General features: G+C 38.9%; 7 protein-coding genes, 1 long non-coding RNA gene and 1 other non-coding gene across 10 annotated transcripts in view; 4 read left to right on the top strand and 5 right to left on the bottom strand.

Moving 5' to 3' along the window:
- Positions 1 to 54,665, bottom strand: part of hs2st1a (heparan sulfate 2-O-sulfotransferase 1a) — a 124,350-nt gene extending 69,685 nt beyond the window's left edge. Inside the window, exon 1 of the mRNA XM_020917246.2 lies at positions 54,131 to 54,665. Coding sequence (XP_020772905.1) covers positions 54,131 to 54,254 — 124 coding nt within the window. The 5' untranslated portion in view covers positions 54,255 to 54,665. The remainder of the gene's footprint in view (positions 1 to 54,130) is intronic.
- A 719-nt stretch (positions 54,666 to 55,384) lies between these two features.
- On the top strand, positions 55,385 to 66,574 carry selenof (selenoprotein F). Its single transcript, XM_020917221.2, has 5 exons — positions 55,385 to 55,492; positions 57,630 to 57,797; positions 61,534 to 61,597; positions 63,130 to 63,179; positions 65,088 to 66,574. Exons 1-5 carry the CDS (start codon positions 55,445 to 55,447, stop codon positions 65,217 to 65,219), a joined length of 462 nt encoding a protein of 153 aa, XP_020772880.1. The 5' UTR covers positions 55,385 to 55,444; the 3' UTR covers positions 65,220 to 66,574.
- A 2,462-nt stretch (positions 66,575 to 69,036) lies between these two features.
- On the bottom strand, positions 69,037 to 76,662 carry cldn18 (claudin 18). Its single transcript, XM_055151744.1, has 4 exons — positions 76,406 to 76,662; positions 72,522 to 72,686; positions 71,326 to 71,488; positions 69,037 to 69,154 (listed from the first exon to the last, which is right to left on the bottom strand). The coding sequence occupies exons 1-4, from the start codon at positions 76,623 to 76,625 to the stop codon at positions 69,037 to 69,039; spliced, it is 666 nt and encodes a 221-aa protein (XP_055007719.1). The 5' UTR covers positions 76,626 to 76,662.
- A 6,344-nt stretch (positions 76,663 to 83,006) lies between these two features.
- On the bottom strand, positions 83,007 to 84,603 carry LOC110153369 (transcription factor Sox-14). Its single transcript, XM_020917249.2, has 2 exons — positions 84,193 to 84,603; positions 83,007 to 83,264 (listed from the first exon to the last, which is right to left on the bottom strand). Exons 1-2 carry the CDS (start codon positions 84,601 to 84,603, stop codon positions 83,007 to 83,009), a joined length of 669 nt encoding a protein of 222 aa, XP_020772908.1.
- A 13,010-nt stretch (positions 84,604 to 97,613) lies between these two features.
- On the top strand, positions 97,614 to 98,795 carry LOC129408428 (uncharacterized). Its single transcript, XR_008631931.1, has 2 exons — positions 97,614 to 97,876; positions 97,974 to 98,795. It is a non-coding gene; the product is annotated as an uncharacterized LOC129408428 (long non-coding RNA).
- A 1,543-nt stretch (positions 98,796 to 100,338) lies between these two features.
- Positions 100,339 to 100,410, bottom strand: trnap-ugg (transfer RNA proline (anticodon UGG)). The gene has a single exon. It is a non-coding gene; the product is annotated as a tRNA-Pro (tRNA).
- Positions 100,411 to 101,557: 1,147 nt separating this feature from the next.
- Positions 101,558 to 121,166, top strand: septin2 (septin 2). Its single transcript, XM_020917232.2, is given in 14 exon segments — positions 101,558 to 101,711; positions 103,060 to 103,100; positions 106,198 to 106,312; positions 111,173 to 111,259; positions 111,348 to 111,471; positions 111,553 to 111,687; positions 112,589 to 112,681; positions 112,683 to 112,704; positions 112,822 to 112,923; positions 114,692 to 114,837; positions 116,292 to 116,375; positions 118,033 to 118,093; positions 118,173 to 118,233; positions 119,978 to 121,166. Coding segments are annotated over 13 exon segments (1,062 nt in total). The 5' UTR covers positions 101,558 to 101,711; positions 103,060 to 103,076; the 3' UTR covers positions 119,986 to 121,166.
- Positions 121,167 to 121,846: 680 nt separating this feature from the next.
- On the bottom strand, positions 121,847 to 135,134 carry stk25b (serine/threonine kinase 25b). 2 transcript variants are annotated; one of them, XM_020917228.2, is made up of 11 exons: positions 134,789 to 135,133; positions 129,979 to 130,209; positions 129,514 to 129,570; positions 128,785 to 128,893; positions 128,298 to 128,455; positions 127,434 to 127,619; positions 126,556 to 126,701; positions 124,715 to 124,817; positions 124,543 to 124,620; positions 123,834 to 123,970; positions 121,847 to 122,155 (listed from the first exon to the last, which is right to left on the bottom strand). In XM_020917228.2, exons 1-11 carry the CDS (start codon positions 134,816 to 134,818, stop codon positions 122,116 to 122,118), a joined length of 1,275 nt encoding a protein of 424 aa, XP_020772887.1. In that variant the 5' UTR covers positions 134,819 to 135,133; the 3' UTR covers positions 121,847 to 122,115. The 2 variants fall into 2 exon arrangements, with proteins under 2 accessions (XP_020772887.1, XP_020772890.1); XM_020917231.2 differs by lacking the exon at positions 123,834 to 123,970 and having other exon boundaries at positions 134,789 to 135,134.
- Positions 135,135 to 136,134: 1,000 nt separating this feature from the next.
- LOC110153387 (mitochondrial fission factor homolog A-like) lies at positions 136,135 to 142,977 on the top strand. The gene is made up of 7 exons (XM_020917271.2): positions 136,135 to 136,285; positions 137,172 to 137,390; positions 138,178 to 138,347; positions 138,772 to 138,845; positions 139,533 to 139,703; positions 139,794 to 139,866; positions 140,928 to 142,977. Exons 2-7 carry the CDS (start codon positions 137,177 to 137,179, stop codon positions 141,057 to 141,059), a joined length of 834 nt encoding a protein of 277 aa, XP_020772930.1. The 5' UTR covers positions 136,135 to 136,285; positions 137,172 to 137,176; the 3' UTR covers positions 141,060 to 142,977.
- Positions 142,978 to 144,179: the final 1,202 nt, after the last annotated feature.

The raw sequence follows: 144,179 nt of genomic DNA, 5'->3' as shown, positions 1-144,179 counted from the left end.
ACTTGTATTGACCACAAGCTCCTGAAAATGTGCTGTTTGAATCCATTCTGTATGTTTTTCTTAAGTTTTCAGACAATCTAAAAACCTTGTGTGGTTGTGTTTGCTCATCGTGCATCGTTCACATTCACCATTGTAACTGATGAGCCTTTCACCGTAGAGTTACATGTAGACAGTGTTGGGAAGGTGACTTTTAAAATGTATAAAATGTAAACAGACTTTTGTTTTACTGTAGAGAAGCAAAGACAAGAATCTTAACATATAAGAAGTTTTGTCTGTTAAAAGAAAATAAAAAGTCCAGTCTTTACTTAACCAGATTAAAAATATTATTGATAGAAATGATTTTTATATGAGAAATGAGAAATTTATATGAGTATGTCCACCCTACTGTCTCATACTGTTTAGTCCTGGTTTAGTCCTGATTTACTCCTGATTTAGACCTGGTTTAGTCCTGGTTTAGACCTGGTTTAGACCTGGTTTAGTCCTGGTTTAGACCTGGTTTAGACTGGTTTAGTTTGGTTTAGTCCTGATTTACTCCTGATTTAGACCTGGTTTAGTCCTGGTTTAGACCTGGTTTAGTCCTGGTTTAGACCTGGTTTAGACCTGGTTTAGTCTTGGTTTAGTCCTGGTTTAGTCCTGGTTTAATCCTGGTTTAGTCCTGGTTTAGTCCTGGTTTAGACCTGGTTTAGTTCTGGTTTATACCTGGTTTAGACCTGGTTTATACCTGGTTTAGACCTGGTTTAGTCCTGGTTTAGACCTGGTTTAGTCCTGGTTTAGACCTGGTTTAGTCCTGGTTTAGTCCTGTTTAGTCCTGGTTTAGACCTGGTTTAGACCTGGTTTAGTCCTGGTTTAGTCCTGGTTTAGACCTGGTTTACCTGGTTTAGACCTGGTTTAGTCCTGGTTTAGACCTGGTTTAGTCCTGGTTTAGTCCTGGTTTAGACCTGGTTTAGTCCTGGTTTAGACCTGATTTAGTCCTGGTTTAATCCTGGTTTAGTCCTGGTTTAGTCCTGGTTTAGTCCTGGTTTAGACCTGGTTTAGACCTGGTTTACTCCTGGTTTAGTCCTGGTTTAGTCCTGGTTTAGTCCTGGTTTAGACCTGGTTTAGTCCTGGTTTAGTCCTGGTTTAGACCTGGTTTAATCCTGGTTTAGACCTGGTTTAGTCCTGGTTTAGTCCTGGTTTAGACCTGGTTTAGACCTGGTTTACTCCTGGTTTAGTCCTGGTTTAGTCCTGGTTTAGACCTGGTTTACTCCTGGTTTAGACCTGGTTTAGACCTGGTTTAGTCCTGGTTTAGACCTGGTTTTAGACCTGGTTTAGTCTTGGTTTAGTCCTGGTTTAGTCCTGGTTTAATCCTGGTTTAGTCCTGGTTTAGTCCTGGTTTAGACCTGGTTTAGTCCTGGTTTATACCTGGTTTAGACCTGGTTTAGACCTGGTTTATTCCTGGTTTAGTCCTGGTTTACCTGGTTTAGACCTGGTTAGTCCTGGTTTAGTCCTGGTTTAGTCCTGGTTTAGACCTGGTTTAGTCCTGGTTTAGACCTGGTTTAGACCTGGTTTAGACCTGGTTTAGTCCTGGTTTAGTCCTGGTGTAGTCCTGGTTTAGACCTGGTTTAGTCCTGGTTTAGACCTGATTTAGTCCTGGTTTAATCCTGGTTTAGTCCTGGTTTAGACCTGGTTTAGTCCTGGTTTAGTCCTGGTGTAGTCCTGGTTTAGACCTGGTTTAGACCTGGTTTAATCCTGGTTTAGTCCTGGTTTAGTCCTGGTTTAGTCCTGGTTTAGTCCTGGTTTAGTCCTGGTTTAGTCCTGGTTTAGTCCTGGTTTAGTTTAGTCCTGGTTTAGTCCTGGTTAGTCCTTTAGTCCTGGTTTAGTCCTGGTTTAGTCCTGGTTTAATCCTGGTTTAGTCCTGGTTTAGTCCTGGTTTAGTCTTTACCTGGTTTAGTCCTGGTTTAGACCTGGTTTAGTCCTGGTTTACTCCTGGTTTAGTCCTGGTTTAGTCCTGGTTTAGCCCAAAATGTGAAAACAGGAAAATACCGCCATGTAATCCATTTATTTCAACAAAGTAACTGTAATCCAATTACCACTCACTGAAACAGTAACTGTAACTGAATACAATTACTCATAATCTGTACTCTGATTACATAACGCCGGTACATGTAATCTGTTCCTCCTCAACACTGCCTGTAGAACATCCCCAGCGAGATGTCACTTCAAAGCAACAACAATCGCCTACAGCCAAGACTCTAATGATCAACTCGAAAACTTTTTGTTCAATATTTTCCGCACAATCTCAACCAATTTTCACAAGTCCAAACTGGCAGCAGACGGAGGCTTAAATCGGCAATCTCTGATGGGGAGATGGGGAAAGAGAAAACTTGACAGGTGAACCGCAGACATTATTGTGGAGATTATAGAGTCATTTTCACAGATGGAGAGTGGTTCCGCGTCTGGTAAGAACAGGCCGGGCAGGAGGAAGAGGAGGAGGAGAGGAGGGACAGAATTTTGGCTCAGAACGGCAATGACAAAGCACGGAGGTGGAGAAAACAGCCATTTGGCCATCACAAGGTAAACAAGTTATAACGCCGCTGAATGCACAACAGTTGGGATCATTTTAGTGGGCCTTTTTCAGTCTGGACGTGTAATAGCAAGTCTAAAATGATACAGCGTACCAAAACAGGTAATTTGGACATGTTTTGAATACAGAATCCACATAGGTCTGTACAAGTTTGAAGTTGTCGATCGGAGTTTGATCGCCAGCAGGTAGAGGTGTTATGTGCTGACATCATTTTATTCGACAAATCCCTAACGTTCAGACTGAGTAGAGAACTATGGGCAGTGTTAGGAAGGTGACTTTTAATGTAATGTATTCCCCTACAGATTACAGATTACATACTCCAAAATGTAGTTTGTAACGTAATCCATTAAATTACTTTAAGGGAGTAAAGTAATCTGAATACTTTGGATTACTTGATTTGCTGTAGAGAAGCAAAGATGAGGATATAACATAAGATGTTTTGTCTGCATGATTTAGTCCTGTTTTAGTCCTGGTTTAGACCTGGTTTAGACCTGGTTTAGACCTGGTTTAGTCCTGGTTTAGACCTGGTTTAGACCTGTTTTAGTCCTGGTTTAGACCTGGTTTAGTCGTGGTTTTAGACCTAGTTTAGATCTAGTTTAGATCTAGTTTAGACCTGCTTTTAGTCCTGTTTTAGACTTGTTTAAGACCTATTTTACTCCTGTTTAATCCTGTTTTTAGACCTGGTTTAGACCTGTTTTAGATCTAGTTTAGACCTGGTTTATTTTCCGGGAATGAGTGGAATTACCGGGGTGGGGGGGGGTAATCCGTCCTGTGTAATCCATTTATTTCAACCAAGTAACTGTAATCCAGTTATCACTCACTTAAACAGCAACTGTAACTGAATACAATTACTCATAATTTGTACTCTGATTACGTAACTCCGGTACATGTAATCTTTGTTATTATATTGTGATGTGTGAGCTACTGTGTCCAAAATTTCCCATGTGGATCAATAAAGTTTGTCTAAATCTAAATAAAAATACAATGATCACAGCACATCTAAGCAGAACAAAAGTGCTTTGTCCCTCTTTGTCCCAGATGTAAAGCTTCCTATAATGGGCCCAGCAACTTGACAATTATCTCCAAAAACAAAACAGCTCATTTACAAAACATAATAAAGAATTCATGGCCTCTGACGCGTTTGTTTGCTCCGCTTTGTAAAATCTAAACCCCCATCTGTGCTCTATCTGCTCTGGACATCAGCCTCTCATTAATAATGTACAGATAGTTTGCGTCGAGGGGAAACTCCACAGGCAGTCTATTAGGGACAAAGGCACAAATGCAGACGCTCTTTATCTACAATAGTGTTGTCATGACGACGCTAAAACAATTTCAATACCACTTCATACTTAATTTTATATTACCACATTTCCTGATATGTGAGACATTAACAGTCTCTGTTCTATTGTTTTTACTAGAACTTGACTTTCAAGATCAAATGTCGGTTCCTGATCTCTGATTTTATCAAATAAATTTCCCCTAAAAAGTGAGACTTATACACATTTTTTGGCTGATTCGACTTATACTCCGGAGCGACTTATAGTCCACAAAATATGGAACACTTTTTCAGTAAATAATTTTTTATTATATATATATATATATATATATTTTTTTTTTTTTCATTTTTTAAATCAAACTCTTATACAGGACCATAAACACTTGTATTGACCACAAGCTCCTGAAAATGTGCTGTTGGAATCCATTGTGTATGTGTTTAAGTTTTCAGTCGATCTATAAACCTTGTGTGGCTGTGTTTGCTCATTGCGCATTGTTCACATTCATTGTAACTGATGAGCCTTTCACCGTAGAGTTACATGTAGAACACCCCCAGCGAGATGTCACTACAAAGTAACAATAAATCCTACAGCCTAGACTCTAAATTATCAACTCTAAAACTTTTTGTTCAATATTTTCCGCACAGTCTCAACCAAAAATCCAACATTAAATCGTTGTACTTAATTTTATATTACCACATCTCCTTATATGTGTGTAATCCCTCAGTGGTGCAGGTATTTGCAGAGTGATCCATGGGCCTGAGCAGCCAGTCCTGTTTACATTAATGAACAGTGGTGAGAAGGTGACTTTTAAAATGTATTCCCCTACAGATTACAGATTACATACCCCAAAATGTAGTTTGTAACGTAATCCATTCAATTACTTAAAGTGAGTAACGTAATCTGAGTACTTTGGATTACTTGATTTACTGTAGAGAAGCAAAGACAAGGATATTGTAACATAAGATGTTTTGTCTGCTAAAAGAAAATAAAAAAGCCCAGACTTTACTTGACCAAATTAAAAATAGTATTGATAGAAGACGAGGAGACACAGTCCACATGGTTTAATCCTGTTAAATCCTGTTTGAGACATAGTTTAGACCTGGTTTTAGTCCTGGTTTAGACCTGGTTTAGACCTGGTTTTAGACCTGGTTTAGTGTCTGACAATGAGTGGAATTACCAAAAAAAGAAAAAAAAGTGAAAACAGGAAAATAACTCTGTGTAATCCATTTATTTCAACCAAGTAACTGTAATCCAATTACCACTCACTTAAACAGTAACTGTAACTGAACTCTGGTACATGTAATCTGTTACTCCCCAACACTGTTAATGAATAATAATAATCGTTGATAAGTTTTATATAGATCCTCACAGACTCTTTACAGAACATTATTCATTCACTCCACACTCAGTGGCACGAGGCTGCCAATCTGCACCATCACTCCCTCCAACCACCAATCAAACACAAACTGCTTCCATTCTAGGCGATGTGGGTGAAGTGCCTTGCCTAAGGACACAACCACTTTGGCACCTGGAATTCCCAGTGGTCTCCCATCCAAGTATGACCCAGGCCCGGACCTGCTTGGCTTCTGAGATCTGACGGGATCAGGTTTGGCAAGCTGGTGTCACCACATTCTGATAGTATCTAGAAGGGTCTGGAACTGGGCCATAGAGCCTGAAAATCCTCCGTCCAAACCTGAGACAGTCCAACACAGCTGCTCATTTGTGTCACGTATCACTCAAATGCAGAGGACATCTCCTGAATATTATTGTAACATACAGAACAAAATATACAACTTCCTTTACCAGAGACATATTTTGGTGTTTTGATTGTTGATTCTGAGAAAATCCATGCTGTTTCCCTCTGTCCTTTATGTTGTTTTCCCTTTTTTTTTTTTTTATGTGTAAACCTCCATGTTTGTTTTTGTCATGAACTGATTCAGAACATGTGTCTCTCATACACATGTTCTGAATCACGCCCTCTCAAATCTGGGAGACAGGACACAGCTGATGTAGCTCTGGATCACTCTGAAGCTCTGCAGGAAAAGTTCACTTCTGTCCTGTGAATGTGACTGTTGTAGTTTCAGTTAGGGATGGGCATTTGATTAAATTTTATTACTGTATTTTCCAGGCTATTAGGTGCTCTGGATTATAAGGCGCATTGTCATTAAATGGTCTATTTTTGAACTTTTTTCACAAATAAACCGCACTGGACTTTAAATGAAACCCAACAGTGTGATGGGTGAGTGGTTTTGTTTGTTTGTTCGTTCACGGTGACTCTGGGCTTTGTTCAGTTGTGGCGTGTAGGGAGGGTGTGTCTGGGACCAACGGATTGTCGGCGTGTTCACATTGACTCAGTTGTTCAGTCGTGTCTAGAAGTGGCACATTGCACTCACTTTTTCCATTCGTTCCTCCGTTCCGTTCCTCGTCGGCGTGGAGTGATGAGTGTGTCTGTGGGTGTGTTTCTCTGTGCGGTCGCTGTTTGCTCAGTGTGTGTTTGTGTGTTCTGCAGGTGGTGCGGCTTTGTAGTTTACTGAAGTCATGCTGGGACACCTGAGTGGATTCGTGTATAGGACTTCCGTCGTTTTTTTGATGGGGTTAGAGGCTTAAGAGCGCGTCTAATAGCCCGGAAAATACAGTAATCGATCATCGGGAGAATTAAGTATCGGTTTTCGATTAATCATTAAAGTTTTTATATAATAAGTATCATCATTATTATTACTATTACTAATCTGCATAAATAAACTAAACTTTTCAACATATAAACCATAAACACTCTAGAGCCACATCAGCCTGTTTGAGATTAGAATGTGTTTAATGAAGCTTTGTGCAAGTCTCACAGAAACAAAACTTTAAAACACATGACTCATTTGCATAAGAGGAGAAAAAAAAAAAAACAAAACTCTGTTGTGTTCTGATGTGGTTCAGACTAAAGGACATGACTCAGTGGAATCTGAGTGTTCTTTCTGTGACAGAGGGGTGTTCTGCTGAAGGTGAGTCTGTTCTGTGTGTCGCGATGTTTTCAGAGATCAGACGTGTGCAGGTTTAGTGCAGCTCTTTATGTTGCAGTAACCGAGATACTGTGTAAACATGCACCATGATGAAACCAGGACACAGATGTACATGTAAACACACTCACTGAGTGGTACAGTGTCTCCAAGGAGCCAGAGCCCAAACGTGGGACTGAGGCTGCAGCTCCAGTGTTTGTGTCAGACGCAGCTTCATATCTACACACAGAAACCTACATTTGGTTTGTCAAATAGAAATGAAAGTAATCGACGAAATTCTTAATGATCAGTTATGGATTAGTCGACTAATCATGCCCAGCCCTAGTTTCAATAACTGCCCAAATGAGATCTCATTTCGATACTAGTTTCAGTGTGTGATTTTGTATACTTTTGACGACCTTTCTAATCACAGATAAATCCACTCTTTATTTAGAACAGTGATGACGAGTGAGCGGGACAGGTGGAACTAAGCGTGTTTAGTTCAGCCGTCTCCGAGCAGTCTGCTTCACTGTCAGCCTGCGTCTTTAAGGCTTTTATCTCCTCACCATCGCGCATGTTGTGGATGGAGAGAGTCATAGAGGAGACAGGACTTGGTTTATCAGATACTGGTTTGAGATGTGTAGACAGATTCAGGTCTTCTCCGTGACACTGAATGAACCTAAATTATTCAGTAAGGATGTAACAATAACCGAAATATCACAACATTGTATCATGGAAGGTCTCACAATAATATCTTAAATTAATAGTTAGTTCTAAGGATCAAGTCTTGTCAAGGCATTTTAAGAGGGAAAAGTAGTGTATTCATAGTTTTAAATAACGTACCATGTAGGGATGGGCATTCGATTAGATTTTCTTAATCGATCGTCTGGAGAATTAACAATCGATTATCAATTAATCATTAAGGTTTTTATATTAAAATTATCATCATTATTATTACTACACTGCACTACTAATCTGCATAAATAAATTCAACTTTACGACACATAAACCGTAACCTAGGCATGTCCAAACTATGGCCCAGGGACCAAATGTGGCCCTCAGACAAGTTTTTCTTGGCCCTCAGATTTCCAGGTGAATTGGCCCAAATTACCTTGCATCAATTAAAAAAATATTTTTACTGCAATTTTTTTGAAAATCTACCTTGATGAAGCTAATATTTCATATTTAGTGTGTGGTTTTAAGGATCTTAGCATGAATAAAGACTGATGGTTCATTCTAACGTGTTAAACATGCACATATTTCAATTATTCCCTGTACTGAGCACCAGTCTGCAGCCCTAAATCAGCCCTCTGCTTCATCTGTGTTTAGATATGTGGCCCTTGATGAAAAAAGTTTGGACACCCCTGCCGTAATCACTCTAGAGCCACATCCGCCTGTTTGACATTATAATGTGTTTAATTCAGTTTTGCGCAACTCTCACAGAAACGAAATGTAAAACCACATGGCTAATTTGCATAAACTAAGCAAAGAAAAAAAAAATTAGCTCTTGTGCGCTGATGCGGTTCAACTTCTGTTGGATTAAAAGACATGATTCAGTGGAATACAGGTTAGTGTGACCATATTTGTGTTTGTCAAAACCAGGACATCGTACGGGGGGAGGGAGGTGGGGACTCGTCATCGATATTGCGCGACTCTCACCTGGTAAAACTTTTTCCCACTGGACACCGAAACATATGTGTCTGTTTTGTACACTGTGCACTAGAGATGCGCAGATGGTGGGTCAGGCGGATGACGTGACGAAAAATAATATTTTAATTAAATTCGGGTGGGTGGAGGTTTCACTAATCAAATAAAAAACTCTGAACTCGGAGCAACGGGGAGGGGACCGAGCGGATGGCGGGTGGGTGCGGTTTTGAAAACTGGTCAAAAACTGTGGTTGCAAATGGATAGCAGGCGGATGATGAGTTTTGTGATGCGGTTGCGGATGAAAAAGTAGCCCATCCGCGCACCTCTACTGTGCACATGGCCTCCCACTTGTCCCGACCGGAACGGAAAGCATCGAATTTCTTGTACAAGTCATTGTTAAATATGCATTTGCGCTTCGGCATGTTGCAGACTGACCGACAGACCCCTGTTTGTCCCCGGACACGGACGTTTGGTCACGCTACGCATAGCAACCTACATTTGGTTTATCGATTAAAATGAACGAAATCGATGAAATTCTTAATGAGTAATTATAGATTAATCGACTAATCCTGCCCATCCCTAGTACCGTGAGATGAATATCGTACAGAGATAGTGAGATAGTAGTGCCTTTCACTCACACAAACACACTGCCACTTTTATTCTATATCTGAATAAAGTTGTACCAGAGTGAACTATAAAAATCAAACTCTCTCGTCCTCTTTTCTCTAATAAACTTCTTGAAAAACTCGCTCCAGGTCTTTTTCATATTTCATAACGTCGTAGCAGTTCTTTCCCTGAGTCCTCACTTTGAATATTCTTGTACCACAAAGAAAATGAAATCCTCTCTTTGAAGACTTACACTTCCAGGGCCGCCAGCTACACCCCACCCCACCCCACTTCCACCCAACCGGGTTAGCTCGGCACGGGGGACCGGAGCAGCACTTATGAAAGAAGATCCAGGAATGAGGCTAAGACAGAGTTACACACAGGCGTAAAATATAAAACACTGTGTCTTTGGGAGTCCCCCCGAGAACTGTAGGAAGCGTCTGGGGAGAGGGAAGTCAAGATATTGCGGCTCCAGTGACACAGCCTCCGATAAAGCAAAAGAGAATACTGATCAATATACAGTATGCAGTATAAGGATGTACCACATGGATTTTTGTCAGCCGATACCGATATCCGATATTTGCCTTTCTGTTTTGACACATGTTTTATTCTCTATAGTTCAGATAATATCAAAATATGATTCCAGTTATTTTAAATGTGCTATACTGATTAATCATGGCAGTATGGTAGTAATATATCGTAATTTTGCCAGTATCACATTTGAGGAATAGTGTGAGTGGTCTAGTCGGTATCTGCACTTCAAACTCTGCCCACACAGCCAGAAACACCTGGAATGAGGAGAGTTATGTGTGATGTTACCAACTACTCAAAATTGCAAAGGCAACTGGAGACAGCACACACTCTTGGCTATTTTTGACCAGTTTTTGACCTAGTTTGCGCTATAATTGCCAAAAACAGACAAGGGACTGTAGAAAATGTGATTAAAACAACATCTACACAGAGATTAGTGGCAAAAAAGATGATTTAGTGTTTAGTTCCACTTTAAAGGACCCATCCATTCATTTTCTGCTTATCTGGGGCCGGGCCACGGGGCAGCAGTCTAAGCAGGGACTCCCAGACCCCAGACATTTCCTCCAGCTCCTCCGGTGGGACCCCGAGGCGTTCCCAGGCCAGCCCAGAGACATAGTCCCTCCAGCGTGTCCTCCCCCCAGATTACCTCCCAGGCGTCCAGGAGGCATCCAGACCAGATGCCCGAGCCACCTCACTGGCTCCTCTCGACGTGGAGGAGCACCAGTTCTACTCCAAGCTCCTACCATGTGACTGAGCTCCTCACCCTATCTCTAAGGGAGCGCCCAGACACCCTGTGATTTCAAAATGGCCGTCCAATCAAGTCAATGGGCTGAGCTCAATGGCACATGATCCCTAGGCTAGGTACTTCTGGTGGCTGTGGGGCGACCGAGCATGTGCAGTAGTGCTCTTTTCTCCCGTGGGCACACACAAATGCACGTGAACGCACACACGGAGAGTGGTCTCGTGTATCACATGATTGCTTCGACCAATCAGAGCAAGAGGAGCTAGAGCGGAGCAGAGCAGAGCTGGAGAAGTGTTTTTTAAGACAACTGAAGGATTTTGAGCTGAGAAAAAGTTTATAATCTAAAAACAGGTAAAAATTGCCACAAAATCTGACATTTTTCAAAGTTGTAGGTGCCCTGTCAGCCAAACATGAACAGTTTGTGATTAAATTGCCTCTATGAGAAAAATCCTCTCTCAGCCCAGGGGATTTTTTTCACTGTAGTAAGAGTGAGTGGCCACTACATCAACTCCACTGCGTTTTTATATTCCATACACTTTCACTAGAATCATTTGGATGATTTTCCACAGGAATTTCCAATCTCTACTGAACAAAAAGTAAAAAGGAACTGTTGAACACTTGAAAACTAATCAACACAGGATTACTGAAACATGTGAATAAAACAAAACACAACTCCAAGTATGTTTTTGATAAGGTAACTACATTATAACATAAACTTAAAACTCACGAGACTAAATTTTGTATAATATAAGACCTTTAAGTTTATGTTAAATTTCAAGAACAGTCCAAATGCGATGTCTTCAAAATGACACTTGAGAACCCCCGAGCACTCTCCACTGTAACTAAACCCTGCGTAACCTGCCACTCCGAGCCTCCACACACTAGTCTCCTTAAATCCTGTCTCATTATGTGCTCCCCCAGACAGTGCCGTTCACTTGTAGCACATTTATCACTGTGATGGTGAGTCCTGGTGCAGCCTCTCCCTGGTTAAGTCTCCCAGTCGATACACGCAGGCCTGTGGAGGAAACCTGATCTCGGCCCATTACATCGGCCTGGGCAACGTGATACTGTCTGAGGAGAGATGGGATGACAGGAACAAATTAAAGTGTCTCCTCCAAGTCTATCAAACCTGCCTTAATGTTAATGCTAAGTACCAAGAAGTGTCTCTGTTACATAGCTGGGAGCAGGAAGCCGGTTTTATCTTTCTTATTGTCAAATTGTAAGCGTAGTTACTAAGTTATGAGGTTGTCAAAAGTAAGAAAACCAGACGGTAATTGGTACTAAAACTAGAAACTAATCTGAGCAGGTTTTGGTACTAAAAAAGTCACATTCACAGGACAGAAGTGAAGCTTTCCTGAATAGTTTTAGAATGATGTTGAGCTGTATCAGAACAAGTATAAGAGCAGATAGACTAGTATACACACATGAACCACGACAGAACCTTCCTGGACCAATGAGGGATTATACAGACACAAGACCACATGGAAATAGAAAAGAAAGTACTGCGATTCAATGTTGAAAATCAGTTTTGAGTATCAAGTAGGCTGGTGACAATCATCAGTAAATCAGTTCATCGTACGATAACTTAACAAGCCCGATAACTTTTCTGACAACGATCATTTGTATACGCGTGCTTGTTTGTTTTCCTCGTCTCTCTCAATCTCTAAGAAAGAGACTGAATGTCAAAAGGCTTCTATCGCTCTCTACTGACTCCTCATTTCCTTAGTGTAATGACGCTTGAACGAATGTGTCAGCGTAAACCAGGGGTCTCCAGCTCCCTTTACAAAATAAATATCCCAGAGAGCTACTAATTTTAGCTGGCTTGAGTCATCAGACAGTTTCACTTCATAAAAACCGTCTGACCTCGCAGTGTTAGAATTTGTTCAGTGGATGGTAGGCAGGTACTTTTTATCATTTAACCAATTGCTGTTATTTGGTCGTGATGTATGTAATGTTCCACAAACGGGGTTAACTGGTATATTAAGTTTTTCCCAAATCCTGTAAGAAGAAGGACAATAACGTCTTTCTCCTTGATAAAATTCATCAAACATTTTCTTAGTTCCGACTTTAAATCCTCGATCTCGGGAATTGTTGCCAACACAGAATGTATGACTCTTCACTGATTGGCTGGTGCCCGAACTTGAACTTCTGGGATTTTTGCAAACCATCTAGTGTATTTTGATTCCTGACCTAGTTGCTGGAGAGAAATTAAATTGAGCGGAGGTACTAGGTAGCACCAGCCTGACTAAATTTTAGCAGTTGCAGGAAATAAAGTGTACATAAGAGCCATGGGAAGACTTAGATGGAGTACAGTTGGATAAACCATAGAACATAAACTATAATTTATTTGTGCGTGCACAAAATCAGGCATCAAAATGATAGATTTAATAATAATAATAATAATAATAATAATAATAGGCATTTCATTCATCAAGTTTGAGTTATTCAGGTCAATACATGTAATTCAGGAGTCCCTGGGCGAGCTACTGACGTAAACTATAGACGTATTATTTGTTAATCAACACAGTGGATGCCCGCGCAGTCTGAGCACAGAAAGTGCCGCTGTCTGTGTGGTCAACATGAAGCTGCAACACAAGCACCGCCGTCAGAACCAAAACAGTTCATCACCGTGTGACAAAACACGTCACGATGCCAAATCAACACTAGTGAGTGAGATACGTCTTGTTGGCGAATAGGGCTGGTATCATTAAGAATTTGCCAATATGATACATACCTCAATACACAGGCCACGATACGATACATATCTTGATACAGTGCACTTTTGGTTCAATAAGATATTTTTTAAATCGATTTGATACAGTTCAATAAAAAATAAATACTAAATCATGGCTGTGATACTAAAAGTCTCAAAGTTCATATGAAACACAAACGTTTTAATCCTCAAAACTGTGAAAATGTCAAATGTGTCGCATAAATTAGTTTCTTTTCAAGCAACAAAACTGTATCTCTGTGACAAAATAATTTAGTAAAATATACCAAAAAATACTCTTGATGATATATCGATACAGCAGCCCATGATATCGATACTGTATCATCACATTAAACAATACAATATATCGATATTTCAATATTTTGCACACCCCTAATGGCAAACATGAGTCAAATACAGCGAGTGCAAAAACAACGAGAAGAAATGGTTCATACACCCATACCTGACAGAAACAACTAGCTTAGCCCCCAGAAAAGCCTGAAATCAACTGAAATCCCACAAGACACAATCCCAGGCAGGACAGAAGGTTCCTTATAGCGAAACAGCATCCTGTGTCGCGGGTTAATACACTTCAACACACTTCAAGACCAAAATGATGAGGCAACAGCAGCAGCCACAGAGAGAAGAACCACAATATTCCAATGGAAGTCGACTAAAATAACTTTTAAGGGCAATTTTGTTACCGAGACTTACTAATTCATTTTACTTATTGTGTTGGTTGTGTTTGGTTCAACAGTGGCTTATTTAAAGTGCAGTTTTTTAACAAGTCTATTTTATTTAGGCCTGTTATTTTTAGTTCTTGTGCAGTTTCTGTGTTAAATGTTCTTTAGAAAGTAAAGTTTATTGATCTTTGAAAGGGTTTCTTTACATTTTTATTCCATGGTCATTATATTAGTTGAAAATTATCTCAAAATGTCAATATTATCGTTTATTGTAATAATTTCTTGGTCAATTAATTGTCCAGTACAATCTGTTCTATTTCTTAGTTTCTTAGTAAAATCGAGTTTGACATTTTAGTATCGTGTCAACACTACTAAGTTATGGCTGTAATGATTCTGAATACTTGACCTGAGATTGAAGCTGGGACAGATTTATTCTCCAGGTCAACAATGTATTTTATATTTTATGGCTTTAGGGCTTAATAGGACATAAATCGTGGGAGACAGTATGAAAACAAGACCAAGGTAAGGATGCGAGAGTCCTTCTTATGCGGCGCAACTGTCTACCTTAACACAAAAACCTGACCTGTCCTGTCCTAGTCTGATCTCTGTAGGATTTATAACCACCTTGTGATGTCATGTAGTTATACAGTTAGTGCTCCATTGTGTTTTTAAGATCCGTACACCTTCACAAGAATCATTTGGATGATTTCAGTGCTGCAAATGCAAATCTCCGCTGAACTATTAACTTGAAAATTACCGCTTCATGACATCACAAGGTGGAACAGAGCATTTTGAGTTTTAGAGATGTAGACAGACTCATAATATAGTTGCTCAAACATGTGTAAACAACTTTAAACATGTTTTTGAGGAGGTAACAACATTATAACACGACTTAAAGCTCACAAGAGTCAATTTTAACTCGTAATAATCTCTTTTGGATTAAAATTAACATGATCTAAAATGGGTGTTGGGGAGTAACAGATTACATGTACCAGAGTTACGTAATCAGAGTACAAATTATGAGTAACTGTATTCAGTTACAGTTACTGTTTCAGTGAGTGGTAATTAGATTACAGTTATTACAGTTAGAGGTATTTTCCTGTTTTCACATTTTGGGCTATATGCCTTTTTTTTTTTTTTCTCGATAATTCCACTCATTGCCGAACACTAAACCAGATCTAAAACCAGGTCTAAACCAGGAATAAACCAGGTCTAAACTAGGTCTAAACTAGGACTAAACCAGGACTAAAACCAGGTCTAAACCAGGTCCAAACCCAGGTCTAAACCAGATCTAAAACCAGGTCTAAACCAGGACTAAACCAAGACTAAATCAGGACTAAACCAAGACTAAACCAGAACTAAACCAGGACTAAACCAAGACTAAACCAGGTCTAAACCAAGACTAAACCAGGACTAAAACAGGACTAAACCAAGACTAAACCAGGTCTAAACCAGGACTAAATCAGGACTAAACCAAGACTAAACCAGGACTAAACCAAGACTAAACCAAGACTAAACCAGGACTAAACCAGGTCTAAACCAGGACTAAACCAGGACTAAACCAAGATTAAACCAGGTCTAAACCAGGTCTAAACTATGTCTCAAACAGGATTTAACAGGACAAAATCATGCTGCGTGGACCGTTTCTCCTCGTCTTCTATCAATAATATTTTTAATTTGGTTCAGTAAAGTCTGGGCTTTTTTTTTTTTTTTTTTAGCAGATAAAACATCTTATGTGAAGATTTCCTCGTCTTTGCTTCTCTACAGCAAATCAAGTAATCCAAAGTATTCAGGTGACTTTACTCACTTTAAGTCATTTAATGGATTACATTACAAACTACATTTTGGAGTGTGTAATCTGTAATCTGTAGGCGAATACATTTTAAAAGTAACCTTCCCAACACTGTCCAAAATGTGAAATTGTTTATTAGACGCTTCTTATTATTGCAGAATGTCTCCCAAAGCACTTCAGTTTACAGTGTTACATTTTCATTAACTCATCCTCAATCATCGAGTCGTCAAAGGCCTAATTCATAGGGACGTGTTTAGAAAAGGTGAGATAGCCAACTTTTTTTCTTGTAAAATAAAAATCCTGCTCCACACCTCGCAAATCACGTCTCTGTTACGGAGAATCTATATCAAACCCGAAAGAAAGGACCTGCTACGTCACTCTATAACGATTTGTAAATGGATTGGCTGTTCTGAAGACAGATCGATTTAAAGGCGCTGTTCTTGCTTTTTAATGATTTGCAGTGGTCCAGAGTTATTCCTCACTCGTGCATTCAGAGCATCCAGATTATTCACTACGATGAGTTTATAAACGCTTTTCACTTCCCGTTTACTTCCTGATTATCCTTCCTGATGAAGTGCACGCAGTAGACCTATTTTGACATCAAGAGTTGCTTATAAGCCTACACTATATCTGTACTGGTGAAGACAATTTTTGCTCAAATACATCGGAATCTGCAGGTGACAAAAGTTTTATTTTTAAGATTAAATGACTTAAACATTTGCGTTTCTTGCACCACTTTACTGAAAATACCGGATTTTGTGCGTTATTTAATTGTCCTTCTAATTACATGAACCTCAAATTGTAAATCAGATGATATGTCCTAGGGTTGAGTGGTAATACAGTATCCCGCGGTATCAAAAAGTATCAACGGTATCAGTTTCATTACCGTCTTTAAACAAATCTGCAGTGCATAAAGACCTAATATAATATTATAACTTACTGATCCCTACATTTGTTTGCTCAGTACAAATGAATGTGTGGTCGTATTTTCAGTTTAATGTTATCATGATTTAAAACTAATAGTGTCTATAATGTTTCTTTTAACTGTGTGGGGAGACGATGTTCAATTAGTTTTGTTCTGTTGTCACTTGACGCTCATAAGGGAGACCAAGACAAGACGGCAAGTCCGGCCACAAGTACTAGTACTTCTGCAACTTGGCAGCGTTTTGGCTTCAGATGCATATTTGTTTATGTTTTACAGAAACTAAACTTAAAACCACATGGCTCATTTGCATAAGCTTTAAAGTGCTGATAAAAACAGCTCTTTCCTTGTGCGCTGATGTGGTTCAGCTTCTGTCGGACTAAAGGACATGACTCAGTGGAATCTGAGTGTTCTTTCTGTGACAGAGGGGTGTTCTGCTGATGGTGAGTCTGTTCTGTGTTTCTGTCGTGTTGGAGATGATTCATGTTAAACTTTTCAGAGATTATACGTCTGCAGGTCGTACACACAGACACACGTTTATATGAATGGACATATAGACTTGCCTCTTAGTGTTTTGGAGGTGAATTACTTCGCGGTGCACAGACCTACATCAGAGTATCAGTGTTTTCAGGCGTCCACACAGTGCCGGATCAGATCTGCACTCAGATGAATTCGTGGGAGCTGGAAGCACCAAAACGTTCCGTCTCTGGAGCCGTTTTCAGTCGGATTAATGTGAACAAACACTGCATCCACAACGAAAACCACTCAAATACGTACTAGTGTGGACGGGGCATAAGTGTGGTTTTAATTTTCTTTTTCTATAGAATCAAGCGGGTGACTCCCATCTCCAGAAAGTTCCATACTGTACCTTTAGGCCTACCACAATAATAACTATATCGGTTATAAATCTGCAGGTCGTACACATAGACCATACAGCGGTGTGGCTTTATAGTTTACCAAAGTCATACTAAAACATTTTGGTAATATGATAATACTGTATACCCCAGTAAAATCCGGAGAAGATTTAACGGTATCAAAATCTGGATACCGCCCATCCCAGGGGTCTCCAACCTTTTTCCTTTGGTGAGCAACTTTTACAAAACTAAAATACCAGAGAGCTACTCAATTTAGCGGCTGCAAGAAACTGAGACGATTATAATAAAGAGGGCGAGCCTTTGAGCACAGTTAGATGCCTATAAAACATAAACCACTGTCCATTTATTAGTTTACAAAGATGGGCTTCAAAATGATACATGTACAATAATAATAGGCATGTAATTAACCACATTTTTATTATTCAGCACAATAGTATACTTCAGAAATCCCTTGGTGAGCTACTTGGAAGAGGATGGAGAGCTCCTGGTAGGTCCCGAACTACAGGTTGGAAACCCCTGGCCTAACCCTATTACATCATGACAGTTACCTCTTTATTTAAAGCTGCATTGTGTCATTTTTCTGGTGGAGGGTCTGCCAAACACTTTTCTCCATGGAGTTGTTATTGCTTTGTCTGAAATGTTTCGCAGTATGGCATTAAACCTTTCTGTCTTCATGGAGACCAAACCAGATCAAGTTACAGAATCAGAATCAGTCAGAATCCCTGTTTTTCAAGGTATTTTTGAGCTATAAAACCACCTGTAATTGAATAAATGTAAAGTCGAGCAATGACATCTCCACAGAAATAAGCAGGTGACGGACCCCCCAACCAAAAAGTTACACAGTGCACCTTTAAGATGCTGTAAATTGAGTATTTTCATTTTACTTGAGTCATTTCATGGATCACAACTGTGTGCTTACTTCAGTGCACTTCTCGGTTACTCTGGCCTGCTCTGTTGCGTTAGAGCGGTAACATGATCGCAGCTACATACAGAATGTCTGACCCACTCATTAGCTCGACCACTTTCCCCTCAGCCTCTGCTCCAACAACACAAACACACCACAGCGAGCATGTAAACACAGCTAGAATTGAACCTGCAACCTCCACCCTTCCAGCGCTCATCAGGGAGAGAAATGCAAGCCCACCAGCAGCAGCAGCAGCAGCAGCTCCGGTGACTCATGCTCCAGTTATACCACAGGGCGAGGGCTAAAAACAGGAGCTGGAGCTGCAGCGAGCCGGAGGTCAGGGCCATCGGAGCTCCAGACGAGAGGAGCGTCCGGGGAGCACTTTGGAAAATCAATGTGAGGATGTTTAGAGCGCGACACTGGAACGCTTTAAAGGGCCTGTAATTACACCGAGACTGATGTGCGTTAAGTATCTGCAGGTTTGAGTACACAAGTGTTGAGACTACAGGCAACAAAACAAAAAGAATGTTGACCTCAAAGACAGATTATATTGCTGTTTCTTTTCCATTTCATCGTTTTATTTTTGTGGTGGATACCTCTGCCGCTGCTCCATACTGTCAGTATTATTTAAAGGGACAGTTCAGAATTTTGGACATAGGGCGTCATTTCCTAGTGAGCCAGAGTGTTGGAGACGTGTGGAGACACTTTTTAAAATATTCCATCCAGTCCTTGTATTTGCAGAGGTCACTGGTGTTAGACTAGTGCATGTCAATGGTCATAGTTCTCCTGCCACTAAAAACAGTCTTACCCACTCCACAAAACACCCAAACAAATCTATTATTACACCAGACTGTCCATGTGAATGTCTGTGTTGATAGAATAAGTTTAGAAGTAAAACCAACTTTGCATTTGAAGGATTTATGTGTGAGCAGCAGCAGTGAGTTGTACTTCCTGATAGAAAGTTCGGCAGCGGCGGACTGATATATGAGAAAATGGTAGGGTTGTCCCGATCCGATCACGTGACTGTGGACTCGATCTGGACTCGGACGTTATGTGCCGATCAGGTATCAGATAAATAATATACATATATAACACACAGCGCACACAGGACACACAGCACACAACAGTTTTTTTTTTTTTAACTGAGGCACGGGATTTGCTCAGGGACGTTCAGTTAGTGCGACTGTCTGTCCCAGCGTCTGCTGTACTGGAGCTGCTGTTACGCTGGGACTTTTGGGCCGTGTCGTGCTCGGACACTGTTACCTGTGGTTCGGTGGCCCGTGTTCACACCTGTGTGGCCGATGGCGTCATCACATGGTGCTGTTTGTTACAAACAAAACAACCAGCGCTATTGAGCGGTGGGACTGATGTTGCGGTGTGCGCTCCGCGGTGGGTTTGTGGATGTGGTGGTGGTGTGGGGGAGTGGGGGTAGCCAGGGGAGAGAGGCTGTGGGGCTTCTGTCATCTCACTTTTATTTGGTAAGGTCTTGTATTATTTGGATTTCATAGACGAGCCTAAATGTTTCAAATTTAATGCACATGCAAACATATAATATCAAATGTACAAAGTGTAGATTGTGCAGAGTCTCAGGTCTGATCTGGTTCTGGTCTGGTTCCTGTTTTGTCCAGTTCATTAAGTTTACTACATTACACATTCCAAGACCAGACTGTGAAAAGTCAAGATTTTCAACAATGATGATGCATGGTTTGAAAAGTTTTGGACATTTGATTTTTCACACTAAATTCAGCCCAAATACTACACATGAAATCAACACAATCTGATCCCCCCATACATCCTGGATCTTATTCTTTGCTCTTAGTTCATTTTATAATGTTTTATAGAAGTATCGGATCGGGACTCGGTATCAGCGGATACTCAAAATCAAATGACTCGGACTCTGGGGCAAAAAAATGTGATCGGGACATCCCTAGAAAATAGTCCCTCAACACGTGACGATTCACGACAGATGTGAACACAGACACATGGACAGTCTGGTGTAATAATAGATTTGTTTTGGGTGTTTTGTGGAGTGGGTAAGACTGTTTTTAGAGGCAGGAGAACTATGACCATTGACATGCACTAGTCTAGCACCAGAGACCTCTGCAAATACAAGGAAAAAAGTGTCTCCACGTGTCTCCAACACTCTGACTCAGTAGGAAACGAGGCCCTATGTCCAAAAATCCGGACTGTCCCTTTAACAATACCCAGCCCTGTTTAAAATGATGAAATGTTCAGATTTTACCTTAAATATTTGTTTTCATTGTAAGCAGCTGGAACAGGTTTCGTGGACAGATAAGCTGCTTTGTCCTTCTCGCAGTTATTTACATTTTTATTAGTTAAGCATAAATAATGACGTTGTACCATTTGGGCTTTTTCCATTAAAACCACATAAAACACAACATTTATGTAAAGCACTGGACAAAGAGAGTAAATTATTTGGAATTCCCGGCGGTTCTGAAACGTTTACAATGATTACAATGTCAGAAAAAGCTTTTGTTAAAGGTGCATTGTGTAACTTTTCTGGTGGGGGGTCCATGATGTTATTACTTTGTCTGGAAAAAAACAGTCAGAAGAAGTATTTTTGAGCTATAAAACCACTTATAATTGAGTAAATGTGAAGTAGACCAGTTTAATGTCACGCTGTGGAACATTCCAGGCAGAGCGATGACATCTCCGAACTGCAACTTTAAGACGACAATAGTTTATATCTAAAGATGGACAGTTTTAAACAAATCGGTGAGGTGGACTGTTAAAAGCTTCAGAGTAAAGTAGGGCCTGATATTGGAGTGAGTGATGAGGCTGGAGGAGGAGGAGGAGGAGGAGGAGGAGGAGAGCCTGGAGAGAGATCTGTCTGAGTCAAAGTCCTTTTAAAGGCATCTGTCCTGAAGCAGAGAGGAGGGATTCGAGATAGGGATCACTGCTTGGAGATTATAACAATATTTAAAAGTTGCATTGGGTAATTTTTCTAGTGGAGGGTCCCTCAAGTTCTTTTCTTTATGGAGATGTTATTGCTTTGTCTGGAATGTTTCACAGTATGGTATTAAACCTTTCTGTTTTAAGTTACAGGTCAGATCTGTGGAGAGGCGACCCCGCTCACAGTCAAAATGTTTTTTTAGGTATTTTTGAGCTATAAAACCACCTGTAGTTTAATAAATGGGCCCGGTCAAGCTGAAGTAAACAACAAGGCCAAAAATTCCAGTTAATGCATCTGATATAAAAATGTATTGAACAGATACATATGTACTCTAGTTTATGAAACTGTTGACCTTTTTTCTGTACCATTTTTGGTTCTAAAGTTCCATATGTTTTAAACAGACCATGTATGAAACATGGAACAAAAATTATTTCCCAAATTTCAAAGACCTGCAAATCATGTCAATAAATGGATGTGTTTCATCATATCTTGTGTTATTCCATCTTGGAACTGTTGATGAAGGTACATGATAAAAAAAAAAAAAAAAGTATTTAAAATGATAAAAATTTGCTTGGAAGGACTGACATATTTTATAGAAATAGTTTCCTTTCATTTTGAAGTAATATTAAAGTATTCAGAAGAGAAAAGCAACAAATGATGTAAAATCCTGCACCTTCTACTTGTTTGCACAATTTTCCCTCCGTTACTTTTCCCTCCGTTACCATGACCTTTCTTAATAAAAAATCTCATGAGTCAAAAAGTAAGAGGTTTTTCAACCTAATCTTGTACCATATGGTAGAAAACTATATGAAGCAAATATTCAAACCAGTTTGTTAAGGATATGTAAGTGAGAACCAAGAGTTATCACTGTTTGGATTTATTGCCCAAAAAGTGCTGCATATTTCATTCCCTCCGTTACCGACATGAGTTTTTTAATTTTTTGTCAACAACTTGAAAGAATATCACAGGTTTAACTTGACCCTGTTGGAGTGTTAACTCTTTCCTACATTCTGATACTTTACTTATTTCAATAGTCCCTCTAGTTTCTGAATAAGAGACATTTGAATGTAAAAAATCTGCCCCCGTTTCCGTAGAGCTGCTTTCTGTGGAACATTCCAGGCAGAGCAATAACATATCCATAGAAACATGCAGGTAATGGACCCCCCCCCCAACCAAAAATACACACAAAATATAGAATCAATAAGGTCTTAAAAAGGTAAGACTGAAAGACAACCATGACAAATATTATGATAAACAAATGATATTGAAACTAAATATGCCACTAATTTAGATTCAAATAAAGCAGGATGATCCCAGTAAACCATTTTTAAACAGACAGTATGCTTAAAAATGATCCAAGGATTAGCAATAAAAGTGACTTATTCAACTTTTTACAGCTCGTATCTTTATTATTTACTCCAACTAAAACAACAAACATTTCTCCACTTCTGGAAAAAAACAAAACATATATAAGTGTAACTATTAAGCCTAAAAATATATTGTTGTATGGAATGATAAAGTGATAGTTATTATTGTGATAGACCTAAAGGTACAGTATGGGACTTTCTGGACATGGGAGTCACCTGCATGATTCTATGGAAATACTTAAGAACCAGGACCAAATAGCAGCGATTGGTTAAATAATAAAAAGTACCCGCCTACTGTCAAGTGAACGAATTCTAATAACTTCTTGGGTTCTTTTTAAAAACAATGCAGTAAAGTGTATTTACCTTGTTGACATGTTTCGGCTGCTAGCTGCAAGCCATCTTCAGAACTGTCACCGGTGTTGGTGGTGACGTGTCGTATATCAGCTGTTGTTACTTCCTTTCACACACCTGGGACACCCTCCTCCAGAGAACACCGGGCGACGGGAGGCGTGGTCAGTCTGAGCGACCTGCCAGGTCCATCAGGCTGACCACGCCTACAGGAAGTAACAACAGCTGATATACGACACGTCACCACCAACACCGGTGACAGTTCTGAAGATGGCTTGCAGCTAGCAGCCGAAACATGTCAACAAGGTAAATACACTTTACTGCATTGTCTTTAAAAAGAACCCAAGAAGTTAAAGTATATAAGAAGACAAAATGAACATCTTTTGCTTAACGAATTCTAATGCTGCGATGTCAGACAGTTTCTATGAAGTGAAACCAGCTGATGAATCAAGCTAGGAAATTATAATCAAGAGAACAACATTTTCCATGGAAACAAGGCAGGAGGAAGAAGAGGCCCTGCTCAAGTCCAAATAAGAGTCAGGTTTGTGGAGATGCAAGCCCAATCAGAGTAAGGACACATGTTAATCTATGCATTTTTTCTATGCAATAAACACAACTAAAACAGACAGATAGATGCACAGATAAATTGCAAAAGCTGTACCTGTAGTTATCTGGATAATAGAATGTGCGCCTGTATTTTTAGGCCTCCACAAACATGTTCTGATATTCATGGATTCTTGTATTATAGTTTATCAGTTCATTCTTTCATGTTGCTGGAGTTTACAATGTTGACTCACAGAATCCAACTCAATAAGCAAATCATAAAGGCTGCAATTTTTATTTTAAAGTACCACAATTTTCCTACAATCAACAAACTTTTCTGTCTTATTCTGTATAAAAACTGCTAACCCTGTGCTTTAGATCTGCACAAACATGTTCTGAAATGTGATTCTTGTATATTTTGTCAGTTCATATTTCAGTTTCAGATTGATATCAGTCTCCCTCCACTGTCTCTCCAGCTTTTTCAGTGAAGCGTGTGAAGTGAAGGAGCTCATTGGTCACGGATCATTTACCGAAAAAACAAAACAAACTTCTCTCACCTCAGATTAACAGAGTTGTCTCACTGAAACTGCAGAAATTCACTATGATTTTTAACCCCCTGTGATATTTTTTCCTTTATTTTTTTCCATGCGTGCTCTTGTCCTACATTCTGTTCGAATCCAGGACTGGAACCGGACCATAGAGTGAAAATCCTCTGTCCAAACTTGAGATGATCCAAACACAGATGCAAATTTGTCTCACGTGTCTCTCAAATGCGGGACACATCTCTTCTGCAAAATTCTCATAACTTTCAGAACAAAATACATGACTTGAGATAAATATGAGTTTGGTTCTTCGATTGTTGACTCTGTAAATATCAGAGCAGTTTTTCTTAGTCTTTTATGTCGTTTTTCCTCCTCGTAAAGGATTGAAGAAGGTGTTTTCTTGACAACAATTCCTCTGTGCACTTTAGAAATGTGAGCTTTGAAGAGAATTCTATTATTAAAACAAACCAAAATTCTAATCAATATGTCTGTTTTGGTTTGTTTTTTTCGCAAAATCGTGCAGCCCTACATTAAAGTCACTCAAAATGTCACCCAGTATGACCAAACACTCACGGAAACAACTCGATTGACTCTCATGTTTCCGTCGCCAGGGTAACAATAAAAGCCTTGTTGAATCTGTGTTTATGTGTATGAAATATTTCTGGTGGAAGGTCTGCTACCTGCTTGTCTCAATGGAGATGTGATTGCTTTGTCTAGAATGTTCCATAGTAGGTATGTAACAATAACCGAAATATCGTGATATTGTATCGTCAAATTCTTACAATAATATCGTGGAGCATCACAATATATCAAATTACAAGAGTCTTATGGTGCAGTAATAGCTAAAAAAGACAGAGAACTACATAGACCATGATCCTTTGCTCCATTTCAGTGTAGATTAAAGCAGAAATAACAGTTTTAACACTTTTAAATCTTTGTTCTTTGGATTAAGTCTTGTCAAGACAAAAGTAACACATGAACAGTTTTAGCCTCCACAAAATATCGCAATAAATATCATACCGTGAGATTTATATCATGAAAATATCAAACAGAGAGATTTGGATATTGTTACATCCCTAATCATGAGCTTCCTCACCATATTGTGAGCTTTCCCACGATATCGCAATAAATATCGTATCGTGAGGTTCATACAGTGATGATATCGTATCGTGAGACTTTGATATCATTATACCCCTAATATAAATTAAATCCATCTAAAATATGGGGGACAAGCGGTTACAGCACTATGCTACATTACAAGTCACACCTGTAGAGAGTCGTGCCTATTCACAGAAGGAATTATTATATTTTTGAGCAACACAAACAGCTATAATGAATAAATGTTAGATAGAAATGTTTAAAGTCATACCGTGGAACATTCCAGGCAAAGCAATAACATCTCCAATGAGACAAGTAGGTAGTGGAACCTCTACAAAATCCTCCAAATCCAATCACAGTTGTAGTGGCTGTCGGAAAAATCGCTAAATCCTGCAGCTCGACATCAAAGTCACTCAAAATGTCACCCAGTCTGACCAAAAACTCAACTGACTCTCATGTTTCTGTCACCAGTGTAACAATAAAAGCCTTGATGAATCTGTGTTGATCTCTTTATGAAACTGACTTGGCATCATCTGAAAGTGACCAGACTCACATCTTTGTAAACTATTGAACAAGGTGAACTTAAACTGAAGAATGTGAACTTGAACTTAAACTTAAATGTGAACTTTGAACACAATTCTATAATTAAAACAAAATGGGCAAAATTTGCAAATCTAACCACACATCCAGAGACATCCAGAGACATCCAGAGACATCCAGAGACATCCAGGACATCCAGAGACATCCAGGCATCCAGAGACATCCAGGCATCCAGAGAGACATCCAGAGACATCCACATATTCAGAGACATCCAGGCATCCAGAGACATCCAGAGACATCCAGAGACATCCAGAGACATCCACATATTCAGAGACATCCAGGCATCCAGAGACATCCAGAGCATCCAGAGACATCCAGACATCCAGAGACATCCAGAGACATCCAGAGACATCCAGAGACATCCACATATTCAGAGACATCCAGGCATCCAGAGACATCCACATATTCAGAGACATCCAGGCATCCAGAGACATCCAGAGACATCCACATATTCAGAGACATCCAGACATCCAGAGACATCCAGAGACATCCAGACATCCAGAGACATCCAGAGACATCCAGAGACATCCAGAGACATCCAGAGACATCCAGAGACATCCAGAGACATCCAGAGACATCCAGAGACATCCAGAGACATCCAGACATCCAGGCATCCAGAGACATCCAGAGACATCCAGAGACATCCAGAGACATCCAGAGACATCCAGAGACATCCAGAGACATCCACATATTCAGAGACATCCAGACATCTAGACATTCAGAGATCCAGAGACATCCAGTCCCTCCAGCATGTCCTGGAGTCTCCTTCCAATTGCAATACTTGTCTGAAAAATCACAATTAAATTTTTTTCTTACAAAATTGGGCAGCCTACATCAAATTCATTCAAAATGTCACCACGTATGACATGACCAAACACTGAAAGTGTACTGGGGGTCTCGGGACACTTTTATGTGAACGTGAACCTTGAACAGAATTCCAGAATTAAAACAAATCACATATCTAATCGCCATTGTGAGTTTATGGGTTCTTATTTATTTATTTATTATTTTTGTCTGTATTTGTTTTCATTATACACAACTTCAAAACTGAAAAAAAATCGCCATTGCGATTAATTACATTATTTATTTTTATTTTTTTACCCAAAATCGTGCACCCCTTGGTCACTCAAAATGTCACCCAGTATGACCAAATACTGAAGGTGTATCGGAGTCCTGGGACACTTTTAAAATGTGAACTCTGAACAGAATTCTATTATTAAAACAAAACAGATTGCATATTGAATCGCCATCGTGAGGGGCCAGTTGTGGGAGGGGTTTGTTTCTTTCTTTCTTTATTATTTGTGTTTATTTTCATAATAAATAACTTCCAAATAGAAAATGAAATAAATAAATAAATAAAAAATCGAATCGCCATTGCAATTACATATTTTTTCCCAAAACCATGCAGCCCTACATCTTAGTCACTCCAAATGTCACCCAGTCTGAGCAAACACCCATGGAAACAGCTCGATTGACTCTCATGTTCTTGTCACCAGTGTAACAATAAAAGCCTTGATGAATCTGTGTTTATCTCTTTGTGAAACTGACTTGGCATCATCGTAAAGAGCGTTCTGCGGTCTGCTCGCCCAAATGCCCGCCGTGTTGCGTCAGCTTGTCCGACACTGGGACAATGAGGGCACCCATGCTCCGCGCCTCCTCCTGCCCCGGCTTCACAGAGAGGCCAGTGTGTGCTCTAACACATGCTAATCCAATTCTTTTAATGCAGCTGAATGAGGAGAGGAGCGTCCCAGAGCGGCCCAGACCACAGCCCCGCACAGGTCACAGGTCAGCCGATTCAAGACTATTTTTGAATTTCGGTTGCTTTGGAAAGAGTCTGAGCGGAGAAAAACAGACTAATTGCTAATTTGAAGAGCTTGGCTGCTGGCAGAACATTTTGTGCTTTGAGACATTAATAGTTAACATTAACATTTTGACCTTTATGTCAAAACAAAATGAGGTTTCTGTATCCAAAACATCTGGAGCTGTTTGAATAATTCCTTCCACTTCAGAGTTCATCCACCTTGTGATGTCATCAAGTGGAAATCCAGTAAGTGCCTCATATGTCCACACATCGTCTCCAGACTCCCTCTCAGGATTAAAGTGAGCACTAACAGACTGTGATTATTTTAATGATCGACAAGTCAAAATAATCCAGAATAACTGAACTGAATGATCAGAATAATAACTACATACCACTCTAACATAAAAAAAAAAAACGGATTTAAACTCAAGAATAGAAGAACAAAAATAGAGGCTGTTCCCATACACTAGTGTACGTAGACACTGTGGGGGCAAGGAGAGTTAAAGGCTGTATAGAGGATTTTTTTAAGGGAAGAGAAATACAGCAACAGTCCTTGTGCCCATTCAGAATTACTGTTGAAGTGACCTGTCTAGAAGTAATTTAGCGATCAGTTTTTAGACCCTTTCTCTGCTTCAGTCGTGCCATTGCTGGAAGGAATCTCCAAGAATCACCTCAGTTTGGTTTTGCTCCTTTTCCCCTTCTCTTTCAGCGACCTCAAAAACTGACTTTCTTTTGTGGCGAACTGGTCGTGGATTCTCATCTGCTGTCGCAACAAACTTTGTGCGATATGTGAGGAAGCGACAGTTTAAAAAAGCCTCTAAGAACCTCAGCATAAACCACGTAATCCCCACACGCTGGCGAGTCAGTTACACTAGGGAGTTTGATTGACAACCTAACAGCCAATAGAAAATGAGGCAGCCTCATTTTCTATTTGCTGATGTTTATATGGCCTCACTACGTCCACAGTTGATAGATTTTTTTTTTTTTTGGTCATCATAATTACAAAGCTGCTGCGTCTCTGTAATGGTATTTTAAACTTTCATTGACAATTCGAAACTAAAAAAAAAACCTCCATAGAACCTTTAAGTTCCTTGCCTAATGACACGACAACAGCATTCATCTGTAGGAGCTGGAATAGCGCTGCCAACCTGTGGATCTGACTGCTCAACCCATGCCGTTTATGTAGAGAGCGGGATTCGAAACTCCAAGCTTCGGATCAGTGGACGAATGCTCTACACCCCTAAAAATCTCCTGTGGGTGTGACCACAGACCGAACATATGAGTGCACAGATCTAACGCTGTAGCTGCTGTGTGACGAATAGGAAGTTCTCCAGGTGGCTCTTCCGGTTCCTTCTGACTCTGGCTCCAACTGACTTACATTAGGATATTGTGGCTCCTCTCTACTGCTCTACCTGCTGCTGTGAGCCTCGTCATTTTGGTCTTAAAATGTTCATATTAACCCGCGACACATGATCCTGATTTTTTTTCCACTATTTTGTCCATCAAAAAAATCTTATTCATAACACATCTATCTGGCTCCTGTAATTGTCTCTGAACACTATGGGTGAAGTTACACTCTTTTAGTCCACTTCTTTTATACTGTCTATGCGTGTGACGTCACAATACTGAATTTTATCTCATAGTTTACTGCAATATGAAAAATTATATATATATATATTTGTTAGTAAATGTGGTAACAAAATGTGAAAAAAAAAAGCTAAAATTGTACATTAGACTGCAGATTTATCCAAGTTTTAAAAATCTGGATACACAGAGAATGACTAAAGAGTTTTTGATACTGAAATTAATAAATATTTACCCTTTGCAATACAGTAGAGCCTGCTGGAAATGAATTTGCATGAAATAGTGTCAAAGCATCTAAATATAGATTAGCACTTTATTGTCCACTTGTACAAGCGCATAGGCCTGTCACGATAACAAATCTTTAAGACCTAGAAAATATAGACGAGAAATAATAACAGAAACTAATTTATGACACTGACAACAACCCTAAAGCATGTTTCTGTCGCCAGGGTAACAATAAAAGCCTTGATGAATCTGAGTTTATGTTTGTGAAATATTTCTGGTGGAAGGTCTGCTACCTGCTTGTCTCCATGGAGATGTTATTGCTTTGTCTAGAATGTTCCACAGTACAGATTAAATCTAACAGAGGGCGGACAAGCAGGTTACAACACTACGCAACACTACAAGTCAGATCTGTGGAGAGTCGTGTCTATTCACAGAAGGAATCATTGTATTTTTGAGCAACACAAACAGCTATAATGAATAAATGTTAGATGGATCTGTTTAAAATCATACCATGAAACTTTCCAGGCAAAAAAATAACATCTTCAAGGAGACAAGTCGGTAGTGGACCCTCCACTAAATCCTCCAAATCTAATCACAATCGCAATGGTTGTCAGAAGAATCACTAAATCGTGCAGCTCGACATCAAAGTCACTCAAAATGTCACCCAGTCTGACCAAACACTCAACTGACTCTCATGTTTCTGTCACCAGTGTAACAATAAAAGCCTTGATGAATCTGTGTTGATCTCTTTATGAAACTGACTTGGCATCATCTGAAAGTGACCAGACTCACATCTTTGTAAACTATTGAAGAAAGTGAACTTAAACTGAAGAATGTGAAATGTGCAAGATTTTGACCTAGAAAATATAGAGAAATTATAACATGGAAACTAATTTATGACACTGACAAGCAAAACTAAAGCTTTAGATTTAAATTGTACAAAAATAACATGGGCTACAACAAATAAATACCGTATTTTGCGCACTGTAGGATGCTCTGTATTATAAGATGCACTGTCAGTGAATGGTCTATTTTTTTACTTTTTTCACAAATAAACCGCACTGGACTATAAGGCGCATTAAATGAAACAGTTAGATAGGTCAGTGAGACTTTGTTTGGTGTGTTCACAGTGACTCTGGGCTTTGTTCAGTTGTGGCGTGTAGGGAGGGTGCTGTCTGGGACCAACGGATTGTTGGCGTGTTCGCAGTGACTCAGTTGTTCAGTTGTGTCTAGAAGTGGCACATTGCACTCGCTTTTTCGGTTCGTTCCTCCGTTCCGTTCCTCGTCGGTGTGGAGTGATGAGTGGGTGTGTTTCGCTGCGCGGTCTCTGTCTGCTCCGTGTGTGTTTACGTGCGCTGCGGGTGTTGCGGCTTTGTAGTTTACTGAAGTCGTGCTGGGACACCTGAGTGGATTCGTGTATAGTCTGGATTGGATTGTGGGGCGCAGTCATTTTTTGATGGGATTGGAAGCTCTTGAGTGCACCCTATAGCCCGGAAAATACGGTAATACAATGAAAAACTTTAGAAGTAATTGAGTATTTACAATGAGTCACAGAAGTTATTTCATCAGTCTTTTACAGCTTCACATCTTATCATAGTAGAGAAAAACTTACCCCTTAGTACAAAGAAAAAGTACTGACCTCCAAAAATGACTGTTCCAGCTTTCACATACTGAATGGTAAGTCAAAGTACAAGTACAAAGAAACAAAGTGCAGTCTAGCGTCTAACCAGAGGAACTAACATATAAGAGGAAAATGATGTAACAGCGGGACACGGCAAGTACTAATAGTGTAAAGCACTGTATGGGAGGCGAGCGCAGCAGACACCATGTGGATATCCAGTTACATTAGCACAATATATGAGCCATGAGATGAAGTGATTTGGAGTAAGTGTTTAATCTAGCCTGAGTTTAGAATTTGATCCACTCGTATGTCCATCCTTTCTGACGTTATACAGGAAGTGACTCGCGTGTGCTGATCGAAAATATGGATTTAAAACAAAATGGCCGTGAGTTATGTGAATCAATGTAAACATGCATCGAGTTGAGCTTTGTTATTTATTGAAGACATGACATCAGCTTGTAAAGAATGAAGACAGACATCTTCATCTGGGGGTTCAAACCGTTTCAGAATTTAAAGCAGATCTGTTACGCAAAATGGACTTTTTACACCTTTAACTGTGTTATAGTAGTTTCTCACAACTGTTTTTGGAGTGATTTGAGAATGTTTGAGTAATTTTATTTATTTATTTTATTTATTTATTTTGCACATATAACATAAAAAAAAACCACACACTAGTTAATAAAGTAGGAAAAGTAGGTGCTGGAAGAGGCGAAAAACCCAAAAGAGCTTATACAGTATTAAAGCCTCCACCTATGAATACATTAAAAACTGAACATTATCGCTGCTATCTTTAATTGCTTATTTTCTAGACTCCATATTGCCAGATTTATTATTAGTCTGTCTACATCTCCAAACCTCAAAATACTCTGTTCCACCTTGTGATGTCATGAAGCCGTAGTTGTGAAGTGAACATCCAGTGAACAGCACCTTCTACCTTTAGTTCTGTGGTGATTGGCAATTCCAGATCTGAAATGTGTCTAGTGAAAATGTATGGAGTTTAAAAACACAGTGGAGCACTTCCCGGATTACCACACGACATCATAGGGTGGAACAGAGTAGGGTGGGTGGTAATACAGTATTATGGTATCCTGCGGTATCGAAAAGTAGCAACGGTATCAGTTTCATTACTGTCATAAAAAAAAATCTGCAGTGCATATATATAATATATATAATAATAATAATAATAATAATAATAATAATAATAATAATAATATAATATTATCATTTATTGATACCTCAATGTGTTTGCTCATATAAATGAATGTGTGGTTGTATTTTCGGCTTTATCTATCACAATTTAAAAATAAAAGTATCTATAATGTTTCTTTTAACTGTGTGGGAAGATGACGTTTGATTAGTTTTGTTCCGTTGTCACGTGACAAGACGGCAAGTCCGTCTGCAAACGAGTTGGCCCCAAACAAAAATACTAGTACTTTTGCAGTTTGGCAGCATTTTTACTTCAGGCCACATTTGTTTACGTTTTACAGAAACAAAACTTAAAACCACATGACTCATTTGCATAAACTATATGCGCTGATAAAAACAGTTCTTTCCTTGTGTGCTGATGCGGTTCAGCTTCTGTCAGAATAAAGGACATGACTCAGTGGAATATGAGTGTTCTTTGTGTGACAGAGCATGTGCTGCTGATGGTGAGTCTGTTCTGTGCGTGTATCGTGTTGGAGATGGTTCATGACATTATAGTCTATAGGCTGTATGCATAGGCCGTACAGCGGTGCGGCTTCATATCTTACCAAAGTTGTACTAAAACATTTTGGTAATTTGATAATTAGGGGTGTCAAATTATCACGTTAATTGCGATTAATTAATTACAGTCATATTTAGCTCTTTATGTTTTTTAATCGCATTAATCTCATTTTTAATCTCTAACTTTACTGTTTCTGTATTCGAGTTGCCTTATATTAAAATCTGTTTTTATGTGTTGTTGGGACACAGTCGCACACTGTGCAGTCTTGCTCTGCTCGCTCCCACAAAGAACTGTAGCCTAATTTTCATTCCCGTTCTCGCCGCATCTGCGATAAACCTGCACACGTCTGATCGGAAAACATCGTCACACCTTCACCATCAACATCGCTCTGTCACAGAAAGAACACTCATATTCCACTAATTCGCGTCCTTTAGTCCAATAGAAACTGAACAGCATCAGCGCACAAGAGCTTTTTTTGTTTTTTTTCCTTTTCTTTGCTTAGTTTATGTGGTTTTAAGTTTCGTTTCTGTGAGAGTTGCGCATAACTGCATTAAACACATTATAATGTCAAATGGACTGATGTGGCTCTAGAGTGGTGATGGTTTATATGTTGTAAAGTTGAGTTTATTTATGCAGATTAGTAACAGTAATAATGATGATACTTATATAAAAATGTTAATGATAGTATGAAAATAATGTAATAATGAATTCAAATGAAAATACCTCAAGTTGAAGCTTTTCTCAGCAATTTTTAGGTGAGATTAAAAAAGAGATTCATTTGATTAATTAATTACAGATCATAATTAATTAATCTCTCAATTTTTTTTATTGCTTGACAGCACTAATGATAATACCGTATACCCCGTTAAAATCCTGAGAACATTTAAGGGTATCAAAATCTGGATACTGCCCAACCCTAGAACAGTGTTTTTCTGTTTGAGAAAAGAAGTCTGAATATGCAGCATGTTAAATGAATGAAACAAAACACAACTCCAGGTCTGTTTTTGACGACGAAACAACATTAGAACATAGATGAGAAAATAGCGTGATATTGTCCCTTTAAAGTCGAAATGCAATGATCATGAGTGCACATAGAGGTGGAGGAAGTAGAATAGAGTTGGTTGTCCCTGGAGACATAAAATGAGGGGACAGGAGCAGCAGGTAGCGCACAGATGTTCCACAGGAGGAGGCACTGGGCCGTGTAATGAAGTGCCTCTGGTGTGGCTATGGGGCCTTCTCCTGCCCAAAACACATCCTCCACACCTCCACCCACAATGCACCTCTCCAGCATTTTCAGCGAGCTACTACCAATCCATCAACACACAAGACTGTCCAGCTTTATTTCCGGCAAAGTTAGAGGAAAAAGTCAATACAAGACAATCAGATAGGATAAAAGAAATGCTGTCATTAGGGCCGGGCTGAGACACAATTTCCACAAGACGAGATAAGATTGGGTCCACAAGAACGAGACAAGACGAGATTTTAACATAATTCCTAATACAATAATTTTGCCTTTTATTTATTTGATCTCATATTTTTTCATTCTAGTACTGTTTTTGGAACTATTAAAAAGATGTACCTCACCAACACGTAAACCTTTTTTGTCCAATCCAAATGTGAACACTTGGGAAAAAAAATCTCACAAAATCATTTTCCTCATGTGCGCACAATCTTGAGGCAATTTTGTCTCTCAAGATCTTGTGGCACGAGTTTTGTACCACCCCTAGATGATACTAAAATGTCAAACTCGATTTCAGTGCAAAGGAATAGACTCGATTCCAATTCCAATACTCTTTCTGTAGACAATAGAATGTCATTTTCGACTTTAAATTGTAGTACTTTCTTTTCTATTCCCATCCATCCATCCATTTTCTTCCGCTTATCTGGGGCCGGGTTGTGGGAGCAGCAGTCTAAGCAGGGACTCCCAGACTTCCTTCACCCCAGACACGTCCTCCAGTTCCTCCGGGGGGACTCCGAGGTATTCCCAGGCCAGCTGAGAGACATAGTCCCTCCAGCGTGTCCTGGGTCTTCCCCGGGCCCTCCTCATGGTGAACATGCCCAGAACACCTCCCGAGGGAGGCGTCCAGGAAGCCCGAGCCACCTCGACGACCCGAGCCACCTCAACTGGCTCCTCTCGACGTGGAGGAGCAGTGTCTCCTGAGCTCCTCCCATGTGACTGAGCTCCTCACCCTATCTCTAAGGAAGCACCCAGCCACCCTGCGGAGGAAACTCATTTCAAGCGCATGTATCTCGTCCTTTCGGTCACTACCCAGAGCTCATGACCATAGGTGAGAGTAGGAATGAAGACTGACCGTTAAATGGAGAACTTCACCTTTCAACTCAGCTCCCTCTTCACCACATCGGTCTGATACAGCGACCGCATCACTGCAGACGCTGCACCTGTCCACCTGTCAATCTCACGCTCCATCCTCCCCTCACTTTTCTATTCCCATGTGTCTTACACTAGTTTTAGTATCCATTAGTATCAGATTTTTTATACCACAACTGTAATTTTAAAAAGCTCTTATTTAAACAGACTGCAATTTTCAACACAATATAACAGTACTTTGTTTAAGATACAGGCTCTTAAACGAGTTGTAATAAAGCTCAGGATCAGTCTTACGAGCCAGTTTCTTCCCTGCGCCAATTCAACACTAAATGTAAATTAAAGCCGCACGCGGCGATGGTGGCCCTCGCCCCGGGCGCGCACCGCCCCCCCACGCGACCTCCGGGGACTCGCGACCGCCCCGGCACGTCACCCTTTCTCCCCGACATCCGCCCAGGCCGACAGCTAGTCCATTAGACACATTACATAATGCACCTTTAAATATTTATAGGAGTCATTGCGCCCCTGCTGGGCAACAGTGGAAAATGCACCATGTCCGCTATTTATTTTTTTGCTCATAGTCATGCATAGAACTTATTCCCTGAATTTGGTACAAATGCAATAATGTGTACATGTCATGTATATGCTAGGGGGCGCTATAGTGTTAAATTTTCATATGTTTTATAGTGTATTATATTCAGGTCGTGATCAGGCATTAGTGATTCAATTTTCAAATTTCAGCACGATCGGACTAAGCCTGTGGGTGTAATAATTTTTAAACTATTTTTTTCAGGGGAGTCTTTGCGCCCCTGCTGGCCAAACGTGGAAAATGCATCATGTCCATAATGGACTTTCTTGCTTGTAATCATGCATAGAATTTAATCCCCGAATTTGGTCCAACGCACCGCACCCCCCCCTGGCGAACGCTGGGGACTCGCGCGACCGCCCCGACACACCGCTCTCTCTTCCCGACAGCTCCCGAGGCCAACAGCTCGTCCACCAGAAAAATGACATAGTGTACCTTTAAAATTGGATAAAGTGAATGATTCTAGAGACAAACTGTAGACACTAAGCCACAGGTCACGTGACTTTAATGGTCAAGAGCACTGTCACACTAAGACTAAGTGCATGAAAACACATCCTCCACCAGAAAAGTTACATAGTGTGCCTTTAAATTTCTCAGAAGTGAAATTATTCTAGAGGCCAAAGTGTCAAACTAGGGCATAGGTCTTACTGACTTTTATGATGAGGAGTACGTCAGTGAATGTTTTGGCAAAGTTTTACAAATGAATGTAAAACAAATTTTATGTCACACAATAATAAATTGTGTGCATTCATATAGGTGGCGCTGTATCCCTGATAACTGTATTTGACACATCAATGGAATAAGGGAATAAGGGTCATGCAGTGTATAACTGATAGAAATGTCATCACAATCGGACAAAACATGTGCATATAATAATTTTTACAATATTTTTGGGGGATTCTCTGTGCCCCTGCTGGCCAACCGTGAAAAATACACCATGACTGTAATAGACATTTTTGCTTATAATCATGCATGCAAAGAATTTATTCCCCTAAATAAATAAATATGTTTTATAGTGTATTATATTTAGGCCGTGATCAGGCATTAGTGATTCAAATTTCAGCACAATCGGACTAACCCTGTGGGTGTAATAATTATTTAACTATTTGTTGGGGGAGTCTTTGCGCCCCTGGTGGCCAGTGGTGGAAAATGCATCATGTCCGTAATAGACTTTTTTGCTTGTAATCATGTCTAGAATTTAATCCTCGAATTTGGTACTAATCCGATAATGTTGATGTTTGATTCTCTGTGCCCCTGCTGGCCAACCGTGAAAAAATACACCATGACTGTAATAGACATTTTTTGCTTATAATCATGCAAAGAATTTATTCCCCGACTTTGGTCCAAGTCCGATAATGTTGACATTTCATGTCTAAAGAGGCGTTCACACCAAAGCGTCAAAAAACGCCTTGACGCCTCTATTTGGACGCGTTTGCATTTGAGTTTAGACGCCCCCGACGCGCGTCTTTGACTCGTGAACAAACGGGACAAAAATACTTGACGCGCGTCCGTTGCCCTGGAAACAAAAGCCCGGTCCCGGTCTTTTTCCCAAAACAATATCAGACCAGACTGAGAGAGTGTTTTTATGACATAAAACATCAGCGGAGGAAATCGGGTCGACGACTGGGGCGTATATATATATTTATACTCCGCTAATGACACTGAATCAGTCCCGGTCTAGTCCTGGTTTGGTCCCGGTCTAGTTCTTGTTTAGTCCCAGTCGAGTCCTGGTTTAGTCCGGGTCCGGTCCTGGTGTAGTCCTTGCGATCGGCTCGGTGATTGTGGCGTGTATATTTATGCTCCGCTCATGTTGGTGGTTCTCGTTCTGGTTCTCGGGTCTTGCTTCCTGATAATAACGTCGCTGCGTCACTGGATACTCGTCCCTGATTGGTTGACGCGGCGCGTCTGACGTGAAAAGTTCAGCATTTTCAACTTCTTGACGCTGACGCTTTGGACGCGCGTCTTGGCCGCTGACGCCAAAACGCTCAAGAACGCGCGCGTCGACGCCAGATTCGCGCCGCGCTGACGCCGAAAAACGCGCGCTGCAAAAACTCGCTCTAGTCGCGCGTCCACATAGACTTTACATAGAAAGTGGACGCTTTGACGCTTTGGTCTGAACGGGCCTTAAGGTAGGGGGCGCTATACTGTTCACTTTTCATATGTTTTATAGTTTATTATATTCAGACCAATATCCCGCATTAGTGATTCAAATTTCAGCACAATCGAACTAAGCATGTCCCTGTAATCATTTTTTTACTATTTTTAGGGGGAGTCTTTGCGCCCCTGCTGGCCAACCATGAAAAATGCATCATGTCCATAATGGACTTTTTTGCTTGTAATCATGCATAGAATTTAATCCCCGAATTTGGTCCAAATCCGATAATGTTGACATTTCATGTGTATGGTAGAGGGCGCTATAGAGTTCTCTTTTCATATGTTTTATAGTGTATTATATTCAGGCCGTGATCATGCATTTCTTATTCAAATTTCAGCACGATCGGACTAAGCCTGTGGGTGTAATCATTTTTTTATTATTTTTTTTTGGGGAGTCTTTGCGCCCCTACTGGCCAACCATGAAAAATGCACCATGTCCGTAATAGACTTTTTTGCTTGTAATCATATACAGAATTTAATTCCCGAATTTGGTACAAATCCAATAATGCTTACGTTTCATGTCTATGGTAGGGGGCGCTATAGAGTTCATTTTTCATATGTTTTATAGTGTATTATATTCAGGCCGGGATCATGCATTAGTGATTCAAATTTCAGCACGATCGGACAAAACCTGTTTGTGTAATAAATTTTTAACTTTTTTTTGGGGGAGTCTTTGCACCCCTGGTGGCCAACTGTGAAAAATACCCCATGTCCGTAATGCACTTTTTTGCTTGTCATCAGGCATAGAATTTAATTTCCGAATTTGGTAAAAATCCGATAATGTTGACGTTTCACGTCTATGCTAGGGGGCGCTATAGAGTTCACTTTTATTAGATTTCATATTTCATTACATTCAGGCCTGGGTCACGCAATTGTGATTTGAATTTGAGTTCTCTATGACAATGCCTGTGGCCGTGACAGGCCTTCGAAAAAACAGGAAACGAAGGCGTTATTCGCCGGCGTGCTACGGGCGAACCGTACGGAGTATCTCAAAAAAAGTTGAAAATTTCTGTGAGTTCATGTCTCTAGATGTGACATGTCAAATCTGAGCTCATTTGGACCAAACCCCGGGGACTTGAATCTTTTTGTAGACCCCCAAGTCGAAACGGCGCCGAATTTTTGATCCAATATGGCCGACTTCCTGTTCGTCATACGGGTGCACAATGATTGGCTTTTTTGTTTGTCTCCATGAGTTCTATCACTGTTCCGAATTTCGTGACCCTACTCCAAAATATGCGTCTGAGCCTCCCAGTCATCTCAAAATTTTGAAATTTCAAGGGGGCGCTGTTGAGTGGGGGGGCTTTGGGCATTGTCGCGATGCCCGTTTTATCGAATTTTTCGCCGGACCGGTCGATCTGGACCCCGGTTTGGGGACTTTTCGTCGATATTCAGGGGGTCAAAAATGCGATCGTTTGGTCGGAAAAGGGAATAAAAAAAAAAAAAAGAAACCGACGAAGAACAATACCCCTCGCCCCTAACTTTGTTAGTGGCGGCCAATAAATGCTGAGTTTTCCAGTCTCATAATTAGAACACTTAAAGCTATAGGTCAGATTTAAATAGGCCGCTTGTTGACACTTGTCAGTCAAAAACAAGTCTTTCAGCACAGAAAGTGAAACACTAAACCTTTGGGAGCTAAAAGGTCAAATAGTTTTTGTGGCAGAAAATGAATAAGTCAAGTTAATGTGAGAACTGTTGTCTGTTGTAAAGTCAAATACAAGTGAATCTTACAACTGAATAATCATAAACATAGCCTGCTTTATACCAACTTACAACATGTGTAATGTTTCTCATTAGCTTAAAGGTGCATTGTGTAACTTTTGTGGTTGAGGGTCCATCATTTGCTTGTTTCTATGGAGATGTTATTGCTCTGTGTTACAGCGGTTTTATTGCTCAAAAATTCCTAGAGAACAGATGGGGGTCGCCTCTCCACATATCTGACCTGTAACTTCTCTGGTTTGGTCTCTTTCAAGATAAAAGGCTTAATGCCATAGTGTGAAACATTCCAGAAGAAGCAATTAGAGGCCTGCACAAGCCTGAATTTTCAGTCCCGCTCTCGCCCGCAAGTCCCGCAATATGAGGACGTTCTCTTTTTTAAACTTTGTCAAACATGGAGAAGTAGAAAGGAATTGTCTAAAATGTGCAAATTTAGGCTGCTTAAAATGTTTTTATTAATGCCAAATAAAATCTCCAGCACAAATGATGATATGATTACATGATATTCTTACATTTATCATCTGTATATTTGACTTTATACTCATATTTAGTTTGTGGGACTGCAGTTTATCATGCCACCTGCCCGCTCCCGAATTGTGTAGTCCCTCTCCCGCCCACGCCCGCAATGAGCTTTCAAAACGTGTCTTGAGCTGCTCTGTTTTGCGTCGGGTCAGCAGGGCTCTACAAACAATCTCCATGGAGAAGAGCATGTGACTGACACTACAACAGAAAAGTTACACAATGCACCTTTAAACTTGGAATGGGCAACAACAACATTGGAGTCAAGTTTTCTTCATTCACATATGTTTAACACACAAATCCAATAAGCTCCAGTGTGTTTTTAAACTCCACACACCTTCACTAGAATCATTTGGACGATTTCAGTGCTACTCACTAAAGGTAAAAGGAGCTGTTGACTTGAAAACTACCACCTCATGACATCACAAAGTGAAAAAGAGCAGATTGAGCTTTGGAAGTGCAGAGTTGTACTTTTTTACCCTCTTTTTAGTCAATGAAATTTCTTTAGTCGACTACAGCCATACTATTAACTCATCCTTTAAAGGTCTTATATTATACAAAATTGACTCTTGTGAGCTTTAAGCTGTGTTATTGTGACAGAAATTTAGATTGTGGAAAGATTTCTCTCATTCTATCTTTGTGTGAATGAATGTGATTTCTACCTAAAACCCAGAGCAGCCATTAACATGTGTAAAGGTTCATCAGGCACAACTGTCTCCTCCTTCAGGAAGCTCTTTGTTGTCCAACCTGTCCTCAACTGTATGTTCATTTAGCACCAGCCTCTGAAACCAAAGTCACTCTGCTTTGATATATATGCAACTTGTATTTCTGTATAAATACTCAGAGCTCAGATGCTCGGGGGCAGAGACTGGGAAGATACTTGGAAGATGGGGCGAGATGTGGTGGGGACATACTACTGCTGGTGGAAGAGAAGAGGCTGTTGGTCTGTGGTCAGAGCAGGACTAGGCTCTGTCCATATCTGCTGTAACAAGAATAAACCTTGATCTATACTCCAAAAACTCATCAGGCTTCACAAATGGATTCATTATTTATCTTCAAGAGATACAAACATAGATTTTTGCCACAACATTATAATGCCGTTACCTCGTCAAAAACAGACCTGGAGTTGTTTTGTTTCATTCACACATTCCATTAAGCCTTATTAAACATTGTCATATTACTGTAAATAACATTATAATATACTGAAGTCACTTTACTGAGATTTATTCTTTTTATTCTATTCTTTTTTTTTTTGGTATTTTATATTTTTGCTCCACCAAAAATAGTGTGTTACATTAGATTCTATTTTTAAGTCTATTTTTAAATTATTTTTAAGCCATTATCTATTATCTTGTTTCATTGCATGTTACCATTTTCCTGCTGTTCTGGAATTGTGCATTGCAACACTGAAATTTCCCCACTGTGGGACTAATAAAGGCATATCTTATCTTATCTTATTAATCTGCCTAAATACTCCACTTTGTGATGTCATGTAGTGGTAGTTTTCGAGTTAACAGCTCCTTTTACCTTTAGTTCTGTAGAATTTTGCAGTTTCAAGATGATTCTAGTGAAGGTGTGTGGAGTTTAAAAACACAGTGAAGCACTTCCTGTATTATCACATGACATCACAAGGTGGAAGAGCGTGTTTCCAGTTTGAGAAGAAGAAGAACTCAGCCTAAATGTGCAGGGTTTGTGTGTTAAACGTGTGTAAATGAAATAAAACACAACTCCAGGTTTATTTTTGAGGCTGTAACGACATTATAACACTGTTGTTTAAAGCTCAAGAGTCAATTTTTTTATAGGACCTTTAAAGGATGAGTTAATAGTTGTAGTTTGTGATGAGGAAACAACATTAGAACAGATCAGAAAACAGCATGACACGGGCCCATTAATGGTTGCATAGAGAATTTTTTTAAGGGAAGAGAAATACAGTGACAATCCTTTTTCAAATGTGACTTTCTTCCTCCACAGCTCCCTCAGTAGAAACATCTCCTCCCGCCTCTTTACTCTAGAAATCATGCTTTTTTACAGCCAGTGTGCGTTCAGAACTACTGTTGAAGTGACCTGTCTAGAAATAATTTAGCCCCTGACGCGTCAGTTTTCAGACCCTTCGTCTGCTTCAGTCGCGCCATCGCTGGAAGAGATCTCCAAGAATCACCTCAGTTTGGCTTTGCTCCTTTTCCACTTCTCTTCTTCTTTCAGTGACCTCAAAAACGGACTTTCTCTTGCGGCGAACTGGTCATGGATTCTCGTCCGCCATCGCAACAAACTTTGTGTGATTTGCGAGGAACGACAGTTTGAAAAAGCCTCTAAGAACCGCTGCATAAACCACGTAATCCCCGCGCGCCGACGAGTCAGTTACACTAGAAACGTAAGGAGTTTGACTGACAACCTAACAGCCAATAGAGGCTTTGCACCGTCACGTGACTCCTATAGCAACAGTACCTACTCCGCCATGACACCGGGCACACTATGTCATTGACTTCAGCAGCTTCGGAGAAACATGGGCAGGTTTTGTTGTGTATTTGGTTGTTCTGAAAGGGATAAAATGAATTGTTTCCTCACTGTTCTTCTTGAAATGACTCATCAGGATCAAATAAGGGAATTATCGAAAAAAAAGATGCGGATTATAGCTAGCAAAAATAAACCGCGAAGAGATTTCCAATGGTACCATCAAGACACTCGAAGTTTCATCAAGGTATTTGCTGTTTAAATTGTTTCATAGCTTATTTAATGAAAGAAGCACATTTACTGAACTAAAATGTCATTCATTTATCCAGGAAAACCCGCACTAGTTTATGATTCAACGAACCCACACTAGGCTCCTATGATCAACATGGTGCATGAGTCAAAGAGTCTGTGAGCCGAACCTCGAAAGAATCGGCCATGAAAAGATCCTCGCGAACGTTAGAAAGATCCGCTTACAAAAAGCAATTCATTCTAGAAGACATAGTTGTGGATAAACAAGGACAATAAAGAAAACATGGGTCCTACGACGAGTGACATGTTTATATGTGCGCTGGAAGATCCAGTTTCTACTGCCACTCACACTGCAAATGTTTTCTTTTTACATTTTAGTTCAGTAAATGTGCTTCTCTCATTAAATAAACTATGAAACAATTTAAATAGCAAATACCTTGATGAAAGTGACGTGTGTCTTGATGGGACCATTGGAAATCTCTTCGCGGTTTATGTTCTCTAGACATAATTCCCGTTTTTTGTTTTTTTTCAAAAATTCCCATATTTGAGTCATTTCCAGAGGAACAGTGAAGAAACAAATCGTTTTATCCCTTTCAGAGCGTCTAGAACCAAATACACAACAAAACCTGCCCATGTTTCTCCGATGCAGCTGAAGTCAATGACATAGTGTGCCCGGTGTCATGGCGGCGTAGGTACTGTTGCTATAGGAGTCACGTGACAGTGCAAAGCCTCTATAGAAAATGAGAGAGCCTCTTAATCTATTGGCTGATGTTTTTCTGGCCTCACTACGTCCACAGTTGATAGATTTTTATTCTTTATTTTTTTTGGTCATCATAATTACAAGGCTGCTGCTCCTCTCTAAGGGTATTTTAAACTTTCACTGACAATTTGAAACAAACAAACAAAAAAAATCCTCCATACAACCTTTAATAGACACCGCAGTTGCTCAGACCCCTTGTCCTTATGGCTGGAGCTGGAGCTGTCGATATGATTGACACCAGACTCACTCCTTTGATTTTTCCGCTGATCTGGAGGCGACGCAGTTGTTGGCCCTGGCGTCTTTTTCACATGTTAGCTACAGGCAGCGTGAGCGTGGGAGAAATACAGCAGAACTCTCCAGCTCCTGTTTACCGCAGGGTACGCAAGCTGTGGTCTGCCTCCACAAACTGTCTGTGCACGGGCTTCTGCTTTTTAGTCTCGGAGCTAAACAGCCGTATCGTTTGACAATGCAATCCATTTTTCTGACAGAGCTCAGCCAAAAGAAACGCCAATGAAGAGTCTGTAATAAGAAGACACACAAACAGGACCAAAAAAAAAAACCCTGAATAGCTTTAGAATGATTTTGAGCTGTCTGAGAACAAGTATAAGAGCACATAGACTAGTATACACACATCGACCACTGTGAACCTACTGAGGATTACACACATATAAGACTCATGGGAATAGAAAAAAAGTACTGTGATTTAATGTTGAAAATCACCTTCTCTTGTCTAAATAAAGAGTGTTTTTTTTTATTATTATTATTAGCATGGTATCTGAACCAATATTGAGTCTATTCCTTAGTATGAAAATCAGATTTGAAATGTATACAAAAAAGTATAAAGCAGGTATACAGAAAAGTAGGAATGTAACAATTACTGAAATATCGTGATATCGTATCGTCAAAGTTCTCACAATAATATGGTGGACCATCACAATATATCGAATTACAAGTCTCTTTGCATAAATGAAGAGTTATGGTGCAGCAATAGCTCAAAAAAAGACAGTGGGCGGCTCTTTAATCCTTCTGTTGTGGCTCCCTGTGACTTTGGAAAATAAATAATATTATAATATATTTAATTCCAATGTATTTTTATTTTAGTTTTTCCATTTTTAAATGTAATTCTAAATCTATAGATAATGGTAATCTTGTAACATTCAAATAAAAAGTTTTTAATGTTTTTGTCGCTCAAAATAAGCGTCAAAGCCGACGATGTGCGACACCCGGCACAGATCTGGCAACCTGGATTTACCAGCAAGTATAATTTTTTAAGATTTTCAACCCATGGTAGGTAAATGATGGATAAATCCAAGAAAAGTAAAGTTTCTGAAGAAACAGAACGTTTATGCTACGTGGGCAGATTCATTTTCTTTCAGAGCTGATGAGACTGAGACATGATAAAATGATGCTGGAACAAAGAAGCAGACAGTGTTGTTGTTTGGTTCACTACAATTGGATAAGTTTGCATTTTTATTTCCTACAAGAGGTTTCAAATAGACATATGTAATAATATGTTTAATGCCACTTTGTGCACATTTGTTTACGTTTTACAGAAACGAAAAACAGAAACTTAAAACTGCATGGCTAATTTGAATACATTTTAAGCGCTCTTTGTGCACTGATGCGTTCATCTTCTGTCAGACTAAAGCACAGGAAGCAGTGGATTATATGAGTGTTCTTTCTATGACAGAGGGGTGTTCTGCTGTTGGTGAGTCTGTTCTGTGCTTCTATCACATTGGAGATGGTTCATGTTAAACTTTTCACAGATTATAAGTCTGCAGTTCATAACATAGACCATACAGATGAATGGATAGATATTTTTTGTAGCATTTCATTGATTTCATAAATGCATCACATTATCATCTTTTATACAGAGCACACAGGTTTAAAAAAAAAAAAATAAAAAATGCAGTGTTCTCCTCATTTTAGAATCAAAATGGTTTTGTGGTTCTGGGTGTTTTCTTTTCTGTGGGAAATGCTCCAAATGAGTATTTAAGGTTGCCGGCCCCTGACATAGACCATGATCCTTTGCTCCATTTCAGTGCAGACTACAAGAAGAAATAACAGTTCTAACACTTTTAAGTCTTAGTTCTTTGAATTAAGTCTTGTCAAGGCATTTTAAGAGGAAAAAGGAGCGTATTAACAGTTTTGTTAACCTCCACAAAATATCATAATAAATATTGTACTGTGAGATGTATATCATGAAAAATTCATGAGAGATTTGTTACATTCCTAATCATGAGCCTCCACACCATATCATGAGCTTTCCCACAATATCGCTTTCATACCCTGATGATATCATATTGTGAGACCTGGATATCATTACACCCTTACAGAAAAGTATAAAGAAGGTATAAAGAAAATAGTTGCATTGTTGGTTTGTGGTTCTATCTCTCTCTTTACCAAAACACACACTAGAACTACGAATTCAAGGTCTGGTCCAAATGATTCTAGTGAAAGTGTACTGTATATAGTTTAAAAACACATTTTCATTTTGGAACAGAGCGTTTTCCATTTGAGAGAAGCCTGAATATACAGAGTTTTGAGTTAAACATGAATGAAACAAAACACAACTCAAGTTCCAGGTTTGTGATGAGGAAACATAGAACACAGAACTTTATAACATAGAAGAAAACAGCATAACATGGGCTCTTTAAGTAAAGTCAACAGTTATTTCCATAGTTGCTAAGTGATAGCCATCCAAATGTGACCTCACTTTTAGAAACAGTTCACAAACTTAACTTAAACTTAGCAACCGGAAGCACACACACACACACACACAAAAATCCACCATCTATTCTCAGCACTGTTCTGGGTTCCAACGTTTTGACCACGCAGCACATAACTCCCATGATTCTTTGTGCCTCTGAACCGGGCCCGGCTGCTCATCCATCACACGATTTGCAGAGTGGACAAAGCTTGTGCACGTTGGGAAAGACCTCCCCGTGCTGTGTATATTTTGGTTTACACACTCCTTTAGCTGCGGCAGTAAAGCATGTCAGGATAGAGACGTACACATCGTCCCAGGAGTCCGGACTGTTGCTGCGTGTCAGTGCGTGACTGCCGTGAGCTTTCAATTAAGGCTCTTTCGGGGCACTTAAGTTACAACATGCTTGGGGTATGTTCTGTCAAGACCCCAGCTCGACCTAACAATAGCGGTCAGTGAACTTAGCACCTGCTTATAGGCTTCACAGGGGACATTCTAGAAGTTCCGTATGGAGTTAGAGGGTAAGCACTGGGGACATGTTTAGACTGACATGTTGCGTTCATAGATGTGTATATATAAATGGACATAGCTGACCTTCTAGCTGCTGTGGATCTTTAAGAGTCGATCAATGCTTTTCATAAAGAACTATGGGCCCGGTCAAGCAGAAGTAAACAACAAGGCCAAAAATTCAAGTTAATGCATCTGATGTAAAAATGTATTGAACAGATACATATGTACTCTATTTTATGAAACTGTTGACCTTTTTTCTGTACCATTTTTGGTTCTAAAGTTCCATACATTTTAAACAGACCATGTATGAAACATGGAACAAAAATTATTTCCCAAATTTCAAAGACCTGCAAATCATGTCAATAAATGGATGTATTTCATCATATCTTGTGTTATTCCATCTTTGAACTGTTGATGAAGGTACAGGATTAAAAAAAAAAAAAAAAGTATTTAAAATGATAAAAATTTGCTTGGAAGGACTGACATATTTTATAGAAATAGTTTCCTTTCATTTTGAAGTAATATTAAAGTATTCGGAAGAAAAAAGCAACAAATTATGCAAAATCCTGCACCTTCTACTTGTTTAGACAATTTTCCCTCTGTTACTTTTCCCTCCGTTACCATGATCTTTCTTAATAAAAAATCTCATGAGTCAAAAAGTAAGAGGTTTTTCAACCTAATCTTGTACCATATGGTAGAAAACTATATGAAGCAAATATTCAAACCAGTTTGTTAAGGATATGTAAGTGAGAACCAAGAGTTATCACTGTTTGGATTTATTGCCCAAAAAGTGCTGCATATTTCATTCCCTCCGTTACCGACATGATTTTTTTTAATTTTTTGTCAACAACTTCAAAGAATATCACAGGTTTAACTTGACCCTGTTGGAGTGTAACTCTTTCCTACATTCTGATACTTTACTTATTTCAATAGTCCCTCTAGTTTCTGAATAAGAGACATTTGAATGTCAAAAATCTGCCCGTTTCCCTCCGTGACCGCTTGACCGGACCCCTATGTATTTTTTACTCTTCTCTGAACTGTATGAAACTAAATTCTGCTGTGCAACTTACAAAGACTGTGGAACGACTGAAATTGATGGAAACTATTTTATTCCGTCTTTTCCTGTATATTTATGTTGCTGCTCGTGCCTCTTGTACGTCTATTGTTTTGCTCGTGTGAAAATTACTGTAAAATAATGGAATTATTTCATTAAAGGAAAAAAAACACGTAACATTTTCAAAGTGTATTGATTTTATTGTACGTTTTGACCAGCTAAGCATATAAGCAACGACATGTGTGTGTTAGATTTGTGGCATTTTTTATTTATTTATTTTTATCTGAGACAGGGACAGCGCACAATTTTTACATGAACCATAACAGGAGCGATGTTTTTACCATCAGTGTTAATTTCTTCCTGTCGTCCCTGGGCAGGTTCATTGATTGACTGTGTTTAACTGACCTTGACTATCAACTGTTCTTCCTGTAGACCTGTGCAGCATGTTTTGGGTTTTGGCATAATACCTAATATTACTTAACTTATACTTAATATTAGATTTTTTCATTATCATTTTCATTACATTGTATTTTATTTTGTTTCCATGAGTAGAAAACATTGTAACCTTGTTTAGAAAGGAGCTATATAAATAAAATATCACTGCATTATAATAGAAAAAAAAAAACAACAACTGTTGTGGATCAGCTAGGAAGTGAACATGGGAGCACTTCTGGCTCCAGCTGCCTTTATATTGAAAAATTGTCCCTCCTGTCTCTGTAACTGCTGCAGTGAGCCTTGTTATTTTGGTCTTAACATGTTCGAATTAACCCGCTCTGCATGATTCTATTTTTATTTCCCTATTTTGTATGTAAATAAATTCCTATTTCTAATATGGACCTGGCTCCAAATTCACATTTATTACTGCAAACCTCAGTGAGCTTCATTTGACTGGAACCCAACACTATGGATGATGTCACGCTCATTTAGCCCACTTCTTCATACAGTCTATGGTGGCTCTGCAGAATTATGACTATGACAATAAAATGTGACATGATTTAAAACTGTATTAAAATTGGCTAATGACAAAACCCGTGCATTGATTAGTTGATTAAAACTTGTTGCAGACTCTCAAAAAATACTTTAATACTCAAAATGTTTCTTTATGATCTTCTCTCTAATGTATGTAATTAATGTGTCTCTCTCTATTTCATTTCTTAATTTACATTTTTAATGTTATGATGATTATTTATGTTTTATTTAGTTTTTATTGTGATTTTAATGTTTTTCTTATTCTGTAAAGCACTTTGAATTACTCTTTGTACGAATTGTGCCATAGAAATAAACTTGCTTTACCATGCATCTGACCCAAACTACACATAAAATGCAATAATAACTATGAGAAGTACTTGTAAACAGTGAAACAATGTCTCTGAATATGAAAATCCAAATGGCAAGATTAAATTCACTATTCACAAAACCTCCAGCTGGCTCAGTTCATGCTCTCTCCCATGCTGTTGTCCATATAAATTCAGAATAAAATTATGAATTTGCATATTTTTTCAAGACGGTAAAATATGGAACATTTTAAACATATCTTTTCTATTGCAGAAAAGTTGGAGATGTCAAAAATATACACTTCCAGCAGGGCAGAGGAAAGCGTCGTCTCAGTCCAGATCTGGGGCACCCTGGGATTAGCTGGAGGTTTTCAGAGAACAGTGAAGCAGAGAGGGCTCCCCATCGGGACAGCCAGGGGCCAACATTTTTTAGAGAGCTATATCTGATATTTTTGGACACGGTTTCCTCCACAAGACAGACTTTATTGCGCTCAAACTCATTAAATCCATAATTAAAACAGTAAAATATGTAATAACCTTGGTAATTGACACACACCCATAGTACATTCAAATGAGCTTGGAAGGCAAAGACATTATTATTGCAATGTCAAACCTCATGATCATAAATGGCAGCACACTCACTTTTGCTTTGCATATTAAAGGTCCTACGTTACACAAAATTGTCAACTTTATGTTATAATAGGGTCAGTCCATATGAAATCAGCTGCCCTCCCCTATGAGCCGTCTCAGATTTGGCTGAAAATTTTTCAAAAAATTTCTTAAATCACCAAATGAAAGAATCTCAAATTTTAACTCAATCCCTTCAGTCGTTCCTGAGTTATGGCCCGTTGAAATTTTGGGGCCATGTTCACTTTTTCTGGAGCCTTAATTTATAAACATGTTTGAGAGACCAGAACTTCATACAAAATAGAGCTAGAAAGCTGAATTAAGTCTATTAAAGATAATTGAACCTTGCCAGCAGGTGGAAAAGTGCCTAAGCTCCACCAAAAAATGACCCGTGAGAGCTCATTTTCAAAAATTCTGTTTGAAATGAAGGAAGTTAATAGTAGATGTTTTTATTACTTTAAACTAATCAGAATATGCCAAAGTTTGTCTGGTAAAAATTTTGTCAACATCTAACTGTGTCCACATGGGGAACCGAGGCTCCAAAGATGGGGCCAAAAAGATCACATTTGGTCTGTGACCATATTTGGGGATCTACACCATCCACATGAAAACTCAGAAAAGTGTGAGATTGTTGTCAGAAATGGATATTCTCTTAAATATTCAGGTTCAACAGTTAGTTTGTAAATATCTGCTTGGAGTAAAGAGATCTTGGACCTCAAAAACTGAAAAAAAAATTGAGCGGCAACCAAATGTGAGATTTTGGGGGCCCACAGCGCCCACCTTAATAATGACAACAGATTCAGAATCTATGACCAAGAATCTACATTAATACAAATTTTCAGCTTCCTAGCTCTATTTTCTTTGAAGTTCTGGTCTCTCAAACATGTTTATAAATTAAGGCTTCAGAAAAAGTGAACATGGCCCCAAAATTTCAACAGGCCATAACACAGGAACGACTCAACTGACTGAGCTAAAACTTGAGATTCTTTCATTTGGTGATTTTAGACATTTTTAGACATTTTTTCAGCCAAATCTGAGATGGCTCACAGGGGTATTCCTTAAAAACGGCTGATTTCATATGGACTGACCCAATATTGTTTCATCATCACAAAGAGACCTGGAGTTGTGTTTTATTTATTAGGGCCTGTTTACATGAAAACACTTGCGGGTAAAAATGACAAAATATTTTATAGGACGTGCCTTTCTTTTAGGCGGTGGTGGCATTTTTGGGGCTTAAAAACGCAAAAATCTGAAAACAAATTTGAACACGCTCAGATCTGCTCCATGTTTATGTCACATACATACAGTACACAGAAACAAACATGTCAGATGGCAGCATACACAATCGAATTCCACACACTTTTGCGTCACCATATGCATGTGGATTTACTCCCAAAAACACTCATCTAAACACAGAATAAAAACTGATGACACAACGCCACTTTTGCGTCTTCTATTCAGACCGTCATCATATAAACGTAGCCTTAGTCTATCTACATCCCCAAATCTCAAAATGCTCGGTTCCACTTTGTGATGTCATGTGGTAGTTTTCAAGTTAACAGCTCCTTTTACCTTTTGTTCAGTAGGGATTCCCAATTCTAGGGCTGAAATGATCCAAATGATTCTAGTGAAGTTTAAAAACACTTTGGAGCACTGTCTGTGTTACGACATGACATCACAAGGTGCAACAGCCTAAAGATGCAGAGTTTGTGTGTTAAACATGTGTAAATGAAACAAAACAACAACTCCAGGTCTGTTTGTGATGAGGAAACCATATTATAACATAGATCAGAAAACAGAGTCATATGGACCCTTTAAGTAGTCAACAAATAACCTAGTAACAGTCAAAAAACTCAACTAAGATCATTCAGAATATTTGTTTTACTTTTTCACATTTTAAAACTTTAATTTTCCCATACAAGACACTTTGCATAACTCATTTGTTCATGTTCTGTAGTTATATTTCACCTTCACAAAGAGCGGTGAGACGTTTTAGGGATGGAAAATGATGACAATACGAATCATCAGGTGGTGGCAAAACATGGGCTCGCAAATGTTCCACAATGTAAGATAAACTGAGAAGTAGGAATGCAGCGATACTGGAATTGAATATCGGTGCTGATACTGAAAAATGAGCTAGATCGGGTATTGGTTCCATGATATCGGTTAAACAGATATCCTAATTGAGCCTTTAACTGGTCGTAATAAAATCTATTTAATTTATTTAGAGGCTGATAGTTAAAGGTGCCCTGTGTAACTTTCTGTTGGAGAGTCTGACAATATGGAGTTAAACTTGTCTATTGCCATGAAAACAAGCCCACAATACCTCCAGGCCAAGTTACAGGTCAGCTCTGTGGAGAGGTGAGCTCATTCAATGAAGGAATGGATTTTTTTCATAGTATTTTTGAGCAAAAAAACAACTGTAACTGAATAAATGCAACATAGATAAATTAAATTCTATACTGAGACACATTTCAGGCAAAGCAATAATATCTCCACGGAAACAAATTTGTGGTTGGACCCCTACCAGAAAAGTGAAGCAGTGCTAGGGGTGTGCAAAAATATTTAAATATCGATATATTGATATCGACGTTTAATGTGATGATACAATATCGATATTGCAGGCTGCTGAGTATTTTTTGGTGTATTTGACAAAATTATTTAGTTACAGTGCTACACTTTTGTTGCTGGCTTAGTGGAAGGGAACTCATTTTTTTCAACACATTTGACATTTTCACAGTTAAAATGGGTGTTTTTCACATTCACTTTGCACAGGAAGTGGTTTAACAGAGACTTTTAGTATCACAGCCACGATTTAGCCTTTATTTCTTACTGAACCATATAGACTTGATTTGAAACATATTGTATTAAATTATATCAAATCAAAAGCGCAGTGTATCGAGATATGTATCATATCGTGGCCTGTGCATCGAGGTATGTATCGTATCGTGGCCTATGTATCGAGGTATGTATCATATCGTGGCCTGTGCATCGAGGTATGTATCGTATCGTGGCCTATGTATCGAGGTATGTATCGTATCGTGGCCTGTGTATCAAGATATGTATAGTATCGTGGCCTATGTATCGAGGTATGTATCATATCGTGGCCTGTGCATCGAGGTATGTATCGTATTGTGGCCTATGTATCGAGGTATGTATCATATCATGGCCTATGTATCGAGGTATGTATCGTATCGTGGCCTATGTATCGAGATATGTATCGTATCGTGGCCTATGTATCGAGGTATGTATCATATCGTGGCCTATGTATCGAGGTATGTATCATATCGTGGCCTATGTATCAAGGTATGTATCGTATCGTGGCCTGTGTATCAAGATATGTATCGTATCGTGGCCTATGTATCGAGATATGTATCGTATCGTGGCCTATGTATCGAGATATGTATCGTATCGTGGCCTATGTATCGAGATATGTATCGTATCGTGGCCTATGTATCGAGGTATGTATTGTATCGGCAACTTCTTAATGATACCGAGCCCTTAGCAGTGCACCTTTAAAGCTAAAGTATTGAAATCAGTATTGGAACTGAAAAAGCTGGACGCCTTAAATAGAACCACAACCACCCACATGAGCCTGTCGACCATCTTCTAAACAGAATCCAGTATATCAATAACTTTAAAATTACGATGTCATTCAAAAGCAACACCTCCTCGCAACTATACTCCAGCCCTCGCACGTAAAGGTGATCTCACTCCTTCAAATCGTCTTACAACACAATACACGATGATGTCACTGTGAGCAGCAACTATCCATGCATTCTAAACAGACACAACTACTTGTAGCACGAATGTGGTTGCCCGCTTCCTTATCAAGTATGTCTAGAGTTTGAAAAAGCTTATCACTAATCACCAGTTTGCATTTTCTGCCTGTACAGCAGCTATCCTCCTGTTGACACCAAGGAACTGAAAAGACTGTTTGATTCATTGAAAGTTTAATAATGGAACAGTCTATAAAACATTTAAAGAGCCCCATTTTCTGATCGATTTTCTAATGTTGTTTTCTCATCACGAACAGATCTGGACTTGTGTTTTGTTTCATTCACACGTTCAACACACAAACCCTGCAGATTTAGGCTGAGTTCTTCTCTCAAATAGAAAACACTTTGTGATGTCATGGGGTAAAACAGAAGGTGCACTGTGTTTTTAAAACTCCGTACACCTGACCTTCACGAGAATCATTTGGATGATTTCAGCTCTGGAATTGCCGATCTCCACTGAACAAAAGGTAAAAGGTAACTGCTGGCTTAAAAACTACTGCTTAATGACATCACAAGGTGCAACAGAGCATTTTGAGCTTTTGAGATGTAGACAGACTGATAATAAAGGCTTACTCAAACATGTGTGAATGAAACAAAACACAACTCCAAGTCTGTTTTTGAGGAGGTAACAAATTCTAACATGGCTTATAGCTCACAAGAATACACTTTGCGTAATATAAGACTTTTAATAATGGAACAGACTTCAAAACATTTAAACCATTGCTCAAACTGTTTGATACTGACTCTTGTGCAACATCGTGATCCATTGATCCGGAGAGACCCACATGCCGTCTGCCCGCTGCCCGCGTTTGGAGCTACAACACTGGGTGAACTTACCTAGCTTTCCTCGGGACTCCTCCAGCTTTTGGATCTGGTTCTCCAAGAAGAACATGGCCACTGCGAACGCCAGTAGCGCCAGCAGCTGCAACTTCGGCGGCATCATGACTCGGAGCAACCCCATCAAATCATCCACGCTAGAAAGGGGATTGGTCACTCCATGCTGCTCTAGACACACGACGCTGCTTACAAAGAAGTGTCAATGCATGGCCCTGTCCAAGCGCGCACACTCCGCTCTGTCTGTACGTCTCCTCCAGGTGCGTAAAATCCACTCGCTACCTTAAAATTCTCATGCTCGTAGTGTTTTATGTCCTTATTCCCAACAAAACGAGCCTGTTGGATGGCCCGGCTTCTCGTAACGTTATTCGCCCGTATTTTCATGCACAGCCGCGGTCCTGTCCCATCCAGTGTGCTTGCCACTGCACTACGCACTGACTGCTGCTGTCCAAATACAAGCGCTCAGGTCATTGGATGTAGCGGGAGTCCACCACAGCGCAAAGCCTCGCCATTCGCCCCCAATCACAGCCTCAGCAAACGGGATTGGACCTTTTTTACCGACACCGGACCATACTTGGACAGCAGAGGGCGCGCTCGAGTGAAAGCGGTGGAGCGTCGTTATTAGTTATTAATAAATATAATGTTTTCCCTTCCTCACACTTATTTGCTACAAAGGTGCAGTAGTGTAGTTATTACACATAGAAGCAAATAAAATGTCCCATATTTTTCTAATTATTACTGAAAAGCGACACACATATTATCTCATGAATATGCAAAGTTCATATTTTTGCACCCTGCTTTATCACCGTTTGTTTGTCATGATTATCAAGTGGGCCTGCCTCATTTAGATATAATACAAATTAGTCTATTTATTTTTTCCCATTGTCTTTTTTTTTTTTTTTTTTTTTTTTTTTTTTTTTTTGAATTGTTAAATATATTGCAATATTTTCTACTGGTATGCAAATTATTATTCAAAATACAAATTATTATTCAAAATACAAACGTGTTTTGAATGCTGTAACTGTAAGTCTAACAATAATTGAGGTATCATTAAAGGCTTTATTATCTAATTGCTATTAATAGAATATTTCACGATTGAATTTTTCAGTAAAATAATGAGAAAATGAGACGACTGCTTTTGTCTTATTTGAATACAGGTTGAAACTAAATCACACTGTAACATTTTCAGAACTGGGAGAATTAATCAGTGTTTATAGAATAAATGAAAGTGATTTTATTTCAGGCGCTCGTTGGGCAGCGCTTTGGCTCCAATAAAGAGGTCCTGGGAGCACTTGGTTGCTAGCAGCCGCCTTCAAAATGTCGGGAGAGGTTTATCTCCTGTGGCTCCTGTCCCTTTTACAAACGGTGAGTTTTAATAGATACATTTATTAGTAGTTTCATTAGTGGACACTTTGAATAAGTCCTGGAGATTATAGCTAAAGGGTTAGTTGTTAGCTGTTAGCCGCGGTGAGCCACATCCGTGTGTGCGGCGTTTACACTGACGTGGCTCATCCTCTGTGTCTGCAGCAACTCTCATTGTTTCATTATACTGTAATATGCAAAATCCGACTGATTTTTACTTGCTCTTCGCCTTTTCTTTGCCCATGGTTATTCTTCACTGTTTCTGGGATGTGAATTAAACACAGGCAATGATTTTCAATGAAATCCTAATGTTATGTTAGGCCTAATGTTTATATGATATATCTGTAGGCCTGTTCTCATGTGTCAGCACATCCTGGACTGGAGCAGTGGATTTCATTTCATATTAAGTGACAACTAAGAAAATATTTTGCATCTGGAGTTCCACCAGATTTAGATCAGGTCTATAACAGGATTATTCAGTATTATTAATAAGGTTTAACTCATAGACTGTATATGTATAAGTTAACATTGCCACAGAATAGTTCCAAATAAGGACTTAACCAACAAGAAGACACATTTGGATGAAGTTGACTTTTGAATTAAGAAATCACTGAGATGCATAGGAGCCAGAGCTTGTACCTCCTGAGGCAGTCCACATATCACAGCTTGAGAATCACTGGGTTTGGCCTGTACAACGTTATGTGCAAAGTTACTTAAGTGACAACAGTGCCCTTGAAAGAAGTATGAATGAATGAATGAATGGGTGGTACCAGTTGTCCATGCTTTAAAGGACGAAAGACAGGAGATTATACTTGCATTGTCCTGAGATTGACCTAAGAACAACTAACAACTAACTTGATGGGTGAGCGTTTCCTGTTTGTTTTATATTGCCTCTTGGCCACGTCGTCATTGTAAATGAGAAGGTCTTCTCAACTGACTTACCTGGTAAAATACTGAATAAATAAATAAAATAAAATAAACGACTACATAGACCATAAGAGTATTGTCTTTTTTTAAAGTCACACAGAAGCCTTCTATACACATTTCTGGTAGTGTACTGGGGAACTTACTAGATATGAAATGCAGGGAAAACAGTTCTGTGCTTTGTTCACACATTACCCTGTTCTGGTAAAATACACGTAAATTCGCGGGTCTGGATGCATGTGTGAACAGGACAATATAACATCAGGTCTTCCTATAGAGTTTGGGGGGGATGTAAAAAAAATACCATGGAAATATACCATGTTTGTGGTAGTTGCGCAAAACTCAAATAGTGATTATTGCTGGCTTTCTGATGCCACCACTCCATATATTTTGTTTACATCTGGCTTTTCCACACGTGCACCATGGCTGGTAGGCAAAAAGTCAGTGGGGCCGCTTGTTTGTGTTGACAGTTGTGTTGCGTATTTCTGTCATGAGATAACTCCTCTTATTTTAAAGTAGGGTTTGCATTTAATTGTTTTGACATGACTTCATCATCTTGCTCTATAAGTCGCTGAATGTTGAGGATCAAAAATGTTAAGTTGAAAAGTTAAAACTCATCTAACTGTTGAAGATGTCGATGTTGTAGTGTTGTATGACGATTGTTGATGTTGTACGGTGATAACTGTTGACGATGTTGATGTTGACTTGTTGATACGGACACTTTTTTTCTTACCAAAATGGCTGATGAGACGTCATTGTGTTTTCTCATATTCTATGGGACTATAATATTTAATATAGGTGGAGGTAGATAAAACTAATACTGTTAAAATGCTGATTATTGTGATAATATAGTGAGTTCTTGGGTCTAGTCACAAATCGAAAAATGATCAGGTTCAACATTTTTTCATTTACCTTTACCACCAATTAGCCAAAACAACATTTAAAAAGTAAAGCGCAGTGGAATAGCATGATAAACTGCTGGGTCACAACTAAATTTACATCTATCATTCTGTAGTGTCTGCAAAGTTTTGAATGAATGCTAAACCTAGTATTTATTATCTTAAAATCTCTACTGGTTTCTATGAGGACTTTACAATCCCAAGCTCTATTGTGTTAGCTTTGTCATCCAATATTGTGTTATCACCTCTCACCCTTGGCTCTAACTTGTTCCGTTTGTGTCTGTGTCTGTGTCTGTGCCCCTGCTGTGCTCTGTCAGCTGTCAGCGTATGGGGCCGAGCTGTCCTCTGAAGCCTGCCGAGAGATGGGCTTCTCCAGTAACCTGCTGTGTAGTGGCTGTGATCTGCTGGGAGAGTTCAGCCTCAACGCTCTGCAGCCTGACTGTCGGAGGTGCTGCCAGCAGGAGGCGCAACTGGAGGGGCGCAAGGTGAGGGGCAGGTGGGAGGGTCACATCCGGTGGTCAGTCTGTCTGTTTAGTGCTTATTCTGCCCCGCCAAGTAACTTGTCTAATCCAATCCACTTGCTTTATATAGCTCATTCTGTTAACATGATATTTTCCGAGAGCTGTACATCAGAGATACACCAACAATGTACATTTTTACACATCAGCTATCAGCCTTAAATCTCAAGCAGAAACCGATATTTTGGTTGGGTCAACCAGCTACTTTAATGATATATGTAAAATTTTATTTGAACACTTCTATGCTATGAAGGAGTTACTGCACAAAATGTGACTGCTCTGCTGTCTTACCCCGTTTATAGTAAAACACATTTGTGGATGAGTTTGTAGTACATTTAAATTACACAATATTGGAGAAAATGATCTAACTTGCCCAAAATTATCAACTCTAAAAATATCAGCAGAGCTTATTGGCCATCAGCTTAAGTCTGGGTTTAGTCTTTGTTTGCTTGTCTGCTCTGGATTTCAAAACGATCTGTATCAGCCATGAAAAACCCATATTGGTTGATTAGAAGCAAAAGTGAAAAAACTAAATATATATTTTTTAAAATAGCTTTGAATTTCCATTTCCTCTTGATTTGGAGCTGTGGAGATATGGACAGACTAATAATGCAGGATTACTCGATAAAACGCAGCACGACTCTTGGTTTTGGCTTAAACCTCACAAGAATCAATTTTGCACAATCTGCAAAGGACCTTTTAGTTAGGCATTTGTCCACCTCTATACCTGTGTCTGAAAGGGCATCTGAATTAACTGCCAGGTCAACAGCCATATACTGAAGACGTCTGGGCAGAATCCCTTTTACTGCACTGTCGTCTCCAGCCATATGTCCACCAGCCGTCCTGCCACCCACACCCCATTTTGTTTTGTCTGATCCTTTAAAATGTCCTCTAAACCCCCCCACACCAGCCCCACTACCACCACCTCCACCTGCTCACTGCATTTCTCCCATTATTATACTCTAGTTATTACTGTGCATTGAAAACACCTACTGCGCTTTTGGTGGATTAAACTGACTCATGAAAGGATGACAAAAAGAGAAAAAAACAATGTAATTTGTCCTTTGTTAAGCCTGCAGCGCGTAGGTATCTTAGCAACAGCACCTCAGCGCCGCGTAGTACAGTCGCGCCTCATTACAGCCGCTGATGGTAATTCTAGACAGGGAAAAGCTCTAGGGACCGGAGACCAGGTTTCCAGGTAAAATGTCAGAAGCCAGGACCTGACGGTGGTAAAGCCAAGTGTGTAGCAGTTCATTTTAATATATATACTTTTTCTTACATTTTTATTTGAACGTTTAACCCATTACAATCTACGCATATTATATTCAGCCCATAAAGTAAAACATATTTAGTCTGTAGAGCTTCACAATCAAATCAAACACTAAATAAGTCAATGACCAGGTTTAGGCAGAAGCTAAAGCTCAAAGCAGAGACTCTGTACTCTTAGTACTGCTAATGTAGTAAAATTGATTGAAAGATTATTTACTGATCGTAGTTGGCCCAGAAAGTCTTATAATGTTTAAACTTTTTATTCATGCAAAATTTGAGGGATAAATAACAGCTACATAACATATTTGAATCAGTTTAGTCTTATTTTATTTTAATTTTAAAGGTGCACTGTGTAAACGTTATGTCTGGGCATCCATCACCTGCTTATTTCTATGAATGTGTCATTGTTCTGCCTAGAATGTTCCACAGTGTGACATTAAACAGCTCTACTTTACATTTATTGTATCACAGGTGGTTTTATAGCTCAAAAATACTTAGAAAAACAGGTATTCTGACTGTGAGCGGGGTCGCCTCTCCACAGATCTAAGCTCTAACTTTGTCTGGTTTGGCCTCCGTGATGATAGAAAGGTTTAATACCATACTGTGAAACATTCCAGACAAAGCAATAAAATCTCCATGAAGAAAAGCATTTGATGGACCCTCCACCAGAAAAGTGACGCAATGCACCTTTAAGGAAATAAATGCTCTTACCCGTCTCTCTATCTGGAATCGACAGATACTTGTCCATTGGTATGGAAACTGTAAAAAGCAGGATTGGTGCATTCTTACACCTAACCCTGTAGTTTAGATTTCCACAACCATGTTCTGAAACGACTGAGGTTTGTTTATTATTATAACTATTCATATTTTCTCAAATTACATGTCTCTTGGATGTCTTTGATGCTCTGTGTTACTTTTCTGGTGGAGGAGCCGTTACCAGCGGACCTGTGGCCAGCCGCACGCACAAGTCTACGGCCAACCACACGAACTCTGCTATTTTGTTTAGTTCGCAAACTCCTGAGAATCCATCTGGCTCTGCTCCCGCTGTTTCGATCACCCGGGGCACCAGTGGTTCAGACCAATCGGAGCAGGGCTGAGGTTTGGGCTAAAGCCAGAACTGAAGCGCCCAAACGAACTAAAACAAACACGCCAAGACTAACTGAAGTTTTTCTACCTTTTTTACCAGAAATAGGCTATTTTTGTTTCTGAAAACTGTGCAACGGGAAGCGGTTTGAACATTCGTGAACTGAAAAGATGTGCTTTTCTCTGCAACTGGGTTTCACTGAAGTTAAGTTTGATCTGGCTCAATTCAGAGTGCTTCACATCAAGACAGGAAACGCATACAATGTTCAAACTACAAACTTAATATATTTCATTTGGTGATATACACACTTTAAATGGAAAGCGCCATTTGTTCATGCTCCAATGATGAAACAGCCCTGCAGAATTCAAATACAATAGAAGCAATATAAATCTGATAAAACCAAGCTCTAGGTTGGTTTTCGCTTACTGTGTAAAATCTGTATCCACCCCCAGTATCTATAAAAATCTGCTGACAAAATGGAACCAGCTAAACAAAAGAGATCCCGCTCTTTGTCTGGCTGTCAAAATGATTCATGTACCTTTTTCAGACACATTTTTATTGGCTGTTTTTAAAAATAAGAGAAATGTCTCCATTAAACTTAATTTAAAAGCTGCTATGAAAAAAATTTAATTACGTGGACTTGTAAATAGGAAAGAAATCACTTAAAGAGGTGGTATTATGCTAAACATTTTGGAGCTTTCTTTCATGTCATAATGTCGTTCCCTTATCAGAAACATGCCTGAAGTGGCTTTGTGTCACCCATGCATGTTTAAATAATTATAGTGATCTTTCCCAGGCCCTGTTTGAACCCTCCTTACAGTTAACAGTATGATTCTCAGCCCACAAGTCTACTTCGCTCATGCTTCCGTAATTTTTTCATAAATATACAAAATAATACACAACAACTTCGTAGACCTGTGATAGCACTCTGAAGGGGGAGCCAAGGGAGTAGAGACTCAAAGTACCGGAAACAAAACTGAAATTTATTAAACATGGTGATACTCTGATTGCATTTTCAAAACAATATTTATTTATCGAAATCTGTAATGTATTAATAATTAATACCCAATAGAAGTGTAATACCCTCTTTAAATCCTATCCGCTCAGTCACGGTGCTTTCTAGAGTTATTCAAATGCCATTCAAATAAACCTCCTCACAAGCTAAGTTGTTTACCGTGACACAGCGAGGAGCCTTTTACTGCTGTGACTTCAATTCCCACTAACCTAATCCGCTCTGGTGCTCCAGGTTTTATTACAGCAGCGCAGTGGGACTGTCCATTTATCAAAGTTAGCCTCACGTTGGCTCGTATATACACTGATCTGAAGGGGTTTTGTGTTTGTTCGCCACAGCTCTATCCAGGAGCCATCCTCGAGGTCTGTGGATGAAAATTGGGCAGGTTCCCACAAGTCCAAGGTGAGAATTTATTGCGTTATTTGTTTGTTTATTGTATTGTTTCAGTCAGTGCTGTTTATGAGCTGCTCTAAATGATTCCAACTGCCTCTTATGATTCCATTTTACATTAAAAGATAATTGACTTAAAAGAACTGTGTAAGATTCTGATCTCATAGATTTCATATACATGGCCCAGCTGTGTCCCCAGACAGAAGCAGACATGTTCAGATCTGACTGATAACATCTGTAATGCTGATTTATTCTTAATGACAAAAACACTGGACATGATGGTCCAATGTTTTTGTTTGTTATGATTTGGTTTTGCTTCCCAAGACCAGTGTTGGTCAGATTATGTTACAATTGATAATTCCTTCTAAAATTAATCTAATTACTATTCTGATTACTTCACTTTACAATAATTAGATTAGTAATTTGATTACTAATTACTGTAAGTTACTTTGAAATATTGAAACGACTGATGAAAAGCATTCATTAACTTCAGGTAGAGATGATGTGCACAGTCCTCCTTAAACCAGTGTTTGTGATGTTTTGGTTCACAGCGTCAGACTGTAGAAGAGGAGATCTTCGCTCCTGTTTATCTTTTCACTCTTTTACCACAGTTCTAATGGAGAACATACATTTTTTCAGGGAAAAAGTAACATTTCCAGCCCAAGTAACTGTAATCTAATTACTCAGTTTTCACTGAAAGTACTAAAAAAGTAATCTAATAACAGTAACCCCCTGCGTTGTAATGAGTTACTGCCCAACACTGCTTGAGACCATTATCCACTCGGCTCACATGAGTCTCATTTGGGTTGCCAGTTTGTGTTAACCCTAAAGTGACTCTCTCTGATCTGAATGGTCTTTACTTAAACCCCAGAACCTGCAGCCAGTTCTGAATCAGTGCTAGTGCAGCCTCTGCAGCTCAGTGAGGGAATTCTGCAACTTCTGAGCCTCACATGTCCATAAACTGAGAATGAGGAAAAACTTGTATGTGTCCTCTATCTGCAGATTCAGGCACTGGCAACACAAGTTCAGTTCTGATTGTAGTACTTTGTTTTAAGTCAGGCAGAACACAAGCTGCATATGGCTACACAAACTTGGTAAATTAATCTTAGGTCTTTTCAGCTGACATCAATTACGCATTAGGGTTGAATAATGCAGTACTTTCTGATGTTATTAAACAAATCGCTCTTTTCTAACTTTGTTTTGTTCACACAGTTTAAAGTGAGTTCTTTGTTGTTTTCCCAGTGCATCCGATATCAGCCCAGGCTTGTCCATCTTTAAACAGTCCTCTGAAGTGGTCTTGTCCTGTCCGTCAGACCCTCACTTAGCATTCATGTCATGTTTCTGTAACAGAGACGTCTCTTCACTTTAACCTCTCCACCATTTGTGCCTCAGCTGTGGTCTGTCCCTCTGCTTTTCTGTTCTCAGAGGCCCTGCAGTTGTCACTATGAGCTGACTCAGGACTCAAATAGCTCTGTGTAAAAGGGGAAGAGGGGGGGGGTTATGTCATGAGAATGTTGTTTTAACTGAGTTTGTATGTTTTTCAGCATTTGTGAGGAGCGACAAGCCCAAGATGTTCAAAGGTCTTCAGATCAAGGTGAGAACAGAAATGATTCACAAGATCTTTAAAGGGCAATAAAACAGTAATAACAGTTTTGCCCCAGTAATTAAAATATTGTAAAAACAGTTCTTAGGGTCAAAATAAGACCAGTGTAAACTGTCCTGAATCAGGAAGTGTGCTGTTAGCATGCTAGTTATTGTTAACATTACAGTGACAGCAAACCCACAAGCCTAGACAAGACATGTTTATTTCAAGAGCACAATTCATACACAGCGTTATTCAAAGTGCTTTACAGAATAAAGCCATTAGAATCACAACACAAACAGATCAGAACATAAATAATCATCATAAAATGAACATTAAAAAGAAGAGTGGAGAGTTTAGGGCTACGTCCTCAATGCTCCCACATGGTAATTTTGTATAAATAAATAAAAGCATGGTACAAAATATTACACTACAACTTTACAAACCATTAACAAGATACATGCTGATTGTAATGTGATAACGCTCTGAAGGGTGAGGAACTTAGCACAGAGAGCAAAACATATTACATATGTTAATGCATTGTTTTACCAAATATAGCATTTTCAAAACATTAAACGGTAACATGGTGATGTAAATAAGTTGTGTTGGGCTGTTAATACCCGTAGAAGTGGAACAGTCTCAAAATCACATCTGAGCTACTCAAACAGATTATGTTCTTGAGTTTATTTTTATTCCTTTAGTACAAATAACAATGCAATAATTCAGAGTCAAATCTGCCAAAGCTGCTACTTGAAACTGTGTGAACAACTTGGGAAATTTGCATCTATGAACTCGTCTCCCTCCAGCATTTTTAAAACTGGAAAAACTGCAAATCAGGCAGCCATTACATAACCTGAAATGCCTCCCCTAACCCATCATTAATCATGTTTCAGGACGCTTATTTGTTTTTCTCATTTAGTAACATTTTGTGTTGTCACGAAAAAAATGTTTTCAAGGAATAGACTTGATACTCAATACCTATTCCGATTCTATGAAGAGAATAAAAAACACAATAAAAATAAGAATAAGAATAAAAAAACACACAAATCAGTCAATCAATCAATGTGATTTTCAGCATGATGAATGCTGACTGATGATGATGTGTGGTCTTTTATCTGTGTCATCCCTCCAGTAGCTTCTATAGTCCATGGGCGTATCATTCTATATCTAAACTAACTAACTAAACTATTCAGAAAGGTTTCATTCACGTTCTCTGAATGTAACTTCTGAATTTTTTACTATCGATACCTGCTCAAATGAGTATTTAGTTTCAATACTAGTTTTAGTATCGAATTGTATCTGATTTTTGATACTTTTTTCAAGTCTAATAGAATGTGGTGATGCAACACGGCAATTACAATTGCTGGGTTTAAGTTTTTACTATTTAATTTACTGTTATAATATGACCTTTGATTATAATTTGTATTTGTGTTACTATTATTGTTTTTGTTCTCTTTTTTTCTATTTTTGCTGAGATTTCCAGTGTAAATGTTTGTTATATTAAATTGAAAAATATAATACAAAAACAATAATACATTAAAAAAGAGAAATATGCAGACTTTATGTGTAATCTTAAATGCAGTTATCATTATATTTAAGTAAAATTGTAGTGTAACTTGTCAGAAAAGGAAGAAAGAAAAAAAAAACATAATTGTTAATATACTTTTCAGATCATATACAACATTGAATGAGTTTTAGACTTGGACTTGGACTTAGACAAACTGTACTGATCCACAAGGGAAATGATTTGGACACAGTAGCTCACACATCACAATATAATATAATAAAATAGAACAAAATGATAATGGTAATAATACATGGCAAAAATGTCAAGAGACTTCTGTCAATAAGGCATAATAATATAAAAGTAGACTAAAATAAAATATAACAATATACAATATAACCGTCTTGTATCTGCAGTACGTCCGTGGCTCTGACCCGGTCCTCAAACTCCTGGACGACTCTGGGAACATCGCCGAGGAGCTCAGTATCCTCAAGTGGAACACGGACAGCGTGGAGGAGTTTCTTAGTGAAAAACTGGACCGAATATAGACCCCGCCATCTTAACCCATGGACTTAAACTTCAGACATAATCACGATATCAAAAACAAATACAAAGACTCTTCGACTTTGACTCCGTACCAATTGAATTTTTAGCCTGAAATTTTGATAATTCTTCACGACTGTTTAGGATTTAAAGAATTCTACTAAGCCTTGTAAGATTCAGACTGTTTTTGTATGGTTAATGCTGGAATGTGTGGTTTGGAGGGACACTCTGCTGCGATTGGCCATTCAAAGTGCTGAAGTTTAGGAGCAAAGTCATTTTTTTTAAAGAAAGGTGCATTATGTAACGTTTTGGTTTGGAGTCCATCGCCCGCTTGTTTCTATAAATATGTTATTGCTCTGCCCGGAGTGTTCCACAGTGTGACATTAAACAGCTCACTCTTACATTTAGTAAAGTACAGATGATTTTATAGCACAAATACATAGGAAAACAGGCATGACTGTGAGCGGGGTCGCCTCTCCGCAGATCTGACCTGTAACTTGCTCTGGTTTGGTTTCCATGAAGATAGAAAGGTTTGAATGTCATGAAGAAAAGCATTTGACAGACTCTCCACCAGAAAAGTTACACAGTACACTTTAAATTATGAAACAGATCATGTTACTGTAATGTTTTGGGTTATTTGATACATAAACAGAAGTCACTTTAAAATACTAAATTGTCACCACCTTAACTTACACCAGTGACAATTCTAATGCTTAACTTCATGATTTTTTTATTGCACAGCTAGTTCTGGCAATGTTTAATCACTGTTTTATATCACTACGCTGTGAGCATCACCATAGCAACGTGTAAACAAATGAATTACTATAAGGAGGGACCATCTTCGTCTAAAACAGAAATAACTAATAATGCCTTTAACATCCACAAACTGCTAAAAGTTTGCCAGATTTAAAACTATTTTCACATCATAAAATAAATATATATAACATTTTAGACCTGTTTTAACACTTTACCATGGCAACCAGAGCTACTGATCATGTCCGTCCCTCCAGACCTGACTATCAAGCACTAACTGTTTTGTAAGCATTGATTTTGAGATTATTTTTTTCTCTCTTGTCTTTTTGGATCTTTCCCCTGTCCTGTACGTCTGATATTCTTGTATAATTATTTTTTATATGGCTCGGCATTGTGGGATTTGTAGTCAGACTGGAGAGGCGGCGTTCCTCTGTAGGAGCAGTCCTGTGGGGGCCTGCCGTAGTGAAGAGGTCGCAGTAAACCAGGGCGCTGGCATGTGACGTCTGATGTTGGAGGCCCCGCGCAGAGACTGTGATCTGTAAAGGAACGCTGTCTGTTTGGTTTGTAAAGGGATGAAATATGCAACAATAAAAACCAACAAATGTAATCTTGTTTTTGTCTTTTTAATTAGAAAAAGAAGGGAGAGAAGAGGTTTTCATGTTGTAAAGTTATGGTTCTAGTGACATCTAGTGGAGAGGAAGTGGAAGTTTAAATTCATTCAGTTAAAAAGCCCATATTGCGCTATTTTCTCATATATAATATGATATTATAATGTCGTTTCCTCATCAAAAACATTTTTAGAGTTTTGTTACCTCCGCCAAGGAGGTTATGTTTTTGCCGGCGTTTGTCTGTTTGTTTGTTTGTTTGTTTGTTTGTTTGTTTGTTTGTCTGTTAGCAACATAACTCAAAAAGTTATGGACCGATTTTGATAAAATTTTCAGGTAAGAACTGATTTCATTTTGGGGGTGATCCGGAAGAAATCCTGGATTCTGGATCACTTTGAAATTTTAGTTAACATTGCGATCCGGATCTGATCCAGAAGACTGATTTTATCGCAATTTATATAAAAAATGGGGGTAGTCCTTGGCGGAGGTCTGCGCTCTCTGAGTGCTTTTCTAGTTTTTCTCTAATTTACACATGTTTAACACACGACACCCTGCATATTTAGCCTTTCTATCAAAAGGAAAACACATGTCATGAATCTGTACATCTGTAGAATCTGTAGTCTATTAAAAGTTTCATGTACCTTTTGTTCAGTTTAGATTGGCAATTCCAGACATGAAATGGTCCAAATGATTGTAGTGTGTGTGTGGAGTTTAAACAACACAGTGGAGCAATTCCTGTATAACCACATGACATCACAAGGTGGCCTAAATGTGCAGGTTTGTGTGTTAAACATGTGTAAATGAAATAAAACACAATTCCAGATTATGTTTTTGATGAGGAAACAACATTACTATAACATAGCAGAAAGACTTTAAAATGCAGTGTTTTTCATTTCACTCAATGGGAAAAAGATTGCAGGCAAGTAACACGTTTTGTGAAAAATTCTTTTAATCCAACATTTATAGAGATAAGTCGTAATAACAGTTTAGTAGAAATGGAAGTCACAAATGGTCAGATAAAAGTGTCTCATAGAAAAGAAGGCAATTATTAGTCCCACAAAGGGGAGACTGCAGATCGATACATGTACACAACACTCATTTAATGTCATGATACACAGGCCTGGCACACAATGACGCAACAGTATGTAATAAAGACAACATGAGAAAATTAGAATTATTGATACTTTGCAGTGGCATCGCTCTGGGGGTGTTCTATGTGTATGTGTATTGACAGAATGTTCACCATGGAGACACAATGCACATATTGGTAAACATTGCCAAATAAGTCTGAAACCCAAGTGACTTACCCAGTCTGGCGCCACCTAGTGCCTCTGCTCAATTTCATTTAAAAAAATTAAAGGTCAAAATTAAAAACTGGGACTAAGTCATGGGCCAAACTAATTTATTAGAAAAATTTCAACAACATCTGCATGTTTTCTCTTCTTTCAAGATATGTAATGTTAAACCTTTTCTTATTAAAATAAATGTTGAATCCAGAACAAGCAGAATATAAAATAATAACAAAATTTTAAATAAATAATGTAAATATAGTCGATCTGTAGCAGGCGGGCAGCTCTAATACAACTTTGATATGATATCGCGGGCCAAATTTAATTATATTGTGGGCCAAATTTGGCTCCTGGGCCTGAGTTTGACATGTCTGCACTAGACGGTTCGCAAAAATCCAGGCACCAGCCAGACTTGATTCTGTTTTGGCAACAATTCCCGAGATCGAGGATTTAAACAAAACAGAAGAACAAAGAGAATGGTGAATTTTATCAAGGGGAAAGACGTTATTGTCCTTCTTCCATTGGGATTTGGGAAAAACTTAATATACCAGTTAGTCTCATTAGCGGTGCATTACATACCAAATAACAGCGATTAGTTAAATTAAAAAAGTACCCACCTTCTGTCGAGCGAATGAATCCTAATGCTGTGAGATCAGACGGTTTTTACAAAATGAACCTGGCTGATGAATCAGGTTACTTGTGACAATAAATGTGCTGAAAGGAACTCTCCTGTTGAAGTTCCAGCTAAGTCAATTCTCTGGTCAGATTTTGTTAAACTAAAACTAACCTGAGTAACATATCTTCAGACAGAGCAGTGCCTACAGTTAGCATCATACCTCAAGAGAATGTTGATGATATCAGCTACAAAGTATCAATACTATGAATTAGTTAATCACTTAATGGGACATTTCTGAATACAGTATAAAATTTAAGCTCACACATTATACAAACACATTTATCAAGGCAAAAGCATAAAAAAAAAGATGTCAAATTACACAAAGTTTTTGGAGCCCTCTAGTGGGTGGTCCTCTCCTTTGGCGTGAGACTGAGGTTTGTACACCACCCCTGGATACCTGCAGCAGACACGATCCAGTCAACAATCTCTTCACATGTAAATGGCGTCTATTTTTATGTCATCTTTTGTATTATTTATGCTCGGACATATTTCGAGTGTCTCACCTTGGTTTCTCATCTTTCATCATCCCCCTGAAGGCCAAAGACTTGAGAACTCCTCCGATCAGCAGGACCCCTCCCCCGATCCACGCCACGAAGAGGGCGGGGCCAAACGTGTAACTGCAGCAGACACAGGTACACAAGGTACACAAGTTACACTACTATGATGTACTGTAAGGCTTCTGTTGCCATGGTAAATACAGCAGCTATCTTGTGATTAAAGCAAGAGCAAAATTTTGATTGAAAAGAATGTAAAAGGGGTGAGAAAATGCATTGATTTAAGTTTTTAAATGGAAATATTTGAATATATTTGTGGTCGTAATAGTGCAAGGAATCGTGTCTCTGTCAGGACAGTTTTTATAAGAATTTTATCAGGAAAAAAAGCTTATTTTCACCATAAAACACTGCACTATTAAGGTTTTGCATCTACATCACAAAACTACGTGACCTGGTGTTTATGTGGCCATATTGGAGTCAAACTATCCATCTGGACCAACGTGTAGTATTTGTGTGTGATAACAGTTGAATTGAATAACAAGTTTTGAGCTGTGTTGCTGTTGGATGTTCTGTCATCAATCAATCTGCTAAAGAAGGAGGCCAAAGTATCTTTCTCTCAGATCCCGGCTGTTAAAGATCACAGACAGACGTGGAGACGACATAAAAAAAGAGTCGTCTGTGCAGTCAACATTTAATTTCTGGTGAGGGACCATCTCCACACAAATGAAGAACTAAAACTATCTTTTTCTTGTAGATATGAAGAATGATAATCTACTTTCACCAGTTTATGTCCCATCATTATGTACGTACACCTCATCACCAGTGAAACACAAAGCAAAACGTTCACTTATTTCCTATGAAAGAAGATCCAACATGAAAAAACAGATGCTGGAGGTTGGACACAGAGCGAGCGTTGATTAAACTAACAAAGCGCTCTGTCGGAATTAGATCAGGATCTATTCCACAACCCAGGAGGACGACTTTAGCTTTACACCTTTCTAATGACGCTGATCTAACAAGCAGGAGATTTCGGAAAGTTTTATGTCGTTTGTGCTGTTTAAAGTCGCCATGATTATATTGTAATAAAGTGAATAATCCCAATCTTGACCTTCAGTATCATCGCCAAAACATTAAATCCCGTCACCGCCACGACACACGCAAATCCTCAATACTGTACACAGATTTAAACTGAACTAATTGTGTGTCAGTATATCATATGAACACAACCACTGATAATTATTCTGTTTACTTCATGCCTGTTACTATAAAAGAATAATTTATTACCTAAAGAAAGTGTTGGGAAGGTTACTTTTAAAATGTATCCCCCTACAGATAACAGATTACATACCCCAAAATGTAGTTTGTAACATAATTCATTAAATTATTTCAAATGAGTAAGGTAATCTGAATACTTTGGATTACGTGATATTGTCATGCTTTTTAAAACTACATGAATGTAGCGACCACATCCTGAAAATTCTTGTTTGTTCTCTTCAAATTGTCTGTTGAGCCCAAGTCTCCATGAAGAAGCATTTGTTTACTGTAGAGAAGCAAAGCCTAAGAAATCTTAACATGAGATGTTTTATGTGTTAAAAGAAAAGAAAATGTCCAGTCTTTCCTTAAGCATATTAAAAAATATTTTTGATAGAGAAATGTTTTTTATATGAGATCACTACTGCTTTAAATTATGTCCACCTACTATTAGTGTCATTGTTTAGACCTGGTTTAGTCCTGGTTTAGTCCTGTTTAGTCCTGGTGTTCGTCCTAGTTATAGTCCTGGTTTAGCCCAAAATGTGAAAACAGAAAAATACCGCCATGTAATCAATTTATTTCAACAAAGTAACTGTAATCCAATTACCACTCACTGAAACAGTAACTGTAACTAATACAGTTACTCATAATTTGTACTCTGATTACATAACTTTGGTACATGTAATCTGTTACTCCCAACACTGCCTAAAGATGTCGTTTGGTAGAACATGGGCATTAAATAAAGTACAAAAAAACAAAACAATTATGAAAGTATTAAAGGGAAAACCAGAATGAAAAAGTTCAGCTCCGTATAGATTTCTATGAATGCTTGAGAAGAATTCCACAGTCACAACATATTTACTGCAACTGGACATTCTTTACTATAGGTTACCATGGCAACAATATCTGTAGTTCCTCATTATAGCCTCTGTATAAAGACATATACAGTGATTATAGCTCATTATTACATGACATTTAAACTCTAGATGAGCTTGTATGGATTATACAGTTTCAGACATTTTAAAATAATGAATAAATCTTACGTTGGTACCCCGGCCGCCATGCCCATCCCTCCTCCAAATCCTTCCTGTCCAAAGTTGTTGTAGTTGTTGTTGTAGTTGTTGTTGTAGTTGGTGGTGACTGAACTTTGGAAACTGGACACGATCTGGTTTGCGTAGACAGACGCTCCAGCAATGCCACAGATACCTGAGGAATGAACATGGAATTTTAAAATAATTCTATTGTAGGAGTGTTATAGATAATATTGAGTATAATTTTGTTCAGTTATGTTTTACAGGCAGCAAAATGGAATTACACACAAAAATATATATCTTTGAATCTGAGATAAAAGTTGAGGAGAAATTGCGATTGTGAATTAAAAAAACAAACAAAACAGAAATTCTTGAGAAACTATATAACAAATTAAAAATAAGCAATGAAACAAACACATTTTCATTTGGTATATTTAAAGCTGTACTGTGTAACTTTCTAATAAAGGATACTGCATCTGCTTGTCTGTTATTTATTGGTCTGGAATGTTTCTCAGTATGGCATTTACCATCTCCATGGAGACTGCAGGTGATGCTACTAGGCCAAGTTACAGACCCCTCTCACAGTAACAAGTGTTTTAAGAGTGTTCTAAGCATCAAAAACTTGTGTAACTGAATGAATCCAAAATAGATCAATTTAATGTCGTACTGCGGAACATTCCAGGGTAAAATGTGTTACCTCAGTAAGCACAGTCTGCACTTAACTCAAGATCTCAACTAGTTACTCTCTGGTCTAAAGGCGCCCACTTACCAGCTGAACCACTCATACTGAAAATCACTCAAATTAGATGATATATATTAAAGGTGCACTGTGTAACTTTTTCATCTGCTTGTTTCTATGGAGATGTCATTGCTCTGCCTGGAATGTTCCACAGTGTGACATTAAACAGCACTGCTTTACTTTTTTTTTTAAATTACAGGTTTTACTGCTCAAAAATACCTAATAAAAAAACAAAAAAACAGGTATTCTGACTGTGAGCGGGGTCGCCTCTCCACAGATGTGACCTGTAACTTAGTCTGGACTGGTTGGGTCTCCATGAAGATGAAAAGGTTTAATGCCACACCGTGAAACATTCTAGACAAAGCAAAAACATCTCAATCGATAAAAGCATTTGACGGACCTTCCACCAGACCAGAAAAGTTGCACATTTAAGATCTTTTTTATTTATTTTATTTTATTTTTGTGTTACCAGCGATGATGAACATGATGCCGGCTGTGAGGCTCATCTTGGCCTTAGAGCTGTCCTCCATCTTGTTCATGGTGAGACACTGCAGAGAGATGACGGACAGCACCGTTCCTATCGTGCTCAACACCACCCCGACGATCATCAGGGCACGCACCGCCTGGAACGAGTCTGCAGGGGGCGCAACACACAGATCACTCCATTATACAGTCTATATACAGTCTTCGTTTTCCTTGATTCCTCTCCTCGATCCTACATCTTTCAGCTCTCAATCAAATATGTCTGCAGGAGGCTTCAGGAGCAGACATCGGAGAAAAGAATCAAACTTTATCGGTTTCAGTGAGGAGTTTCGATCCTCTCTCCTCGCCGTGTCTCCTCTGTGGGCGGGACTTCCTCACCCATTTCCTTCAGAATCGAGGAGAGGAATCAAGGCGAAGGAAGCGAGGAAAGAGAAATGAGACGCGGCCTGTGGGTCAGAGTAGCCAAAGTTGTATTGAAGTCGTTTCTAATGTAGTAGAAATGTATCTTTCGAGGAAAATGAGTCATAATCCTTTATCGTTTTAGTCTGAGCTGATAAAAAAAGGCCTGATAATATGTATAAATAGTAAATGTAAGTACAAACAAGCTTAACTATTGATACTTTGCCGTAACATCACGCTGAAGGTGTTCTGTCTGCATGCCTATGACGGAATGTTCAGCAGTTACCATGGTGATAATGCATACTAACAAACACAAAACTCAAGAACTAATACAAACTGGAATTACACAACACATTTTCAGGAGCCTGTGACTGATACGAGCGTTCATGGTCCTGTTTAGGAGTTTGATTTTCAACAAAAAGATGAGAGTGACTGCCGTATTTTTTCGGACCATAAGTTGCACTTTTTTTCATGGTTTGGGTGTTTTCTGCGACTTATACTCTGGTGCGACTTATATATTAACATTTTCACACTGACAGCGGTGAGAGGTTCTAGTCTTGTCTGTCAGTATCTGCTGCTCCTATTAATCCTGTACCACTGTCACTTCACTCTACTGCACATGTCTCCTACAGAAAGAGCCTCTGTCCTGCTGCAACTAGTGAAATATTCAGCTGAAAACGGTAATTGAGCAGCAGAAAGAAAGTTTGGAGTGAGAAACTTGTGAGGGACTGGTGGAAAGTGAGGATGAAGAACAGGATGAATCGACACACTCTGGACTTCAGTGACACCAAAACCCTCCCGTCGGAATTCAGAAAGACCGAAATAATTCTAACTGGAACTGATACTGAGTTTGAAGACAGCTACACAGAAGAGGAAGCGGCGCTCTGTTTACCTCCGGAGGTCGTGGAGTTGTTCAGAAGTGACACCGAGGATGAAGAATCGAATGGATTTAGTGATTTGGAGTGAGATGGAGAGTTTGGTAAACTTGTTCTGTTCTGTTGTTTATGTTATGATTTATCTGAAGAACTGTTCATATGTGTGTCTGTTGTTCTCTCTTCTATTGTTACTATTAGTATTACTTACTATTACTGTTACTATTACTTACTATTGTTACTGTTACTATTGTTATTAGAACTTGACTTTCAACAGGAAATGTCCCCCAAAAACTGCGACTTATAGTCCGGTGTGACTTATATATGTTTTTTTCTTCTTCATTACACATTTTTTGGCTGGTGCAACTTATACTCCTAGAAAATAAATACAGATGGCAGCTTTGAGTATAAATGGGAAAAAAATATTCCAGATTTTGTTTTATTCACAGCGTAAACATGTCAAAGTAAAAATGTCTTTGTGTCCCATTCACTTGTGAAGAGCAGGCAAATGTTACTATCGAAAAGTGCTCTTACTACTTTCAAATTGACAATTCATGACAAAAAGCAAATTAATATCACTTTTAGAACCTATTTTTCAACTAAAGGTGACATTTGGAGGACTTTTTTCAATCAAAGACATAACATTTTGTTCTAAAATGTTCTTTGCAGTGACAGTGGTTCTCATTTGTTAACATTCGGAGTTCAATAGTGGAAGGCAACACCAGGTCAGACTTGGCTGCACCTCTTCGTTGCATAGGTGGATAGATTATGGGTGAGTTTTACTGTTTGTTCTTGTTTGATAAGTGAGCTGAAGTGCATTATGGGTAATAAAGGTAAACACACCACAGTCAGACGAGAATTACAGTAGAAATGAGTGAACCAAGCCTTAGTCTGTGTTTGATTTATGTATGGAATATATAATGTACAATGACTAAGAGAAGGAAATGACATCATATTTACAGTTTTATTTTCAATCATCTTGCTGAGGTAGTTTTTTTTTTTTACCTAGTTACAGAAATAATATTACAAACTCGCATATATTTGTTGAAACGCAATATTTTTATTTTGTAAATAAATGTCCCCAAATTCTAAAACGAATTTCATCTGTATATTTTGACAACAATGAAATGCAAAAGTTTTCTGACAATTTTGTTTTAACTTGTATATTTGTCATCAACTTTTCTCTCAAGTTTTAGATTTTCTTCTTATTTGTTCGTTTCGGTAGGAACTTCAAGCCAAAATGTTCCTGTTCCTGTGCTTCTCGTTTGTACTTCTTGTTGATGAAGCGGGTGTACGTGCGAAAAATTTCATGTACGTAAAGTTCAACGTTAAGTTTGTGTTTTAATAAAAGGCGGCGTAACTTGAAAACATGAGTAAATCATCTGAGCTCAGAAAAATGAGAAGTGAAAAAGTTTGTGGAAGGTTGTGGAATTTTGTGGAATTTCGTGGAAGTTTGCAAAAGTTTGTGGAAGTTTGTGGCAGTTTGTGGAATTTCGTGGAAGTTTGCAAAAGTTTATGGGAGTTTGTGGAAGTTTGCAAAAGTTTGGAGAAGTTTGGGGAAGTTAGGATTTTGTCTCTGTGTTCACTTCTAGTAAGAATTCCATGTAAAGTAAAGTTTTCTAAATGAAACCTCAGATATTTACCAAGCCAAAATAGATGGCAAGTTACTTTATTTATCAGATAAAAAGATTCAATTTAACTAAACCAAGTCTAAACCAGGTTTAAACCAGGACTAATCTTGGACTTAAGAGAGTGTGTCCGCAAAGGGTGACTGGGTGACGGCTGCGTGACGTCTACCTCCATGGGGCGTGAAGCTCTGCGCCAGTCCTTTCGCCTGCCCGACAATCTACGTGGGCACCCCTCCGAGCTGATCCTGAACGTGAGTCCTGGTTCAGTTCTGGTTTAGTCCTGTTTTAGTCTTAGTTCAGTCCTGGTTTAGTCCTCCTGATTCAGTTATGGTTTAGTCGTGATTCAGTTCGGTGGTGTGTGCGGTGCAAAAGTCCGGCATCTCAGTCAGTGTTTCTTCTACTCGGTAAATAAAGCCTGTGAAGTAATGATGTAGTTTTGACAGTAAAGTCGCATCTGTGAATTTGTCTTTGTAATGAAGAAAGTGTAACCGTTTCATTTCATTTTGTGATTGTAATTCTTGAAGTTATAACTTTTCAATTCGTATTCTGATGGATGTTTCAGTTAGAATTCTTTTCATTTGTGTGTGATTAGACTATTGACTAACAGGTCAGTAGACGGGGTGGACAAAGGGGTCTGTTGTCCCGGGCCCCAGGGTTTGAATAATAATAATAATACATCAGACTTATACAGCGCTTTTTGTACACTCAAAGAAGCTCTACAAACAAAATTGGACCCTCTTTCTATTAATTTAGCTTAGCTATGGATCACGTGAGGATTCTTGCTTCAGGCCCCAAAATTTCTGTTGACGGGTCTGCTGACTAGACCCAAGAACTCACTGTATTACCAAAAAAAATCTGCATTTTAACAATATTAAATCTATCTGCTCTCATCTGTTTTACATAGAATTGGCCTATAGAATAACAACACAGCAATCCCTCCATCATCTCCTCCTCCTCCTCGTCCTCCTCACCTGAGAAGCCCAGGAGCCCGTAGAGAGGCCTGCACTCGGTCATGCCCGCCGTGGTGGTCTCGCAGTCCTGCCACAGCCCCCTGTACGTGTAGACGGAGGTCAGGAGGTCTCCCTGTCGATCCTTCACGCTCCATCTGTTCATCGCCGTGGCCGCGATCAGGAGAGCGGACCCCACCAGGCCCAGCGCGAAGCCGCCGTTCTGCAGAATCGAGGGGGCCATGGAGAGGACGGGCGCAGAGGACGAAAAGAGAAGGAGTGTGGAGTAGATGTGAGTGATGGAGCGGCTGGGTGGTGACCTGGTTTAACTGTAGAGAAGGTGTGGCAGAGGTGATAGGGGAGAGTGGTACTGGCTTAAAGGGGCAGGGCAGGTAGTGACCGATTCAAAAGTGTAAAAAGACTTGTGACAAATTTCTTTTCAACTCTATTACGCATGTGTTCTTTCAAATTCAGTATCAGTTATCCTGATACTAGTAAGTTTCTCATCCGGTCTCACATTTTGACATTTTGTTGACATTTTTCCACTTGTCACATCACATTTACCAGCTTAGTTTTTTGCACTAAATATGTAATAACTTGAGAATTTTAAAGTGCATATATCACGCTGTTTTCCGATCTGTTCTAATGTCATTTCCTCATCACAAACAGGCCTGGAGTTGTGTTTTGTTTTATACACATACAAATGTTTAACACACAAACCCTGCAGATTTAGGCTGAGTTCTTTTCTCAAACGGAAAACACTCTGTTCCACCTTGTGATGTCATGCGGTAATACAGGAAGTGCTTTACTGTGTTTTCAAACTTCACACACGTTCACTAGAATCATTTGGATAATTTCAGCTCTGGAATCGCCAAACTCTACTGAACAAAAGGTCAAAGGAGCAGTTCAATTAAAAACGACCACTGCATGACATCACAAGGTGGAATAGAGCATTTTGAATTTGGGAGATGTAGACAGGCAGTGATGTAGTCGCTGTATTGGACAGTTGTGGTGAAGAGGGAGCTGAGCCGAAAGGCAAAGTTCTCGATTTACCGGTCAGTTTTCGTTCCTTCTCTCACGTATGTTCATGAGCTCTGGGTAATGACCAAACGGACGAGATCGCGGATACAAGCGGAGAAATGAGTTTCCTCCGCAGGGTGTCTGGGTGCTCTCTTAGAGATAGGGTGAGGAGCTCAGTCACACGGGAGGAGCTCGGAGTAGAGCCGCTGCTCCTCCACGTCGAGAGGAGCCAGTTGAGGTGGCTCGGGCATCTGTTCTGATGCCTCCTGGACGTCTCCCTCGGGAGGTTTCTGGGCAGGTCTCATTGGGAGGAGGCCCCGGGGAAGACCCAGGACACGCTGGAGGGACTATGTCTCTGGACTGGCCTGGGAACGCCTCGGGGTCCCCCCGGAGGAGCTGGAGGAAGTGTCTGGGGTGAGGGAAGTCTGGGAGTCCCTGTTTAGGCTGCTGCCCTCGCGACCCGGCCCCGGATAAGAAGAAGAAAATGAATGAATGGATGGAGATGTAGACTGACTAAATTAATTAAATTAGACTAAATTAAATTAATTAATAAATTAAAATGTATTTTCTCACCTGGCAAGAATTTATTTGAAAATAAGAGAATGGGAAGGAAAAAAAAAATCTTCGGGTCTATGTGACCCCTAGGAGAGCGTGAGGGTTTAATAAACCAGGATTACTCAAACACATGTGAATGAAACAAACACAACTCTGAGTCTGTTTTTGATCAGGTAACATTATTATAGCATCTCTCAAATATCACAAGAGTCAATTTTGTATAATATAGGAGCTTTAAGATCAGGGTTAGGATTTTTGGGGGGTTTAGTTAATGTCAGTAATGCCCTCCACCAGTGTACACTCCTGCTGTATTGACTCTGTTCAGAATGTTAATTTTTTTTGTCCATTAAGACTCATTTAAAATCATTATAACCCAGGCTCCCTTTGATATATTTGAGTGTGAGGTGACTTGTAATTTGGAGAGCAGCTGTGAGTCAGTGAAACAAACAGTGCTGTTACTGTGTGTGATTCATGAGCTGAGTTATCGTTTTGTCAACATCACCAGGTTCACTTCTGCTCTTATCAGCGTTTGGATTCAAGAGTGAGAGGACTTATTCAGCGCCGCCATTTCACCAGTTTCTGTTCCGCTTACTACATTCATGTGCTTTTGGAATCAATTTATTTATGAAAAACAGCACTGTTAAAGGTGCATTGTGTAATTTTTCTAGTGGAGGGTTCGTCACCTGGTTGTTTCTATGGATATGTCATTGCTCTGCCTGGAATTTTCCACAGTATGACTTTAAACAGCTCTATCTTACATTTATTCAATTACAGGTGGTTTTAAAGATTAAAAATACTTAGAAAAACAGACATTCTGACTGTGAGCGGGGTCACCTCTCCACAGATCTGACCTGTAACTTGGTCTGGTTTAGTGTCCATGAAGATAGAAAGGTTTAATGCCACACTGTGAAACATTCCAGACAAAGCAAGAACATCTCCATGGAGAAAAGTGTTGGACAGATCTTCTACCAGAAAAGTGACACAATGCAGCTTTAGCTAAAGGAGAAATTCAGTTTGTCGACTGGACAAACGTTTATTTGGTCGAATATGTTTCTCAGCTCAGTCAAGCTGCTTCTTCAGTTCTGGTCAGACGCTGGTGGACACTTCCTTATATCTGTCTGCAGGAAAGGGCTTAATAACAACTCTGAAACTAACACATCTACTTGTTTACAGTTTCTGATAGTTTTTAGGTCTGTTGAACTGTATTGAGTGTGGGTCATATTAACAGAATCATTCATGGCCATAATGGAGCTTCCACACCTCTGGACCTGACCTGACTACACCTGTTGTTCTCTTGTTTGTTTTGATTTAATTTTGAGGATGGAGTTGTAAATAGGAGATAGATGGTGTCTGAGGTCTCTGTTTCTGTTTAGAGAAGGATTCTCTTTCTTAACAAAAATGGCTGTACCTCGCTGTTCTCAAATAAGTGGCCCGTGACTTTTAAGTGGAGATGTACAACAGACTGAGGTCCACTGCTGCTCTCTTGTCTCTGTTGATAAATCCTCTTGTGAAGTAGCTGTTTAGTTTCTCCAGTGTAGTGTTCACTGCAGTCTTCACTACACTGAATGGAGTAGAACATATTGCTTTGTTTGTGGCTCGGTGTTTTGTCCTTTGGTTGTACCAATTTCTGTCTTAAAGTGTTCGTAGGTTTGAAATAGACCGGGATCTCATGTTGTCTGAAAATCCTCTGTAGTTTTTCATAAACACCTTTAATAACAACATTGTTAAAGCTTATATACACTTTATTTTTTCTTCTGCATTTGTACCATCCTTCAGTGTCGCCGGGGCAACCTAGTCATTGATTTCCTAGAATGTTCCACAGTGTTGGGTGACGACAGCAGGCAAATCTGGGGAGGGGCTGTCACTCAAAATGCCTGTGTTAAAGGTATTTTTGAGTGAAAAATAAAACAAAAAAAAAGTTGAATTGAATAAATACAATTGAATAATAAATGAATGCAAGATCAGAGTAATGCCATACTGTAGAAGTAGTTTGCCCACCCCTGGGCAAACTACGATCCAGGGGCTATATGCGGCCCTTTAATCTTTTTAATCTGACCCGCAGAACTTGAATCATATTAATAATTTTCAGTTTTAAAAGTAATTTCAATAAATAGTAAATACCAAGGGACTTGAAAGACAGATATTTTGTTGTAATGCTTTGTACCGATTTTCAATTATGGGATATTTCAATAACATAGGATATATTTTCTACATATGACTTTTTTTATGAGGTGGATTACCAAAAAAGTCCATCCATGCTCCTGGTCTGGCCCTTTCGCCAAATTTTAGAACTCTCTGTGGCCCACGAGTCAGAAGGTTTGCCCACTCCTGCTGTAGAACATTCCAGACTCTCAGAAAAGTTACATAGTGCCCCTTTAACTTGAATACACAGTGGACACATAATACACCTCAACAAGTTTAAAGTCTGTACACAATATAAAACACATTAAAAATACTTGAAATAATTGTCAGAATAAACTGGATAATGATTGTTTATAGAATACAGGAAGACTGCGTTATCCTCATTTCTACTCATTCTCACATTTCACATTTCAAATATACATTTCTTTGAACATTTTCATATGTTTGAGAGTCAAAGTTGAGTAACTCTCCAAACATGAGTGATGTGGACAGCTGCAGGTGGGAGTGTGAGGTAGGAGTACAGTATCGAGCTGGAGGATTAGCCAGGTTAGTCAGAAATGTTGACAACTACTGTACAAAACTAAGACAATACTACTATACACTTTGTTTTCCATAATTAAATATGTAAACAGCTGTCTTCCTTACGTTGTATCCATGGTTTTCTTCCAGTAAAAAAACAATATTACGCTCTTTTCTGATCTGTTATGATGTTGTTTCCTTATCACAAACAGACCTGGAGTTTTATTTTGTTTCATTCACACATGTTTAACACACAAATCCTGCACATTTAGGCTGCTCTTCTCACTATGGGAAAACACTGTGCTCCATGTTGTGATGTCATCATGTGGCGATACAGGAAGTGCTTCACTGTGTTTTTAAACTCCACCCACCTTCACTAAAATCATCTGGATGATTTTATCCCTGGAGTTGCGAATCTCAACTGAAATAAAGGTCAAAGGAGCTGTTAACTTGAAAACTAATGCTTAAAAAAAAAAAAACTACCGTCCTTCCCAACCATTTCTCCAAACACAGCGATAGACAAAGTGTTTGATCCAACTATAATACAAAAAGGTGGTTTCTCTAACATTTACGGTCTAGTAATAGATCTTAAAAATGAATGTTTGGAGAAAATAAAAAACAGTGGGAAGATGAAATTGGTAAAGAACTAGATGAAGATGAGAGGAAGCGTGTACTTTCACAAATAAACAACAGTTCTTCGTGTTGCAAACTTAATTTCATACAATTTAAGTTAGTTTGCCGTATTTATTATCCTAACCATAGACTCTCCAAAATGTATTCTGATGTGAAAGATGAATGTAACAGATGCACATGTTCTATTTGCAGACACCTTGCAGATGGTCTGGAAATTGTCTTGACCCCTTCAGTCTGGCTATATTTGGAATACTAACTTACTCTATGGAAAACTGTCTTTGTGTCCTTAAGCAAGACACTTCACCCACATTGCCTAGTATGAAAGTGGTGTGTGCGTGAGTGGTGGTGGTGGTCAGACAAAAGCTCGCGTTGCATGCTGGGAATTATTTTGGTTGGCAAGAAACACTAATTCAACATGACGGACGGAGCGAGAAAGCACGTAAAGGGTATTGATCCCGGTTATTTATCCACTCTAACGGCAGAGGACCCAAGACCATTTGACCAGAAACTGGTCATAAGCATCGACGGACGACAAATCACCCTTTTCAACCCCGACAAAAGGTGGACCAAACCAAATTTCTGGTCAGAATCACCAACTACCTGGACAAATATTCACTTTGGCGATATCCACAATGACTTGGTGGAAACTCCTGGGCCATTCACAGCAGAAAAGATGAAAACCTCCAAGAGTCTGGATGTGTTGTTGAACTTGTTGGAGTCCACGGTTTGTTAGGATCTTCTACATTTGCTCTGCGGATGTTTGAAAGTCGTTTAATTCACTGTTAGCGGTTCTTTTCACTCAGAATACGAAAAAGACATTTTCCTTCTTCCGTGTTTCTATTTGTGCATCTGATAATGCAGCAGGAATTTACCATTATCAGGGATAAATACGCAAGGTTACGCACTGTGTTTGACCACTACCGTGTTTCTTGCCTCCGACCAAAATATTTCCCAGCATGCAACGTGGGTTTTTAATAACAATGACGTCAGCTGAAACTTGCCTATAGCCAGAACACGAATCCTGTTAGAATAGAATGGAAGTTACCGACTGCTCCAAAAGCCTCACAGTGGCAAAGTGACCTCATGTCGTTTCTTGACCTTGAAAAAATAAATTATGACTTGAGAGCCAAACCGACTAAGTTTTACACAGTATGGGACTCTATAATCAAATATACAAAAACTCTCAAATCATTATAACTTTACAGCCTGCTCAAGAAAGTGGCAAGGCACATTTCTCATTTAGGGTACAAATGGTATAAATAGGGGAAAAAAAGTTATTTATATATAACCTGTATTGTGTGTAGGAGCTGGGGGGGTAGGTGGGGCGTAAATTTTGAGGGTGGGATTAGTGGGATGGGGGTAAAAAAACAAAACAAACAAAAAAATCATTACTATTAACTACTAAAGGCATGCTTTTTTAAAAACATTTTCTTTAACATTACGTTTTATTTTGTACGATCATAAACGATAAACTTTTGTGCCTTCATGACATCACAAGGTGGAACAGAGCATTTGAGCTTTGGAGATACAGACAGACTAATAATAAATGAAACAACACGCAGCTCCAGGTCTGTTTTTGATGAGGTAAAACATTCTAACATGGCTAAAAGCTCACAAGAGTCCATTTTGCGTAACATAGGAGCTTTAATTGTAGGTTAGGTACCTCGTACGTTTAAAAACAGCAGATTGTTCTTCCTTGGCGCTTGGTTTAAAATCCCATAGTCTTGTGTTTACAGATCTATTACATGTCCTCTGATCACACGGTGGTGGATGGTCCGTACCCCTCCAGTCCTTTAGCGCCTCCTCCTGGCCCGGGGAACAGGATGTAGGCCACTTGAGGCTGCAGAGAGGCCCAGGGAGGGGCACATCCACAGGGCACCATGTAGCCAGCGCTGTGGGCCCCGGGACAGGCTCCCAGAGGACTACTATGGGCCGGAGGAGGAGGGTGGTGGTGAGAGTGGAGCCCGAATGCACTGAAGGGGAGCGGGCTGGGGCTGAAGTGACCCATCATCATCTGAGCAGAAGGAGGAGAAAATATTGAATCACAGTCTCATTAATTAGAACGCTCCATTAGATGTTCACCTGTTCTATTTCTGATTGTTCTATGCAGCCATTTACACACTGTCCCTCATCCACTTATTTAGAGAATGTCTCTGAAAACATGGTCATTTATTTGTCATAAATCTAAACATTTAGGGTGCACTGGCTTTCAAGGTTGTAATATGTTGTCAGATTTATGAAATTAGGACATTGCCATAGTGGTTAACAAATCAAAAGAAATATATTATTTGAATGGAAAAAAGTCCTCATCCCATGAATTGTGATTCAAATCTCTTTGGAATCTCTCCTGTGTTAGATTTGAGAAAAAAAAAAAAAAAAAAAAAAAAAAAAAAATAATATATATATATATATATATATATATATATATATATATATATATATATACACATATATATATATATATATATATGATGTTATTTCAGAACAATTGCATTTCCCCAAGTCCATCCCTCCAGAATCAACAACTTGTCCTTTTTTTCTGAGTTAAGTTGTTAGAAGAAGCTCAGGTGAGGAATGACTAAACCTGCCCAGTCTGGAGCACGTGCACAGGTGAAGATTTTACTTTTGATCGGTCTGGCAAAACAAATGGCTGTCTCATACACTGTGAAAGTGTTGGTGGTGGCTCATCGAGGTTTAATTGCTTAAAATAAAATAGGCCTATGCTTTCTCAGAGCTACATCAGAGATGTAAAGATTTACATGAACAAAAACTCATTTATACATTTATGGACATTTATTGACCGTGGTAACTGCTGTAAATGTAAATGTTCTGTGCGTCAGTGAGTTGGTTACGCACAGTCTATAACTTCATAAACCATGAATCGTGCTGATGAAGTCATTGTAAAGTCGATGATCATTGTAAAGTGGATTATCTTTACTCACATTCTGCTCCAGAAGAGACGTGGAGCGCGGTCCCAGCAGCCCTCGCGCCTTTTCTCCCGCCGTCAGAAACGAGTCCACAGGCGCGTCCCCGAGCAGAGCCGCGGGCGCGTCCCCGAGCAGCGCTGGGATGGAGAACAGGTAGCGCTCCCTCCGCGCGCTCTTCGCTTTCCTCCGCGGTCTGTACTTGTAGTCCGGGTGCTCCTTCATGTGCTGGACGCGCAGTCGCTTCGCTTCATCGATGTACGGCCGCTTCTCCGCGTCGCACAGCCGCTTCCACTCCGCGCCGAGCCGCTTACTGATCTCTGAGTTGTGCATCTTGGGGTCCTCCTGCGCCATCTTCCTCCTCTGACCCCGGGACCAGACCATGAAGGCGTTCATGGGTCTCTTGATGTGATCCAGAGGTTTGGCCATTGCGTAAATCACACCCCCTTTCCCTCTCTGCTGTCAGAACTCCATGGAGGCTTTGTGCGTAAAGACCAAATTACGCACCAAGAAGTTTACGCGCAAAGTTGATTCTCTGTTTTGTTTCTTTCTGTCCAAAGTTATTTTATGAAGCAGGAGAGTGGTCAAAGGTGCTGCGCCTGAATGGCATTCATAGAGCGCGAGGAGCCTTTTGGATGGAGCTGAGCCGCGAGGAGCCAATGGCGAAGAGAGTGACCCGGTAATCCCTTCAGTAAAAGTCACTTAAAGACGATAAGACTCCAAACATGTGCATTGTGGATGGACAGCAGCATCACGCCCCTCAATACTAACAAATACCCTTCGTAGAATAAACATTATTATTTTGTTCATTCACAGTTCATCAGTGTCGACTTCAGGAATAAAATAGCAGCTATTTGATCATTTATTTAAGCAAATTGTTTAGTCTTTTTTCTCCTCTTTGCTCAAATTTGAAGCATTTTTGACTTGTGTCATGCTCATTATCACAAAGAAAAAGTCTTTTGAGGCTGTTTTCTCATTTTCTCATTTTTGGTTTTATTTTGAAAAAATGAATGAACGAATGATACACAGATTTTACATGCACATCAAAAGTCACTGTCTGATTTCTGGTCTGGAGTGATCAGATTATTGAAATCCCACACGAGCAGCTACATGGGATGTGAGTAATCTGATTTCTTAGGGAGTGTTCACAGCTGTGCAGATTTTGACAAGAAATCAAAGTTTTCTTTGTTATACTTTGTCTTATAAAGAGTTAAACATCCACTGATTAACCGAGACTTGTCACCAGGGTTTTTGATAAGCAGCATTTTGTTTGTGTTTGTAAATTAGAGTTGTTGCAATACTAAAATTTCAAACTGGATTTCAATAGGAATAGACTCGATATTGATATTATAATGAAAAGACTAGACAATAGAATGTAATTTTTAACTCTAACTCCTAGTACTTTCTTTTATATTCCCACATGGTTTTATCTGTGTGTAATCCCTCAGTGGTCCAGGCAGGTTCCATTCGTGTGTATATTAATGGTTTTATACTTGTTTTGATACAGATCAAGATCATTCTAAAGCTGTTCAGATTTTACCTGTAGTATAGATGAGTGTTTGATTTTTGATACTTTTGACAACCATAAATAACGGATTTTAGTTTTTTTCAGACTATGTAAATGTACCTGATAAACCGTGTGTCATTCATTCATTTGTTTTTCAAAATAAAACCAAAAATAAGAAAACGAAAACACATTATTTGTCTCCAAACCCAAACTGAAAAAAAAACGTGACTTAAACTGCGATGCCGGACTGAACCAGGACTGAATCCGGGACCAGGACCAGGACTGAGTCCAGGACTGAGCCCGGGACTGAGACTAGACCTGAAACCAAGACTGAGACCAGGAACAGGACCAGGACTGAGAGGGGACTGAGACTGGGACCAGACCAGGACTGAAACCGGAACTGAGACCAGGACTGAGACTGAGACCGGAACCAGACCGGGACTGAAACTGGGACCAGACCAGGACTGAGACCAAGACTGAGACCTGGACTGAGATCAGGCCTGAGACCAGAACCAGACCAGGACTGAGACCGGGCCTGAGACCGGGACCAGACCGGGACTCAGAGCAGGACTGAGACTGAGACCGGAACCAGACCGGGACTGAGACTGGGACCAGACTAGAACTGAGACCGGGACTGAGACCAGGACTGAGGCCGGGACCAGTCCAGGACTGAGACTGAGACCAGAACCAGACCAGGACTGAGACCAGAACCAGACCAGGACTGAGACCAGGACCAGACCAGGACTGAGACTGGGACCAGACCCGGGACTGAACAAGGTTTAGTCTGGTTTAGTCCTGGTTCAGTCCGTATGCGGCGCAAAAGTTCAGCATCGCAGTTTAAGTCACGGAAACGGGAAACGGCCATTATCAGTTTTTTCCATTATTCATTTAAACACAAAATCTAAATCTGAACAACCAAATCATTATCCATTTTTTCATTTGGTTTTGGAGACAAATAATGAAGAAAATGGGTATTTTTTCATTTTCTTATTTTTGGTTTTATTTTGAAAGACGACTGAACAAATGACACAAGGATTCCTGATGTCTCTCACTTCCTACCTAAAATCTCTTTCTCCTCTTTGATGTAATCTTGCTTTTGTTTTTGTCTCGGCCCTGTCTTCTCTGCGTTTAATCATCCTCTCCGTGTGAAGGTATGGGCCTCTGGTGTGAGCTCCGGAGATAACAGCCACCCACGGGACCCTGCCTCCGGACCACCCCAGCACCCTGAGCCTAAGCCCGGGTCTGGGGCGGGTTTATCATCTCCGTGAGCCTCGCTGGATCCTTTGTGTGAGCTGATCCGCTGTTTGAGGAGCCCTGTGGAGTGTGCGATTGTGAGCAGTAAATAGAATAAAGCCCTCCTCTATGGCACAGCGCTGATATGTGCTGCTCGGTCCACCTCTGTCCACCTCTGCACTGTCAAAAGCCCCTTATGGGACTTTAAGGTGGATCTGTTACTTTCCACCTTAAGACATATTTTGCTACTTCAACTTTTGTGAGCTTTTATTGTGTCATTTTGTAAAATTCACAAGAAAAGGCATAAACATTTGTGTCATTGTCAAGCCCGCCGAGCTAAAGGGTTTGATCTGAGCTCCAGCCTCTGCCTGCTGTTGGTGTGTCCTTGAGCAAGTGTGAGTTTGATGGTGGTTATTGGTGGTGATCAGAGAGATTAAAGGCACAGATTGGCAGTGTTGGGGAGTAACGGATTACATATACTGGCGTTACGTAATCAGAGTACAAATTATGAGTAACTGTATTCCGTTACAGTTACTGTTTCAATGAGTGGTAATTAGATTACAGTTACTTTGCTGAAATAAGTGGATCACAAGGCGGTATTTTCCTGTTTTCACATTCTGTACTACCTCCCATTTATGTATTTTTTTATTTCAGTAATTCCACTCATTGCCGGACACCCACACAGCCAGTAGAACAGAGTCAGCAGTGCACAGGTAAAAACACATTTGTGTCTTGGAAATTCTTCTCCCGATGTGATATATATATATATATATATATATATATATATATATATATATATATATATATATATATATATATATATATATATATATATATATATAGCTAGCAGTAGCTCCGGTTTGACATTTAACTTGTAGGTGATTATGTATATATATATATATATATATATATATATATATATATATATATATATATATATATATATATATATATATATATACATAATCACCTACAAGTTAAATGTCTAACCGGAGCTACTGCCACTGATGAAAACAAACTGCATGATATCTGCAGTACTGTCCTATAGTGACCTGCCACACGAGGGGACGCGGACACAAACACACACAAACACAAACACACACCTTCATTATCGTCATCAACCTGAGAACGCTCGGACCACGTCTCCTTCCGTAGTTACTGCACGGACACCAACGTCCTCCCGTGCGCCGCGTGTGGATCGTGTTTTCTCGCGTACGCTGCGTAGATCGCGCTCCCTCCTGTGAGCCTCTAAAACCAGGACTAAACTAGATCTAAACCAGGTCTAAACCAGGACTAAACTAGATCTAAACCAGGTCTAAACCAGGACTAAACCAGGACTAAAACCAGGTCTAAACCAGGTCTAAACCAGGTCTAGACTAGATCTAAACCAGGTCTAAACCAGGACTAAAACCAGGACTAAAACCAGGTCTAAACCAAGTCTAAACTAGATCTAAACCAGGTATAAACCAGGACTAAACCAGGACTAAAACCAGGACTAAACTAGGACTAAAACCAGGACTAAACCAGGTCTAAACTAGATCTAAACCAGGTCTAAACCAGGACTAAACCAGGACTAAAACCAGGACTAGACCAGGACTAAAACCAGGACTAAACCAGGTCTAAACTAGATCTAAACCGGGTCTAAACCAGGACTAAACCAGGACTAAACCAGGACTAAACCAGGACTAAAACCAGGATTAAACCAGTACTAAAACCAGGTCTAAACTAGATCTAAACCGGGTCTAAACCAGGACTAAACCAGGACTAAAACAGGATTTAACAGGATTTAACAGGACTAAACCATGCTGGGCGGACGTGTCTCTTCCTCTTCTATCAATAATATTTTTAATATGGTTAAGTATCCCAGTTTTTGCTTCTCTACAGCAAATCAAGTAATCCAAAGTATTCAGATTACGTTACTCACTTTAAGTAATTTAATGGATTACGTTACAAACTACATTTTGGGGTATGTAATCTGTAATCTGTAGGGGAATACATTTTAAAAGTAACCTTCCCAACACAGAAAATATATAATTATTGTCAAGCTGTATCTTGCAGGGGTTAGGAATAATACAGCTACATGGGATGTGAGTAATCTGATTTCTTAGAGAGTGTTCACAGCTGTGCAGATTTTGACAAGAAAGCAACATTTTCTTTAATATATTTTTAAAGAGTTAAACATCTATTGATTAACTGAGACTTGTCACCAGGGTTTTTGATAAGCAGCATTTTGTTTGTGTTTGTAAACTAGAGTTGTTGCAATACTAAAATTTCAAACTGGATTTAGACACGGATATTGTTTACCTCCGGAGGTCTCGGAGTTGCAATGTATCTATAATAATTGTAGTTCTATGGGAGTTGTTTAGAAGTGACACCGAGGATGAAGAATTGAATGGATTTAGTGATTTGGAGAGAGATGGAGAGTTTGGTGAAACTTGTTCTGTTCTGTTGTTTATGTTAAAGTTATCTGAAGAACTGTTCATATGCAGTGTTGGGAAGGTGACTTTTAAAATGTATTCCCCTACAGATTACAGATTACATGCCCCAAAATATAGTTTGTAACATAATCCATTAAATTACTTAAAGTGAGTAATGTAATCTGAATACTTTGGATTACTTGATATTGTCATGTTTTTTTTTAAAACTACATGAATTTACCAACCACATCCTGAAAATTCTTGTTTGTTTTCTTCAAATTAGCCCTGGTTGAGACCAGGTTTAGTCTTGGTTTAGTCCTGGTTTAAGTCCTTGTTTAGACCTGGTTTAGTCCTGGTTTAGACCTGGTTTGGTCCTGGTTTAGTCCTGGTTTGGTCCTGGTTTAGTCCTGGTTTAGTCCTGGTTTAGTCCTGGTTTAGACCTGGTTTGGTCCTGGTTTAGTCCTGGTTTAGTCCTGGTTTAGACCTGGTTTAGTCCTGGTTTAGCCCTGGTTTAGACTTAGTTTAGCCCAAAATGTGAAAACAGGAAAATACCACCATGTAATCCATTTATTTCAACAAAGTAACTGTAATCCAATTACCACTCACTGAAACAGTAACTGTAACTGAATACAGTTACTCATAATTTGTACTCTGATTACATAACGCCAGTAAATGTAATCTGTTACTCCCCAACACTGTTCATATGTGATGTTAACAGTCTGTTGTTCTTTCTTCTATTGTTATTACTAGAACTTAACTTTCTGTCTCTGATTTTATAAAATAAATTTCCCCAAAAAAGTGCTACTTAGAGTCTGGTGCGACTTATGTATATTTTTTTCCTTCATTACGCATTTTTTGGCTGATGCGATTTATACTCTGGAGCAACTTTTAGTCAATCCCTCAGTGGTGCAGTAGGTTCATGTTGGTCCATGGGTGTATACTAGTCTATGTGCTCTTATACTTCTGATACAGCTCAACATCATTCTAAAGCTGTTCAGGAAAGCTTCATTTCTGTCCTGTGAATGTGACTTTTTTAGTAGTTTAGTTTTTTTAGTATCTGTTTTGTATACTTTTGACTTTGATTATGAAGTTATAAAAGTGAATAAATCCTCTCTGCTCTCATCTATAAAACATCTTTTACCAGTTTTACTTTTATTTGTTCCCTCTTGTTCTGTCCAAAGCCTGAACTCTTTTTGTACTTTAAGTGAAAGGGCATCGTCTGAACTCTCAGGAGAAGACAGAGGAAGTGCCAGTGGTCCAAAATGGCCGCTGTAATCCTGTTATCCGCGGGCTCACAGATACAGCCTCTCCTCAGGACGTCTCCTCTGCTTCTGTCAAAAGTGTCCTCTGTGCACTCACATGGATTATAGACCTGCACACACCACAAAACAACACAACAGGTAACAGCAGAGGCCAGAGGGCTGTGGGGTCAAACATGTGTGTGTAGAGTGTGTGAAGAAGGCACAGAGGAGCTCACAGTGCACATGGGAAATATCAAGAAAATGGACAGAATTGTAATGCTTTTTTGTTGTGTACATTATATAATTATTGATAAGCATTTCATTTCTGCTCTTCTTACAGTGCATTCACTTTTTGTGCACTATTTGAAACCTTTACAGGGATGTTTTGTGCATTTCTCATGAGTTGCTATAAAATTTCTTGGATTTTGTCAGATCAGATATAAAATAAATTGACAGAGCCGATCTGGCTGACTGGGGCCGGAGGCAGCAATGTGAGCATGGACTCCCAGACTTCCCAGACACTTCCTCCATCTCCTCTCGAGGGACCCCAAGGCGTTCCCGGTCAGCAGAGACACATAGTCCCTTCAGTGTGTCCTGGGTCTTCCCCAGGGTCTCCTCACAGCGGGACATGAACATCTCCCCAGGAAGACATCCAGGAGGCATCAGAACAGATGTCCTCCCCTCAGCTGCTCCTCTCAACATGGAAGAGCAGCAACTCTACTCTGAGCTCCTCCCGTGTGACGGAGCTCCTCACCCTATCTCTAAGGCTACGTTCAGACTGCAGCCTGAAGTGACCCAAATCCGATTTTTTGGCCCCTATGTTCCTGTATCTGATCTTTTAATGACAGTTTGAACGACACAGATCCGATTTTTTCAAATGCGAATATGTGCTCCTGAAACTGATACATATCTGATCTTTTGACATGCAACTTCAGTGTGAACGGTCAAAGCACATTCATCCACCTACACATTATCAACAAGCCACAAACGTCACTATTCTGCGCTGAAGTAGGTGAAAATTGTTAATGAACTCCATGTCACTGAAGTGAAGCACATCACCACTCACCACTCTTGGCTCCGTCTCCACATCCACACGTTCCTTTCAACGGACGTCGCTGCCGCTGTCCCACAAAACACCACGACCAAAAACCTCGTCCTTCTCCTTCTCAATCTCCTCCTTAAAACAAGTAAGTTGTTCATGTTCTGGCTCCGGTACGAGAGGAACTTTAAAATCTCCAGGTGCTCAATGCTGCGTCCATGTTTGGACAACTTCCATAAACACAGAGCACGCTCGCTGCAGTTGACGTCATCGTGTCTCCAGTGTCACATGTGGGACACTTTCGGGCCGTTTAATGTTCACACTGGAGTCACATACAAGTCGCATTTAATTGGAAACGTGAATGACCTCGAAAAAACATTGGATTGCACAAAAAAATCGGAATTGAGCGTTAAGCCCTGCAGTCTGAACGGAGCCTAAGGCAGCACCAACACACCCTGCGAAGGAAACTCATTTCAACCACTTATCCTACATTTTGTCCTTTTGGTCATTACCCAGAGCTCATGACCACAGGTAAAAGGAGGAACGCAGACTGGCCGGTAAACTGGAAAAAAAATGACACCTTTTTCAGGTTGAGAACCATGGCCTCAGATTTGGAGGAGCGGATCTTCACCTCAGCCATTTCACACTCAGCTGCAAACCGCTCCAGTGCCTGTTACAGGTTCTGGTTTGATGAAGCCATCAGGAATAACATCATCTGCAAACAGAGGTGATGAAAGGACAAAGGACAGACTCCTACATGCACTGGAACAGGTCTGACTTACTGCTGGAAATGTGACGACAGCTCCTGCTCTGGTCCTACAGGGACCGGTCAGTCCTGAGCAATGAGGGACACATTTTTATCATGTCACAGTTTGAACTTAAAGGTCCACTATGTAACTTTCAGAGTGGAGGGTCCACCACCTTCTTGACTTTGTGGAGCTGCTACGCTTTGCCTCAAAAGTATATGTTTCTGTATATGTCATTTCAGATATTCTGGGTTGTACTGGCTGTTCTAATACTGTCCACACTATTCACTGTACAATATGTTTCTAAAAGTTATCCTTCCTCCTCCTCCTCCTCCTCGTCCTTCGTTTCGCTCCAGTTCTTGCCTCCTCAGCTCTGTTCAAACACATCTAAGTGCTGTAAGACTTCTTTAAAAACTCCTCGTAGTCTAACCCCAGTTTCCTGACACCTCGGACTGGCCCTTCAGTTTATGCCCAAATCCTACTACTGCTACTGCTGCTACTGCTGCTACCACTATGGGGGATTTCACTCAATCTTGTGCTTATTCTCGTGATACTTAGCCAAAAGTAAAGCCGTTTTAATAGCTTTACCCCGACACGTTGATAGGAGAATATGCTTTGGTAGATCTGTTTGGGAGGAGGGCGAGTTAAACTTGGGGGCCTACACTCCAGCCAATCAGGGGCCTCTAATACGGTTCAGTCAGCAGCATATTTTTACAGTGCAGTAGCGTTAGCGCAGGGCGTTTGACGGGGCCTCCACAGCTCAAGATTTAAAATGTCATCTGTGGTAAATTAAGAGCTGCTTGAGAAAGTGAAAGGTGCCAGCTAAGCACGAGGATACTTACTTAAATGTGGTTAAAGAGGTGTTACAGGGCGGCGGGGGTGGGCTCTAAACATGTTTAGTTCAGTTTGGTGAATCTCTAAAAAAATAAGAAAAAGAAATGCTCAAGTAATGTTCATCATTCATCAGTTCAACTCCTCAAAATATAAAGTAATGTTGATGCCAGAGAACATTTTGTATTCTACAGTCTATGGTTGATATATATATATATATATATATATATATATATATATATATATATATATATATATATATATATATATATATATACATACATACACACACACATATACTATATATATATATATATATATATATATATATATATTTACAGACTCAGGGTCCAAAGCCCACACACCCACAATACACTACATTCATATATAAAAAAAAACCCACATATACCCACACACATAAAAAAAACAAAAAAAAAAACTACAGTGACATAAGGTCCAGTAGAATTAAAATATATACATTTCCAGATGTCAGAGTAATATTGGGCGTCACTTTCCTGAATATCAGTCAAGCACGTTATAATTTCATTTCTTGATTCATTTAACCTCCACATACATTTATACATGAGGTTCCTTATTAGAGCCTAGAACGTGGGAATATTTGCAGTAACAAACAAAGCACTGGCACTTTCCCACCTTGGAGTCTTTAGCATCATTATCTGCCACCGTAATCTTATTCATGTTTGTGCTGCTGTAATGACACCACAGGTGAGCTGTGTACAGTGGGGTACAGTATGATCTAAAAAGAGTTGTTTTGACATCATTTGACATCATACACATGTGGAGTTTGTGTGCCAGCATATTCATTTGTGAATAGAGTTTGCAGCACTGATGCTGATGCCATCACCATCATCACAGGAGTCATTTCTAATAATATGACCCAACTATTTTGTTCTTGTTACATTAGTCAGCTGATTCTCATTTAAATAAAATGACGGGACGCTTAACTTTTGATCTTCCTTAGTCCTGGCAAACATGACAACACTCTTTTTGGAATTATATTTTAAATCTACAATATACAATATAAGGCAGGAGAAATGATCTGAACATTGTTGTGTTATTTACCTTAGGCCTGTATGTTGTATCTGTTCTATATGTTGTAAGTAACAGTTAATATGAAATAATAACAAGATAGTAATCGCTATATTATATTATATTATATTTATTATATCATATCAAATAATGGCTGTACTGAAATTTGAGGAGCCTTCTTTATTGCCAGATCCAAGTCACACAGCACAAATTTATGTCCTTCTACCAGAACAGTAGAAGTTCAAGAACAAAGAATAATCACAACTTCTTTTAGTATAAATGAAGTGAAAAGAACAAGGAGGGAGAAAATGTGAGCTTTCTGTCACTTTTATTGATGTTCACAAACTGTACACATTACATCCTTCTCAAACATCACTTTACAATGATGTTCAAAAGTCACAGAAGTCACTTCTGTCAGTCAAAATGAGATATTTACACACTGTCTGTGCATTACACGGTCAAAACAAAACAGGTGGAAGCTCATAGAGGTTAGCAGTTATAGGGACAAATTTGGAGCCCATTTGGAATTAGGAATAGGAATTGATTTGCAGACCAAACAGCAAAATAAAGCACCAGCACACACATTAAGTCTTTTTTTCATCTGTTGAGTTGAATTCTTTCAGTTTTAAGAAATTCCTTTAAACAAACAGATGATGCTGTTCTTTGTCACCAGCTGCACGGTTCCAGACAATAGCACACACATTTTTGTTCCACAATTGGAAACCTAGACTAGACCTGGTTTAATACTTTTTTGTTAAGAATGGAATAAGAATATTTGATGTAGTCTTAAAACAAAAATACAAAAAATGAAAAGGAATAAGTAGAACTAATGCAGATTCAACTATGATATCATCCAATTCATTTTCCTTTCCAAAATCATACATTAAACCATCAGTTTGATTTAGTCCACATGTATACAGTATATTTGCCTGTTCTTTTGGAAGAAATAAAGTCATTCTTCCATTTATATAACGTTTTTGTTGTGTAAAACATGAATCTCTGTCACCACAATGACAATATGATAGTCCAAGTCCATCACAGCGACTGACACAAGGAGCTCAGGGGAGAGTTACTTAGATCCTGGGTCTATTTTCAGAACATGTTAATTGTGAAAATGTAGTCACTGAACTGAAGACAAGAAGAGCACTTCATTCATTAAGAAGTGATTTTCCAAGCCTTTAAAAGAGCATTAAAGATACTGCAAGGATTTGTGTGGGCTAAACTAGAATGGGTCTATGCAACTAAACCAGGACTACTCAAGGTCTAAACTAGGATTAAACCAGGTCTAAAACAAGACTTGACAGATTTGCATGGGGAGAAACCTAACCCAAAAATTGTCCTTGTTTCACACCAGGTCCATATGAGACTTGCAGTCCGTTGGAGAATTAAAGGTGCACTATGCAACTTTTCTGGTAGATGGTTTGTCAGCTGCTTGTCTCCATAAAGATGTTATTTATAATGTCTCACAGTTACGCATTCAACTTTTCAAATTTTCTATCCCCATGAAAACAAGTAGGGGGTGTAACCAGGATACTTTAAACATAGTGGGTGGACTAAACTAGAACAGGTCTAAACTAGATCTAAACCAGGACTAGAAGGACTAATGAAAGGTGTATTGTCCTGGTTTGGTCCTAGTTTGATGCTGGTTTAGTCCTGGTGTATGAATTTCCAGGTTCAGAGATGGACTAAACCAGGTCTGAACCATAGGCTGGATTAAGAAATGGACAAAGGGAGTGTGACAAATGAAGCTCACAAGGCTAGTGTTTATAAGGGCAAATTTGGAGCTGAGATCCATATTAAAATATAAATGTATTCACAGACAAAACTGCAAAGTAAAAACCCCACAGGATTCTGTAGAGCACATTGATATGAACATTTTAAAACCATAATGCCAAGGTTTACTGCAGCATTTCTAGGGAAAGGGGTGACAGTTTTAAATGTCAAGTAAATTGAAGCCAAACTCCGTCCTATTTGGAAGGCTGTAGTTAGTGCGTTAGCTATGTCCATTTATTTCTACAGTCAACAGTCTAAACCAAAACTAAACCAAGACTAGATGGACTTTTTTGGATGTGGAGTAAAAAAGAGAGAGATGATGATATGAGGCTTACAGTATAGTGAAGAATTAAAGGTGCACTTTGTCACTTTTCTGGCAAGCTGCTTGTCTCCATGGCGATGCAATTACTGTGACTACAGAATGTTCCATAACACGACACTGAACTTATCTATCTCCATGAAGATGAGAAAACAAGTCAACTTCCCAATCAGATCAGAGGAGATTGGAACCTGCTCACAGTAGAAATCCATGTTTTTCCAGATATTTTGAGCCATAAAAGCATTTGTCATTTAAACTGATGCAAGAATCATACATTTAATACCATATTGTGGAATATTCCATGCAAAGAACTAACATCTTCATAGAGACAAGCAGGCTGCCACCAGAAAAGTGGAAAGAAAAGAAAATACTTTTAAATTTGCATTAAGATACACAAGACAACATGCACTCTTGTACATTTTTTATTTGAAATTATTATTCTATGCCATTACAAAAGCATAAGGTTTGAAAATCCCATTTGTTTTTTCTAGCAATTAATTAATTTAATTCTGGCAGTTATTATTTTGATTAATTCTCCAACACCAACACTTTTTCTCATTACAAATGAAGCTGTTTTCAGTTTACTTAGTTGGTAAAATAAATAAACTCATGTTTGAACAGTAAGGCAGCATTTGTAGCAGTTATAAAATAGAGTTTAAAAAAGTATTAACTTTCCATCCCCTAACTGAACACTTGCGTCAAAGATCTTGTAGCTGTGAACAAAGCCAGACTTAAGTTAATTCCTGTTATTAATTATTATTTATAGGAGTGGGACATTAACGTGTTAATTGTGATTAATTAGGCAAGGCAAGTTTATTTGTACAGCATCATTCATACACACAGTAATTCAAAGTGCTTTACAGAATAAGAAATATATTAAAATCAAAACATAAACAAATCAAAACATAAATAATCATCATAAAATTAAAAAGAGAGAAAAAAAGCAATAAATGAGAGAGAAGAGTGCAGAATGAAAAATGAAAACCTTTCAGTCAGACGCAGTTAAACAGAAGTGTTCAGAGTCTGGATTTAAACAGAGTCAAAGTCGAGTCTGTCTCACATTTTCAGACTGTTCCAAGTTTTAGCTGCATGAATCTGAAACTCTGACTCCCCGTGTTTAGTCATGACTCTGAGCACCAGCAATTAATTCATTAACTACAAAGAAAATAATGCATTAAAAATATGAACGCATTTGATCGCGGTTTGTCAACCAACGCGGAACGTTTCTCAGTTTACCAAATTCTGGTACGACACTTATACTGACGCACACACTTCCGACAACAACAATGGCGCAGGAACATGAGCAGGAAAGTGTCTGGGTCTGAGTTTTGTTTTTTTTAATTCAATATGTTCAGGGACAGGGACATCGAAGACACACAAAAACACAGAACTAACACAGAGGACACCTGGGCTGATATGCAGTCACTTACACAAGAGACAGAGAGAATAAAAACAAGACAAGACCACGAAACCAAGTCTACTTAACCAAATCAAAAGAATTAGAACAGTATCACATCTTATGTTACAAGTATTTCCTATCGATATTGTATGTTTTAATAGCTTTTTTTGTTTTTGACCTGTTTTACTGTTTGGGAATATTGTTGTATTTGGTTATTATAAAGGTGCTCATTTGTTTTTTTAAGCGCTGTGGATCTGCTGGACGGGACATTTCTATTCCAAAAACGACCCTGGAAGTATCGGCAAAGGACTAGTTTATTGCAAACTGTGCAGAGGAGAGATTGATATCACAGAAGCACCTCAACCCTCCGACACCACTGAAATGAAACCTGTGACAGAAGAGAAGCTGCTCCGAGTCCAAACAAGACACAACCCAAACTCAAATGACAGGCCTCAGGAAGAAAAGCAGTAAATAGAGCAAATATTGTTATGCGATTAATTGATCTTAATTCATTATAAAGCCAGTAATGAATGAGATTAATTGTTTTAATCAAGTCCCAACCCTCATTATGTATGAACCTGGTATTTTCTTTGTTTAATCATTCACCTTGTACCAGACCAGTAGAAGTTCAAAACCAAAGAATCACAACAGAATAAATAAACTGAACGGACTGACGAGGGAGGAAATCTTGTATTAAAGTTTACAGTAATCCACTTTTATATCACTAACTACATGTTTGACTAGATACAACAAGGCCAAAAAGAGACATGCATGTGTGTCCACGTCAAAACAAATACAGCTGCTTCTGAGGAAAAAATATCAAACGGACTGTAAAACATGACAGATTTCTGTTGTATGTTAATCTGAGGTGAGAGAAGTTTCATTTTAGTCTTTTATGTGTTTTATGCCTCAGACTCTCCTTTTGGTATTTAGTGGTGATTTGGCCTGTGCTGTGCCTTTTGTGATTACAAACAATAACTGAACTGAAACTGTGACCAAGACAATTTAAATGTCACAAAATTAAAAGTTGCTTGTGTGAAAATAAAGTGCATAATGCTTCAGATAATAGTTTCACTGTTTAACAGCAGAAATATAAGAGTTTGACTGAATCTATATTATATTATATTATATATATTATAACATAACATCAAGGTAATATATATGCTGTAATTGCAGGTGTAAATATTGAATGAGGATGGTAGTAAATATGTATTTTTACTTCCATTTTGAGCAGCCAGTGTCTATACACTATGTCATGTAAATTGAAATGTGTAGACATTTCTTTTGTGTTCTGCTTGCTTGAAATAAAATAACCAATCAGATTTTTATATGATTAATTAAGCTGATAACTACCATGTGTTTTGTTCATGCATGTCATACAAGGTTGCCCAAAGACCCAACAACATTTTGCATTATGCATGGGTATGTCTGGACTGGAGCCAGGATCAAACTATCAACCTTTTCTAATAGACTACTTGTATGGCAATCTGAGAATGAAATGGTAGATACAATTTCTTATGTATGTTGTGAACACACATTCAAACTGCATATTGTTAAAAAAGTAAAAAAATAAATAAACAATCATAAATAGCATCATATCCATCTAATTCAACAGTACATCTTCCATATGCAGTACAGTTTTTGATAGATTGAAAAGGTTGCTAAAAAACAGATACTACTGTGGAGATCTATTAAATATATTGAAGAAGCTTTATAGGCCCATAACAGCACATTATAAGTGACAGGGTGATTCTGCTAAGAGGCTTATTGGAATAATGAGTGTAGTGGTGTCCGGTGGCAGTGATAGAGCTTAAAGACAGCAGGGAGGGGGAGCAGAGATACAAGAGAAGACAAGCCCCCCGCTGTGAGCCCTGGAGGGTGGGGGCCGTTTATGTCACTGTTAGGGCCAATATCACTGAGCAAGATAGTATAATTTGGGTTAAAGTACATTTACAAACATGACTGGAACTTCTTTAACACACCCACTAGTGCTGCCATGACATAAAAATTTTAACTAAGACTTAGACAAACTTTATTGATCCAAAAGGGAAATTATTTGGACACAGTAGCTCACACGTCACGATTTATTATTATAATAACAAAGAGCAAATATATAAATTATAATAATAATGATAAAAGTATAGCAAGAGACTAGTGCCAAATAAGGTGTAATTATATAAATGTCGTCCAAGTATGTTTCATAGTATTCCTAGTCTATGTGCTCTTAAATTTCTGATACAGCTCAAGATCATTCAGGAAAGGTTCATTTTTGTCCTGTGAATGTGACTTGTTTTGTATTGATTGCTCAAATGAGTATCGAGTTTCAGTACTAGTTTAAATATTGATTGGTGTCTGATTTTCAGTATTTCTAACAACTCTACTTATAATACTCACTGTATATTTAGACTCGCCTACACCGTTATATTATTATTGGAGACTTTGGAGTGCAATACCAATATAATCCACTGGAGGTCAACCAAACACTGAATCTGAAAAAAAAATAGAGCGTTTATAATTTTTTTTTTTAAACTCTTAAGCTGTTTCTAATAACGTTAAAGCATTAAGTCAAAAGATTAATAAAGAAGCATCTTATCTAGCAAGAAAACAGTGGGCTCGTCCGGGATTTGAACCCGGGACCTCTCGCACCCAAAGCGAGAATCATACCCCTAGACCAACGAGCCGCCTACAGTGACTTGAAACTATAGAGTTTATGACGGTATAGACACGGAAATGATTTAATCTTTACATATGTCATAGAAAAGTGATTAAATTTATCACTACTTCGCAATAAGCCTAGCTAATGTGCTGCTTGTCAATTATATACAGATTTAAGGCCAATATTCTACAAGAGTCACGTTCTAGAGCTAACCATAGAATGTACATGGTTCTAACTGACCTGCTAAAGCACACTTATTATTAGCTTGATTTATAGAAAACACACATTTAAATTATATTTTCTGTTAATGTTATTATTTAGACATACATACCAAAAACGCCAAACTGATCATGTTTTAAAAAATCACGTTTCAAAGAGTGTGAAAGGGCGCCCTCTATGGACCAGAAACAGGACAACTTTACTCTTAATACTTCATTTCATTCGCAGACGACAATTATAAATATAACTTGGGAATTTTGTTTGTTCCCATTTCTCATGAAAATTTCCCTTTTTGTAGCCAATCTCTCTACCTTCTGTTTTGGTATTTTAGTCACTGCTAGCCCGGACATCCTGTCTGTACTCAGAGGTGAGTACCATAGAACATGGTGGGTACTCACATGGGTACTTACTTACATTTACTCAGTTGCATTTACTTGAGTAACTTTTTTAAATAAACTTAAGAAAGTGTTTTTCTGGCAGCATTCTTTTACTCCTACTTGAGTATTATTTTTACTGAAGAAACAGTACTCTGTGAAAGTTTTGGTTGGACTCTTCCCACTGTGAGGAAGTCTACAAGTGACAAAAGCTTGTTCAGAATAGGCTATTACATTATCTGAACATTGTGTTTTTTGTCTCTTACTTGACTAGTATTTTTTCCAAACACTTTTACACTTACTTGAGCAATTTCTAGGACCACTACTTTGTACTTTGCGTTTTGACTACTCTACCCAGCTCTGTCTGTACTATATTATGTGTAAAATATATATAAATTATGTATATATATATATATATATATATATATATATATATATATATATATATATATTATATATATATATATATATATATATATATATATATATATATATATATATATATATATATATATATATATATATATATATATATATATATATATATTCATGATAATTTGGACGTCTCCGCTCTTGTAGTATGTCCCTGGCGCGTTGCATTCTGGTCTTGGTAGTTTTCTGACCCAGAGGAAGCTGTTGTAGTGGAATCTGAAGAATTTTTGAGGTGCTCCGCCGCCAGCTCAGCCTCGTCTGGATCGTGCTCTCCGCTGTTCTTCTCCACCACCACTATAAGGTAAAATAATCTCCACATTTTTCGCACAGATCGCATTTAAAACACATATTCCTCTGCGCCTTTTGTTTAGCTACCGCATTGAAACGCGCACACGCTAACATTAGCTCGTTAAGTTTACGCGTCCTTGGCTAAAGGCTTGTTACGGCTCAGAGAGTGGCCAGATCGGTCGGTTTAGCTTGATCTAATCATTAGCGATTTGTGTTTTAATCATTATAATTGGCTACTAAACAAGTTAACCAAAACATGAGCGATGAATGATACTAGCATCACTCAGTCCACACCCATTTCGACTCATCCCGTTATAAAATTGCCATATCAGGAAGTCGATCGTAACTTTTCCGACTAGATTTACAAATTGCAATATCATTTTGCATTCTACAACAAATCTAACACGATATTTAAGCTTTACCAACACTCTGATTCACTTGTAGCGTGTCATTAATCTTTAATAATGTAGTTTCACGTGGAGAGCTGAGGTTAAAATGCGTAAAACGTTCTAAAACCGTACGTAAAAGTTTTCAGTTAGATTTTGAACAAGAGTTTGCGGTGTTTTTTGTGTGTTGCTAGTTTTCTCACTCTGTCTACTTCCTGTCTCACAGTCACTCACTAAAGTTAGCCACATTTGCTCCCCTGGCTTTTGTTTTACAGTTCTCTAATACAGCGGCACTTAAACTTTTCACACAAAGTACCATTAAAGAAAATATTTGGCTTTCTGACTACTAGTACCACAAGATCTAAAACAAGAATATAACAGGACTATTCCGGGTCTAATCTAGGGCTAAAAGTGGTATTAAAGTGGACTACATCATTTCCACTGTAGCTCTAAATAGTGTTGTCATAATATTAAAATTTGATACTAAGTAACAGGCTCTAAACTCAGATTATGATACAATAATTACAATAAAAACACTCTTTATTTAGACCATATAAGGTAATTTTCAACATTAATTACCATGTGACCTTTCATCTCTGTAATCGCTCAGTCATCCAGGTATCTTCTACAGTAGTCCATGGGCCTATATTGACTCATAATTCCACATATTTTCTGATAAAGCTCAAGATTATTCTAAAACTATTCAGGAAAGATTCATTTTTGTCCTTGTGTATGTGACTTTTTTTAGTAGTGATACCTGTTCAAATGAGTATTTTGTTTCGAGACTAGTATACTAGTATAGATTAGTACCTGATTTGTGATATTTTGGACAACCCTAGTTGCAAAGATAAAATACTAAATTAAAGAAACCGACAAACTGAAGAGCTGTTCAAGTATCACCTAAAGAAGCTTGCATACCACAGATTTGAGAAACAATGCTCTGATGGTTTTTGTCTGTATATTTTTTTTTTATAGATCCAAAGGGAACAGAAATGTCTCAGGGTGAAAAACTAAAGGTAAGTGTGGAGGAAATGATTACTACGTTGATGAAGAGTTGTTATGCAATTGTTCCAGATGCCTGTTTGGTTGAATAGAGCTGGGCTGCAGTTTAGACCGACATGCTGCTGAAGCTAATTTGACAAGGTTTTTGTATTAAAAAGTTGGTTAGATGGATATTTTTGAGTTGCACATTTTTACAGACGTTTATGACTACCAGCTGATGACCATTTTTTTATCTCCAGGCTGATATTATCTGTTTTACTGATTTTAGATTATTTAAAAAACTGTATTTGGCCTAAAGGCCAATGATCATGTAGCTGTTACTTCAAAATCTTCAATAAAACTCAGGCTAATTGTTATCTTTTCATTAGTATGCATTAGTGTTATATTTCCTTACTAAGAGAAATGCATAGATAACACTTCTGTACTCAACATTTTTTGTGTATTAATTAATTAATTCAATCACTCATTATTGTTTATATATATATATATATATGTGTATATATATATGTGTATATATATGTGTGTATATATATGTATATATATATATATATATATATATATATATATATATATATATATATATATATATATATAGCTAGCATCTCCATAGATCTGACCTGTAACTTGGTCTGGTTTGGTCTCCATGAAGATAAAACGCTTTAATACCATACTGTGAAACCTTCCAGACAAAACAATAACATCTACATGAAGAAAAGCATATGATGGAAACCAGAAAAGTTACACAATGCACCTTTAATAAAAGTTATTGATTTGCATATTTATATTCCATCAATTCCTGATGTCTTTTAAGCTGTATTTACTGCTGAATTCTTGTATTTCTCCTGTTTTAAATATTCATTTAATACCGTGTTATAAAGTTGTGCACATTTAAAATTAGAAATATTTTACAAGCTGTACATCAAAAAGTTTTAGCATAGCACTACTATTATAATAACTTCTACACTTAAAAGCACAGTCTGTAATTTCGACAAAGAGACATGACAGCTAGTTATTACGGCTCAGAGTCACCCGCTCGCACAGTCTTTGCCTCTGGGATTTTCTTCTATGTTTATGGCTCTTCTCCACAGAGTTTTTAAAGGGCCCATTTTACACTGTTTTCTGATACATGTTGTGCTGTTTCCTCATCACAAACAGACCTGTAGTTGTGTTTTGTTTCATTCACACTTGTTTAACTTGCAAATTCTGCACATTTAAGATGAGTTCTTCTCTTAAACTGAAAGTCTGTTCCACCTTTCCACCTTATGATGTCATGTGGTAATACAGGTTCTGGTTCTTAAACGCCATACACCTTCCCTCATTTGGATGATAGCAACCCTTGAATTGCCAATCTGTACTGAACAAAAGCTAAAGGCTGTTAACTTGAAAGTGGTAACTACATGACATCACAAGGTGGAATAGAGCGTTTCGAGCTTTGGAGATGTGGATGGACTAATAATGCCAGATTACTCAAGCATGTGTGAATGAAGAAAAGCTCAACTTGTTTCTGATGAGATAACAACATAAAAAAACACTTAAAGGTTACAAGTCAATTCTGTGTAATACTGGACCTTCAAGTTGCCATTTTGCATTTCCTTGTATTGAAGCGGTCCTTTAGCAGAGTAACACAATGGCGAACGCGATACAAAGGCGTGTGTAGTTTGCTCTTTGCTGAAGTCCTGGCTGCATAATAAAGTGTTCTGAGTGCAGATGTCTGATAAGCCCTGTTCAGTCTGTACAGCCTCAGCGTCGTCATGACGATGGGAAAACCCTGTGTCTGTGGGAAAACATGTGGGCCAGTGGGTCCGGTTCAAGGGCTGTCTTTTGCTTTAGGTCATGTTTAATCCTGTATTCCTTTTGGTTTAGATCTGGTTTAGGCCGGGCCTGGTTTAGTCCTGGTTTAGACCTCGATTAGACCAGGTTTAGATATGATTTTATTGTCTTGCTTTAGTATTTAGGTCATGTTGAGTCAAATCCCAGTCGAGTCCTGGTTTAACTTTTGATCTGATATTAGTTTAGTCTTTAGGTCATATTTAGTCCTTGATTTCCTTTTGATTTAGTTCTGATTTAGAAATGATACTATATACCTACACAATTCTCACTCATTATATTGAGAGTTATAAGAGGGTTTTTAAATGATCGTTGTGATTTGAAAAGGGTTTGGAGTAGGGGTGTAATGATCCAAGTCTCACGATACGATATCGTCACTGTATGAACCTCACGATACGATATTTATTGCGATATCATGGGAAAGCTCACGATTAGAGATGCAACAATATCCAAATCTCTCAGTACAATATTTTCACAATATACATCTCACGGTACGATATTTATTGTGATATTTTGTGGAGGCAAAACAAACAAAACTATGATTATGCTACTAAGACTTAAAAGTGTTAGAACTGTTATTTCTTCTTGTAGTCTGCACTGAAATGGAGCAAAGGATCATGGTCTATGTAGTTCCCTCTGTCTTCTTTTTAGCTATTGCTGCACCATAACTCTTCATTTAAGGAAAGAGACTTGTAATTCAATATATTGTGATGGTTCACGATATTATTGTGAGAACTTTGACGATACAATATCACGATATTTCAATTATTGTTACACCCCTAGTTTGGAGTATTGAGCCTGTTTCTTAGTATTGCATTTGAAAATGATTGTGCCAACTAGCTTTGCTTTGGTCTTGCTTTGGTTCTGTCACTTGTCACACTCTGTCCAGGCAGGACTGGTTCATGTGACAGAAAAACCCTAATTGATAGTTTTACTTTGTATTTTGATCACAGAGCATTTGAAATAATCTCTCTGAATCCAGGTTTAGTCCCAGTTTAGTCCCAGCTTTGATGTGGTGTGAGCAAGTGTGAAAACAGTCGTCTTGTCAAGATTTAATCATGGTTTAGACCTAATAACAGTGTCCTGCTGCAGCCATTATATTGTACTGGTTTTAGTCATTGTTTAGCTCAGGTTTGTTCATCACAGTTGAAAATATACATATTTTTGTCAGGTTGGCTAAAATTATTGTTCATTGTCTACTCATAACTAAGGAAGCTGTTCAGGGACACATGTGTGGATGATGATTGCCAGACTAACCCTTGTCTTCCTGTTTCTCATTTGCAGCAGGGTCAGTTCACAAACCCAGAGACCCCGGGATATGTGGGCTTCGCTAATTTGCCAAATCAGGTTCACCGCAAGTCCGTGAAGAAGGGCTTTGAGTTCACGCTGATGGTGGTCGGTGAGTGTGGACTGTTCTGTGGTTTTTGTTTCATATCACTGTACACTGCCACAGGGTTGGTTTAGAAAATGATAGTTTATATTTCAGTTCAAATTTCACTTTTCTAGATGTTGGTGTCCAAAGAATACAAAACTTATATTAATGTTTTGCCAGTTTTTGTGTGCATGTGCAGGGCAATACAGCACATGAAAACAATAGAGAGGTCCGGAAAATAATATAACCCAATGTACAGTTGGATTTATTGTTTAGTGTAAAAATTTAACCCTATCCAAATTGTTACACTACTCAAACAAAGCAAAGAAATATCAGATCAAAAGCAGATTTATTTATAGAGCCAAAGCTTACCAATAATATCACACTGTATAATATAGTTTATAGATATTGTCTTATTTTATGTACTACAATATTAGGGACTGTACGAGATCTTATGTAACAATGTAAGAACCTCTCTCAAACCAGGACATATGTATTGTTAAAGCAGCTCTCAAAATAAGACTACTGTGCTGTCTGCATATAATTATAAAGTATTTTTATTGGCCGTGAACCAGGAAGTAAGTCTGGTGCGCTGTTAGCATGGTAGTTGTTGTTAGCAGTTGTGTAAAGCTTCACTTTGGCCTCCTCAAAATTATTAAGTGCTTCTAACTTGTGGTAAATAATAGGAGTAGGGGTGTGCAAAATATTGAAATATCAATAAATCCTATCAATTAATGTGATAATACAGTATCGATATCGTGGGCTGCTGTATCGATATATCACCAAGAGTATTTTTTGGTATATTTTAGCTCAGTTGTTTTGTTACAGCTACAGTTTTGTTGTTTGTTTTGAGGACAGAAACTCGTTTATGTGACACATTTGACTTTTTTACTGTTTTGATGATTAAAATGTTTGTGTTTCATATGAACTTTGCACAAGAAGTGGTTTAACAAAGACTTTTAGTATCACAGACACGATTTAGACATTATTTTTTATTGAACTGTATCGAATTGATTTGAAATATATCGTATCGAATTGAAAGTGCACTGTATCGGTATGTATGAATCGTATCGGCAACTTCTTAATGATACCCAGCCCTAAATAGGAATGCCATTACAAACTGTATTAATACAATATTACTGCTAATTAATTACTATACTAATATATATTTTTTATTTTTAAGGGAAAATTGGTGAAAATAATTCAATTTGAAAGAATTTGAAGCTTGTAATGTAAATATAGATTATAATATGTCTTAACTTCAGCTTGTTTTAGCCTGTTCAATTTATTCCACAAATCACAAATGATGAGTTTAGTGATTTTAGCATCTGCAGTGGTTGCTGTGGTGTTCATGATAATTGTGCTTCATCACAAAACTTCAAATATCCCTATATTAACTATATATTAACTTCCGTCCAAATATATTTCCCAGCCTTTATTTCTGGCTGTGTTGAAACCCTCGAGCTCTTGTAGTACTTGTTCTACAGTGGCAGCAGCAGTTGTACATGTCTGGAGTGATGTAAGTGCATGTGGCAGCGCCTGGTCTGCTGCAGTCTTGTTCTGACATAACAACAGAGCTGCTGGACACAGGATCTCAGCTCTTCACAACTGGGTCACATGACGCACACACTCTGACCTGCTTTGTTACACTCTGCTCTCTCTGGGGAAAGCAAACCGAAATTAGAATTTGAATTAACACAACTGGGAAATCACTGCAAAAGGCTGCAGTTTAAAAAGTACTCACAACCAACAAAATCTCCTTTCTTATTCTTCTTATTATTCATTTAGATTTGGACATGTTCTGAAATACATGTGATTTGTAATTGATAGTTCACATTTCTTTTGTCAGTTTGCTAAATCCACATATTATCGTTTGAACAGGACCCAGGAGAGATTGCTAAAATACTAAAACATGAATGACGTCTAAAACCTCTTCAGGCATGTTTTTTGATGAGGGAACAGTGTTATAACACGGTAGAAAGCTAAAAAAAAAAAAATCTGTTTCGCATAATACTCCCTCTTTAAGCCCCAGCTCGCTCCACACCAGGGCTGGCACGTCTCTCTCTCCAGGTGTGCCTCCTCTGCTGACTGGAAAATCATCATGTAGACCTAATGTTAGCTCCAGCTGCAGATGGAGGGAGAGAGGAGGAGGAGGAGAGGGGGAGGAGAGAGGCGGAGGGTGGGAGCTCATCCTTTGTCTCTAAATTAAGGCGAGGAATGCAGTGTATGGGGCTGGGGGCTGCTGGACCCGGGCCCACCCCCTCTGTTGGTTTAACCTACTGTTGGCCTGAGCTATAAACTACAGGCTTCCTCTTCTACTTTTTTTCTTTGGCTCCACAGAGTTATGAAGTTCCCAGAGAACTTTTACTACGACTGAGTTTACTTTACTATTACTGAGTTTACACTTATGATAAAGTTTGACTGTCAGTTTCCTTATTAGTGTTAGTTCGTGTTATTATTTTATTTGAGCAGAAAGAATCATGTTTAGGTTTGTTATGAATGTCTGACAAAAAAGTAGTTTCACTTTCCTCAACCAGTTTCACTTTTGCGGCAACTTAGTCTTTAAAGGCAAAAACTTAACTCCACCTAAGCCATGTTAGAATATTCTTACCTCCTCAAAAACATACTTGGAGTTGTATTTTGTTTCATTCACACACGTTTGAGTATAACTTTATTATTAATCTGTCTCCAAAACTCAAAGTTGGTAGTTTTCAAGTTAAGTCACCGTTTAATTTAAGTTTAGTAGAGATTGGCAACTCCGGAGCTGAAAATGATCCAAATGATTCTAGTGAAGGTGTGTGGAGTTTAAAAACACAGTGGAGCACTTCCTGTATTAGCACATGACATCACAAGATGGAACAGAGTGTTTTCTGTTTGAGAGAAGAACTCAGCCTAAATTAGGGCAGGGTATCAGTAAGAAGTTGCCGATACGATACACAGGCCACAATACGATACATACAGCGCACTTTTGATTCAGTACGATTATATTAAAAATCTATTCGATACAGTTCAATAAAAAATAAGGGTTAAATCATGGCTGTGATACTGAAAGTTTTTGTTAAACCACTTCCTGTGCAAAGTTCAAACATTTTAATCATCAAAACGGTGAAAATGTCAAATATGTCACGTAAACAAGTTTCCTTCCACTAAACAAGCAACAAAACTGTATCTCTGTAACAAAATAATTTAGTCAAATATACCAAAAAATACTCTTGATGATATATCGATACAGCAGCCCACGATATCGATACTGAATCATCACATTAAACAATACAATATATCGATATTTCAATATTTTTGAACACCCCTAGCCTAAATGTGCAGGGTTTTTTTGTGTGTGTTAAACATGTGAATGAAACAAAACACAACTCCAGGTCTGTTTGTGATGAGGAACATTAGAACAGATTAGAAAATAGTGTAATATGAGCCCTTTTTCTCTTCATGTACAGTTCTGTTTGGATGCTGCTGAGTCACTTTAAATAAAAAAAAATGAAAAAATGAAAAAACAGCTCTAGTTTAATCTATTTTTAGAGCAGTTTGAAAGCACAACGCCTTCTTTGAGTCCTTAAGTCAGCCCAGACCAGGTGTACCTTTTCTAATTGTTGGTTCTTATTATGTGGCTCCTGGGTCCTGTTTGCTTTTCCCATAAGTATCAGGTGGGTCATTGTTGAGGTGGAGTTCTCCCTGTGGTCCTGCTGTGCGTCACTGTGGTGCTGTTTCCTAACGTGATATAACATTTATAATTCATCTTTGGGAGTTCAAGCATCAATAATAAATGGGCAAATATATTTAAAGGTCTAACATTTTGGTTGGGAGTCTGTCACCTTCTTGTTTCTGTGGCTATGTCATTGCTCTGCTTCAAATGTTCCACAGTATGACTTTAAACTGCTCTACCTTACATGTATTTGATTGCAATTTGTGGTTTTAATACTCAATAATAACAGAAAAACAGGCTTTATGACTCTGAGCTGGGTCGCGTCACCACAGATCTGACCTGTAACTTGACCTGGTTTGGTTTTCGTGATGATCCAAAGGTTTAATACTGTGAAACATCTCAGCATCTCAAAGCCCTCCACCAGTAAAGTTACACAATGAACCTTTCAATGAAAAACACAAATGTACACAACCATTAAATGTTTTTGTCCTATAATTGAAGGAAAAATAAGCTTTCTTTTCTTATTTAGGAATATGAAACCTAATAACTAATATATATATATATTTTTTTCCCATGATGCTGCAGGGCTACCATAGTATAGTATTTGTGTAAAATCCCTCAGTTGTCCAGGTAGAATCTAGCCAAGCTGGTGCCACCTAGTGCCTCCGCTCAATTTAATTTCTCTCCAGCGACTAGATCAGGAATCAGAATACACTAGACGGTTCGCAAAAACCCCAGAAGTGCGAGTTCGGGCACCAGCCAATCAGCGAAGAGTCATACATTCTGTGTTATCGACGATTCCTGAGATTGAGGATTTAAAGCTGGAACAAAGAGAATGTTTGGTGAATTTTATCAAGGGGAAAGACGGATTAGGTGATTTGGGAAAAGCTTAATATACCAGTAACCCCGTTAGCGGTGCATTACATACGTCATGACCAAATAGCAGCGATTGGTTAAATAAAAAAGTACCTGCCTACTGTTAAGTGAATGAATTCTAACACTGCAAGGTCCGAGGGTTTGTACGAAGTGAAACCAGCTGATGAATCAGACTAGGTAGAATCCATGACAAAAGGAGAAATTCAATTTGTCAACTGGACAAAAGTAAAAATCCAGTCCAGTTGACAAATTGAATTTCTCCTTTTGCCATAGTATAATATAGTAGTACCTTGATACCACAGCAGAACCATCTCGTATAATGTTTTATCTCAGTGTATTTTTCGTCATGTTCCCAGGTGAATCTGGACTTGGAAAGTCTACTCTGATCAACAGTCTTTTCTTGACGGACCTCTACCCAGAGAGAGTCATCCCAGGAGCAGCAGGTAGGGCCCGTGTGGAGTGAGATACTTAGGCCGTTATGTTTTTATTGTTGTCTTTGAGCTTGTGTTTCAACGTGCTTTGATGAAACAGAGAAGATTGAGAGGACGGTGCAGATCGAGGCCTCCACAGTGGAGATCGAGGAGAGAGGAGTGAAGCTGAGGCTCACTGTGGTGGACACGCCTGGATATGGAGACGCCATCAACAGCCAAGACTGGTACAGCTGAAACAACTAGACCAGATTTCAAGCAGGTCTGAACCAGATCAAAAACTCATATTATGCATGCTTCCTCTTTAGTTTCAGCACCATCATCAGTTACATCGATGACCAGTTTGAGCGTTACCTCCACGATGAGAGCGGACTGAACAGAAGACACATCGTCGACAACAGAGTCCACTGCTGCTTCTACTTCATCTCCCCACTGGGACACGGGTCAGATTTTTTTTTTTCAGGTTTTTCCAAAAGTATTGTTTGGTTATTCACTTATTTTTCCCAGTCATCATATAGAGTTTGGAAAAGTCAAATCACATAGAATTCTGTGAATACTGACACAGAATTATGGATTTTGCACCAGTTGTAACCCAGCAGTTGTTTCAGGATTATATTTTGGAGCAAGTGTCTTAAATGCAGGACAATAAAGATGACTCAAACATACAGGGGCAGGAAAATTAGAGGGGGCGATGATTGTAGCATACCATATTTTCCGCACTATTGGGCGCGCTTTTAAGCCTCCAACCCCATCATAAAACGTCTGCGCACCCCACAATCCAGAGCGCCCTATACACAAATCCACTCAGGTGTCCCAGCACGACTTCAGTAAACTACAAAGCCACATTACCCGCAGAACACACAAACACACACGGAGCAGACAGCGACCACACAGCGACAAACACCCACAGACACACTCATCACTCCACGCCGACGAGGAACGGAACAGAGGAACGAACCGAAAAAGCGAGTGCAATGTGCCACTTCTAGACACAACTGAACAACTGAGTCACTGCGAACACGCCGACAATCCAGCGGCCCCAGACAGCACCCTCCCTACACGCCACAACTGAACAAAGCCCAGAGTCACCGTGAACGCCACAAACAAACAAAACCACTCACCCATCACACTGTTGTTTCCTTTAATGCGCCTTATAGTCCGGTGCGGTTTATTTGTGAAAAACTTTTGAAAATAGACCATTCATTGACAAGTGCGCCTTATAATCCAAAGCGACTAATAGTGTGGAAAATACAGTAGTTAAAAGCTCACACAAGTCACTTTTGCAGCTGTCTCTAACAATGTCTTAAATCTTCAGATTAAATCCTCACACTTTTGTCCAAACAGACTCAAACCTCTGGACGTGCAGTTCATGAAGGCCATCCACAACAAAGTGAACGTGGTGCCGGTCATCGCCAAAGCAGACACTCTCACCCTGAAGGAGAGAGCGGCTCAAGCGCAGGGTGAGACATACACACTTCTCCATACAGACTTTAGACATATATACTCTGTATGTACTTAGAGTGTCCTACTGCCAAAAAGGCCCAGGTCACATGTCATTTTCCCGTTCTGTTCCGTAGATTCTGGATGAGATCGACGAACACGGCATCAAGATCTACCACCTCCCCGACGCCGAATCTGATGAAGATGAAGATTTCAAAGAGCAGACCCGGATCCTGAAGGTAGACCACTTCTTTGACCAGACGTAGTTTATGTAGCAAGTTTTTATTTTAACTCTCTCATTAAATATGCACTTTGTCACTTTTCTGGTGGGCATTCAGCTCTTGCTTGTCTCCATGGAGATGTTAATTACAGGAATGTTCTACAGCATGGCATTAAACTTGTCTTTCTTGCATTTATTGCATTAGAGATGTTTGCATTGCTTTCTCTTTAAAGCATGTATTCCTTCTACACCAAAATATCCAACAATCTGTAGGAGTGTAATGATATCCAAGTTTCACGATACGATATCGTCACAGTATGAACCTCACAGTACGATATTTATTGCAGTATCATGGGAAAGCTCACGATATGATGGGCAGGCTCACGATTAGGGATGTAGCAATTAGGGGTGTGACAAGAATCGACATATCGTGATATCGTATCGTCAAAGTTCTCACAATAATATCGTGGACCATCAATATATCGAATTACAAGTGTCTTTGTTTAAATGAAGAGTTATGGTGCAGCAATAGCTAAAAAAAAGACAGAGGGAACTACATAGACCATGATCCTTTGCTCCATTTCAGTGCAGACTACAAGAAGAAATAACAGTTCGAACACTTTTAAGTCTTAGTTCATTGAATTAAGTTTTGTCAAGGCATTTTAAGAGGAAAACGTAGAATATTCACAGTTTACCTCCAGAAAATATCACAATAAATATCGTACCGTGAGATGTATATCGTGAAAATATCGTACAGAGAGATTTGGATATTGTTACATTCCTAATCATGAGCCTCTCCACTATATCGTGAGCTTTCCCACGATATCACAATAAACATTGTACCATGAGGTTCATACCGTGACAATATCGTATCTTGAGACTTGGATATTGTTACACCCCTAGTAACAATGATAGTTTCATGAAATACATCACACGGTACAATATTTATTGCGATATTTTGTGGAGTTTAACAAAAGTGTGAATATGCTACTTTTTCCTCTTAAACTGAATTGACAAGACTTAATCCAAAGAATTTAAAGAGAGTCTTAAAAGTGCTTAGAACTGTTATTTCTTCTTGTAGTCTGCACTGAAATGGAGCAAAGGATCATGGTGTATGTAGTTCCCTCTGTCTTTTTTGAGCTATTGCTGCACTATAACTCTTCATTTAAGCAAAGAAACTTGTAATTTGATATATTGTGATGGTCCACGATACTATTGTGAGAACTTTGACGATACGACATCATCGAATATTTCAGTTATTAATAATCTGTATTTACGTGTGATGGAGCAGGTAAAATTCATGCTTATATATTGAGAATGGAGATGGCTGCTTGAAATTCCTTTTGTTGAAATGTGCTTTATTTTTAGCTTAGTCCTGTAATAGTCTTGGCTGCTTAGTGCTGTTCCGGCCTCAACTGTTCCACCTTATGATGTCATAGTAATACTGTAAGTGCTCCACTGTGTTTTTAAATACGAATCGATACACCTTCACGAGAATCATTTGGATGATTTCAGCCCTGGAACTACCAATCTCTATGAAACAAAAGGTAAAAAGTAATTCAAACTACCGCTTCATGACATCACATGATGGAACCGAACATTTTGAGCTTTGGAGATGTTGACAGACTAATAATAAAGGATTACTCAAACATGTGAATGAAACAAAACTCAACTCAGGATATGTTCTTAAGGAGCAACGTGGTCAATGTTACCTCACAAGAGTCAGTGTTAGTTAATATAGGAATTTTTAATGCAGTTCTTTAAAAATTCTGTGTCTCCTTTCTTAGGCCAGTATCCCGTTCGCGGTGGTGGGCTCAAACCAGCAGATCGAGGCCAAAGGGAAGAAGGTGCGCGGGCGGCTGTACCCCTGGGGCGTGGTGGAGGTGGAGAACCCCGAGCACAATGACTTCCTCAAACTCAGGACCATGCTCATGTGAGTGCCATCAGCCGGAGAATATGACCTAAACACGAGCAGCTCTGTTGTCATTCAAGTCTTAAAAGAAATCTCACGTTTGGAAGTGTTTTTGTGTAGATTTAGAAATAGTTGCGCAATATTTTTTTGTTGAAAAGTCTATAGAAAAAATGAACACACATAGATACATGTCAATGTGTGAGTGTGACTGATTTAGTTTGTTTTTTCATATGTATACTGCATATATTTTTTACTGTTGATTTATATATGAGTTTGAATTATTGTTGATACTTTTTGTTGAGTTTGAGATCTTGTACCGTATTTTCCACACTATAGGACGCTCTGGATTATAAGACGCACTGTTATTAAATGGTCTATTTTCGAACTTTTTTCACAAATAAACCACACTGGACTTAAAGGAAACACAACAGTGTGATGGGTGAGTGGTTTTGTTTGTTTGGTGCGTTCACAGTGACTCTGGGCTTTGTTCAGTTGTGGCGTGTAGGGAGGGTGCTGTCTGGGACCAACGGATTGTTGGCGTGTTCGCAGTGACTCAGTTGTTCAGTTGTGTCTAGAAGTGGCACATTGCACTCGCTTTTTCAGCTCGTTCCATTCCTCGTGTGTGTTTGCGTGCGCTGCAGGTGGTGTGGCTTTGTAGTTTACTGAAGTTGTGTTGGGACACCCGAGTGGATTCGTGTATGCTCTCCACTCTGGATTGCGGGGTGCGCAGTTATTTTTTGATGGGGTTAGAGGCTTATGAGCGGAAAATACAGTATATTAGTAATTCTTTAGTGGGTTGAGTTTCCTGGTTTGTATTTGTCATATTTCAGTACCAATGGAGAACTGTTTTTTTTGTTAACAGGGTAGCCATCTTAAAAGTCTTAAAAAGGTCTTAAATATCATGTTCCTAAATTAAGGCCTTAAAAAGTCTGACATTTTGTTGTCCAAGTCTTATTTTTTTCCACAAAGGTCTTAGATTTCATTAGCCTAATTTTTTATTTACTCAGTCGGGCTGCAGTGTGATGTTAAATGGAGGGAGGAAAAAAAACAATAACGTGAAAACATGTAACATGAATGAACGTCTAATTTGGAGTTTGTGCAAACAATACTTTGGTTTCTGGCGCCGGCGGCAATGAGTAAAAATCAGAGTGGAGGAAGACGTTGGATGGATCATGGATGTACGATTAGGTACAGTACTGTAGTTGTTTAGTTTGTAGTAGTTTGTTTATTAGAATTGGATCTGGTGTTTTTCACCGCATAATGAGTGCAATGTTGGTCTTAAAAAGGTATTTAAAAAGTCTTAAATTTGGGGTAATCAAACCTGGGGATACACTGGTTAAATTGAAAAAACTTGTGCGTACTGCTTTCATAATCCCTGCTGTATTTGGACTACCAGACCCCGTGTTGTTGTAGCAGTAGCTTCTCCTCACTGTATTTTCACGCTGAGTCCTGACTTCCTGTTTCCCCTCCCACAGCACACACATGCAGGACCTCCAGGAAGTGACCCAGGACCTGCACTACGAGAACTTCCGCTCCGATAGGCTGAAGCGCGGGGGCAGGTTGTCTTCGCACGGCTACATTCTGCCTCTGTCTCCTGTGTATGTACTGTCTGCTACTGCTGCTCCCTCCTCCCCCACAATGCACTCTGCTGCCAGACACCAGCCAGACGACTTAGGTTTGATACAGCCAGAGATTAGAGTATGAAAAGGAATCATGACGCAAGTTTGTTTTACAAATGGATAACTAGAGAAAACTGTAGGTGTTTTAAATAGATGCAAATGGAAGCAGACAACAATGAAGACATTTGCCTTCTTTTATTGTTCATCCATTTTCAGGTTTTTATTAGTTAGAAGATCATCTTTAATTCATCATTTTGCATGTTAACTTCATTCATAGGTTTAACAGAGTTGTAGTTTATTAGAATCTTGTTTCCACCAACTGAAAAACGCATGAAATCGTCCTGATTTCAGATGAAATGCCTTAGACCGCTTGACTAGTTTACCCAATTCATCAAATTAATTTGATTAGTTTGAGTTTTTGATGAGCAATATTGGGGAAAAAATGCAAAATCGTGAAATTGCAGATTATTATGAAACACATTTATTCCTGACTTTTTCACTTGCAATTACAATTAGATATCTATACAAAAGGCAGTTTACAATGTTTTAAATAATACCAAGAATAAGAATGTAAAGAGCTTCCCCTGTTTGAAAGATTAATAATTGTTTAGTTTGTGCAAAAAAAGGTTGATGTTACTGTTTTGGCCATATCGCCCAGCCCTAAGTTTAACCACCACCACACTGTCATTTTTTTTTAACTGTATGTAGTAGTTGTTTTTTTTTTACCTTTGGTCAAATGTAGAATCTAAACATCGATATGGAATTGCATTTGAATATTTGAAGCACCGTGACACACTTGAAGATGGTGGAAATGGGGTTCATCTGTGCAGTGTGTAGGTTGGGTTTATCCTGTAGATTTTGTGCATTAACATAGTGAGTTTTACCATTTCACTCCATATCACGTCTTTGAGTGCGTCGCCATCTTCTAAAGACAAAACAGGACAGAGGACCGGTTTGTGCAGCAGTCGAGGTATTCTCTTTATTTTGTCTGTAACTCAGGGGGAGGTCCCGCTGTTCCCCTGACCCCGCCCACTCCCTCTCTCTCTCTCTTTTCACGCCTGTGTAGAAGTCTGTGGTAGAGTTTACTTCTTCCTAACTTTAGTTGCCCAGAAACTAACGCTCCCGCCGACGCTTTCACTTTCTCCATGTGGCTTTGTCTTGGCTTCAAACATGTACACAGAGCTTACATGTAAACACAGCTTATAACAAACGATTAATACTGGCACATACAATGATTCAAATCAATTGATACTTTGCAGTGACACCATGCTGGGGGTGTTCTACGCATTTGTCTGTGGTTGAAAGTTCAGCAGTTATTGTGGTGACAAAATGAGCAAACATGAGCAAACACTGCCAGAAAGTTTAGATAATCTGAAAACTCAGAATACAAAGCACATTTTCAGGAGCCTGTTATCAATAGCTGTTCTAAAATCTGAATCAGTACTTTCTGGACAGATTTAAATCTTTAACAGAGCTTCAGAAGGAGCGGTGCCTACAGTTATCATCACACCCCCAGGGAATATTGTTGATGTCAGCTGCAAAGTATCAATACAGTCACTTTTATTTTCATCGTAACTCAAACTGACTCTTGCTCCAGGAAGGGCCCGGAGCCGGAGGAAATGGACAAAGATATGATCCTGCAGGAGAAGGAGGCTGAGGTGAGACGAGCCTTCACTGACGCTTAAATCACGTTATACATGTATGACTTATTTCACTGACGTTCCTTATTTCCCGCAGTTGAGACGGATGCAGGAGATGATCGCTAAGATGCAGGCCCAGATGCAGAAGCAGGGAGATGGTAAAGACACATTTTAGTCACATTGATTCACAATGAAGCACAGTTTGGTAAATGATGATTGAGTGATGTTTTTTGGCCCTCAGGGTTTTTGGTGAATTGATTAAAGGGCCCATCTCATGCAACATCAACTTTTCAGAGCTTTCTACCTTCTAAGAGTGATGTGTGGGCCTTGTATATGTCGCTGAAGTGGTTTTTAGATTGATTCTGTGTTTTTATTCTGCTACAACGATGACGCGGCAGATACACCTATGAAGCATTTGACGTAGCAGAAAACGCTTCGCACCCACTCCCCCCGCTCCACCGCCTCCGCCCTGCCTCCACCCCACATTTCCGAAATGAACACCTAAACAAAAGCGACAGCATGAGTTCATTGTTCTCCACTGCAGTGAACACGATATAATAAGTTGATCTACTAGTGTTTATTAATACTTTACCAATCAGTAATGTTCAGCTGATGTGGACGCGGTGCTTGAGCTTCGTGCTCCTCAAAGTCCTCGTCCGATTCCGGGTCCGACACATGCGGCTGAACGCGCTGTATCTCCATGATGAATAAAAGTTTATTCCTACCACTATCAGGGTGCACGTCTGTCTCCCCCTCCCTCCCTGAGATGGGCGGAGGAAGGGCGGCTCACTCGTCGCCTACGTCACGTTTGGAGGGCGGAGCCTGTGCTTTCTCAGGACGGGCGGGGGGAGGAGCAATAGTCGGCCTTTCATAGTTCCTGGTCTGTGACTGTCTCCAAGAAATCAGTAAGATTTCATAACTATTGTGTAATGGATGTTCCAAAGCCCAAACTGTGCTTGTTTATGTGCAGAAGATACAATGTGAAAAGAATTATTTTGCATGAGATGGGCCCTTTAAAAGCATCATTCTTTATGTCAAGTTTAAAGAAATATACCTTCATAAATGCAAGTTAGAATCTTTTTAGCCAACTGGATTTCAGCTTTGACAACTGACAACCCTAATAAGAGACTCTTGTAAGGCTCATTCTACTTGGATTGGATTGGATAATTGTCTTGAACCAAACTGTCATAAATTGGGCACCACAAAAAGTTGATTGTCTACCACATATCTAGGGACACACATAGACCTTTTTATGACATTTAAAATCAAAATCTTACATACAGTTCCTTTTTAAGTTTTCAACAATATTTTTTCAACAGAATTTTCAACATACTATATTTCTGTATTACAAATCTCGATCTCATTAATTTAGTATTTATTTGAATATACCGTATTTTCCGCACTATTAGGCGCTCTGGATTATATGGTCATTAAATGGTCTATTTTCGAACTTTTTTCACAAATAGACTGCACTGGACTTTAAAGGAAACACAACAGTTGGATGGGTGAGTGGTTTTGTTTATTTGGTGCGTTCACGGTGACTCTGGGCTTTGTTCAGTTGTGGCGTGTAGGGAGGGCGCTGTCTGGGACCAACGGATTTTCGGCGTGTTTGTGTGCGCTGTGGTTGGTGCGGCTTTGTAGTTTACTGAAGTCATGCTGGGACACCTGAGTGGATTCGTGTATAGGGCGCTCTGGATTGTGGGGCACACAGTCGTTTTTTTGATGGGGTTGGAGGCTTATGAGCATGCCCTGTAGTGCGGAAAATGCTGTAAATAATTCAGTTCATCTGTATAATTCCCATGGAAAAGTTCAGAAAATTCCTGAGATTTTTTGCTGCCCTTATCGCAACGCTGAAACTACACCTCATATATCTCCTCTTAACCACATTTTTCTTCTTTTCAGATCTTTGAGTTGTTGCCAGATTTGGGCCAGACGTCTCAGCCTGGACTGTTACTGCCACTATCCTGCGTCAGCCCAGAGTGGGATTTCCTTTGTACGACATATAGTCTATTCACGATGTTTCTTTATCCATGTTACTTTGTTGCTTGCTTTAACGACCTTTTTTATTTGTATTTTATGAAGCAGTCGAATGAAGTACGGCCACCTGACTTTTTAAAAACGCTGTTACTTTTAGTGTCCTTATTTACGTTTGAAAAACCAAAGTCCTGCTGCTTGTGCTTTGGGTCGGTCGGCCTTAAAGCGCCTTTGCTCTCTGAAGGGCTGAAATGGGAGTAGCATATTTGGCAACACTTTAAAATAAATACAGTTTTAATAGCCTTAAAGGTGCACTATGTAACTTTTCTGGTGTAGGGTCCACAACCGGAACAAGCGTTAATTTTACATAATAAGGGGCATTCTTAATTTCTATAAAAAAAACATCCATATTGAAAATGAAATGTGTCTATCCTGTTTATCCCTGAGATATTCAAAATAACATATGGCAAAGTAAAACGGTTTTCCAGCTGGATCAGGGCTTGTTTCGGTGACTTTGAAGGTGCATTATGTAGCTTTTCTCATGTAGGCTTCGCAATCTACTTATGTTATTGCTTTGCCTGAAATGTTACACAGTATGGCATTAAATGTATCTGTCTCCATGAAGACAAGCACGTGACTCTACCATGCCAAATTACAAGTCAAATCTGATTTCATGTTTTTTAAGATATTTGAAAAGTGCTTTACCTAATCCCCAACCAAAAAGTTACATAGTGCACCTTTAAGTCTAATTAAAATGTTGTTATTTTAAAGTGGTACCTCATATTTATACATTTGCCAACAAGAACTCGGAACATAACATTTGAAGTATATGTTTTGCATGCATTTTTGACCCTGTTGTACGTGGGCTGTAGTTTTACCTTTGTAAGAAACAGTATTATAAACGTATGAATATTCTGCCATAGAAGCTCCACTCCTGTTACTCTAATGTCTATTTTTGGTCAGAAGTTACTATTTACTGCCAAATCCTGCGGGGTTGAGATAAAAGTTCGATGTAGCCAGTGTTTCCCAGTCACCAGCCAAATGACATTCCTACAGTCTGGTAGATACAAAGAAATTCCAAATGCTTTTATTGTAATAAAGGTTTTATTCAACTTTACTCGTGGGTCGTCTTTGTGTGTGAGGAAAAAAAACGTGGTGAATTTGTGCAAAAAAATCAAACTGTTTTCTGCAGCTCCTTTCTGATATAGTATTGTCTGCTTAACTTATCAACTTTTTTAAAAAAAAAGGTAAAAACTTGAGAAATGGGTAGTACTGTTGTTAAATTTACATATGTTTGCACTTCTCTGAGTAGTTTTCAAACATCTCACTTTTACACCTACTTTTTAAAATTAAAGTTATAGTATTTCATTTTCTGGAGGTGTAAAATCAACAAGTTTTACTGTAAACTATGGAACAACATTTCCATGGAAACGAGCAGGATGAGGCCCACCTCCAGGCCAAATAGGAGTCAGGTTTGTGGAGATGCAAGCCCACTCACAGTAGGGACACATGTTTCAGTTTTTCAGGGCTATAAAATCATCTATAATAAAAAGTCATGCTTTTATTTGAGTTTATTTTTGCCCCAGAAAAGTAACAGTTCTCTTAAAGTGTCTTTGTGTTAACTGATGCAAATTTTGAAACGTCAGAAATAAAATATATCAAAGTAAAACTAAAAAAGCTGGACCAGGTAGTTCATCAGAGCATGTGTAGGTGACTGTGATGCCCCAGATCAGATAGAACTATGTATGGGAAAAAAAATATATAATAGTTTTTTAATGATAATGAATGACACTGCTGTAATTTTCCATAGACTTTTATTATATCTTTACTCTTGGTCTAACAGTTATACACAACGCCCTACATGTCATGGCTCTGTTTTAAATACTCTCCTCTTTTAAACACAAAAAACTGTAAAAATATTTAATTATAGCTAATCCACCGTCTGGTTTGTATGGGCAGTAAACAGAGGGAGGTGGGAATGTAGGGACCCTGCGGAGGTCCCGGTCTGACATCCGAAGAATGGACAAAGGTCAAAGGTCAAAGATGAATGTGAAGAAGTGACGCTCTCATCGCGAAGAAGGGGCTGTGTTACCGTTCAGAGAAAACCTGCCAGGAAAACAAAAGGGAAAGTACAATAAAAGAAAAGGAATACTAAAATGGTAAGGGTTTGCAGATTTACTTAAGTAACTTTTTAAAGAAATAGTACGTTTTGAGCAGCAAACTTCTACTCCTACTTCAGTAATATTTTTTATTGAAGTTTTAGTTACTTTTACCACTGTGACAAAATAATAATAATAATACATCGGACTTATATAGGGCTTTTTTGGACACTCAGAGACGCTTTACAAACAAATAAAGCATTGCTGGAGAAAACGAGGGGAATCATGAGGGCATGCCAGATTGAACAGGTGACTTTTTAGTAGTTATTTGAAGTGCTGCGGTGAGTCCGAGTTCTTGATGGATTGAGGGAATGAGTTCTAGAGAGAGGGGAGGGGGAGGCGGTGGCGAAGGCTCAGTCCCCCAAGGTCCAGTGCTTCGTCCTAATGAGGGGAGTGAGGAGGTGCTTCGTCCTGATGAGGGGAGTGAGGAGGTGCTTCGTCCTGATGAGGGGAGTGAGGAGGTGCTTCGTCCTGATGAGGGGAGTGAGGAGGTGCTTCGTCCTGATGAGGGGAGTGAGGAGGTTCCTGTGGGCTGATCTGCGGCGGTAGGTGGGAGAGGACAAGCGGGGGAGGTCGGTGATGTAGGTGAGGGACTTGTATTGAACGCGGTATTGTACAGGGAGCAAGTAGAGTTACTTGAGGACAGGAGTGATGTGGTGTCTGGAGGGGGTGTGGGTGAGGAGGCGGGAGACAGAGTTCTGGATGTATTGCAATTTTTGGAGGTGGGTGGAGGGGAGAGCGTACAGTATGCTTATGCAATAGTCAAGTCTGGAGGAGATAAAGGCATGAATCAGGATTTGTGCGGTGGACTGAGAGAGGGAGGGGTGGAGATGAGCGATGCTTAGGGAGATGGAAAAAAGAGTTTTTAGCGATATGGGTTCTGAATGAGAGCGTAGGGTCCATGATGATGCCAAGGCAGAGGGAGAGGAGGTAACAGTGTGGTCATCGATGAAGAGGGAGATGTTCTGAGCAGTAGGGAGGAGAGCTTTGGGTCTGGTGATGAGCAGTTCCTGCTTTATTGCTCTTAAGTTAGAGGAAATGGTCTATCCAGGTTTTAAAGTCAGACAGCCAGTTTGAAATGGTGGAGAGAATTAGTTTGATGCAGATGTGAAGCTGAGTGACATCAGCGTAACAGTGAAAATGGAGACCACGGTGACGGATCAGGGAAAGCACGTAGATGATGATGATGAGGAGCAGGGGGCCGAGCACTGAACCTTGGGGGACACCAGCCATGACAGGGGAGGAGTGAGATTCTGAGTTATTTATAGAAAACTCTATGCTGACAATGTGAAATGAGTTGAACCTTTCTGTTTCTTTTCTACACTCCTTCAGTTTTCTCATTTTTGTGTCTATCCTTTGAAAACACCAGATTTCGTGCATTATTTTATGTTTTGACCAATTACATTAACTTCAAATTGTAAGTCAGATCTTACGTCCTGACAGTTACTCTTACTTGAGTAGCAGTTTTCCCAAATAATTTTTCACTCTTATTTGAGTATTACTTTGTACTTCTACTTGAGTAATACTATTTTAAAGTAACGTTACTCTTACTCGAGTACAATCTCTGGCTGCTCCACCTGCCTCCTGAGTACTAATAAAACAATACTTGTGTTCTGAGTTTTGACCTGCACACTCTCTCCATCATGTGCGTGACCAGTCGGTCTGAGATGCCCGGACAGGACTCTTCTGCCAGGTTAAAGGCGTTCTCCAGCTCCTCTATGGCGCCCACACCTCCTCCACTCGCCCGCCGCTTCTCCTTCAGCTACACACAGACACACACTCACAATCTGGGCTCATCATCTTAACGCATCACGACACTTGATTAAAGGTTAAAGGGCCCATATTATGCTATTTTCCAATCTGTTATAATGTTTCCTCATCACAAACAGACCTGCAGTTGTTTTTTGTTTCATTCACATGTTTAACACACAAATCCTGCAGATTTAGGCTGAGTTCTTCTCACAAACTCCTGTTCCCCCTTGTGATGTCACGTGGTGATACAGGAAGTGCTCCACTGTGTTTTAAACTCCACACACCATCACTACAACTGTTTGAAAAAAGAATCCCAGACTATTGAACAAAAGGTAAAAGGTAGCAGTTAACTTGAAAACTGCCACTTCATGACATCACAAGGTGGAACAGAGCATTTTGAGTTTTGGAGATGTAGACAGACGAACAATAAAAGATTATTCAAACATGTGTGAATGAAACAAAACACAACTCTAGGTCTGTTTTTGCAGGTAACAACATTAAAACATGGCTTAAAGTTCACAAGGATCCATTTTGAGTAATATAAAACCTTTAAATTAAATAACTGTGATTGTTTGAACTTACCTCTCTGAAAATGGGCGTTACCAAAGCAGACAGGCACTGGGATTTTGGTTGCCGTAGCACAGACTCTCCAGGCAAAGGCTAAAATTAAAAAAAAGAAAAACTTAATGTAAATGTGACTTTCAAACCAGATGAAACCACACATATGAACGAGTGAATGTGTGAATGTCGTCACCTCTCGTTCTGTGTGGGAGTAGTCCTGCTGCAGTGTGCCCAGGGTCGAAGGTCGGACAGTGGGGAAAGACCACATGGGACCAGGCTCTACGTCATCGGCATCCCTGAAAAAACACAAAAAACACCCCACATGCAGTTTGAATAAAGGCATGTTTAGTAGTATTTTGCTCTGCTAGTCAAAACCATAGACTGTATAAAGAGGTGTGTGTGATGTCAACCATAGCGTTCAGCTCCAGTCAAATGAAGCACATCAAGGGCAGCAGTTAAAGGGACAAATCTAGAGCCAAGTTCCATATTGGGAATTTTGCCTGCAAGTATCACAGCAACCAAAGAGCCAATCCTGAGCGAGGCTGCTGAAGGTAACGCCCGTTCCCTCCTGCCCCACCGCTCGCCGGACTGACCTCAGGGAACATCTTGCTTTACAGAAAAAATTGTGACCTAAAAACACCAGTATCGTCACCAGTATATTAATCTACATTTTAAGATCAAAAGCCTGACGAGCCTGACAGCAGCAGTTACGGACAGAGAGGGACTGCTACCCTCAGTGAGCTTCATTTGACTGGAGCCACACCCTATGGATAATGTCACATTCACTAAGTCCACTTCTTTATACAGTTTGTTATATCCTCCGGAGACCCAGCCCGTTCATTTGTGTCCTTTATAGTGGACATTGAGTTAACCAGTCTGTCTTTTACGTGTTTTGAGATCGACTCTTAATGGGGGGATTAGGTTCCTCTGCTTAAATAGGGCTGGGGGATTATAAGGCACTATCATGTCCAGGATAAAAAATAAAAATAAAAAAACTCAATAGGAGTTAGTTTGTGGCTGCACTATGATAGATTAAAAAAAGAAGAAATTAAAAGTCTAAAATTAAGAGTCTAAAAATGTTTTGAGGCGACTGTAGAAGCTTGTCAGAGATGTTGGTCACCATGTTTTAGTTGTTTTTTGTTGTTAACTTCACATGGATTTAACATCAAAATGTCCCCAGTGTCCATTAAAGAGGACACGTTATAAAAATAAAAATAAAAATAAAATGACCAAAATATAAATGCTAAGGTGTTCATTTACCTCCAAATAGATAGAAAATCAATACACTTTTTTTCTTCGGGTCCCAGGAGGATATTATATAACTTGAAATGATGTATTTTTCAGGAAAATGTAATTTTAGAGGAGATCTGTTCGTACACAATGCTTGCATTAGGCCAATAGAGAGTGAACATGTTGAAAAAGCTATAAGAAGTATGAATAATCAGCAATGTGAAGCTACTGCAGTGGGTACCCATCTCTAGATCTTGAGCTATTCATGGTCAGAACTAGAGGTCTGCACGAGACAGAATTTTCAGTCCCGCTCCCACCCGCTCCCGCAAAGAATTGTAATTATCAGTCCTGCTCCCGCCTGCATCTGCGATATTTTGTTCCGCTCCCACCCGCAAATCCCGCAGGATGGGAACCTTTGCTTTCTTAAGCTCCATCAAACACGGAGAAGTGAAAGGAATCATGCGCGGTGGGCTGTCCGGCGGCATGGTTAAGTCCTGTCTAAATCCTGTTTTTAGTCCTGGTTTATTTCTGGTTTAGTGATCCCTCCCGCCCGCTCCCGCATTGTGCAGTCCCGCTCCCACAATGAGCTTTCAAAATGTGTCCCATGGCGCACTGTTTTGCGTTGGGTCCCGCGGGTGCAGAGCTCTAGTCAGAACTACTTTAGATGGAGCAGGTTTGCCCATCCTGCATTATTTGGGATTTAGGTAACGAACAGATGCATTGATAAGAACAAGGTATGTGATCCTTCAAACTGCATAAACCCATGTAATATTATAAAGTAAAAAACTGAACAGAAGTGCGCACATGTCTGAGTCGTCGGAGCTGGACTCTTCCCCGTGGCCCTCGGACTTCCAGCGTCTGTATCGATCGATGAGCTCGGTCAGATATGCCGTCTTCTTCGTGTAACGTGTGATGAACTTGTGCTTGAGGAGCTCTTTGGCTGTAGGTCTCTGGAAATATGCAAGAGAAAGACAGTGCTTTTAAAAAGGTAGAATATCAAAACTCTTACTGATACTGTTCAATAAGTAAAGAAGAATAGAAAGCACAAGTATTTATCATGTTTTGTTTTGTGGGCTGCTCTTGTTCTGGATACACTGGGTGAAGTGTCTTACCAAAGTACAGCACAGGATTGAGAAGGATACAAACCACCAACCCCTCATTTATTTATTTTTTTTTACTTCCCAGTGTATTTAAAGCCCTACTGTGTAAGTTTTTATCCATAAATATACAGTGTTTTTTTTCATTTTGGATGATTTTATTTCACTAAAAAACGAAAAACTGTCCTGACCCTATGAGACCTGGAAGATGGCCTCCTACTGCTAGGAAATGATGTTCCTTTTGCTCTCTACTCTCTCCAAGGAGAATGCTCTGAAGTACAGTTTTAATTTTCTATTTCCATGGAATTATGCAGCTTACACCTCATGAAAAAAGATTATTTAACAATTACCATAATAGGGACCACCTTTATAATTTAAATGAATAAAAAAAAAACAAGAGTGTTAAAGTGTCTATTTGTTTATCTTTTTTGCACATTGTAAAGAAATACTGTCATTACTAGAACTGATGTTGACGTGGTAATATAGATTGATAATAATGAATAAACATGCCTCAGTCTTGACAGTTACTTTGGATATGCCATTTACGAGTAGAGTGTATTTATAAGTATAGTTGTCTTCACTCACAAATCGTGGGTCTTTGTTTAAACAGGCCTCCACAAACTCCTTGAAGGGTTTGCTGTAGGGCCCCTCCAGCGTCGGGGGCGTGTTCTTGGGGATCAGGAACAGGACTCTCATTGGATGAAGGTCTGAGTTCGGCGGTTCCCCTTTGGCCAGTTCAATAGCTGTGATGCCCAGTGACCAGATATCAGCCTGGGAAGGGCAGAAAATCACATTAAGATTATGTTAAGGAGTCTTTATTTGTACCTAGGTTTGCCAAAAGTAATAAAAATCAAATACGAATCAATACTAAAACAGGTATAGAAACTAGATTAGGTATAAATACTAAATACTAAGTAGGTATAAATACTAAAAAAGTCACATTCACAGGACAGGAACATAAACCTTTCCTGAAAAGCTTTAAAATGATCTTAAGCTTTGACCCAGTGGCAGGTACTGAAACAGACAGTTCAGGGTGTGGCTCTGATCACAGATAATACTGAAGTTAATGGACCATTAGTTACAGTTAATAGACTAAATATAAAACCTGAAAAGGACTAATAGACACGCAAAGACGGGGGAGTCTTACAAAAAATATTGATGCCAAATACGCCTTTCACGATAATTACTACTTATCATTCAATTAATACATTTAATTATTCATTGAACGATAAATAGTAAATATTTTTTTGGGGTCAGTATTTATCATGGGTAATTTTTTTTTTGTAAAAGTAGAGATTTTTGGGTTATTTTTCTGTATTTTTCTTCAAAATGTGTTATTGTGACAGGCCTAGTGCCAAATATCACTAAAAGTTTCAACACTGAACTGATATCGATGTATAAAACCCTGAAAGTGACATGGCCCATCCCAGATTCCAAGTCTCATCTTACCTTGAAGTCGTAGGCAGACTGTTTGATGACCTCGGGCGCCATCCAAAATGGCGTCCCCACAAACGTGTTCCTCTTGATCTGAGTGTCTGTGAGTTGCCCCGCCACACCAAAGTCTGCCAGTTTCACATCGCCCTGTTCTGATAATAGCACGTTTGCAGCTGGAGATGAGGTAAATACAAATATTATGAACTGGACTCATGATACAATGTTTGATGCTGCAATTTACTTGTAGTACAATGGGCCAAAACCCATTTTAATATGTCATACCCATTTTAATATCATTAGAATTACTAGTTTAAGAGATAACTTAAACTAAAAACTTAAATAACTAAAGCTCTGCTGAAAGTTCAGAATTCACTGAAATAGTTTAAATCCACTTGTCACTCACTCAAGACCATGGCAGAGATTATATTTTTTATTGTTGATTAATGGTTTCCCTGTAAAAGCATGATCTCTGACAGTCTCTGACTCATTAGGATGAGTTTACCTTTAATGTCTCTGTGGATCTTGCGCTCTGAGTGCAGATACTCCAGCCCCTTCAGGATCTCCCTCAGAATCGTCGCGATGTACGTCTCTTCTAAAGGCCCCGGCCTCAGCTGGGACAGAGCACAAGGCGTTTCAACATTACAGCAAAAAACTCGTATATTTATTGAATTATTAATACATGACATCATTGTGGTTACTTTCCAAAATTATTTTAAGTCCCATTTAAAGTAAGGTTGTCAAAAGTATCAAAAATCAGATAAAACTCAAGTATAAAAAGCTATTAAAAAAAAAAAATCACAACTGGATAAAATATGACCTTTCTGAACAATCCCATCTTGATTTTATCAGAGGCAGTGCAAGATCACATGGTATGTACTATTATTTTGTGTTGAAAAGTATAATATTATCTATAAAAGAGCTTTTAAAATGATCATTTGGGTATCAGAATCAGTATTGAGAATAGAATCTATTCTTTAGTATCGAAATCAAGTTCAAAATTTTAGAATTGTGATAACACTAATTTAAAGTAATTACCATATTGCTTTGCCAAGAATGTTCTATAGTATTATCTGTCTATTTATCCATCCTCCATTTATTCAGTTAGGTGTGTTTATTGTGGGCGCCTCTCCATAGACCCGAGCTGTAAGTTAGCCTTATGGTGTCACTTGCTTGTCTCCATGGTGTCCATTTTTACACATAAAAGTATAGAAATTTTAAGAAACAAACTTACCAAATCTAAAGCAGAGCCACCACCTAAATACTCCATAATAATCCATAACTTTGTGCCCTGAAAAACAATAAACAAACAAAAAAAAACATGATCAATGCACACTCAGACCTCTTTTTCAGTTACCCATCCAGCCAGAATCACACGCTTTGATAAAACTTTACAAAGACGAGTGGATCTGAAGCTGTATCCTGCCTGATGTCAGAGGGTGTGACTGACAGGTGGATTAACCAATCAAAGACGCATGCTCAGTTTCCATTAAAAACAAACTTGGATGAGGAGATGTCTTCCACATTTGAGAGACACATGATACAAATGAGCAGCTGTGGTTGGATCATCTCAAGTTTGGACAGAGGAGTTTCACGCTCTATGGTCCGATTCCAGACCCTTCTGTATTTGAACAGAATGTAGAAGGGTCGGGCTGGTCAGGATACTTTTTCAGTGCATTCTCCCTTGTATCCTCCTCACCTTTAGATATGATCCGTAGTACTTGGTGACGTAGGGGCTGTCACACTGGCTCAGCACAGTGATCTCCTGTTGTATATCTTCTATCTCATCCTCCGCCTCCTCCAGGTCGATGATCTTGATGGCCACCACTTCTTTGGTGCGGTTGTTGATTCCTTTATAGACTTCTCCAAACGAGCCTTTGCCGATGCGCTCCTGTTTGGTGAAATACTCCTCCGGGTCCAGCCGCGAGTTCTGTTCACACAAATAAGAAGAGGGTTCAGTGACGGTGCATGTTGGGATACTGGGAATATTGGAAAATCTCTCACAAAGGTGTCCAATGTGGGGTTCAGATTTATATTTCTATTGATTAATTTATGCACTGACCTGACCGTCTTTAACTGGAAAGAGGGACACACTGTTCTCATATGGCACAATAATTAAATTAGATAAGCTAAGATAAGCCTTTATTTGTCCAACAGTGGGGAAATTACTAAAAATAGAAACTAATCATAAATATATTTGCAGATGAACTATTTACTGGCTGACTCAGACTGCACTCACAAAACTAGACCTGCACTGTAGTTTGTGCTAAAACAACTATTTACATAGAAAAAGTACCAGGAAACAATGTACTTATGTAAACACCAACTCTTCAGATAATCCCCCTCTAACTTCTTCTTTCTGCTGTGGTCAGTCCTTAACATCTAAATAAAAGGATTAGTTGACTAATATACATTTTGGTCCACTAGGTTCAGGACAAGAGTGAAGATACTATGTGTGTGTGGATATATAAATCTAAATACAAACACATATAAAAACATAACGCTGATCACTGATGTTGGATCTTAGCCAAGGTTGTGCACTGAGGAGTGAAGCAGTGTAAATGAGGCTAAAAACCATCGAATTGAAACAAGTCTCTGGTCTAAATCCTGATCAGATTCACTCCTCTTTAGTCCTCTCCAATCAAAAGATGTAAATAGAACACAGAGCTCTGGAGATGGAGCGGCCTAAATATGGAGGATTACTTCTACACATGAATGAAACTATGGCTGAACACTTTGGGGAAAATATTTAATTGTGATTAAAAAAAACTAAAACAGCAATTGTGACTGGATTTGCAATGTATGTTTTAATAGCAGGATAATGTTCAGCCAGAATACACACAAATATTTCTGTTTCTATGTGACAGAATGTGACCTGGTTTATGAAATGAAACTTTCTAAATGACTGAGTAAAATTGAGGTGATAAAAACAGCCAGTTAAAATCATATTTCATTCATTTAACTTTTTTGGAGAACAGACTGAATGGAAATTACTTTTGCTTCTAAAATCGTCATGATTATAATGTTTAGCTCTTACGATTCTATCAGTGTTTTGTATTAATGCACTGTGGTGGCCCCCCTCATTGTCCAAGATTCTTCTCCATACTCTAAAATAAACTGGATTGTATAATGGCATCACAAGTTAAACTTTGTGCTTCATTATACAACACAAATGGTCAAAAATGCCTGCTTAAAAATTCAATATAGGCAGTAAGTGACATTTATACTGCACAAACTGAATGAAATTAAATGATTCAAATAAAAATAATGTGTGTCACTGTCGTCTTAACACAATCTATGGGAAACATGGTATATTACAACATGAATAAACACGAGTGTGGATTAGCCTAATCCAGGGGTCTCCAACCTGTAGCTCAGGATCTACCAGTAGCTCTCCACCCCCTTCTAAGTAGCTCGCCAAGGGATTTCGGAATTTTACCACTGTGCTGAATAACCAAAATGTGGTTAATTACATGCCTATTAACATTGCAAATGTATCATTTTGAAACCCAACTTTGTGCCCAAGGCTTGCTCTTTCTCTTATAATCGTCGTTTCTTGAGGCCGCTAAAATGAGTAGCTCTTTGGCATTTTTATTTTGTAAAGAGGAAAATGGTTGGAGACCCCTGGCCTAATCATTTTGAGACCCCTACTGTTGAATTTACAAAGTATGAACTAAAACTGCTATATAATGTACCTATAGCCAAGGCACAGTATCAGATACTTATCAATACTAAAACTAGTATCAAAACTACCATTTGAGCAGGTATCAATACTAAAAAAAAGTCACATTTACAAGACAAAAATGAACCTTATATAACTTTGGAATAATCTTGAGCTGTATCAGAACAAGTATAAGAGCACATAGACTAGTATACACCCATGGACCAAGAACCCACCTGGACCACTGAGGATTAATCACATATAAGACTACAACAATTTAAGTCAATATAATATAAAAGGATGTACTATGATTTAATGTTAAAAAATCACATTCTATTGTCTAAATAAAGAGTGTTGTTAGTGTAAGAATGCACTAAGTCGATTGAGTCTATTACTTAGTATCAAAATCGAGTTTGAAATTTAAACATTGTGACAACACTAGAGCACTTTATGGTCAAATTAGCCTTAAATAAAATATTAAAATAGACTGTACCTGAAAGTAGGCAGGCATCCCCTAAGAATAAAACGAGTGAGCACTGAGCAGTTATGTGAACGCTATGAAAACCTTTGCCTATATAAGAGGTGACAACATTACAGCAATGGATTTTAGACTTTTGCATTTCCTTATTGTTTAATGACTCAGGTTTACTGCACGGGAGTTTAAAGACCTCTTATCTTATCGTACTGTTTTGTTTTGCTTTTTGTTCCCTTTAATTTAACTTAAAATAATAATGAAAATACAATGCAAATAATGAAAATTGTGTGAACATGTGTCAGTTTGTGTAGTTTCTGGGTTAGATTTTCTTCAAGGTTCTTATGAAATGAGATATTTACGATAAAAAATAGGGCACCACCTGCAACTATAAAGCAATAAAGGTACGTGTCAGAAGAGTGGAATTAACTGATGAGATATGGAGCTGGTCTAGTTACCTATATAGTTCTCCTTTTTTCCAAAACAAAATTACGACACTAGGTAGGTCACGCAAACATATTTTTAAGTAATTCTAGATGATAAATGATCGTATCAAAACAAATTTATATCACTAACACGAAAACATAAAAGCAGATTTAAAGCTGCATTCTGTAACTTTTCTGGTGAAGGGTCCATCACCTGCTTGTTTCTATGTTTTTGTCATTGCCCTGCCTGGAATGTTCCACAGTGTGACTTTAAACAGCTCTATGTTATATTTATTCAGTTGCAGGTGGTTTTATAGCACAAAATACCTCGAAAAAACAGATTATGACTGAGCGGGGTCACCTCTCCATAGATCTAACCTGTAACTTTGTCTGCTTTGGATTCCATGAAGATAGAAAGGTTTAATGCCACTCTGGGAAACATTTCAAACAAAGCAATAACATCTCCATGGAGAAAAGCACTGAACAGACACGTCACCAGAAAAGTTACAAATGCATGTTTAAATCACAAAAAATCTAAATCTACAATATTGTAAAAATAAATAAATAAATAAATAAAAATAGCACTATAGTATTTAGTTTACATCTGTAATGAAGTTATTAATTCAACGTTTTACAGCTTAAATCTCATCATATAGCCAGAAATAACCAAAAGTTTCCAAGTAGTGAAAAGAAAACACACACACAGTAAATACTAACTCCAAAAAATATTGTTCCATCTTTCATATATTAAACAATAAGTCAATATAGTAATTATAGTGACAGGTATAGGTATTATATGGACAAAAAAATTACTACATTGCAAAAACTAATACTAAATCATTACATAACTATCAGTCATTACTATTCTATTGGAAATCATGAATAATACACTTCAATGTGTCATTACAAAGTGTATTATTAAAATACAGTGACAGGGTTTTGGACAATAGATGACACATTTTGGTGTGAATCAGAATTTTAAATATACAGTAAGTAAGATTACTTCTGTTAACTCTACTTAGGTAAATGAGTGGGGGGTCCTTAGTTTAATAATAATAATTTAATAACATTATACTTCTAAAAGTAGTCTTCAAATTAGTGTTAATACTAACATTTCAAACTTGATTTTGATACTAAGAAATAGGTTTATACTCAATACAGATTCCAATACTGATACTGATACCATAATGACAATTAAAAACACTCTTTCCTTAGACAATAGAATGTGATTTTCAGCATTAAATCATAACACTTTCTTTTTTGTGTGGTTCAGGCAGGTTCATAGTGGTCCATGGGTGTATCAAATGAGTATCTAGTTTCAATACTAGTTTTATTATGTGATAGTATCTGATTTTCTTTGACAAACATACTTCAGGTACCATGTTTTCTACTACTTAAGTACTTAGGTCCTAATGTAGAAATCCTGGTCTAGTCTGGGTTTAGTCCTGCACTAGTCTTGGTTTAATCTTTTGTTTAATTCTAATCTAGTCCTGGTCTAGTTTTGGTCTAGTCCTGGTCTAGTCTTGGTCTAGTCCAGCTCCAATCTTGGTCTAACTCTGGTCTTAGACTTATATATGGACCACCACATCACCTAAAATCCAAATCCTGACTTCTGTACTAATATAACTGTACTACTTTAACTTCTGTTATTACATGTAGCAATACCAATAAGGTGTCTCAGTACATTTTAATAAACAAAAAATCACGAATACAGCTAAATATGGGCTATTTTGTTGACCTTATTTATAGAGACCCTGCAACTATATTATAATGGCTTGAACAGCTTCTTCACAAAGGCTGTTGCATTGAATTAGTAATAGATGAGTAATGAACTGACAGCTGCTCTGGCTGTCTGGCTCTACACATGTTGGGACCCCCACCCAGCCTCTGTCTCATACCCGGGGGTGACAGCCTGTCCGGGGGTGACAGCCGGTCCGGGGGGGCTTTGTACCTGGTTCTGGAGGCTCTGGAGGTGTGCCATGTTCTCCGGAGGCGGCTGCTCTGCGCGTACGCCGTCTGCAGAGGCTCCTTCGGGCTCTCCTTGTCCCCTGGATGTGGTTAGCTAAGGCGGCTAGTCCAGTAGATCAACACCCAGTCTGCTCGGGCTGTGGATGGGCTGTCAGTCCGGCGGAGAAGCCCTCACCGCGGCTTAAAGAGCGAGCGACGCCATGGAGCTCCGCGGAGACGAGCGGGGCGAAAAATTACTCCTTCCGCGTTTTTAATATTTAATTCATTTCAAGGAACGCATAGCCTGTTGTTCATTTGAAGCTTCAGGACAAAATAATGGCCCAGATGGTGAGCGCATGCGTGATGTCTCAGCAGGCAGTGGCATTCTGGGAGTTGTATTCTAAGCGGAAGGCTTAAACTACTTTCGTTTGGGGCCCAGCTGTGTGGACTAGACATTAAGCCTTTATAATCGTGTAATAATAACAACAGATCTCTACATTACAACACACTTCCAGAAGAGGGGCCGTTCACTACCAGTGTCGGTGGTGGAGGGTAGTACTTAGGCTACTTCTACTCAGTTACATTTACTTGAGTAACTTTTTAAGGAAAGAATAGTTTTCAGAGTAATATTGTAGCAGAATACTTTTATGAATAAGATTTTACTGAAGTAGCAGCACAATTATTTGAGTAAAAGTTTTGGTTCCTCTTCCAACTGTGAGTCTACAAGTGACAAAAGCTTTATATTGACAATATGAAATGATCTGAACATGTGTGTTTCTTGCATTTCTAATGCTAATGACAGAGTTTTGCATCCTCTATGGAGCAGCAGTTCTACCTCCATCTCCACCCCAAGTTTATTATGTGTAATAATAGGCCTAAATATTGTTTTTGAAGCAGTATGGATCGATAAAGAGGGGATTTAATCAAGTATGTCAACTCAACTGTTTAAAGATATCTATTTCCTCAACATAAAGAGATAAGTAGCCTATTAACTCTCTGTCAATGATCATTACAGTCAGTCAGTCTAATGGATGAAGTTAGACACGCATATGAAATATTGATGAAATACAACAGCATAGATCTTTTACTGAACAATAACAATAAATGAATGCAATATATCCATATACACAATATTTTTGATTTGGTAATTTAAAAAAATTTTAAAATTTTTTAAAAAATTTTAAGATTTTTTTATATTTACATTACATTACATTAATAATTTTATTTATTTTATTTTTTTTATCAACACCCAACAAACATATAACTGTCACTGTGCGCTCGTTTTTTATTCCAGGCCGCACCGTTAAGATCACAGCGAGCACTTTTTAGTTACGTCCTCTTAGCCCCGCCCCAGCGTGCACTTCCGGTACTTGTCTCCTGAGCTCCTGCGGTGGTCAGTATCTTGTTTAGCTTTCACTGGCCCTTCGTGCGGCTGGTGGATGCTGCTGTACACACCTCTACTGGACACATGCCATTTTAATCCGGTGCTAAAAACACAGCGGTGAGTAAATATATACACGGATTAGGGCTGCTACCTGCGATTGGCAAACTAAGAATGAAACGAAACACGACTGTCAAACCACTAGCTAACATGTTGATTGATGGACGAATGACTTCTGCTTAGCTCTGCAACAGGGTCCATAAACATTTCCCATTTTATTTGCATCTCTGCTCAAATATATTCGTAAATTTTATGTCAAAAATTCTGTCTATGTGGCTATTTCTCAGTGACATTGAAGAAGGTGTCAACATGAGCTAACGTTGTGTAATTTCACACACAGTACTACACACTCCTGATGACAGATAAAGAAGTATTTTTGGCATCCAGGCTTCATCATGGAAAGCTGCAGATCTATACTTTCCACATTTAATTTCTGCAGTGGAATTGTCAGTGTAGCAGTGTCCTGAATTATATAACTATACATTTTAATTTCCATTCATCTGTATGGTGCTGCTATGGACGCACAAACCTGACAACCATATTTATTAAAATTTAACAATAGGGGAGGGTGATATGTTAATACTTCCTTTTATATTTCCATGTGGTCTTTTATCTGTGTCATCCCTTAGTGGTCCAGGTAGGTTCCATATTGGTCCATGTATGTATACTAGTCTATGTGCTCTTATACTCACTATGCTACAAACACAATATCATTCTAAAACTATTCAGGAAAGCTTCATTTCTGTCCCAAGAAAGTGACTTTTTTTAGTATTGGTACCTGCTCAAATTAGTATCTAGTTTTAGTATTGATTAGTGTCAGATTTTTAATACATGTGTTAGGTGAGGTTTAAGTACAGACAAATGGAATGACATAAAATTACCCACAAAGCTTATACTACTTTAAGAACATTTGACCATTTTAACTTTCTCTTCGGACCCTCTCCAGGCGGGATGAGTGTTCCAGCTTTTGCCCCTCCCTCTGCGGATGTGGCGGAGATGAACCGTATCCACTATGAGCTGGAGTACACAGAGGGCATCAGCCAGCGCATGAGGATCCCAGACACACTCAAAGTGGCCCCTGACAGCCAGCCGGGGCCCCTGCCTCTACAGCAGCCTCTGCCCCACACCACCATAATGCAGGTGCCTGAGAGGATCATTGTAGCAGGTCAGTCTGGATATAATGTCAAATATGAAAAGACACTTTATTGATCCCAAGGGAAATTCAAGTTTTTCTGTAGCTATTGCAGTTGATGTTGCTGCAGCATTTCCACTGAGTGTCTCAGTCACCTTTGTGTCTCAGTCAAAGGTCTCAGTGTAGGAACTGGTCAGGGAGGGTCAGCAGATCCTGTGAAAGAGCCACAAGTGTCCCTCCTCTGCGTCCTGCAGCATCACAGCAGAGTCCAGGAGAAAACCATGTGAACACAACAGAAAAGTCCTTGCCCTTACTCCACTCTGGTGTTTTGATTGGTGGCGAAATGGTCCATTCCCTCAAGGTGTTTCCTCTGGAAGATCTTCTGCCACGCACACATGTTGTAAAAAACCTGTAGCATCTCAAATGTCCATAGCTAGCTTCTCAGCTAGCCTCTTGTACTGTCTCCATGGATACAGGAAAAACAAACTGCTCATTTCACACAATCCAACAGTCCCTTACCTGTGTCCTTTGAACTGCACATGCTGCACTTCTTAATTGGTCAAAATTGTTAAAAACTGAACTCTAAAAGTGTGTGAGCCAGGTAGCCACAAAAGTAGCTAACCATTCCATATACTTACAAAAACACCCATTAAAATACAAATTTTTTAAAAAATTACTTTTACTGGCAGAAGTGTTGGCTGTGGGCCAACCTTGTACTGACAGTTAGAGCTGACTAAAGCTCAATCTTAATTAAAATTTGATTAATTGCACAGCCCTATTCATGTATATGTTTGATCACCATTTATATTTTTCTTGACAGGAGATGAAGACGACCCTCGGTTCTCTCGTCCCAGAGACTTGGACCTGATCCAGTCAGTCCCTCAGGCAGATCTGTTGAACATGAAAGCCCCTCCTCGTGTTCTCACTCTGTCAGAGCAGCCTCTGGACTCACTGGAGACAGAGGAGACCCGCACACAAAACAACCAACAGGTGACTGCACAGACTATGGCTCTGTTCAATCTACATTCACTTTATTTGTCTCAAAGCTTCTTTACTGATTATCTGTCACTCACACTTAAGAAATGGAGTCACTCTCCACTTTAGTCCACAGTCTCTGAACCTGCTCCTGTGCAGGGCTGTTAATGGGCTGTTAATGGATACACAGAGCTGATGTCAACCAAAGCAAAAATCCACTCTCAAACACTGATTTATAAGTAACAAATATACTAGTTAGTAACAATGTCCAGGTTAACTTAAAAGGATTGGTATTTTGGATGACATTAGTAATTAGTAACACCTCAACTATTGTTATGGTAATGCAAAAATGCATCATTGCAATCTGTCTTATCACCTGCAAAACGAGTATTTTCAGTATATTTCAGTTACTGCCATGAGCCCTCTGTTACCTCCGCAGGCACAGCACGCTCGCTCTCGAAGGGAGCGCAGTGTGAGCGACAACATTTCTGGTCGTCATGGTAGCCAGTACAGGTAAGCACGCATGTGTAAACCAAAGCTTTTTCCTGTTTATTCAGAGTTTTTTTCTGAGCGGGTCTGCCCCCTAGACCAGACCTGTAACACATGTATTACTTTTCTCTTACTTGTATTATCTGTCACTGCATTAAAGATCTTCTCCTGACTGTAGAGGGGCTTTATTGGGGTTGACTACTTTCCTCCTAAACTTGTGTCTGCATAGATGTTCTCTCACATAAATCTAAACTTGCATACTCCACCAGCTAGATACAATTTACTCCATCTCTTTTCACCTAATAATAATAATACGTTGGGTTTATGCAGCGCCCAAAACACTTTAAATTGCATTATTCATTCACTCCACTCCTCTCTCAAGACTGCTGTAGCTACAGCTGCCCTGGGACAGACGGTTGAAATTTAGATTACCAACCTGCGCCATTGGCCCCTCTGACCACCACAAACACCATATTCATAGTAGGCCATGAAGTGTCTTACATAAGTTTGCCATAAGTTTTGCAGAGTTTTGCCACTGGTGCATCACTGTGGCACCTGATATTCTCAGCGGTCTCCCATCCAAACACTAACCAGGCTCATACATGTAGAGAATGCACAGCGGTTATTGAATATCCAACAGGTTTCTCAGAGATGGATGAAATGTAGAAGAAAGTTCCTAATTTGAGAATCTGTTTTCTGTGTCTCTCTCAGTGCCAGCCCCTCTCCCTGTGCCCCTCCCATGCGCCCATGCCCTCCTCTGTCTTCGCCCGAGGATGCCAACGTGAACCTGTTCACCGCCGCCGGGTTCCTCTCGTATGTTCAGTCCACCACACGCCGCGCCTACCAACAAGTGCTTGAGCTCATAGACGACAACCAGCGCAGGTACAGGCCTAGATGACTTTCTATAGTGAAGTTACTGTCTGTTACTTTCTGACTGATGTTCACAAATGAATAACTGTTTGATTCAACCAGGACGCCTCATGACCTCGCTCTGGATTTTCATGAAGAATCAAGTTTAGTTGATGCTTCGTCTCTCCGAAGACAAGTAAGTCTCAGGGGAGGGGATATTCAAATACATGTCACGCATATTTTCTTAATGCTGGACCTCCTAATTTTTTTATGGTTCTGTACTTCCCTTAAATTTTTTTTTATGATCAGTTGGGTACTCACTACTCTGATGCACTTGGAAAAAATCCATGTATCGGTGTTGTGTAATAGATGACAATGCATTTTATTGGAATTTATGTACTTAGTATCACTATTATATTGCATTTTATTTGATTAAAACCATTTGCTGTTTCCAAGAGTTCACACTGATGGGAAGTAATGGAAAACCACTCTCCCCATAGGTTGCAGCCTGACTCTTCCAATTCCCATTTCCCATTCATTTTCACCATAGATTTTCTGAAAAAAATAAAATAAAATTGTAATCATTTAACTCTTAATATTTGAAATTTTGGAAAAATGTATTGGACAAATTAATGGGAAACGTACTTCCCAAGTGGGAGGAGCTTATATACTTCTTCTACTAATGGGTGCAGTGGAGTGTGTGTGTTAAAACTGCAGTAAAAACACTGAGTCATGACCCATGACCATATTACCAAAATAGTGCATCATCAGATTAGTCACAGGGATAAGACCATAACAGTCCATAAAATTTATGGTCATATTGCTGTAACATTTTATAAAATATTTATTGTAAATTGTTGGGCAATAATCTTGATAAGTAACTGGGATAAATACATAATTTGAAATATGTTTAACTAGGAAACAAACATGTATAAAAATGTAATTATTTGTTCAATAAAGCTACCATCTGTACATTTATTTGACTCCCACACCCCTCACCTGGCCTTTGTTCAGACTCACCGGTGCTCTCTGGTTTTCTTCTGTCAGACCAAAGCTGACACACTATCAGACTGCAGTAAAATAGATAACATCATCAAACAAATTTGTGAATAACTGATTCATATAATGGTTTAACCATTGACTTTAACTATGACTGTGTTCATGATGTCCTAATTTTTGGCTAAGTCTACTACAGGATACTTGGGTGTGAATAATTTTTCCCAACTGCCTTAAATTGATGTCTATATATTTTTGCAGATAGTGAAGTTGAATCGCCGTCTGCAGCTTCTTGAGGAGGAGAATAAAGAACGTTCGAAGAGAGAGGTGGTTCTGTACTCAGCCACTGTGGCGTTTTGGCTCATCAACACCTGGATCTGGTTTCGCCGCTGAACACTTCCTCTGTGTAATAAACCATAGGCAAGTTTATGTTGTGTTTTCGTCTCAACATATGCGTCTTGACTACTGATATTGCATTTAAAATATATGATTGTTATATATGTATTTTCTCGCTAGTAGACTGGAAAACGCATAGAGCACAGTTGATAATGCGGGTTTTGCTTTTTTTATTTAAAAAAGTCTATGTAGAATCAAGTTTACTGAGTGTCTCATCTAATGCACTACTGCAGATATAGAAATATTTTGGTACATTAAACCTGCATATTTATTGACATCATTAAAGGAACTATGTGTAAGATTTAGATTTAAAATTTCATAAACAAGACTGTCCTGAGATATGAGATAACAATGTTCAAATCAAATATAGCTTTTACTGATAACAATTGTAATGCAGATGCATTCTTAAAGGTGCATTATGCAACTTTTCTGGTGGAGGATCCATCACCTGCTTGTTTCTATGGATATGTCACTGCTCTGACTGGAATGTTCCACAGTATCACATTTAACAGCTCTACCTTACATTTATTCAATTACAGGGGGTTTTATGGCTCAAAAATGCCTCTAAAAACAGGTATTCTGACTGTGAGCGGGGTCACCTCGCCATAGATCTAACCTGTAACTTGGTCTGGTTTGGTCTCCATGAAGATAGAAATATTTAATGCCATACAGTGAAATTTCAGACAAAGCAATAACATTTCCACAGAGAAAAGCCTTCAGAGATGGACCCTCCACCAGAAAAATTAAACAATGCAAATTTAATTATAAAAACAATGGATATAATGGCCAAGTTCTTTATGTTATAACTTGGCGTTTTGTTTCTCAAGATAATTTTCCAATCAGAAAGCAGACTCACATGAGTCTTTCATTTGGGTTGCCAGTTTCAATATTAAAATCCAGTTTAAGCCTAAAATGACTCTTTACTTAAGCCCCAGCCCCTGCGGCCAATCATGAATCATGAATCAGGAAATAAATGTCCTCTATATGCAGGCTAAATTAAAGCAATGGCAACCCAGGCTCGACTGTGATTTTAATATATCAGTATAATAATGGAGGCTACATACAGTTCCTTTAAGTGAATATTTAAAGATGCACTGGGTAACTTTTCTAGTGGAGCATCTGCTACCTGCTTGTCTCCATGAAAATGTTATTGCTTTTTCTGCAATGTTCCACAGGATAGATTAAACCTATCACGAGGGACACAAGCAGGTTACAGCACAGTGCTACATTACAGTTCAGATCTGTGAAGAGTCGGCCCTATTCACAGAAGGAATTATTGTATTTTTGAGCAACAGAAACACCCGTGATGAATAAATGCTAGATGGAAATGTTTAAAGTCATAATGTGGAATATTCAAGGCAAAACAATAATATCTCCATGGAGACAAGCAAATAGCGGACCCTCCACCAGAAACGTTGCACAGTGCGTCTTTAAGAGTAATAGAACTTGTATCACATGTTTCGGGAGAGCTGCCATGGTAAAAGGACCAATCCCAAAAAATAAAAGTGTCAAAAATAAATAAGCTATCGATGCCATATATTTCCTGAATGCTGTTTCCCATAGATGTCTAATAATAAATAATATAGTTTAGTCCACTATATTATTTTTTTGACCTTGTACTTATAAAACTGCTGTTAAGTTTATACAAAGTTATTTATTTCAATGCAGAGAGCACAGTTTTCCATCTGTGTTACCTGCTCTGAGTGGTTACTTTTTATTAACAAAGTGGTACATGTGTGTTTTGTACCACTGTTCATGTTTTAGATACCATTATTTTTGAATAATGAAATGCATCACTTTTAATTTAATAATTATTATTTCATCTGCATGGGAGTTGTAAGTTACCATTTTGTTTTGTCATATGTTATGACATGTTTGTATGAAAAAGTGTAATAAATGGATGTTGTTTCTGTCATGACTTTGGTGGTTGTTTTAATTAGGCCCGAGCGCCAGAGGCTGGCGAAGGGCCTATTAGTATCGCAAAGCGATGCTCCAAGTGGCCCGAAAAATGGAATGGCGCGACGTGACTCGCCTGTAGTGACCAGGGACCCTCGCCATCACGTAGCAATGCGCCAGAGGTTTCCGAAAATGTATAGTTTGTCGGCCAAAAAAAAGCGGAACATTGTTCTCGCATCAGAATATTATTAGGCCCGAGCGCCAAAGGCTGGCGAAGGGCCTATTAGTATCGCAAAGTGATGCTCCGAGTGGCCAAAAAATGAAATGGTGCGATGTGACTTGCCCGTAGTGACCAGGGACCCTCGCCATCACGTAGCAATGCGCCAGAGGTTTCCGAAAATGTATAGTTTGTTGGCAAAAAAAAAGTGGAACATTGTTCTCGTATCTGTTGGTTATTCTCCTAACCAACTCACCCATTTTTCACCCACTGAACAATGATGAAAAGTCCTGAAATTTTGTCATCTGGTAAAACTCGCGCTTCTCTAACTTTTGGCTATTTTCATTTTCCAAAAATAAATAAAATGGCTCGTCAGCGCCCCCAAACGTCTCAAAAATGCATTAGGGAATACGAATGACACACAAAAAAATGTGCATGTACAGTCATGAAATTTGACACAGAAGTCGATCATGTCAAGATAAGGAAGAAATATTATTACGCCAACACCGTGCGCTCCACTAGGGGGCAGTAATATTGGCTTAAAGTTGGCTAAGCTTTTACGAACTCCTCCAAGGGCGTTCACCCGAACGAGCTCAAATTTGGTCCACATTATCTCAAGACGTGGAACATTAAAAGTTATCCACATTTTTCACACACGTCTTACGGTCTCTGAGCAGTGAAGCAACAAAAAATGCACACAATTTTGGAGATTTACAAATTGCTCCCATTTGATCAAACAAACTCTGATTTCAATGAAATTTGAAAAAGTTGTTAATCTCTCTGCCCTGAAGCTACTTAATTTAGCGCATTAGCGCCCCCTATAGATTGAAACAAAATTTAATATGTGAGAAAATCATTTGTTCCCAAATAGTTGTTCAAAAGTTTCTGAAATTTAGCACAAAATTCCATTTTGGCATCCTGATCCAAAAGTCAGTAACACCCATGTCATATCTTTTATGGCGTTGCCATAGCGATGACATAAACTCTCCATTGGTAAAATCTAC

The sequence above is a fragment of the Boleophthalmus pectinirostris genome, unplaced genomic scaffold (genome assembly GCF_026225935.1).
Source record: "Boleophthalmus pectinirostris isolate CB_2022bp ecotype Guang Dong unplaced genomic scaffold, ASM2622593v1 HiC_scaffold_16, whole genome shotgun sequence".
NCBI lineage: Eukaryota > Metazoa > Chordata > Actinopteri > Gobiiformes > Gobiidae > Boleophthalmus > Boleophthalmus pectinirostris.
This window is presented reverse-complemented; position numbering and strand designations above follow the sequence as displayed.

What these genes read in the sequence shown, in the direction of transcription:
- stk25b (XM_020917228.2), bottom strand. Translation starts at nt 134,818, where the DNA reads ATGGCACACCTCCAGAGCCTCCAGAACCAG. An exon ending in ACTACGGATCATATCTAAAG is followed by an intron (nt 129,571 to 129,978) that starts GTGAGGAGGATA and finishes ATTGTTTTTCAG; the next exon opens with GGCACAAAGTTATGGATTAT. An exon ending in AGTCTGCCTACGACTTCAAG is followed by an intron (nt 127,620 to 128,297) that starts GTAAGATGAGAC and finishes TGCCCTTCCCAG; the next exon opens with GCTGATATCTGGTCACTGGG.
- LOC110153387 (XM_020917271.2), top strand. Translation starts at nt 137,177, where the DNA reads ATGAGTGTTCCAGCTTTTGCCCCTCCCTCTGCGGATGTGGCGGAGATG. An exon ending in ATAGACGACAACCAGCGCAG is followed by an intron (nt 139,704 to 139,793) that starts GTACAGGCCTAG and finishes TGATTCAACCAG; the next exon opens with GACGCCTCATGACCTCGCTC. An exon ending in CTTCGTCTCTCCGAAGACAA is followed by an intron (nt 139,867 to 140,927) that starts GTAAGTCTCAGG and finishes ATATTTTTGCAG; the next exon opens with ATAGTGAAGTTGAATCGCCG.
- LOC110153369 (XM_020917249.2), bottom strand. Translation starts at nt 84,603, where the DNA reads ATGGCCAAACCTCTGGATCACATCAAGAGACCCATGAACGCCTTCATG. An exon ending in CGTCTCTTCTGGAGCAGAAT is followed by an intron (nt 83,265 to 84,192) that starts GTGAGTAAAGAT and finishes CCTTCTGCTCAG; the next exon opens with ATGATGATGGGTCACTTCAG.
- cldn18 (XM_055151744.1), bottom strand. Translation starts at nt 76,625, where the DNA reads ATGGCCCCCTCGATTCTGCAGAACGGCGGCTTCGCGCTGGGCCTGGTG. An exon ending in CGGGCTCCTGGGCTTCTCAG is followed by an intron (nt 72,687 to 76,405) that starts GTGAGGAGGACG and finishes CGCCCCCTGCAG; the next exon opens with ACTCGTTCCAGGCGGTGCGT. An exon ending in CATCATGTTCATCATCGCTG is followed by an intron (nt 71,489 to 72,521) that starts GTAACACAAAAA and finishes TTCATTCCTCAG; the next exon opens with GTATCTGTGGCATTGCTGGA.